Source organism: Phyllostomus hastatus, unplaced genomic scaffold, assembly GCF_019186645.2.
Source record: "Phyllostomus hastatus isolate PE091 unplaced genomic scaffold, TTU_PhHast_1.1 phas_contig_1529, whole genome shotgun sequence".
Taxonomy (NCBI): domain Eukaryota; kingdom Metazoa; phylum Chordata; class Mammalia; order Chiroptera; family Phyllostomidae; genus Phyllostomus; species Phyllostomus hastatus.
Window position 1 is genome coordinate 16,369 of NW_025333626.1, and position 144,179 is coordinate 160,547.

Genomic DNA, 144,179 nt, shown 5'->3' on the forward strand with positions numbered 1-144,179 from the left:
AGCCACTTGTGTCTTCCAGTACTCCTGCCTGGTTTTTGAAATATAAAAAATAATGATATGGGAAACTTTCTGAATCAATCTACGCACATAGTTTGGATAATCGTCCTTGCAGAGAAACCTACAAGCTGACACACACTGCCTCATTGCCTCCATCGGGGATACAGGCCAGTGGCCGCCCGGCCTTCCTGGAGATGCTGAGGACTAGGGTTGATAATGTGCTCAGCTGAGAGGTGAAGTGCATGTCATGCTGGTTGAACACAGTTTTTTATGCTTTGTGAGATGCAATAGCCTTTCCTATGTTTGGTCCCAGTTATTTTCCATCCTCCTCATGGAACATCATCGATAAGAATTCATATAGGGAGTTCTAATAATTATTAAAATGAGTACTTGAAAAATACAAGAAAAGGAGAAATGAGAAGTATAAAACCAAAGAAAACAACACAACAAAAATGATGCTACAGAGGAGTGAAATTAATTCCCGACTCCACGTCTCATTTGCCTTTTTCTCTTTTCGTTCTACTAAGATCTCTGCTTATCAGGACCATCCAGTCACGTCTCCTCAAGCCCTGCAGCTCTGTCCTGTTCAAACAGATGATCCAAGTTGTGGTAGGGACAGAAGACCAGGAAACAGGCTGCTCCTTCAACTCGCTGCAGGGGTCCTTTCTGACTCAGCTCCTGAACCTTGTACATCATCCCTGGCCCTCCCTCTGGGAAAAGAACGGGCTGATGAGCAAAGGACTTGACCTTGTTCAGGAGTTCATCTTGTCTACGAGAGGACAGGGTCAAATACTTACAATACACCATAGCTTTCCTGGCTTCAAGCCCCGTGTTCTTAATTTCTTTTTCACTTCTCCTCCCTGCTGCACCTTCTTTCTCTCCTCTATAACCCTCAAAAGGTAACAAACGACCAAGCACACAAGCACAGCTCTTGGAGAGCACAGCTCTCAGAGAACTCTAGGACAGCTGTGCAGACGAGACTGCACCAAGGACCAGAGCAAGAGGCAGGAATGAGTTGACTCAGTTCCCAGCCATCCCGACCACACATCTGTGGCAGTTAAAAGCACCTGAAGCCTGAGGGGCACCACAGTCACTGACCTGCCTTCTCCTTTCCCTGGACATGGACGTCTCGCCCCCTTTTCCCATGTGTGTAACTCTGTTCACCTTCCCCCCATACAACCTCCATCAGCTTCTGCTCAGACAGTTAGTTACCTGGTCTGAAGTAGACAAACAGCATTTGCATGCAGCCATTCCTCTCTAATTAAACCACTTCAGTCAGATTCCTCTTCTCCTCAACTTCAACCAACAATGTGACCCAATTTCTTGGCACCCACTTCAGAGAGTCCCGCAGGTTCCCAAGGATGAGCTAGAGTCATCCCTGTGTCCACACACACACACACACACACACACACACACACACTCCAAAGCAAGTACCAGTGTTCCTGATGAGGAGATTCCAGGGAGACCTCTCCCGACACACTAGAGGGTTGACATCCTCCAGACAGCCTTACCAGAGGTCTCTCGAGGTAGCAACTGGCGTTCTCATCTGAGAGGTGGGGATCATGTTTGAAAGTGCAGACCACTACACTAACCTGCCAGAGAAGGTTTCTGTCCTGAATGGCACCACGCTACCTACAGAGGCCTCAGTGGATGGAGTGACTGAAGTGCTACACTCAGGGCTCCTCAGCCACGTGATTCTGTGGCAGCAAAGAGCACAAGGTGTGGAATCAGAACTGGGGCAACTAAAGACTGTCCCTACATCCCTAGATGGGAAAAAAAAAGGTGTCTGTGCCTACGTAATACAACTACAAGTGTGCCATTACTTAGCCCGTGTAGGAAACACTCTGGCTTGCTATTTGGAAAATGTATTTCATGGAGAATTTATGAAGCTAATAACAGGACTCACATCTCTATGGAGCTCGGATCTTGGGGAGGTTGTAAACCATGCAGGTACAGAGCTCAGGGCACAGGCCACTCTTTTGAATAAGGCAGCAAAACTACATAAAAAGAGGAAAGGTTCTCTTCCAAATCACCTTTCATGACAACAAGCGCAGGTAGAGTCACTCGAGAGCACTGGGCCCTCAGCTCGGAGCTGACACTCAGTGCCTGGTAGTCCTGAGGATGGCGCAGTGCATGCGTGTTCATGCTGTCCTTCCTCTCCATTCTCCCTCTCAGGTGCACGGGGGGTCAGCACAGAGGACAACTTACAGATCAAGTGGACCAGGGGATACCCAAGTGGTCGTCCCAAGTAAGACAAACGCTTCCTGGAATAAATCCCTGTACAGACCAGGACAGGAATGAATTTCTGTACTTCAGTAGGGGCTTGAGCATCACCCTTTCCTAGTTGCATCCTCCTGTTCATCCAATAACTTAGCTGCAACCCTCTTCTTAAAAGCAAGGAGACAGCAGGCCCAGAGAGCAAAGAATCTTGGAGAGGAGAAACGGGAAGGCTGGTAGAGTGGAGCAGGGAGGGAGTTCCCTGGAGCCCTGATCCAGGCCCTCTAGGAGGCCTACAGGGAGAAAAGGGGGCGGGGGGGGCCGGGCGAGATTTTCTAGTCCAATCTAAGGACGCCTTTAAAGGTAAAGAAGTTGTAGGTGTAAGTGAGTGCAGATTACCTGTGTACACTATTATTTTGAAGAAACTTTTGGGTAAGAAATGTGGGACATGTTTGCAGTTATGTGAGGTCTGTCAAAGCGGCACCAGCACCATTAGTTGGACTTGGGGAGAGAAAGACCATTGCAGTCGGATGGGGCTGGTTCAAGCACATAGCTCACCCTCAGGTGGCTGTCACTGGGCCCCTTCCTATGTGTTCAGTGTATTATTCTTTACAGGCCCTGCCCCTCAGTGCATGGCCCAATTAGTCATCCAAGGTAGCAGGCCAGGGTGACTGTGGCTTTTAACCACTGGACAAATCACTTTAGGATATGCTGGAGAACTGAGGTCCTGTGCAGGGCAAGGACCTATGGGAAAGACTCCCACAGTGGTCTTCGAGGTCAGTTTTGGACCATGGTGGGACAGGATAGGGAGGACAAGCCATTTACTGCCAGGTTCAGGAGGTTACCAGTGCCAAAGGACCCAGCGCCCTAAAGGGCCACAACTCAGAAAGGAAGGACCTGGTCCCCCAGGGTAACCTCCCTCCCTGGAGATAAGATTTAGGCCTGGGTTCTATTCCAGGCCTAGAAAAGGGGCCACACCAGCTAGTGATGCCAGAACCCACTGCAATAACTAACCCCCCCCGCACTGCCTCCCTGTCACCGACCAATCAGTGGAGGTGGTCTCCACTGACCTCCACCCTATAAGGGCACAGCTGGAAACCTGGTGCAGACTCTACTGAGTCCTCCCCTAAGATTGCTGCCTGGAGACAGAGGTAACAGCCTGAAGACAAAGGATCCAATGGGTGGGCTCTCCCTGTGGGGAGCAGCCTGAGCCACTTTCCTTCCTTTCTACACCCCCCCCCCAGACCTCCACCCCTCATCTTTCTGCACAGGCCTGGGTCCCCTAAACTCCAAGGCAATGGGCAGCAGGCAGCTTGTCCCAGGCTAATGCCCTGAACCTGTCCCCCAAATCCCCCCTTCTCACTGATTTGCCAGTGAGCTAAGGCAGCTCAGCCTAGGTTCTCCTGTTGCTTCTTCTAGGTCATGGGTGTCAAACTCATTTTCACCAGGGGCCAAATCGGCCTCATGGTTGCCTTCAAACTGCTGAAATAATTTAGGACTGTATACATGAAACTACTCCTTAACTGTTAAGGAGTTGAAATTACATTCAACCCTTTCAAGGCAACTGCAAGACTGATGGGGGCCCCCCTGTGAAAATGAGTTTGACACCGCTGTTCAGGGTGAAGCCCTTCCTTGTTTCCCTGTCCCCACATGCAATAAATGTATCCACATAGTCACCTGGATTGGCGTTGTGGATCATTTCCCCAGGGAGTCAAGAACTCACAAACTGGAGCCTGCTAAGTTAGGCAGACCTAGTAAGGGCCCGGCCCCTGTCCTGCAACAATGGGCCTGTGCTTTGAAACGCTCTATGTTCTGTCCCTCCATTTTCTATAATGAGGCCTGAATGACTGCCATAACCCAACTACATAGTCATAATGGACCATCAAACACCAAATGAGCTGGGGAAAGACACTGTGGACACAATGTAGGGAAGCTGAAATACCTGTTGCTAAGCTGACCTAGGCGGTAACCTAGAAGAAAAGGCAACTTGAAAAGCAAAGTCTTTCTGCGCGTAGAATCCAATTTTCACCGAGAACCTAGTGAAAAAACGTGAGCCACGGTGGCTACCCACCCAGCACAGTCCCACAGCCCAACTACCAATTAAGTAAAAGAATCAGGGCAGTTTTTTTCCAGCGGGAAGGGCGGGGGAGAGCCAGTCCAGCCCATGTACGATGCACCACTGCCCCCTGCTGTCCAGAGAAACACGAGGCCCTGAACAGAAAGGAAGTGGTATCCTTTCTTCTGAGGCTGCACAGAGAGTCACAGACCCCAGTGGCTGCTGCACTCAAGGGCAGTGATGGCGGGTATCAGCGAATGGAGAAGAACCTGCCCAAAACACCCCATCAAGTCCATTTCCCCCGTGAATCCCGGGAACCTGCAACAGGAGCCGGAAATCCAGGCTCCTTTGAAAGTTGCCTCCCACAAGTGGGTGGTACCCTCCCTGTGATTGGCGAGTTCTGGGCGCGCGCGTGCTGGAGACCAGGGAAGTCTCTGCCAGTCTCCCCGCCAGTCTCCCCGGGAGCCTCACTGTCTGTAGGTTTAGTGCTAGATGCAACTACAAACTATCAGCTAAGGGAGTCAAACACTTGGAGCCCTGGTGCTGTGGACCCACTTCTTCATTGCCCCCCCCACCAGTACCTATGGCACGCCCTTCTCCCTTATCCGCCCCCCGCCACCCCCCCCCCACCCCCCCCCCAGCCCCACACAAGCCTCCCGGCCCCCCACAGGGCTTGAACAAACTCCGCTGTCATTTTCTCCTGGGGTCCTCACTCTTTGGAACCATTCCTGTGACCTCAGGGCCCATGAGCCTGGCCCTGTCCACAGGAGCCTCTACCTCCTCAGGCACATTCTTCCCTTCTTCTCCACCCAGCGACCCCATGCCCAGCTCATGCCCCAGCCTCAGGGACACGGTGCCCCTGCACGATAGCGGTTTCCAGCATCCTCATCTATCATCACCTACAAACCATGGCCACCTCTTCCAACACCCTTCCTCTAAGGTAGGGGTGTCACACTCATTTTCACGAGGGGGGCCACATTAGCCCTTGCGGTTGCCTTCAAAGGGCCAGAATAGTTTTAGGGCTGTATACATGTCACTGCTCCTTAACTGTTAAGGACTGGAAATTACATTCGGCGCTTGGAGGTAACCACGAGGCTGATGCGGCCCCTGGTGAACATGAGTTTGACGCCCCTGCTCTCAGGCCTCCCCTTAGACAGCCTTCAAGCCCAGGGGGTCCCTGGTGTGGACCCCACAGCCTGCTCACCACCCACACGGCCCCTCCTTCCCCAGCCTCTCCCAGGCCATCAGCTCCCCTGTAACACACCTGTCTTGCTCCTGTCTACCCGCTTGCTCCATGTTCTCTTGTTGGGCCCCAGCAGAGGACAGGCCCCTGGCTGGAGCACTCATGACGACCATTTCAGCCTTCCTTAGTTTCTTTAAATCCCTAACTAGAAGAGCATTGATTCTCACTTTCACCTTCCTCCTACCAACACCATTGCCTTCCTCACGAGCTACCCTCTGGCAATCCAATGAGCTTTCCTAGGAACACTTGCGGAACACAGAAGCACTGAGGTAGGGGCTCCCCGGGCTTCCCAAACCCAATGGACCTGTTTCTCCTCTGACATTCCCCTGCTGGCCCTGGGCGTGCCCCCCTGGTGTCTGCAGCCAGCCCTCACCTGTGCTCAGCATCCCTCTCCTTCCACCTGCTCAGGGACTGTGCTCCTGCACTTAGCAGTCCTCTCCTGAAATATCTCCTGCTCTTTGCAACACGGGACTGTCCCACACCAAATGGGGGGACACCCAACCCCCTTCCCACATGGGAGTCTGCAGCTACTGGCACATGAATGGATGGTCTGCAAAGCAAAATTGCTTCACCTTGTCCACAAACCATCTGCTCCTCAGTCCACTTGAGTAGGGCTTTGTGCCCAGCACAGGTGAGGGCTGCCTGCAGTGAGGAGCAGGCATTCCCAGGGCCAGCAGAGATGTCTGGTCAAAACCAGGTAGACTGGATGTGGGGACCTCCAACAGGTCACACACCTCACTGCGCCTGTCTTCTCCAGTGCAGTGGACGAGGGCCGCTAGTGAGGAAGTTCGTGGTGTAGGTAGGGTGAGGGGGGAAAGTAAAAGGTGATGCTCCTCTGCCATGGATTTAAGAGAAAATATTCAGTAAGTTTAGACGTTTTTTGTTGTCAAGGCTGAGGTGCTCACACACAGGCAGGGCCGTGTCCCTTACTGGAGCTCAGCAGGACAGTGTGGAGCAGAGGGGAGGAAGGACCAGGAGAGGTGGGTGGGGGGGATAGGGTAGGGGTTTATAGCCCTGGGTAGGCTGCCTATGGAGAGGCCTGGTGGATGATTGGTGAGGCCACAGGGTCCACAGGGGAGGGGGGCCCCCAAGAGGTTGAAAGCTGTTTAAGCAGAGGGATTGGAAGATTGGAAGGGGGGGGTTGGTTTACAGGGCACAGTGTTGAGGTGTTGGCAGAGAGGAATGCTGGAAAGGACATCAAGGGGGGGGCTGGTGGTTTCCTGACATTGAAGGCATGACCACTGGCAGGGTGACTGAAGCTCAGGTCACCAGGAGGAGAAACAATGTGAGGTCAGAGAGGCTCTGTGAAGGCCAGAGCCGGCTCGTGGGTCCTGATGTCACCAGGAGGTTTCCCCAGGATGGAGGCTGACAGGGGGTAGGTGGTTGTGCCAAGGGCCCAGGGTATTCAGAGGCTAGGGCGGGCACAGGGTGACTAGGGACCTGGAACAGGCCCCACACCGGGGGCACATGGGGCATTTGGGGAAAAGGACCTTGACAGCACAGGCCCTGCCCAGCAGCTAACAGTTCGAAACAGGGTCCCTGAGAAGACTGGAAAGTGATGCCCGCCGGGACTCTGGCTGGGCTCTCACTTTTCCTCCTCCCCAGGGCCCAGAGCAAACCACCGGCAGGGCAGCCTCAGTCCTCTGGGGCGGGCTCTGGGACCAGGGACTTCCGCTAAGATTGCTTTGGTTCTGAGGGCGGGACTAAGGGAGCGGTGGAGCTGGTGTTGGGGGGTAGGGGTTCCTGGGGCCCTTCCCTGCATCTTCTGACCACAGCTGTCAGTGGCGGTGGTGTGTGGAGAATTGATCTCTGGTATTTTTTATGTTGGTTTTACTTTTGAAATTCGGTGAGAAAACGGGGCTTAAGGGGAAGAATGCCGGCGCTGAGTTTCTGTGGTCGGCAGGTGGCAGTGTGGAGCCACGAACTCTTTTCTCTCCCCCGCCCTTTGTGCTGGAAAAAAAGTGCTTGGAGCCTCTTCTGGGTACTGCGTCCACTGTCTGGGCAGGGGAGCTATCGGGCGGTGCCTTACTGTGGTTGAACTGCTCCATTCTTTGGGGTCCCTACAGAAAACTGGGTCCCTCCCTCCTTGGTATCTTGGTAGCAATGGCAGGTATCTCTGCGGATTGGACCCCCATCCCACATGGGAGTCTGCAGCTACTGGCACATGAATGCATGGGTTTCAGTTCGAAATTTCTCCAACCTCTCTGCATAGCATTTGCTCCTCAGTCCCCTTCAGTAGGGCTTTGTGCCCAGCATGCCCTTGCACTGGCCTACTGGAGGCCACCAACAACAAATCCCTATCGCCTGATGGCACCATCCCTTTCCTAGGCTCATCCTGGGCAACTGCTATGGCAGCTCTGGCTCTGTTTCCCACTCCATTGTCTAGCCCTCTGTTCTTCCTCCCTTCTGGAAAGCAGGAAGGGTCTTGTGACACCATATTGTCCCTTCTTTCAGCACGGCAACTTCCTACAGTAGGCCCCATTGACCTGGGCAGACTATGGGACCAGGAGTCCACACGAAAGACACGGCACAGAAAAGAGTGTCTGTCCCAGTCCCGGGGGAAGGACCTTCAGAAGCAGAGGCTGGCAGAGGTCGGACATCTCAGGGAAGGGAGGTGAGTGCGGAAGTGAAGAGCAGCTCCACATCAAGGAGGGTCCATCCCATTCTCACACGGGACACCTAGGAGGACACTCTGCTCAAGGAGCCAGCAGACTCTTGGGCAGAGGGATGGTGGAGTTTAGGAACACGGCCTTCTGGCGGCAGCCGTGGTTCCTGCCATGATGTAGGTGAGACCCCTGGGACCACACTCCTTGAAGGGACGATGTAGAAAGTCACTGGCCAGAGGCGGGGGCTCATGATGGAGGACTGAGCAGGCAAGGGGCCAAGGACGCTGCAGCCCAGGCTGTGCAGGGGGCAGCCCTGCCCCGGCATGGGAGGGAGGATGACACCCAGGTTCAGAGGGGTCAGCACAGGTACATGAGACCAGGTCAGCCAGGGAGCACCCGTTCCCGACCAAGAGGTGAGTGTCAGAAATGCAAGTTTCGCCTGCGCACCCCCGGGTGAGCTTCACCAGTTAGATCTGGGAGCCAAGGGTCCTCATGTCCACAGAGACCGCCTGGGGCACTGTGAGCCACAGGGGTGTGCCAGAGATCCCCTTCCTCTATCATCACACACTCATTAGCCACACACACCCCCTTCCCCAGTGTGGAAGGAAGTGGGGAGGCGGGGCATAAATCTGAGCATGAGCATTTTCATGAAGCTCACTGAGCATTTGGACACATGGACCACTGCCATGGTTGCATGTACTCATACCTAGCTGATCAGAAGCAAACTCAGAGTTCCTTTACCCCCACCCCTCACAGGCCAGCGCAGGGGGCGGGCACTTCTGATGAGCACCAGTTCGTTCAGGCAGAAAAATGAGCCACAGTGCAGCTGCAGCCTGAGCAGCACCCGTGAACCTGGGAGGGCAGCTCCCCATCCCCACCGGCCCCTCCTGTGCCCACCTTCCAATCTGTCCCTGTCACAGAGGTCCTCAGAGACCTTGGGGTCCTTGCCTCCTCATCTCTTCAACCCAGGACAACGAACCAGACTCCCAAAACACATCACAGAAACAGGAGAAGCGCAGACAGACTCACAGAGAGGAGGAGCTCATGCGGGTTGTCACTGTGGTGAGCAGGGTCTGCTCCAGGCGTCCTCAAAGCGGTCCTCGCCTCCCTAGGCGATGCCAGGCTCCTTGTCCTTTCACGACACAGGCCTGCCCTTCCCTGGGGAGTTAGCAGAAAGCCAACATGGTTAAGAGCACAACTCAGTGTTTCCCTTCTTCTCTCTTCTGGAGGAAAATCATACCCGTGTCCTCCCTAGACTGAGTTCTGGGTGAGAAGTGCAGTAGGCGCTGCCACACCCAGACTCTCAGTCTACATCTCCAGCAGCCAGTGTGTCCTCAGAGAATCTGTTCTTCAGGGGGCATCCTGCCGTTGTCCACGGCACAGCCCGGCCCGGGGCACAGGCGGTGCCTTTTGTCCAGACAGAGAGCAGCGATCCAGCCCTCCCGGTGATGCGCAGGTCTCAGGCCTCCACTTCTGGGCAGCTGGGGTGCCCCCGGCCCCCTGAGTGTGTTTTCCACAGAGGAGAGACCATTGAATAACAGAAAATCACCAGTTAAAGGCCAGCAGCGGTATCCGTTGTGACAGTCTTCCTGTCCATGGAGCTTGTGACTGAGACAGCAGTTACATCCCCATTGCCTCGTTTGGTTCTTGCAGCTCAGAGAACCGTCTCCTCCACCCCGTGCATCTTTAGGTGACAGAAGTTCTCTGCGGCCCCTTGGGTGCCTCTCATGGAAACCAGGGACTAGTTCCAAAGCAGACCCCAGGGCTCCCGTGTCTCAACCTAGGCTCAATTTGTAGGAAGGGCTGGGTCCTTCCGTTTACACAGCCGTGCTGCACCTGCTTCCCTTTGCTCACTTTTTGCTGTCTCAGGCGTGGTACTTTTCTCTCTGACCCCTGCCCCTCAAGTTGGGTTCAGGAGCTGTGGAAAGACAAGAGATTCCTCCACAAAGACCCTGAGTTCGTACAGAGCCTGGCTGTGGCCAGGTAGCAATGGCAGGCATCTCTGTGGATGGGACCCTGCTCTTCCATAGAGAGCATACGCTCCAGTTATTTCTGGGTGGCCTGAGATCTGTGAGTCTCTTGCACTTGCAACAACCCGCCTGCTCCCCTGGACCTGCGTCCCCTTGTGGGGATCTGGGACTGGATGGATATCCTCCCTGTGCAGAGGCCAGAACCACAGGCTCATCACTATCAGGCACGAGAGGTCAGGACTGGTCTCGTCAGCAGAGCTCAGACTGATCTTCATGGGGCCTTTCCCATAAACTGAATTATGTGTTACATCTTACCCCAGGCTCTCCCTTATTTCTTGGCTCGTGGTGCCTCTGGCTCAGTCTCTGCTCTAGAACTTGACATGCTGCATGTGTCTGCATGTCAGTGGATTCTGGCTCCTAGTCTGTAAGTTGGGACCACATGCAGTCTGTGATGTGACCCAACATCTCCTGGACACCCCACACTGGGTCTGGGGACAAAGCCTTTAGTGGGGAGAGGGGCGGCCTCTGACTCCCTCGGTTACCCCCACCCCCCCATTCTCCATGCTCCCTCATGTAGCAAAGTCAGCAGTTAGCACTGGCCTCAGCACGCCCCCAGCATGCCACATCACCCCTCTCCCCTGCCCATCCTTCTCAGTCCTCTCTCCTGGCCACCGTGCAGCACAGGGGACCCCATGACGCACTCTCGACCACATCTACGTGCGTCAGATCTGTCTCCTTGATTAAAGGCTCAATTGTGCAGGGCCAGGAGTCTCTGCAATTCCTCCTCTTCCACCACTCCAACAGCCAGGCCAGCCTGCAGGGGGCAGGCGAGGGCAGACCATGGAAACCTTCAGGAGTGGTACACAGTGATTCTGGTAGGCAGGACTCACCTGGTGTGGCTGCTGGAGGGAGGCTCTCTCTCACTTTCGGACCTCTGCCAGCTGGGCACGGTCCCCAACTTCTCTGTACTCTGCCGTCCCACCTCGTGAACCGGGATGGAAGTCTTGCTCAATGAGGGGTCTGTGGCAAAGGATGAAAGCAGCTGACATATGGATGTCTGTAGCAGGTTCTCTGACACCCAGGAAACGATCAATGAAAGAGAGACGCCACGTGAGGCCTGCTCACCACACAGCCCACATGACCGGGCTGAGTTCGGCCTTTGTGTTTCAAGAGAGACTAGCCCCGCTCTACTGACCTTCTCCCTGGGGCTGCGCGCCAGACCTGGCAGGGTCTGGGCAGCTCCCAGACTCTCAGATGAGATCACCCGTTCAGATTCTCAAGCCATTCTATGTGTAGACAGCATACATTTTTGCGGCAATACAGCTCTGGGGACCACCGAGAAACACACGGCCAGAATGCAGAATTCATTTTCACTTCAGACGAACTGCACAGTCACCTCCTGGGTACACAGCATCGGATTCTGGTGGGCATGGGGAGGTAGATGCAGTCATTCATCCCTCTTCAAGTGAAAAGGCATTATGTCCAAACCCCGACTCTTAATAACTGAGTGATATTCTGGTTCTCGTGCAGCAGCACCGAACAAACTGCTGTTCATAGTCCCCATCCCGGGGGACACCAAGCAGCAAGGAATGGCCCCTGGAGCGCTACAACAGGGGCACCTGCACCATCCTCTGGGCACGGACTCTGCTTCCCGCTCTCCCTGGACAGCGGGACTCTCTGCCATGACCTCTGCGCAGATGATCAGAGCGCTGTCCTTGCTGCAGGACTGCCAACAGTGACAGCCCCCCCCCCCCCATTCTAAATCTCCTCCTCCTGATCTACTCGGATCTGCGGCTCTGGGATTTAAACTAGGGATGTGACATCTGACAAAGAACAAGCCCACGTGGATAAACAAACCTGAGTTCTGAAGTCACTTCCCTTTAACACGTCTATTTGTTTGAAACGGAGGAGGACGAGGTACTCTATCAGAAACTCCTTCAAGGGGGAATGCTACTGGTGCTCAGGAGCAGGGAAACGCTGACCTGCATTTAGCTCACATTCATAATGGCTTTCGCAAAGAACACAAGGGTGAATTGAATCACCACATCCCAATGCCACACCCCCCTCCCACACTTCCGTCGCCTTAGCTTGTTGAACCTGACGTCATGCTAGCACACAGGCATTTCAGCATGCACAGGGCTCCTTCATGGAGGCAGTCAACAAAACGGCTCAAAAGCACGTGGGCATCAGCGAGGCATTCACACTGCAGACACACTGTACGCCTCAGTGAGGACAGTGTAGGGAGGAAAGACAGAGATCGAGGGTGTGAAGGTGACAACATGCATCACGGGAGCCAGAATACAGGAGTCGGGGACCACTGGTATGCAGTCTCCCTGGCCTCAGAATGCCCCCAGAGTGGTGCAACTCCAGGGAGGAGAGGTCAGGACCTTCCCGGGATCGGATCAACGCTGATGGGACTGTCAGTCATAAACTAGTCGAGTCACTCCTCAGGCTACTGCTCACCGTTTGGCCCCCCCAAAAGGAATCCGCACCCATGACCCGGCAACACCGTGTTGCATCTGTCCAGATCTCCATCACGGGAGGTAAGACTGTCAGCTTTCTTTGAACCACTGTTTTCAGAGCTTCCAAAACGGCCTCTTGCTTTCCTGCCGCCTCTCCAGTTGGAGCTTCTCCTCTCCCTGCTGCTGCTGTTGGAACACCCCATGCGGCAGAGAGGGTGGCAGATCAGCACCCAGGTGGAGGCTCAAGCCACTGAGGCGTGTGCAAGGTTCTCCCGGGAGGAAGGACTTGGGGTCCCCCCCCCACCCCCCGCACAGGAACGCCACAAACCTTCCACCCCCAGTTCTGGCAGTATGCACAGTCACACCGAAATCTATTCTGATCTCTATCGCCAGAGGAAGAGATTCTGATCCAGGAGTCTCCATTGAACTTGTCCGAGAAGTGTTCTCTTCCTCTGAGGGGATGTGGGCCTTTCCCACTGCCTCTGGCACAGGGTTTTCTCATCTGTGTACCGCTGGTGGAGCAGCCCCTCTGGGACGGGGACAGGGTAGTTGGCGCCAGGACTGGGGTTCGGGTCACTGAGGCTCATCATTAGCAGTTCTGAGAAGGAAGGGTGAGAGGTCACCCTTCTGCTGTGACTTCCTGGGACGTCTCTTCAGAGGTCATCGGGGAAGGTTCAGAAATCAACGCTGAGCTGCATTTCTGCAGTGGAGCCATGAAGGCCTCGTCTGTGCTCAAGGCTCCAGGCGGCCCCAGGTCTGGACACAAAGGGGGGCGAGGAAGGTCCTCAAAGAGCTAGAAGGTAGCAAGGGACGTGTGCAGCCAGAAGAACGCAGACTGCAACAAATGGTGATAAGCAAGAAAGAAAATCCAACATTATTCATCCTAATGTTTCTGCCCCTCTGTTTCCTAGCTGTAAAATGGGGACAATAATGCACCCTACCTCCTAGGATTGTCCTGCCTGTTACACGGGATACTGCATCCGAAGAGCTCCAGAGACTGATGGCACACATTCGGGGCGTTAGAAAGGAGACCCACTGTTGCATGTACGTGACACGGAATGCAAAGCGATGGGCCACAGGCAGCCACGTTAATGCCCTGCTGACTTTTTACAGAGTATTCCCTGGCGTAATTGATTGAAGAACAATCAATGTATCACTAAGAGCTGCTCTTCTCCTAATCACTCCTGTACTTTCACAAAGCAGACTTTTAACTCAATTCTAAACATTTGCACCATGCTGACACACCCTCTGAAATTTTCTCCTTCACCCTCACTGGCTGTTCTTGTAGTGAAAAGTGTGCTCAAGACTACAGAAATCAGAATTCCTAGGAAGTGGAAGTAAGAATTTAGCTTAGCTGGCCCCCTAGTAACCATCTCAGTTAGGAGGTCGGTTGTTGAGGTGTTGTTGCAGTGCTGTGTCCCCGTAACCATTACTTTACTTATGAACGGCCCAAAGCACAAGAGTAGTGGTGCTGGCAATCCGCACACACAAAAGAGAAGCCGTAAAGTGCACGCATGTATAAGAAAAAACGCAGTACATACAGGGTTCGGTACCACCTGGGGTTTTAGGCATCCGCCAGAGGTTCTGGACTGTATCCCTGATGGACCAGGGGGAGTACCGTATCCCAAAGCACATGGTGAGAAGGTCATTAAAGGAATGAAGATGCCGCTACATTAGAAAACACCCATTTAAGGCAAAAGAATGCAGAAAAGGAGGAGCCAAAGAACAAAAAGACAGGAAACACAGAAAAAAAGTGTGATGGCAAATGTAAGTCCACCGATGTCGACAAGAACGTTACATGTGAATAGATTAAATAATCGAATCAAAGGCAGACATTGATAGACTGTGTTTAAAAACAACAACAACAAGATGCAACTGCGTGTCCTGTAGACACACACACGCATTGCCAGTGAAAGGAGGGGAAAAGGCGTATCATAAAAGGAGCAACCACAAGAAGCTGCAGTGGGTATCCTAATATCAGGCATTTTCAAAACAATAATCTTTATTATATATTTTTCCATTACCCTTTAGTCCCCTTATACCTCCCTCCTCCCAGCAATCACCACACTGTTGCCCATGTCCATGAGTCCTCCTTATTTTTGGTTCAATCCCTCCACCCGCTAACCTCCCCACCCAACTAGCTGTCACCCTGCTCTCCATCTATGAGCCTGTCTCTGTTTTGCTTGTCAGTTCAGTTTGCTCGTCAGATTCCACGTGTGCATGAAATCATATGATCTTTGTCTTTCCCTGACTGGCTTATTTCACTTAGCCTACTGTTCTCCAGGTCCGGCCATACTGTTGCAAAGGGTAAAATTTCCTTCTTCTTTCTTTTTGATGTGTAAATGTCCCATAGTTGCTTTATTAACTCATCTACTGATGGACACTTGGGCTGCTTCCATATCTTGGCGAATGTAAATAGTGCCGCAATGAACATAGAGGTGCTTATGTTCTTTAGAATTAGTGTTTTGGGTTCCTTTGGACGTATTCCTGGAAGTGGGATTGCTGGGTGAAAAGGGAGATCCATTCTTAACTTTCTGAGGTATCTTCCCCCTGCCTTCCACAGTGGCTGCACCAGTCTGCATTCCTACCAACAGTGCAAAAGGGTTCCCCTTTCTCCACATCTTCCCCAGCACTTGTTGTTTGTTGACTTATTGGTGATGGCCATTCTGACAGGTGTGAGATAGTATCTCATTGTGGTTTTTATTTACATCTCTCTGATGATTAGTGACGTTGCACATCTTTCCAGATGTCTGTTGGCCATCTGTGTGTCCTGTTTGGAGGAGTGTCTATTCAGGTCCTTTGCTGACTTTTTCACTGACTTACTTGCTTTTCTGGTGTTGAGTTTTGGAAGCTCTTTATAAATTTTGGATATTAACCCCTTATCAGATGTATGGACAAATATGTTCTCCCATTCTGTGGGTTGTCTTTTATTTTGTTGACGATTTCCTTTGTTGTGCAAAACCTTTTTAGTTTGATGAGGTCCCATTTGTTTATTTTTTCCTTTTGTTTCCCTCGCCTGGGGAGATATATCTGATCAAAAAACTTCTACCAACAATGTCTGAGAGGTTGCTGTCGGGCACTTACTTTTAATATTAAACACACAACACAGCAGTTCTAGTCCTAGAGAATTCTTTGCAACAGAAATGAAAACGAAATGCCCTCACAAACCCTGTACTCACACATCCACAGCACTGTTATCTCTAATAGCCGAACCTAGAAACAACCCAAATATTCCACAACTGGTGTATGGATGACAAAAGCAGACACCCGCACGAAGGATTACTGCACAGTAATCAACGGGAAGCACCGATGCGGGCGGCAGAAAGGGTGCGCGTCAGCATGCTGAGTTAAAGGAGGCGGACTCACAGGCTACACAGCACAGGAAGGCATGTAAGGGGCAGTCTGGAGAAGGCACCAGCGCAGGCACGGAGGTGTTCGGTGGTTGCCAGGGAGTGAGAGTGAAGGGGGGGTCGGATGGGAAATGGCACAAGGGAGCAGTGTCAAATGATGGAAACCGTCTGTCCTCGTAGTGTCGCGGTTTGTAATATTGTATCCAGTTCTCGCATTCTAGAAACTGTATACGTTAAATATAAATTATCTCCATACCTCTCACATTTTTTTTTCAAAGGCGAAGGACTGTGAAGGAAAGTACTTAAATACTGGTTATTGTATTCCATTTTGACCATGAGTTCGTAAACATAAACGGCTACCTTGGAGTCCTGCACAGACCCGGCCCTCCCGCGGTATTCCCCGTGTCAGTGGGTGGCACCGTCGCGCTCGTTACCGAACACAGGAACTTGGTCTTAACCATATACATCTTCCCCTGTTTCAGCTGAACTCCAAATGCGTGCTGAGTTCTGTCCATTTGCCTCCCAAATGTCTGTCTAATGCTCACACTTTTCCCTATGTCTAGCGCATCTGCCGTAGTCCAAGGACTCTGTCCCTTTGACGGTCAAACCCGCTTTCTAACTGGTCTCTGTCATCTACTCAGGGTGCCTGTCTCCCTGCCCCCTCCCTTCCCCCCTGTCTCCCCTCTCCCAGCTGCAGGGCTGCCATTACTTTTTAGATCAAGACCGCATTCCACAAGGGGGATAGACGGTAATAGAAAAGTCACAATAAATTTAGAAAAATAAAAGTAAACAAGTGACCTTTCAAGGAAAAATGCATCCCAAATAGGCTCACATCTAAGCAAATAAACTATTCTACAGGAATGCTCTTCAAGTAGCACAACCACCTAGTGCTTGTGAGTAAAGCCGCACTAACTCCATGTTTCCTGATTTCTCTTTCCTGACAGTCTTTCTGGTGCCACTCTAGACTGATCCATCGGGAAGTCATAGTATTTGGTCCTAAAGTACACTCTACTGAGAACAGAAGCACTTGGCACTGCTTTATCCCGGGGACTCCCCAGGGGGACACCTGTGGGTCTGAGCCCATGATGAACTGGTACCCGGGGCGTCCGTGTGCCCTACGATGGAATAATTCCTGTCCCTTGTAGGCTAAGAGGACAGGGTTGTGCCCCCAGTAGCAGAGACTAGTTATACCTATTTGAGTCTTATCATTCTTGTCATCCAGCAAACCATTCTACTTTTAAGCTTTAAATTGATTGCCATTTTATATATAATAGATATATAATTGTATATATAATTATAATAACTTTAATATTAGGTTCCATCAATACAAGGTACGATGTTTAAAGAAAAACTTACGAACTAGAAGACAAAAAGATCCCACGATCCCACACACGGACTTCAAGGCATGTCCACCCCCCCGCCTGCCTCACTGGCAATGTGGAAAGGAGAGCTTCCACATTTTGTGTCTCTTGTTGGCTTCTCTCACATCCTCCAATTTCCCAAGCTTCTCCACTTACACTGTCCCCTCTTCCTGAAGCTCTTGATGGGGAACTCCTGTGCATCCTTCATACTGCAACTCAACCAATGCCTCCTCCAGGAAGACTTCCCTAAAGATTGAGCTAAAGTCATTTCCTCCCAAGCCCTGGAGTGCGCCCCTTTGGTACCACCCGCCGCAGCACTAATTTCTGTATTCATTACTGATCACTAGATTCACTATTGTCTCATGATTTCACATAAAATCCATGAGGGAAGGAATGTGTCTTTTTATGTGTCCTTGTTTTAATTGTAACACCCAGGCACCCAGCCCAGTGCCTAGACCACACACAGAGCTTAGTGCACTGTAGTTACATAAATAAAGACTGTCTTTCTCTATATTTGTTAAACACACACACACACACACACACGCACGCACGCACACACACAGTAAGCATCAGAGTTGTCCGTAACAGTCGCCCTGACCTGGACTAGAAGGTTGGCGAGTATGGGTGGTTCTGCTAGAAGCTTTCTGCGCCTGTCGATGCTAAAGGATGAGTCCTTCGTGCCATCACACACCCAGAGGCCCCCTTGCTCACACTGACGGTGGGAGATCGGCACGCTCATCACTAAGTGCGCTGATGCCCTCCCAGACCTTGGACCAGGACGCCCTCTCACCACCACAATGGACCACTTGATCCTCCTGCTAGAAAAGCAAGGCCAGAAAACGGACCCCCAGCTGTTTATTCCCTCTTAACGTGTCTTCTCCCCTTTGCACTCACTTCCAGGTTTCTTCTTTGAGTCACCCAGGCCCACTCTGCCAATTCCCCACTGATCACCCCAGCACCTGCATCTGGCTCTCTGGGCAAGGATTTCCCAGGGAGGGTGGCCCTAACGACTGCACTTTCTTTCTCGTTTCCCTTTTGAAGCTGCAGGCTTCCGGAATTGAAAAGTGCTCCCGAACACCCACAAAAGGAGCCCTGCAGCCGGTGAAGGTGCGACTCTCACCCTCAGCTGAGCTCAGAGCATTGCTGCCTCAGGAGAACCACACTCTGCCCCACTGCAGCCCGTGAGCCAGAGGAGAGGGCAGGTCTGAGAAGCCCTGATGCACACACTCCTCTCCAGAGACAATGTCTCTATCAGGGACGTGTGGGCTGTGTCCCGGGTTGCTTTGGGGCCCGTCCCTGATGGAGGCAATGTCTCAATACCTGCGGACTTCGCTGCCCTTCCACCTGGACCTCTCTGCTTCCCCACAGCTCCTCTCTACTGCACTGCAGCTCCATCTCCTGCTTTCAGAGCACTGATGGCTGTTCCACCTGATGACGATCTCCAAACAATGTTTTACCCTCTGGCATCGCGATACCTAAGACAATGAAACTTCAGAAAATCCATTTTAAAAGCAGTAATAGGAACACTGGCTATGTAATAATGATGACACAGCAAATGAAAACAGTAAGTAATGTTATTTGAAAACTATCTATAGAGTTTCACACGTGGAGACAATGACTTAGTACGTGGTTATTCCCTCCCAGGCCTTTTTTCTATGCATTTTTTACAATTGTGAGGTTGGGAGGGGCGTGTAATGACTTTATAATGTCGTAGCGGTTGCTTTGTTTGCTTAGTTAATACCGCAAGCTACCCTCCACAACGATGACGACGAGCGAGACTGCTGGTGCTGACATCGACAGCAGCAAATACGTGCAGATGCCTTGCTACGGTTCAGAGACCGTTGTCTGATGTGTGCACACTGACTCATCACCCACGGTACGTCATGCACTTAGGAGACACCACGGTCAGTCCACGCCCACACCCAGTGTAATCTGACGAGTGCTGCCGCACCGCTCATGGGCTGTTGATGCAAAAGCACCTGTCACTAAGTGCCTTCCGGAGTTCAGGGGCAGGTCCCACCTCTCTTTAGGGTCCTGTCTGGTCTCGGCACAAATCTGACTCTGACTTGCTAGCCAGGTGACTTCGCGTACGTTGCTGCACCTGTTCAACTCTGTCTCAGTTTCCTCATCTGTAAAAAGGGCTACCATTAAAGTGTTTACTTGACAGTGTTGCTGTGAGTACTCACTGACTTCTAAAATTCTATGTGTAGCGCGAGAGCCGAAAACAACGCCAGGCCCAGGGCAAGCCTCCAAGTGCGAGCTTCTGTTCTCTCGCCCCTCCACGTGTGCTTTCCGTTCGCTCCCCCGCAGTATCCCTCCCTCCCCCTTTGCCCCCCCTCACTCCTCTCTCCCTGCCCCACCCCCACCTTCACCCCCCTGGTGTCCACCCCGCCCTTTCTTCCCGAGGCACGTTCTTCAGACTCTCCACTGTTTCCCACTCCCCACCATTTAGTTCAGGTAATAGTAATACATCAGTCTTCTGTTGGATAAATAAGGAACACGAAAGGTAGGCAAAATAAACGCAACAAAGCACGATGTGAAAGCCGCACAAGAAGTGAAGTGCGGCTGGTGAAAGTTTGACTGTGAACAGTTTGGTGTCTTTACCTGATGCGCATCTTCACAGTCTGACCTGGGAGAACTGGACTTGATGGAAATACCAGCAGTGAAAGAAGCCACATGATGAGGTTCCCTGGCCTTGCCATTTCGGTCTTGAACCTACAAAATATCGTAACCAAGGTCACCCCAATAAATTCAATGGAAACGAAAAAAGGATTTAGAACAATGTACATACTCATGTTGCAGCAGAATCCCGGGACCCCTTAGTTTTCCGAGCATTACACAAATCCCACCAACAGGTCGTTGGGGTTCTCATTCCCCAGAGACATCGTCCATTGGAGCCCGTGACGGTGCAGCCCAGGCACTGCAGGCCGGCCTCACACCAACCCTCCAAGGGGGGCTGCACACTCGTATGCCAATGAAACATGCCCTGGCCCACGCCCCTGACACTCAGGTCTTGAGTCTCGGAGGAGCCGGGGTGATAGCGCAAACTCCCTCCACTGAGTCCAAGATCCTCCTGACACCGTCTCTAGGGACCATGCTCCAGGGAAGTGTGGGAATGGCGACAATATTAACAGTAACGACAGCAGCTGGAACGGGCTGGGACCTCTCCATATGCCAAGCACTATCTGGACATCTTTCCCTCTGTCTTCTCACAGTCAGTGCCCTACTGAAGTGGCTACATGTCCTAAGTAGTGCTTCCCTTTCAATAATGGAGACATCAGGCACAGAGACGCTAAGTAATTTGCTCGGTGTTTCCCAGCACTAAGTGCTGGAGCTGCTGGTCAGGAGGCATTGTGGAAAACTCACTGTGGCCTGTGTTTGTTCAGTCAAGGGTAAGATCCAGTAGCCACCGCACAAGGTTCAGATGAATGGCAAACAAGCACCACATGTGGGTTCTACAGCATGGGACGGCTTGGCAAACAGAAATCTGATTTCAACAGAGGTCTTTCAGCTGGAAGCTTGACGAGATTGGGATCAGGGTACTTTGTGGAAATGACAATCTGGGAGCCTCCTCACAAGAGCAGGCAGCACGGCAGTGTCCTGGCGGCAAAGTCTGGCCTTGGGTCTGTGCATCAGAGAGGGCACCAAACCGCTGTCACTTCTATACCCTCACAATGGAGAGAGAGGCCCAGCAGCAGGGAAGATAAGACCAACACCCTGTTCCGGGGGGTTCCCAGAGAACCTGTTCCCATCAGTCAGAACCCTCGATCTTTTACGAACCGCGCATTCTGTGATCCACACCCAGGAATCTGGGCGTGGCCACAACAGTGCCCTACACACTGATGTTTTACTCTGCTAGGAACTCTCAGGAACATTAGTAAACTGCTGTGGTGGCCAGCCTGCCTCTAATGTACGGCCTCTCTGGGAGAGACACAGGGTTGAGAAGAGCAACCTGAAAGCTCGCAAGAACGTGACATGAGGAACCCAGCACGAGAGTCAAACAGAGGGCAGGGCAGCGGGTCTGTGCAGAGACCTCACGGCCCCACTGGTCTTGTTCCCTGAAGGCTTCAGTTTCTCTCACGTCCATTGTCTTCGTGACCAGTGGATGGAAGTAGGGACAGGAGATGACATTTTAGACCCCCATAATGCCACAGGCTTTTCTCAGGGACCGTGTGAGGCACAGGACGTGAGGTTATGCCTCCAATGATCACCGCCTCCTCTCAGCCTTTGGTCCTTTCTTGCACCCAACTCCATTGTATGCAAGCCCAGGGCGACCAGAACTTAGGGCACATGCCTTCCCTTCACCTATCAGACACCTGCCCCTGACCCAAGGAGGTCATCTCTCCCCCTCTCAGCTGTCCTTCACCTGATCTCACCTGCTCTCCCAAGTCACACAGCTTTCTCCACCAGCTTAGAGACCTAGCCTGCCCCTTCACTCTGGTGCCCTAGCCCAGAGAAGGCTTGTTCCCACAGAGAAGGACCCCAGTCCCAGGACCCGTACAGGACCATCTGGGCATCAATGTCCCCTGGCAGGGCGCGCACACACACACACACACACACACACACACACACACGGTATCGGCCAACCATGAGAAAGAAGATAACCCTGCTTTTTGCAACTATGGATGGACTTTGAAGGATCTGTGCTAAGTCCAACAGAGAAAGACAAATACTGTAGGTTCTCTCACATGTGGAAGCCAAAACATCCAAACTCACAGAAACAGAGATTGCAATGGTGGCTCCAGGGCCTGAGGAAAATGCTGGGCAAAGCGTGCAAACATCCAGCTGCCAGATGAGTAAGTCGTGGGGATCCAAGGCACCACCTGGTGACCTCAGTCAGCAACAGTCTGATGTGTAGTGAGCGTTGTTCAGAAAATCGGTTAAATCTTCTCACCACTCACACAAATGGTCATTATGTGAGGGGATGGAGGTGCTATCAAACCCTTTGCATCATCATTTCCCTCTGTGTGTGTGTGTGTGTGTGTGTGTGTGTGTGTATGAAATCATCTCGCTGTACACCTTCAACTTACATATGTTACATGTCAGTAATATCTCAAAGCTCAAAACACAAACTTGTCCTCATTCTGTCAAGTGTGCCCCCTGACATCGCCCCAGTATTCCTTGAACTCACCCTTTACTGGCAGCACACATTGAGCCGGATTCATCGGTCCTTTCCCTCCTGCAGCACTGCAACCAACGTTCGGTGGAGAATCACGTCTAGAAGCCGGGATCCGGGGGCTGGTTGTGCTATTGCTATCGCAGTGTTGCTGTAACCGAAACCACGTACTGGAATAGATGCATGTGCCCAATCACACACATAAATATGTACATCTACATCCATCAACCTGCCCGTGGGTACGCATGTACACATACTGAAAGCCATGCGTTCACACGGAGGCCTCCAATTCCAGTCTAACACCTCAAGGTTTGTTCTTGTTTTCTTCTTTTCCACATTTGACGCCGCCCTTTCTAATCTGACACTCATGGCTCCCACTATCCTTATGCATTTACTGAGCCGATGAATCCCAATGCATATAATCCATCCCTTCCCCACACAGAGGCCGTCCTCACATGCTGTGCTGAAGAATGCCCTGCCCTTGACCTCCGCAACCCACTCAGCATTGCATCCCTCAGCCAGGTAGCCTTCTCCACCCAACCCCAGGGACATCCTGCTTACCCCCTGGGGCTCTGTCCCCCCACCACAGCCAGTGCCTCTGTCCACATGCCCTGTCCACTGGGCCTGGTCTCTGACCCTGCAAGTTGCTTTCCTTGCTCTGCTGCACCAGACAGGACAGCTTTAGGACACAACTGCTCTGGCAGAAAAAAGAAGGGAAGTGAAATGAAGGGCAGGGAAGGGGAAAGGGGAACACATTTGAGTACAACCAGTCAATGAAGGTCAATCGGGCCAAATCACAGCAATCCTATGACGCCCCAGCTCTTTTCCTCACTGTTCTCCAGCCTCCCCTCCTGCCTGTCTCCTCTGCCCCGGGTCCTCCCTCATCCCTAACATGCTTTCCTCCATCAGGAGTAGAAATGCCACCACAGGGCCTGACTCCTGTATTATCCTAAATTATATCGGCAGGGTGGCTGACACTCATTGTGCATGGTGTCCTTCCTGAAGCTCTGACCCTCAACCCTCTGCCTCTCCTGAACGAGTGGAATGTTTCACCCCTCTTTTAGCAATTTTGGGTGTGAGCAGGAGAGCAAGGTCGAGCCACTTCTTGGAGTTTCAGGTCCTTGGTCTGGAACAGGAGCGTGACCCAACTCCCTCACAGGTCGGAAGAGAAAGAGAGATGGCAACGCCAGACACCTCGCCTGAGCACTACGTGCCACACCCACTGAAGAGGGCTTCACCAGCATCACGGGGCTCCCCGATGCCCAGGAGCACACCAAGCGGATTTCCCATCAGCATCGTTGCACTTGCTGGTCCTTCTGCCCGGCCAGCCCTTTCCCCCAGGGAGTCCACGGCCTGCTCCTCTCTGCCTCCAGGTTCTCTGCTCAGCCATTGCCTTTTCAGGGAGACCGTCCCTGACCACAGTGAGTAAAACACTCTTTCCCCTGAGCTGGCCTTATTTTTCTCCACAGCACTTGCCACTCTCAGATATGTTTCAGACTTACTGACCAACTCCATGAAATCAGAGACTTTGTCAATTTGCTTTCCTTCCCTGTACCTCCAAAGTCCTACAGCAGTGCTCAGGCGTACAGCAGGTGTTCAGAATGTCCTTGGGGAAGACTGACTGGGAGCCAAGCCCTTTCCACCCATTGCTGACATGCACAGTGCTCTCCATATGGGTACTGGCTTTGTTTTATTGATTATGATACATATTGAGGCTCAAGGAGACAAGTGACTTGCCCAAGGACACACAGCCAAGACTTGGGGCTCCAGATTCCAAAACCCTCGTTTCCCACACAGAGACCTCACAACCAAAAACATAAAAGCTCTCACCGGAGACAGACTCAGATACCCCAAGACACCAGAAACAGCTCACTGAACACAACCTGAAACAGACTCTCTGTACAGAGAGCGCACTGCTTGAGTCACAGACTCCCAAACAGAGCAGAGACCATACCCAGTGACACAGCCCCCTCCCCAACAGACCAAAGTCCTCATCCCTGGAAACAAAACTGCCCACGCCTCACACCCCAGACACAGACATCCGAGGCATGCAGACACCTCCCAACTCAGTACGAAGACTGCACAAACAGAAAGGCAGAAGTTCAAATAACTCAGAAACACCACAGACCCTTAAGATAATGTCCCCAGACAAATCAGAGAACCTACACCCTGGACACAGACTGCCCAAACAGCTCAGGTACAAGTAAGTACACCTTAGGATAAAACCCCCCGCACCCCCAAGCACTTCAGAGACGTAACAACTTGGGACCTAGAAACACCAACTGCCCAGAGACCTCATACCCTGGGTGCAGACACCTGCAGAGAGACCACGCCCAGGGACACCAATGCCCAAAAGCTCAGAAAATGCACACCCAGCTGAAGCCATAGAGACGCTTAGACCAGGGTGCACAAAATTGCCTCAGATACAAGATCCCGTTCACTCACAATCCCCCAAAACGTTCGGAGAGATCACAGGTACCCAAACAGCACCTGTGATGTCACACCCGTCGACATGCACGTCGCCAAAGGGCCGGACACACTTTACTTCCTGGGCACAGACACCAAACCCGCTCTGAGACCTCTCCCTGGACCTTAACCGCAAGCACCCGCAGGACTGACGGTGCGTTGTCAAACGCGCCTGGCCAGGCTGGTGGTGACAGAGTTAAGGCTAACCCACACTGAAGGAGCTCACGTGGAGACAGCACCGACACCCGCGCACCGGGCGTCGGACTCCGGCAAAAGCCAGCCGTTGCGCCGAACCTCGTCAGGGACTGGGGCGGCTTCGTCAGCCCAGTCCGGACAGTCCGTGGGTGAGTAGCCCAACTCGGACAAAAATTCTGCACTCCTGGAAAGCCACATCACACGCACGCACACACACACACTAGCACACGCCTCACCCTCAGGGCCAGCTCTGCCATCAACGTGTCACCCCAGGCAGGGCGGCCAATGCGGAACCGGGCAGGCGAAGGAAGAGGCCCAGATTCGGGGTCCCGCTGATTAGGGATCCAGCTGGAACCTTTCGGCGCCCAGGAAGGGCTTAACCCGTCACTCTCTCTGTGGCCTATCACCGCCCAGCACGGTCCCTGACCCCGCCCCCCCACACCTGGAAACCAACCTCCCAGCCCGCGCCCCGCCCAGCGGGATGTGACCAAGTAGAAACGGACGGGTGAAGCCGGAGAAGTGAAAATGCGCAGCCTCAGACCCGGGAGTGGAATGTCCTACCTCTGAGCCCCTCAGTGGTAGCTCCCAGGGAGCAACTGTTCCCTCTCGCGCGCCCCTTCGTGGTGGGAACCTGAAACAGCTTGTGGATGCAGAAACCCTTGACCATTCTAGGCTGGTCCGCGAAAGGTGGGAGGGCAAAGTCAGGAGGAAAACCCCACAGTTCACTGAAGGCTCAAGAGTCTTCCTAAACTGAAATTTACCTCCCTGCAGCGCCAATATGGTAACCGGGTGCTTTACAAGCGTTTCCTACGTGCAGGGCACTGTGCTGGCTTGTGCCTCCCTGCTTAATCCAGAACAGGTCTGAGGTGGGGGGGAGGGCGGGGACGCAGCCAAAGTTCCCCAAGGGGCAGGAGGGCTAGAGCTCCAGGCTGAGGTCAGAGGCCTGGTGTGGGGCAGGCCTCAGTCCTTAACTGTCCGTAATAGGTGAGAGGAAAAGCAGGATCTTTGGGCTTGTTAGGGAAGGGGCCATCTCCCAGGGGCCCCAAGGACACTGAGTCTGTGAGATAAGGACCACAGGCTTTGTCACAATCTTGTCACCCCTGATCACGTTCGCTAGCGGAATCCTCGGCCTGTCTGGCCCTGCCTCTTGCTCCAGCTTTGCATTTGAGAGTCATTCTCTCAATCCAAGAAGAGGTTCAGGCTTGATAAAGAAGAAAAAACACTTATTTGAGCAAAAGGATTTGCCACACGGGAGATGCAGGTCCAGGTAGCAACCCAAACTACGCTCCGAAAAGGACAAAGAAAGGCAGGGTTTGTAAGGGCAAAACCCACAAAGTGTAATTCTTTAGTGGAAAGGAAGGGTAGCTGGCTAGGTTAGCGAGGATTGGTTGGTTCCAATATGCAAATGAGGAAGGCAAAAACTACAAGAAGGAGGTAAAGTCCATGTGTGTCAGTAGGGCTGGTCCTGTTCCAGGATGCTTATGGCTCGGCCTTGAGCAGAGTTTAGCACAAGTTTAGCAACTTACTAGCCGCTCTGACCTGAGGCCCAGCATGTGCACAGGCCCCGCTTCCCCAACAGCCTCGGATTTTATTGTGACTCTCTTATCAATGCTTATTCCATGTCACTTTTTTTTTCCATCTTCGTGTTCACTCTGTCCATATCATGTGAGGCACTATAACGCGAGTTAGGAATCCAGCCATGTGGAAAGGCACAGAAACCTTGCCCTCATGGAGCTGTATATTCTATTGGAATTGTGTGTCACACACAGAAATGTAAGCAATTTGTCAGGTGTTCTTAATTGCTGCATTTGCAATTCAATCTGAGGGGAGCATTTCTAGAGAGAGAGGTCAAGGAAAGTTTCTCTAAGATTGTGACATTTGAGCTAAAACCTAGAGGAGGTCAATATCTGGGGGGAAGAGCATCCTAGACAGAGGTAAAAGGTAGTGGAGAAGTATGGGAGTGGAACTCAGCTCCTGTATGAGCAACAGTGCAGAGGCCAGTGTGGCTGGCACAGCGTGATGGAAGGAGAGGGAAAGGTGAGGTCAGAGAGCTAATAGGGATCAGAACACGTAGGATAAAAAAAGTTGTGTTACATTTATACACAATGGAATACCATTTGGCCACAACAAAGAAGGAAATGTTACCCTTTGTGACAGCATGGATGAATCTGGAGAGCTTTTTGGTAAGTGAATAGCCAGTCAGAGAGAAACAAGTGCCATATGATTTCACAATAAATGAAATGAATTAATAAACAAAATAGAGACAGACTCATAGACAGAGAGCACGGTGACTGCTGTTTGCGGCATGAACTGGGGGGCTAGTTCGGGAAGGTGGAGGAATTGAGAAAAGTAGAGAAAATAGATGTAAAAAATCATGGACACAGACAACATTGTGGGGATTGGCAGGAGGAGGTGGAGGAGGGTATGTGGGGGATAAATGGTGGTGGAAGAAGACTTAACTTGATGTTGTGAACACACAATATGGTGTACAGATGATGATGTGGAACTATGCACTTGAAATGTGTATAATTTTGTTAACCAGTGTCACCCCAATAAACTGAATAAAATGGAAAAAACAACCAGAAAATACAAGGGTCTGAATATATATTTCTCCAAAGAAGATATACAAATGGCCAAAGAACTCATGAAAAATAGTCAAAATTATGAACTTCAGAGAAATGCAAATCAGTATCCGGAGAATCACATCACACCCTTCATTATGGGTATAATTAAAAAGACAGATTGTAACAAGTGTGCAGAATTTGGAACCCTCGTATAACACTGGTTGGAATATAGTGTGGTACAGCAACTTTGGAAAACAGTCTGGCAGCTTCTCAAAATTTAAATATATGGTTACCATATAATTCAGCAATTCCACTCCTAGGTATATACCCCAAAGAAATGAAAACTTATGTTTACTCACAAACTTGTGTGTGATGCTCATAGGAGCATTATACACAATTGCCAAATGTACAAACAGTAGAAATATCCATTAACTGACAAATGGATAATAAATTTGGTATATTGATACAATAGAAGGATATTTGGCAATAAAAAGAAATGAAGTACATCATGTATGAGCCTTGAAAATATTTGCCAAAACCAAAGAAGCCTGTAGTAAAAAACAACATATTGCGTGATGCCTATTATGTGAAATGTTCAGATTTGGAAAACTTATACAGACAGAAAATTGATTGGTGGTTGCCTAGGATTGGGAGGAACGGTGAGAAGAAGGTTCAGAGAAAAAAAAAGAGAGTAACTAATAAAAAGTATAGGGTTTTTAGGGTGGTGGTTAAAATGTTCTTAAAGATTCTTAATTTGTGGTGATGGTTGAAAAGTTTTGTAACTATACTAAATATCTTTGCCTTGTTCACATTAAATGAGTCAATTATATATGAAGTATATTCTAGTAAATCTGTTCAAAACTTATTAAAGTAAAGAAAGAAAGAGAAGAAAGAAAGGAAGGAAGGAAGGAAGGAAGGAAGGAAGGAAAGAAAGAAAACTTCAATTGATGTCAGATATTTCAGAATCTTGCCTGGAAATAACTGAGTTCTGTAAATGCTGGGATATGGCATGCTGCAGGAAGATAATTCTATTTTTTACTGTGTGATAACAAAGTAAAGTGAGCCAAAGGTCTATTCCTTTAACTAGTCACAGCTCAGTACAAGAGGCTGTCCAACACTTTACACACACAATTTATATATTTGGTGCCTACACAAATATCTCCTCCATACTGACTTTATAATTGAAGGAGTGTTATTCCAATGAGGATAATAAAAAAGATTAACTAATTAAATAAAAAATTAAATATTCAGTTTGGCTCACCATAGTGCAGGCAGTATCTTGAATCAGCAACTCACACTCTGTTCCTGCCAATCTGATCCTCTTTCTGTTAATCAGATAGTACGAGTTCTTTCTGATTTCCATAACCTCATATATGCTGTTGTACACAAACTCATACTCATTCTGTCAAGGATGCTTCTCCTCCATCTTCATCTGGCTGATCACTACTTACCTTCGACTCTCAGGTTACACTTCTTTTTCACCAGCAGGCTCTCTGTGCCTCTGGAATTGGTTTATGTCCTGCTATGGGCAGACAAATCCATATGATTTCCTTCTGTCTAGTAGAAAGCACTTGTCAAAGTTCCTTGTAAGTGATTGTTTTATTGAATGTCTCCTATCAGACAAGGAGCTCCTTGAGGGCAGAGATCATGTGTGACTTCTCATCCCTTGAATGCCAGAACCCAGCGTAATTTGGAACACTGTTTTACATATCCAGTGTCATAGTGTGCAGGTTCAGAAAGAGCTAAGTGGAAATGCAGTCTCATACCTAGTATTTTGAATGAAAGCTGCCTTGCTCAGGATAGGATACACACAGCAAGGGTTAGGCCCTTGTTTTCCACTGAAAATTGCTGTGTTTGGATATGGTGCCTAGAACTGTGGCTACAACTTTGGTACCACAAGAAGATCCAGGCGTAGAAGGAGCCTATCCAGTGAGACCAGAACCCCAGAAATACGGAGTGTGTTACTTTACGACATCATTGACCTTCAAAATTAATGATGCCTGGAACCACTCTGCCCATGGACATTTTGTTGTATGAGATCATTTTCCATTAAAAGTTTAACCAATTTAGTCATGTTTTCTGCTATCTTAAGAATGTATCTTAGTTAACTTATCCTAGCTCTGTTTAGTGGTTCATCCTTGTCCTAATTTGTTATTAGGTAGACAAGTATCAGCCCTCTGCTCACTCCTGGGGACCCTCCCAGGGACTTTGACAAACCTCGTTCATCCCTTTTAGCATTCTTTACAGGTCCTTGAACCAACCAAGGCTGTGCCACTTCCTACAATGTCCACTTAAAGGCTGAGACTTCACTGAGGGTACAGTTGGCTGCAGAATGAACTATGAGGGTTAGCTCCATACCTTTACAGTATACTACAATATCTCCCCTCCCACAACTCCCCTGAAGATACATGAAGTGTGTGCCTTGGTTGTGTAAACAAAAAGAAAATTATAGCAGGGATCCCTTCCACTCCAGCACAGTGGGAAGGTACTAGTAAACTGGCTCTGGAGGGACTATGTAAGGACAGCACTGGTCTGTCACATTTGCTGGTTCATTTTTGTGGTGTACACTCTACTGCTTTTGCTGATGTAAAGCTGCTGGCAACTAACAACTGCTTTGCAAAATCCCTAGGTGGTTATTAATCAGCTATTGTGAATCATCATGAAGTGATTTTAGCACCTCACTGAGTTCTGTGAAAGTAAAGGAGATTTTCAGGAGTCCTGGTGCTACAGAACAGACCCAGGGTCTATGGGGTACCTCTGTCACTGTGAATTCTTAGCCCACTGCCAGGGAATTAGAATTATGGCTCTCAATGCCAGATTTTGGTGAAAAGGAAAGGAACTATTTAGTCAAAAGTTATACAGACTTAGAGTAATGACTTAATGTCTTTGTTAAAATCCCAAAATCCCTTAAAACACCCACAAACACACACACAGTCCTTCCTTCCCCCTTTGCCCTGGCAGGCTAGTTTTGGGTATCATTTCTCAGGAAAAAAAATAGAAGTCCATGGCTCAGCTAGCTCCTGGTCCTTCCCAGTAATCAGTGCTCATCTGGCAGACCTCCCATGGTTCCCAGCACCACCAGCTGCATCTCCATGATTGACCTCCAGTTCTTAACCCAAAACCACATGGCACCTTCTCATGGCCCACCAGCAAGAGTCCTTTTGCCCCTTTACTTCCGTGCAAGGTCTCACATTGCCCCCGTCCCTAGTCCTGCATTGTCTCTCCTGTTTCTGAAGCCATGTGGAAAAGGGAGCCCCAAAACTTCATGGTTCCAACCTGCATGGTTGCCACACTTGGGTTTAAATCCTGGTGCAAATCTTCCTCTGAATCCCCATTTCTGACTCTTCCCACAATGGGCTACACCAGCCAGCATTCCCATATTTTTCCAGTTTATCTTGGCTACCATAGTTAGTCCAGTCAGGTGTGGTCCCATGGTGTGAAGGAACCATTTCCAAGCTCTCATGCAAACACTATAACCAAGGGGAGCTGCCTCCCAGGTATATCATGGGTCAAAGTCACTCCCATTTCCCTGTTTCAAAGCAAGGCCACAGCTACTTAACACATCTAGAAGCTAGCCAGCTGTTATAGATATGCAAAATAATTGTTTTTGCATATCAAGTATGTAGCTGGCCAACTGTTGATATGCAAAATAACTCAATGGCCCAGCTCTAGTTCAGATTTGTGGATATGAGGATATCTTATATTTTTATATTTCCTGGACACACTGAGTTCTGGACCCCATTACAGATCCCCCTTTGGGGGACCCTGGCTACATCCCATTACACTGGCACCCTTTCGCTCCTCAGTAATGAGTGACTTTCCCAGGCCCAGCCTTAGTGGACCTCCTGGACCATAACTAGGCTGTTGGCATCCTCACACTTCCCCTATTGGGTACAGTGAGAGAGAGGCTTGGGTCTCAGGGCCTCATTCTCAATGGAGGATGGAATGCCAGGTGAAATGTTCAAATCTCTGATCAGGGCTCAGAACCTGTTTATGTCTCTCACACCTCTTACCCTCAAATATGTACCATGAAACCAAGGTATCTGGAGCTACAGTAGCTAGCCTGACTTCACATAAGTTTCTAAGTGATGGAGCTAGGGTTCTACTTCAGATATGTCTTTCCCCCAAAGCCCTAATTGGTGCAGCCATATCTGTGTTGTGAGGCCTTTCTTAGGGCAATGGGTACAATACATCAGAACATTTTACTGACTGGTTCTGGGGGCCAGGGCAAAGGCATCTTTGATTCAATGACATACTCATTCTTGAATGTCTGAGGTGAAGGAAAACTTCAGTTACAGCTCCTTTCTTTAAGAAGGAGGAAGTTATTATCCATAGAACAAGATTGTTCTAAAATCTTTGGGAGCTGCTTTACTTCCCTCTTAATCTCATCCATTTGAAGATAATACTAAGCATAAGTAAGCAGTAAATAATGTTGGAGAGGATAACAGATAACAGTTACATTTATACACTCCTGGTGAGATTGGGACCCATGCTAGGAATATTCATCAAGATTAAACTTTGTAGGGTCCATGCATTTTCTGTTTAAATACTTTCTAATCACATGACCAGACCATGTACAAAGATTTCTGAACAAAGATTTCTGAACTTTGAAAAGGTGCAAAAATGGAATTGACTTTAAATACATCCATGAAGATTTGATTGTATGAAATAGACTGATTCTAAGCATGGGGCAATATGCATTTAAAAGTCTAAGTATGCCTTGAAACCTTCAGGCCATATTTAGAAATAAGAGAAAGTGTAGGACGGTGCAGGCAAAGGGTCCCCAAAAGAAGGATTTGTAATGGAGTTCAGAACTCAAGGTGTCCAGGAAACATTAGAAAAATATATAGAAGGTCCTCACCCTCCACCCCAGGGGAAGGGACAAATGGAGTAGGGCCCTTGAGAGCTGTTTCCCATAGCAACAGCCTTGCAGCTACCCTCTGCTGTGGTCATTTAGCATATCTATAACCTTTAACTGGTTGCATAGATATGTTAAATAGCTGTGACCAACTCTGAGCCAGGGGAATGGCTCAGTAACTTCCCCACCAAGATGTAACTGGGGGGCAGGTCCCCCGAGTTACAGCACCTGCATGGGAGCTCAGAGAAGATTGGCTCCATGACATGGGGCCACACCTGCCCAGACTCATGATGGCAGCCCAGTGAAGCTGGAAGGATATGAGTTCTGGCTTGGAGGCCGAGTGTGGGAGGAGTCGGAAATGGGGCTGCAGAGGAAGATTGGCGTGGGGATTTAAAACCCAGATTTGGCGGCCATTGAGGAGAGAACCATGCAGCTGTGGCAGTGCAGGGAGGACAGCAGCCACTGAGGAGAGAACCATGCAGCTGTGGCAGTGCAGGGAGGACAGCAGCCACTGAGGAGAGAACCATGCGGCTTTAGCAGAGTGGGAACTCCCGCAGCCGTGCAGACACCGTCTGAGATGCAGCTGCCTGCGGCTCCTCTGCCGCCTGGCTCTGAGCCCTAGCCGGCTCTGCGGCCGCGAGAAGGGGCCACCAGTAAGTGACTTGGGAGCACCGGGTCGCCGCCCTGCCACTGTAGCCACCGCCAGGCCTTGGTGCACTGTGCCCACGCTCTCACCGCTCGGGGTCTCGGAGCCTCAGGCCAACCTTGCAGCCACCTGCTCTGGACCTGGGGCCAGGACACGATAAGCTCCGTGCTAGCCCTCTGGGCGCTGCTGCTGCTGCTGCTACTGCCGTCGCTCTCCCAGAAAGGGGCATTGAGGCAGGAGGTAGTCAGGAAGGAAGCTCCCAAGGCCCCGCAGGGCTGAGGTAGAAAACACCTATACATGACAAAGACCCCCTAAGACGGGTTGTTCCTGTTTTCTGGGACAACTCTGAATCATAGAATGCGCCTGCGCGCTACCCCTGATTCATTATAATATCATTATAATGAAATAACATTGTGGGACTCCCTTCTCCAGTAGCCAATCAAGAAAGTCATGGGAAACCACACATGCGCAGTAGCTTTGAAATCCAACTCCTTGTACCTGCGCAGGAAAAGCCCGCCAAAGACTAGCAGGGGGGCTTCTGCCTCTATAAGAATAGAATCCCCCCAGCCCACGTGCCCCTTTTTTTTCCTCTGCTCAGAGCTGGCTCACTCCTGTGTCCTGTGGTGTGTACTATCACTTAATAAACCTCCCCTCTTTCTTTATGCTATAAACTTTGTGTGTTCGGTTCAATTCTTTGTCCTCGATCACTAAGAACCTGGTTACCTGTGCACACCTGTGCACACCTGTGACAGTTTCTCCACCACCATCACCAACACCACCCCCCCGCCACCCCCCGCCCTGCAGCCATGAGAAGAATCACCACGCGGCTTTAGCTGGAGATCCTGGCAACACAACCAATAGTGCTGGGAACTAAAGAAGGCCTGCCAGCTGAGCACAAATTACTAGGATAAACCGAGAGCTGCCTAAGCCACGGACTTCTATTTCTTTTCCTGAGATACAGTACCCCAGACTGGGCAAAGGGGTGAAGGAAGGACTGTGTGTTTGTGGGTGTTCGGTTCAATTCTTTGTCCCGATCACTAAGAACCTGGTTACCTGTGCCCACCTGTGACAAAAGTGTTAACATCACAATGAACAGAAACTCTCCCTGTGTTTTTTCTGGGTCACATGTGTTTGCCTTACTCAATAACCTTTTGAGGAGCTGATGCTAAAACAAATTCAAAGGGCAAGAAATGTGTCTGGGTGAACAACTGTGAGACAAAGTGGGAATTCTTGGGAAAATGGGAGAGTCACAGAACACAATTTTGGTGTGAACTCCAGGAAAGAAAAGAGAAGAAATACAGGCTGGCTGGAAGCATCATAGGCTGCACGGCAGTTCTCTGCAGAGTTTGGAAGGTCACTGGAGAGTCCTTGAGCCAAACTGGCCATCAACTTCGGTTTCTATCTAAAATAGTGTAAACTGGTTTTAATTTCCCACTTGTAAGAACCAAAAACAACAGACTAAATATATAAAACAATGGCTGGGAAATTATGGTACACCAGGCAATGTGAAGGGCAGTGATACCTCAGAAAAAGAAACAAACAAAGTATGAATAATGATTGCCTCAAGTCACTGCCTAGAGAGAGGTTTCAGTGTGCAGAGCATGGAGTAGAACCCAGGGGAGCCCATAGACTCCGTGAGTTGAGAGACAGAGCTGAATGTGTGAGGAGATCAAGGCAACTAGAGTTCAAAGGGTACCAGAGAGGAGATAGCTACAAAGAGAGTGAACTCGAAGGATCTTCAAAGGGTACCCCTCATGTATTCAGCACATGTAGGTGAGGCCAGGGAAAGTACCATCTGAATGTATTAGAGGGAACAGTGCCTAATACTTGACCTTGGTCACAGTGCCTGTCCAAGTCAGTCAGATGGAAAGCTGTGGGATTCATGGGTTACTGGGTTTGTATTCTGATGAGTCTTTACTCAGTACTAGTGGGGAATAATTAGCCTTAATAGCCTTACTGTGAGCACTGGCCCACAGTAACAACTACCTAACAAATAATAACAAATAATATTAAACATAAGTAAATAAACGAATGTACAAACAAGCAGACAAACAAATAAATGAGTGGGTAAGCAAATAATATTGGAGAGATGCGAGATAATGCTTACTTTCAAAGACTGCTGGTGTGACTAGAAAGCAGGCTAGGAATATGCACCAAGATTTAAAAGAAAACTCTGGGTCAGTTCTGGCCAAGATGGAGGCATAGGTAGAAACCCTTCACTTCCTCACACAATCAAGAGGAGGATAACAACCAATCTAAAAATAACAAACAACCAGAAGTGCCAGAAAATCAAACTATATGGAACTCTGACAACCAAGGAATTAAAGAAACAGTCACCCAGACTGACAGCAACACAACGCAGCAAAGAGTGTTGCCTCGTCCTGCTGAATACCTAAGGCCCTGCTCCCTTACCATATAACAGGTGCGTAAGACAAAGAAATATGGCTCAAATGGAAGACTAGATCAAAACTCTAGAAAAAGAGCTAAGTGATGAGGAGGTAGCTAACCTATCTGATGCAGATGTCAAAACACTGGTAATCAGGATGCTCACAGAAATGATTGAGATCTGTCACAAAATGAAGGAAGAAATGAAGCCTACCCCAAGTGAAATAAAGCAAAATATACAGGGAACTAACAGTGAAGGGAAGGGAACCAGGACTCAAATCAACAATTTGGAACAAAAGGAAGAAACAAACATCCAACCAGAACAAAATGAAGAAATAAGAATTCAAAAAAAAATGAGAAGAGGCTTAGGAGCTTCCAGGGCAACTTCATACATTCCAACATCTGCATCATCGGGGTGCCAGAATGAGAAGAGGAAGAGCAAGAAATTGAGAACTTATTTGAAAAAATAATGAAGGAAAATCCCCCAATCTGGCAAAGGAAATAGACTTCCAGGAAGTCCAGGAAGCTCAGAGAGTCCCAAAGAAGTTGGACCCAAGGAAGCACACACCAAAGAACATCATAATTACATTACCCAAGATTAAAGAGAAGGAGAGATGCTTAAAAGCAGCAAGAGGAAAGAGTTTACTACAAAGGAGTTCCCATAAAACTATCATCTGATTTCTCAAAAGAAATCTTGCAGGCAAGAAGGGGCTGGAAAGAAGTATTCCAAGTCATGAAAGGCAAGGACCTACACCCAAGATTACTCTATCCAGGCAAGCTATCATTTAGAATGGAAGGGCAGAATAAAGTGCTTCCCAAATGAGGTCAAGTTAAAGGAGTTCCTCATCACCAAACCCTTATTATATGAAATGTTAAAGGGACTTATCTAAGAAATAGAAGAATATCAAAAACTATGAACAAACTCACAGCTATTAACAACTGAACCTAAAAAAAATGAAGACAAAAACTAAGCAAAAAACTAGAACAGGAACAGAATCACAGAAATGGAGACCATATGGTGGGTTTTCAGTGGGGAGGAAGAGGGGAAGAATTGGGGGGAAGGTACAGGGAATGAGAAGCATAAATGGTAGGTACAAAATAGACAGGGAGAGGTTAAGAATGGTATAGGAAACAGAAGTCAAAGAACTTATATGTACAACTTATGGACATGAACTAAAGGGGGGAATGCTGGAGGGTTGGGGGGTGGAGGGCAGAGGGGGAATAAAGGGGGAAAATTGGGAAAACTGTAATAGCATAATGAATAACATATACTTTAAAAAAGATTTTTAAAAAAACACTGTAGGATCTAGTGAGACTCCCTGCCAACACCTGACTGTGAGGTAACCTCCTGAGGCCAAAGATTAATGAAGACAATACCTTGTGCTTGTACAGTGATATGAATAGTAACTCCAACAGCTAGTGTGGAAAACCTCAGGATTCATGAAATGTTGGTTAGAGTACTCAGAAGGGTATTTTCTCTGTCATGGGCAATAGTTTGCCATCAACTGACCACTGCTCCAGTTCTACCAAACAAATCGTAAACGGAAGACTTAAAGTATAACCGGAAAAGACACCGGTGTTTGGGCATCCTGTCACTACTAAATCCAATAAGCAATGACAGCGATTGAATCTGTTATGAGCACTTTATTCAGATGGTCGGCGATCTGAGAAGATGGTGGGTTCATACCCTAACAAACCATCTTCCCTTCTCTTTCCAGGCCAGATCTTCTATAAGGGGGTGGGGGAGGACAAACAAGGTGCGGTGAGGGCTTTGAAATTCAGGGAGGATTAGGTGAGCCAAACTGCAGCATTCCTGTTCTTGGCAGTTAGTTGTTCCCAAGGGGTGGGGGGGGGTGGTCCCACAAAAGGCCCGGATGCCTCCAACTTGTCCCCAGGCGGTAATCTCTAGCCAGTGCCCCAGGAGATCCTCTGCTTTTCTCAGGAGCCAGGATGGGCCTTATCTGTAGTTTCTGAAACAAAAGCTTAACATACACATTACTTGTTAGACTTAACTTTTTACCTTAAGCTAAAATTTTCCAAGTCTTGAGTCCCCTATTAAAAGGATCAAAGGATTCCCAAGAAATTTAACTGCATACTAGAATATTTTTAGCAATGCAAGAATATCCGTTATTCAAGAAAGTAACATTTACTGTCAGACATCTAATAAAATCTTTTGTAAAAATTTAAAAAGATTTTATTTATTTTATTTTTAGAGAGAGGGAGAGGGAAGGAGAGGGCAAGAACATCAATGTGTGGTTGCCTCTTGAACGCCCCCTACTGGGGACCTGGCCTGCAACCCAGACACGTGCCCTGACTGGGAATTGAACTTGAAATCCATTGCTTCACAGGCTGGCACTCAATCCACTGAATTATACCAGCCAGGTCTAATCAAATCTTATCAGGCATGCAAATAAGCAGGAAAACACATAATGGAATGATAAATGAATCAATTGAAACTAACTCAGAGCTGACACAGATGTTAAAAATAGCAGACAAGGGCATTAAAAACAGCTTTTATAACTGTATTATTATGTTCAAAAGTTAAGATATTTGAAATGTTAAAAAGACACAAATGAACTACAGATGAAAATTGCAATATGAAATATAAAAAAATACACTGGATCGAATTAATGGCTGATTAGATATTGCAGAAAAAACACTGAACTTGAAAACAGCAATAGACATTACCCACAATTAATCACAGAGAGAAGAGATATATTTCAATAAATTAACAGAACATCATTGAGCTGTGGGACAATTTCAAGTAGCTTCATATGTATGCATTTGGAGTCCTTGGAGGAGTGGGTCAAGAGGTGGGGATAGATAAAACATTTGAAAACATAATTCCCCAAATTTTTCCAAATTGAATGACAACTATTCCATGGGTACAAAAAGTTCATCAAAACCTGAGCATAAGTAACATGAAAACTACACTAAGGCACATGACAATCAAATTGTGAAAACCAGAGATAAAGAGAAAATCTTAAAGTGACCACAGAAACAAGGCATTTTTAAAGTTTATTTTTAATTATATTTAACATACTATATCAATTTCATATGTATAACATAGTGATTCAACACTTATATACCTTACAAAGTAATAGCTGTAATACTCTAGTAACCATCTGTCACCCTACATAGATATTATGGTATTATTTACTATATTACCTATGCTATGTATTACATCCCCAGGACTTATTTTATAACTGCAAGTTAGTACTTCTTAATTTCCTTCCCCTTTTCTGCCCATCCCCCATCACCTGCCCTCTGGCAACCATCAGTTTGTTCTCTGTATCCACAAGTATAAAACAGGACACCAATTGCAGAAATATATTTTTCCCTTGGAAATAAAGTAAGCAATGGCTGTAGCAACATCTTCATAGCTCTGAAAGAAAAAATCTATTAGCCTAAAATCCTATATTCAGTGAAAATTCATTTATAAGATAGAGGCAAAATATACTCTTCTTCAGACACAAAAATCTAAGAGGATTCCTTATCTGCAGATCCATTCTACAAGAAATGTTAAAGCAAGTCCTTCAGGCTGAAAGAAAGTGACACCAAGCAGAAATTTAGATCTATGCAAAGGATTGGAGAACGCTTGAAATGCAATTGCATGAATAAAGGTGTAAGATTTTTCTCACTATTTAAAGTCTTTGAAAGAGCCTTGGCCAGAGTGGCTCAGTTGGTTGGAGTGTCATCCTGTAATGGGAAGGTAACTGGTTCAATTCTGGGTCTGGGAGTGTGCCCAGGTTGAGGGCTCAATCCCCCGTTGTGGCATGTGTGGGAGGCAGCTGATTGCTGTTTCTGTCTCACATCAATGGTTTTCTCTCCCTTCCCTTCACCCTATAATGAGAATAAGATAAACCTTATAAAAAGTATAGTCTTTGAAAGATATTTGACAGTTTAATGAAAAAATAACAACATGGTGTAGGGATTTAAGCATATGTAAAATAAAATATATGGAAACAACAAAGATTGGGAGGAGAGAAATGAAGTATTACTGTAATTTTCTCACGGCTGTTAAATAAAAGTAACATGTGATAAGTAATAAAGGTATATGTGATAAGTTCAAGATTAAATACTAAAATAAGAATGCAAAAGTGATTGCCAATAAGCCTACAAAGAAGATAAAATGGAAACACAGCGCTCCACCAAAGGCAGAAAAAAGGCAAAGGGGAACAAAGGGCAGATGGAACAGAAACAAATCAGCCTCCCAGGAGCAGTCCCACCTTACTGTCAGTGCCACATTCAGTTATGGGCTGAGAGCAGACTGTGGAAAGTGTGGTCTAGTAAAAATGTGGGGATGGATTTCAGAATGCAGCAACTGGTGCCCTCAGACAACGACATTCTTTGCAGGCAGACTCCTGAGATGCTCTCCTAATAGCTGTCACACTGTTGCCTCTGTCTAGAAAACTCTTCCACAGTGCTTACTTCTGCTATCCCTCCAGTTCTGAGATTTGTGGCACTTCCTTGGGAAAGCTCATCTGACTTCCCTAAAAGCCAACCTGAAAAAAATGTCCCTTTCATTCCCCCTAACCTAGGTAGTGCTTCAAAATTTGCTGTCATTGTTTGTAGGATTGTCTGTCTCTCCAAAGCTGACTACAGTGTTTTGAGTTGTGACCCAGTGTCCATCCTACTGTTATTTTGGGTTCTTGAAATTCACAGCACAATATCCCTTCTTCAGGTGTGTGCAGGGCTGTTTCAATACCTGTAGCATTGTTCCTTTAGATACCTCCATGCTCTGAACCCTTAGCATCTTCTAGTATCTGCTCAGATGTCACCTTCTCAATGAAGCTGTTTCTGAACATCCTATTTAAACCTATATACATGCTAAAGGGAGTATACACACACCATGACCAAGTGTGATTTATTCCTGGGATGCAAGGATGGTTCAACCTACACCAATCAAAACGTGTTATAGTAATTACATGATCATTACTGTAGATGCATGAAAACCATTTGACAAAATACAACATCCTTTAGTGACAAAATCCACAACAGTTGGAAAATAGAAGGGACATATCTCAACATAATAAAGGCCATATAGAACACACCTAGAGTTAATAATACTCAACACTAAAAACTTGAGAGCTTTTTCTGTAAGCTCAGAAACAAGACAAGGGCCCTCATACTTATTAGTCTTATTCAATACAGTACTGGAAGATCTAGCCAGAGCAGTTAGTCAAGGCAAGGAAATAAAAGGCATACAAATATGAAATGAAGAAATAAAATTATTATTATTTGCATATGATATAACTTTGTATATGGATAGTCCCAAAGACTCAACCAGAAAACTGGTGGATCTAATCAACAATTTTAGTAAAGTTGCAAGATATAAAATCTACATACAGAAATCAATTGTATTTCTGTATACTAATAATGAAAAATCTGAAAAAAAAGAAAAAAACCTCCCCCAATTACAAAAGCATAAAAAATAAAATCCCTAAGAATACATTTTACTAAGCAAGTAAAAGATTTGTATCACGAAAACTACAAGATGTTGTTGAATGAAATCAAAACACAAACAAATGGAAAGACATTCCATATTCATGGATGGGAAGAATTATTATTGTTAAAATGTCCATATTACTCAAAGTAATCTGTGGATTCAATGCCATCCCTATCACAATGCCAATGGCATTCTTCACAGAAACAGAGCAATCTTAAAGTTCATATGGAACCACAGAAGACTCCAAACAGCTGAAGCCATCCGGAGAAAGAAGAAAAAAGCCAAGAGGCAACACACTTTCTGATTTCAAGCTATACTGCCAAGATATAGTAATAAAAACAGTGGGTCACAGGCATAGAAATAGACCCTAGATCAATGGTGTTTAACAGAGAGCCCACGATTAAAGATTTGCACATACAATGAACTAATATTTGATAAGGGGGCCAAGAACACACAATGGAAAAACAGTAGTCTCTTCAAAAAATTGTGCTGGGAAAACTGGATAACCACATGCAGAGAATGAAATTGGGCCTTTATCTTACACCACGTACAAAAATTAACTCAATATGGACCAAAGAGTTAAATATAAGAAATTATATCATAAAACTCATAGAAGAAAATGTAGGGAAGCTACTTGAAATTGATTTGGCAATGATTTTTTGGATACTATACTAGAGCACAAACAACAAAATCAAAGAGTAACAAGTGGGATTACATCAGACTGAAAAGCTTCTGCACAACCAAAGGAACAGTTAAAGAAATGAAAAGGCAACCAACAGAATGAGAGAAAAATTTTATAAACCATATATTAGATCAAGGGTTAATATTCAAAATATTTAAAGAACTCATACAACTCAATAACCCAAAAGCAATTTGATTAAAAAATGGGCACAGAAAGTAAACAGATACTTTTCCGAACAATATATTCAAACACCCAACAGGTATATGAAAAGATAGGCAATATCACTAATCATCAGGGAAATGCAAATCAAAACCACAGTGAGATACCTATTACCTAACAACTATTAGAATGTCTATAATCAAGAACACAACAGACAAGTTTTGGCAAGGTTGTGAAGAACAAGGAATCTTTGTACTTTGTTGGAGATGTAAAGTGTTGAATAACATTAAAAAACAACATGTAGATTCAGAAAAAATTGCAAATAAATCTACCATATGATCCAGCAATTTCATTCGTGGGCATATACCTAAAGGAAATGAAGACAGGATATCGAGGTGATAATTACACTCCCATGTTTACTGAATCGTTATTCACAATATCCAAGACATGGAAACAACCTAAGTACACATCATTGGATGAATGGACAAATACAGGTGGTATATATACACATCAGAATATTCAGCCGTGAGAAAAAAGAACAGCCTGTTTTTGTGACAAAATGGGTGGACCTTGAGCACATTATGCTAGGTAAGATAAGTCAGACAGAGAAATACAATTACTATATGATATTAATTATATGTGAACTCTAAAACAGACAAACCAGTGAAAACAAACAGTGAAATGGTGGTTACCACTGGATGGGTGTTGGTGATATTAAGGGTACAAATTTCAATTAAGGGTAAATTCATATGGTCCTCTGAATAGATGCAAAAAAAAGACTGGAAAAAATTCTACATACTTTCATGATAAAACTGCTAAACAAACTAGGTTTCAAAGAAATGTACTTCAACATTACAAAGGCCATATAAGAGTAGGCCACATCTAATATTATACTCAATGTTGAAGAACTGAAAATTTTCCTTTAAGATCAGGGAGAAGATGAGAATGCTCACTCTTACCACTTGTATTCAACACCAAATTGGAACTTTATCTAGAGCAATTAGGCAAGAAAAAGAAATAAATGACATGCAAATAAGAGAGGAAAAAGTTGTCTCTGCAGATAACATGATCATACATGGAAAACCCTAAAGACTCCACAAAATATCTTTTAGAACTCATAGACACTTCAGCAAAGTTGAGGGATATAAAATCAACATGCAGACATCATTTCTTTCCTATATCCTAACAAATTAAGAAAACAATTCTATTTATAATAGATCAAAAAGAATAAAACACTTAGGAAGAAATTAACCAAGAAGGTGAAAGACTAGTACACTAAACATTATGAAACACTGATCAAGAAAATTAAATGGTTTAATGTTTTGACCTCAAAGAAGATACTTATCTTCTTTTATCCTGTGACCTCACTAAGAAAATTGAGATAACTGAGAAGATGTAATTTTTAGTGAAAAGGGGCCCATCTGATTATTTTAGTTTTTAAGTATTGAGGAATAGATGTTACCAGCCTGATAGAATAATCAAGTATATAAACCCAGTGATCAGTGGATATTGGAAGTGTGGTTGACATCTTTCACTTTCAAGAGTCCCCTCTCCTAGTTTTCCTCCTGCTTCCTGCCAACTCCTTCACTGTTTTTATTTCTGGGTTCCTTTGCTGTGTTTCTCCTTTGCACTTCAACTGTTCTTCTGTTTATGTGTCTGCTTCACCACTGTGAGATCCCCCATTGCAAGCACCATTGTTGTTGGTCTTTACATTCCAAGCTTCCCAGATGTTTCCTGACACATGGTACAAATCAATCAATTGATGTCTATAGAATTTTAATCTTCTATAATGACCCTGAGAGGAAAAGCATCTCCTTCATTTAAAGGTCAGTATTATAGATGTTCTATTTGCAGACACCATACATATGGCCTTTTATTCTGTTCCAGGCACTGTAAGAGAGTGTCTTTGCCTTGGTGTCCTGGAGACTGTACGTGTCCTCACTTAGGCCACATAGGCAAGGCTAGCCTGTAGGCTGACCAGAGTCATGACTGATCACCACTGATCACTTTGTGACTCTCATTGGGCCCAAAGGAGATAAGCAGACTGTTGAAGAGCTGCCACTAGGCAGTTTTTCACCTGCTTCCCACCTAGCTGGAAGCTAATACAAAATCCTTACTTATCCATTCCTGGTTTCAGTTGAATAAAGGATGATTGACCCTCCTTTCTCTATCTGAGGGTATAGCTGTGGACTACAAAACTGATTCCTGCCTTGGGGTACAGCTGTGAACTTCTCACCTGCAGAGAGACCCACTTGTAGTGTCCTTCACTGAAGTCCTCTGATTCAGTGTAACAAGCCAACTTAACAACTTAAATAGGGAACCGGGTGGCCAAGTCAGTCCCTGCAGTGCTATTTAAAAACTGCATGAGCAGCTGACAGACTCAACTGTTGAGTTGTATTGCATGAACAGAATATTGACTTATTTTCTTTATTTTTAAATACATTTTTATTGATTTTGCTATTACAGTTGTCCCATTTTTCTCTTCCTTTTACTCCCCTCCACTCTGCACCTCCTATCCCACCACAATCCCCCCTCTTAGTTCATGTCTGTGGGTTGTACATAAAAGTTCTTTGGCTTCTCCATTTCCTATACCATTCTTGACTTCCCCCTGTCTATTTTGTACCTACCAGTTATGCTTCTTATTCCCTGTAACTTTTCCCACCATTCTCCCTCTCCCTCTCTCCACTGATAACCCTCCATGTGATGTCCATTTCTGTGATTCTATTCCTGTTCTAGTTGTTTGCTTAGTTTTCTTTTTTTTTAGGTTCAGTTGTTGATAGTTGTGAGTTTGTTGTCTTTTTACTATTCATAGTTTTGATCATTTTATTTTCCTTAGTTAAGTTCCTTTAACATTTCATATAACAAGGGGTTGGTGATGATAAACTCCTTTAAGTTGACTTATCTGGGAAGCACTTTATCTGCCCTTCCATTCTAAATGATAGCTTTGCTGGATAGAGTCATCTTGGATGTAGGTCCTTGCCTTTCATGACTTGGAATACTTCTTTCCAACCCCTTCTTGCCTGGAAGATTTCTTTTGAGAAATCAGTTGATAGTCTTATGGGAATTCCTTCGTAGGTTAACTGTCTCCTTTTCTCTTGCTGCTTTTAAGATTGTCTCCTTATCTTTAAAATTGGGTAATATAATTATGATGTTCTTTGGTGTGTGCTTCCTTGGGTCCAACTTCTTTGGGACTCAGCTTCCTGGACTTCCTGAAGGTCTATTTCCTTTGCGACATTGGAGAAGTTTTCCTTCATTTCCTTCATTTGTTTCCTTCATTATTTGTTCAAATAAGTTTTCCATTTCTTGCTCTTCCTCTTCTCCTTCTTGCACCCCTATGATTCAGATGTTCGAATGTTTAAAGCTGTCCCAGAGCTTTCTAAGCCTCTCTTCAGTTTTTTGAATTCTTGTTTCTTCATTCTGTTCTGGTTGCATGTTTATTTCTTCTTTCTGCTCCAAATCATTGAGTCCCTGTTTCCTTCCCATTGCTGTTGGTTCCCTGTATATTTTTCTTTATTTCACTTTGCATAGCTTTCACTTTTTCCTCTATTTTTCGACCATACTCAACCATTTCTGTATCTTGATTACCAGTGTTTTGAACTCTGCCTCTGATAAATTGGCTCTCTCATTGCTTAGTTGTTTTTCTGGATTTTTGATCTGTTCTTTCATTTGGGCCATATTTCTTTGTGTCTGTGCACTTGTTAATATTGTAAGGGGTGGTGGAGCCTTAGGTATTCACCAGGATGAGGGAACTCAGGTCACTGCATTGTGGTGCTGTATGTGGAGGAGGAGTCAGAGAGGGAAGAATGACGGTTGCTTGGTTCTCTACTTTCAGTCACTTCTCCCACTACCTACAAGCAAATTGGTCACTTCTGGTGCTAATACCCATGTGGGTGGGTTTGTGTACATTCTAGGACCCCATAGATCCCTCCAATGAACTCTCTGTGAGGCTAGGAGTTCTCCTGCCACTGCAACCCCCACAGAATTTTACAGCCAGAGGTTTTGAGGCTTTCTTTTCTTGTACTGGTATCCTGGGTTGTGTGGTCAGTCTCGTTCCCCAGTTGTTCTTCCCAGCTTATCTGCACGAGAATGTGGGACTTCCAGACACTGCCTGGCTCACCCAGCCCTCCAGCCTCCAGGTGCCGCCTTATTGTGCACCCTCTCTGCTCCGGCTGCCCGTCTCTGCCCCTCCAAATGGTCAGAATGAATGTTTCATCTTTAGCTCCTTGGTTGTTGGACTTCCATACAGTTTGATTTTCTGGCAGTTCTGGTTGTTTGTTTGTTTGTTTGTTTTTTTAATTTGTTGTCCTTATTTTGGTTGTGCAAAGAGGCAAAGTGTATCTACCTATGCCTTCATCTTGGCTGCAACTTATTTTCTTTAGCATCACATACAGCAAGGAGCACAGGTTTAAGCACATACCCTGATTCAGTGTCAGCCTTGTCAGACCTCAGTTATTTACAAACCAACTGTAGAATCAATGTCATATCTGACACCAGCTACATTGCTATTTAATAAATTTATCTCTTTAAAGAAAACACATTTCTAAACTCAAATTCATTTAGAAAGGTAGCCATGTATTCTTACTAGAAAATCAAATCAGTATCTCTTGGTAGAAATGTAATTATAAAGGTAAATGGAATAAAAATATTTGAAACTTTAAATGTAAAATGGATTATAAACCAAATCACTTGCAATATAATTCCTACTTTATATATGTTATCTCATGTATTCATCATAGCAATAATTTAATGTAAATATTGTAATTTCTCTTTGATGAAAACCAGACCCAAAATATTTAAATACTTTCCCACCATCACCCAGTTAGAATATGTCAGAGCCAGGATTGAAACCCATGGCTACTTCATGCCTTAGGCTACAAGGTGACAGAGTCTGTGGGACCAGAGTAATTTTGCCTTATTGAGTCCCCCTGGTTCCATTCCCTTTTATTCTACCTAAGCCTTAGTGTTTTCATCCAACTCTGAAACCCAGGGGCCTCTCAAATATTTTAGTGACAATATGAGATACTGTACTTTTGGTATTGTAAGAGGGTGCAGCCAGAGGGTCCCCAAAAGAAGGATTTGTAATGGGGTCCAGAACTCAAGGTGTCCAGATTTTAGGATATCCTCACCACCCCCCAGGTGTGGGTTGGGGGAAGAGACAAATGGAGCAGGGCCATTGAGAGCTGTTTCCCATAGCAACAGCCTTGTAGCTACCCTCTGGCATGGTCATTTAACATATCTATGGCTTTTGGCTGGTTACATAGATATGTTAAATAGCTATGGCCAAACTCTGAGCCAGGGGAATGGAAGTAACTTCTCCAGGATGTAATTGGGGGGCAGGTCCCCCGAGTTACAGCACCTGCGTGAGAGCTTGGAGATCATTGGCTCCATGACATGGGCCCACACCTGCCCAGACTCACAATGGCAGCCCAGTAAAGCTGGAAGGGTGTAAGTTCTGACATGTGAGGCTGAGTGTGGGAGGAGTTGGAAATGGGGCTGCAGAGGAAGATTGGTGTGGGGATTTAAAACCCCAGACGCAACAGCCATTGGGAGAGAGAACCATGCGGTTTAGGCTGAGTGGAGACTCCTGCAGCCATGTAAGGAGAGGGATCCTGTGGCTGTGGCAGTGAAGAGAACCATGTGCTTTGGCCAGAGTAGGGGGATCATCCCCCGCCCCTGCAGCCATGAGAAGAATCACCACGCGGCTTTAGCTGAGAACCACCACGTGGCTTTAGCTGGAGATCCCAGCAACAGCCGATGGTGCTGGGAACTGAAGAAGTCCTGCCAGCCGATCATGGATTACAGGGAAGAACCAGGGGCTGCCTGAGCCACAGACTTCTATCTCTTTTCCTGAGATACAGTACCCCAGACTGGGCAAAGGTGGGGAAGGAGAGACTGTGTGTGTTTGTGGGTGTTTTAAGGGACTTTGGGATTTTGATGAAAACATTAAGTCATTACTCTTAAGTCTGTATAACTTGAATAAATAATTCCTTTCCTTTTCACCAATCTCTAACATGGAGAGCTATAATTCTCTGGCATAGGGAAAGGTGAACCTAGTACTGGGGGACTCCAGGAGAAACGAGGATCAATTCGGTAGCATTGTGGGACCCTCTTCCCTGGTGGTCAATAGGGGAGGATCATGGGAGACCACATGCACAGTACCTTTAAAGTAATAAAACTACTTATACATGCACAGTAAAGCCCACCAAAGCTAGCCAGGAAGGATCTGCCCTATAAGAATAAAGTCCTTCCAGCCCATGAGGTCAATCTCTGCTTGAAGTTGGCCTGCTCCCATGTTCTCTTCTATGAACTCTGGGTGTTTGGTTCAATTCTTTGTCCTGATCACTAAGAACCTGGTTACCTGTGCCCACCTGTGACAGTATCACTTTAAATTTCAACCATAGACTTTCAGTCCTTTTGTACCAGGAAATATTTTTAAACCTCTGTAAGGATGGGGAATGGGGGGAGCAATTGATGTTATAATCTCCTGCCATTTCCCAAGGAGGGTGAATTCTGAATAGGGCTCTTTTTTGCAGAAGTATTTTTTGGTTTGTGAGGATGCAAATAGTAATTTTTGTGCATAGTGCATAGTAACAGGTGAAGAAGGCTAGAACCAGGCTACTGGATACACTTCTGAGATGTGATGATTGTTATGTTGATAGAGTTTTAAGTAGCCGGAAAAAGAGATTTGTGGCTTCTCCTTCCCTACTTTGAAAAAGCAGTTAGTTTTCAGATTAAGAGCATCATTAGAGGCATCTTGCAGGAAAGATGGGCACCTCACAAAGGCAGAAGTGATGGGGACCTGAAGCATCCCCTCCTGTCTCTGCCCTGTAAGTAGGGTTTGATACTGAAAAAGGAGATGCCATACAGAAAGAGCTGATCATGGGAAAGCCTATCCTTGCATTCCTCCCAGATTTGTGGAGACTGCAGTTCCAGAGAACAGAAGAGGAGTTTTTACATACCAATTCATTTTAGGAAGCTAGTGTGCCTTCAGACCAAACTCCAAGAAAGAGAGTACATGAAATAAAATATGGCTAATGTCACTCACAAGGTCATTCATAAACATCCTAAACACATTATTAAGATGCAGATTATTCAGAAGAATAACATGTCATGACCAACCCCCCTTCAAAGGAATACAAGGTTTGTTTAAACCTAGGAACTTTCCTATGTAACTCACCACATGAACAGGTTAATGGAAGGAAAAATCCTATGATCATCTCAATAAGTGCACAAGTGTTTGAAGGAGGTCAACATATATTCAAGATTAACATTCTTACCAAACTAGGATTGGAATAGAACTTCCTTTATTTCTCAGTGAACATGGTGAAATGTTAAAACTTTTCATTTCCTATCAGGAATAAGAACTTTGGTACATGAATCCCGATTCTGTTAACCCTGCACTGGCTGAGTCTCTCCATTGTTGTAAAATGAGAAAAGGAAAAAAAGCTGTAGTGTTCAAAAAAGCTAACAGCAGAAAAAAGCTGCTAGCATTCAAAATGATTTGATTGTGTATCATGAAACTTAGAAAGGATATAGAAACAACTTTTTGAAATTAACAAGCATATGTAGCAAGGTTGCTAGGGAGAATATCAATGTACAAATACATCTGCATATGAAAGCTCAACTGGAGTATAAAATTTCAGAAAATGATATAATTTTTAATAATGTCAAGTACTTGGGAGAACCTTTCACAAATGATCTGCAAGATTCTTTGCAGCATGCTGTGAAAGTTTTTTGAAAAAATTTTAACAGTCAAATATCCAACATAACAACAGTGTGCATGTTTTCGGATCATCTTCCTTTACACTGGTGGGTTTCCATAGCCTGCAAGATAAACCTAACTGATGGGAACATTACATAGCCTAATTTGATTTAGATTACATTAAAAACATACAAAGGACAGAGTTTTGGCTTCATAAGATTGACTTCTAAGCATATATTATACCAATGTTTATTAAACACACTACTCTTTCTACCAGTACTCAGAAACAAAAAAAAGCTGTTCACTTTTGGAGCACATGAAATGAGATGAACCTAGTAAAAGATGGTTTTAAGTATTAAGGGAAAATTGGATAAACTTTGTCCGAAAATTCAAACATCATCCAACAGAAAACCTCTAAGAAAGAAGATAAATTTGTAAGAAAAGTGCCATTTACATGCTTCAACTTGAAATAGTATGATGGATATAAGATAGCTAAAACAGTAATGTCACATTTGTTCCTATTTACGTGAAGTAAATTGACAGGCCCGTGCTACCTTTGCTTTTTCTCTATTGTGCAGAAATGCAAAATGTTTTTGGGCTATTTTAGCCTTTATGTGATTGTTTAAGTAGAGTAACCATGCACCCCCAATTCCAGCTGTGGTCCTAGTGTAATTGTGAATAATGCCTTTGTCACTTTTGAATAAGTTTCAATTTGTATAATAGTTTATACAGACCCACTAGTTTTAAGTCAGTATCATAATTTTTGACAAGGAAATGTGAAGCTCATATATAGCATGCCTAATAAATATAATTTTTTATAAAGAAAAGAAGACTAGAGAGAAGGAGAGGGAAGGAAATGGGAAAGGGAAGAATTGAGAGAAAGAGAAAGATATCTAGACAAACCAAAAAACTTATGTTCCTAAAAGAAGTGCTTTTAAAAACTTTGCTGAGGAATAACTAACAAATTAAATATATACATTGAAAGAGTAGGAAAGGATGACATATATATATATATATATATATATATATGTGTGTGTGTGTGTGTGTGTGTGTGTACACACACACACACACACACAGACACACACACATTGTGGAATGATTGCCAAGGTAAATGTATATCATTAACCCATCCTTTGGCTTACATAGTTAACATTTACTTTTTGTGGTGAGAATGCTTTAGATCTATTTTCTCAATTTTCAAGTATACACGACCACATTATTAACTGAAAGTAAAAGCTGAGGAGTGATATCTCTGAACCAATTTCTGAATTTTTCCCATGGTATCTCCAATGTTTCAGACATTCAGGTATAGCTGGGATATATTAAATAAAATAAGTCTTACTAGTATATTAACCATTTCATCTATATTTGGAAAATATTAGTTTACAGTTCAAGAATATCTGCACTTTCAATTATATAAAATAGTATCTGTCAGCATCTTGTTCATACTCCTTATCAGGTATACTTGGACTTCTTCCATAGTCTTTGGGTTTATTTTAACTAATGGAATCTCTTTTTAAATGTCTTTCAATAGAGTCATCTTTCTGATTTACTGATTGCATTAATTTTCCTTCTCTTTATCATTTATACTAATTATGTACCCTCTTCCTAATTCTGTTGTTCTCTTTTCTTTACCTTTTTTGTGGATGGTCATGCAATTTGTTATATTCAGTAACACATTTAAACTCTATGATCTTACCCTGAGTCCATTTAAGCCATGTTTAATAGGCTCCTGGAAGTTGTCAAAGAAACTATCTCTTAATGCAAATAGTCCAATTAAATGGTTCAGCAATGTAGACTAAAAAGTTCAGAAGACTAATTCAAGGTAATTCCCTTCCCTAGAAATCAAGTGCTTCATTTAAATCCAGAAGTCCCTTTCATTACTAGTGATCAATTTGGAAACACATGAATTGCATTTTTTTTGAAATTTAAAAATTTTTAAAAATATATTTTACTGATTATGCTATTACAGTTGTCCAATCCCCCCTTTATTCCCTTGTACCCTGCACACCCTCTCCAACCCGCATCCCCCCCCACCTTTAGTTCATGTCCATGGGTCGTACATATAAGTTCTTTGGCTTCTACATTTCTTATACAATTCTTAACCTCCCCCTATCTGTTTTCTACCTGCCATTTATGCTACTTATTTTCTGTACCTTTCCCCCTCTCTCCCCCTTCCCACTGCCATTCCCCCACTGATAACCCTCCATGTGATCTCCATTTCTGTGATTCTGTTCCTATTCTAGTTGTTTGTTTAGTTTTTTTTTTTTTAGGTTCAGTTGCTAATAGCTGTGAGTTTGTTGTCTTTTTACTGGTGATAGTTTTGATCTTCTTTTTCTTAGTTAAGTCTCCTTAACATTTCATATAATAAGGGTTTGGTGATGAGGAACTCCTTTAACTTGACCTTATCTGGGAAATACTTTATCTGCCCTTCCATTCTAAATGATAGTTTTGCTGGCTAGTGTCATCTTGGATGTAGGACCTTACCTTTCACTTGGAATACTTCTTTCCAGCCCCTTCTTGCCTGCAAGATTTCTTTTGAGAAATCAGTTGCTAGTCTTACGGGAACTCCTTTGTAGGTAACTGTCTCCTTTTCTCTTGCTGCTTTTAAGATTCTCTCCTTCATTTTAATCTTGGCTAATGTAATTATGATGTTCCTTGGTGTGTTTCCCCTTGGGTTCAACTTTGGGACTATCTGAGTTTCCTGGACTTCCTGAAAGTCTATTTCCTTTGACAGATTGGGGAAGTTTTCCTTCATTATTTGTTCAAATAAGTTTTCAATTTCTTGGTCTTCCTCTTCTCCTTTTGGCACCTGTATGATTTGGATATTGGAACGTTTAGGAATGTCCTGGAGGTTCCTAAACCTCTCCTCGTTTTTTTTTAATTCTTGTTTCTTCATTCTGTTCTGGTTGAACCTTTCTTTCTTTCTGCTGCTCCAAACTGTTGATTTGAGTCCTGGTTTCCTCCCTGTCACTTTTGGTTCCCCGTAGATTTTTCTTTATTTCACATAATGCAACCTTCATTGCTGCCTGGGTCTTTTTTATGATGTTGAATTACCCAGTGAGTTCCTGGAGCATCCTGATAACCAGTGTTTTGAACTGTGTATCTGATAGGTTGGCTATCTCTTCATCATTTAGTTGTATTTTTTCTGGAGCTTTGTGTTGGGGTCCGCCCTGCCTGGTTTCAGGAAGCTGTAACCCCCTGTGGCTAAGGCTGAGTGGGAGACCTCCAGGCTAAGGAGAGAAAGCTTTTCTCCCTGGCGGGAGTGCTGCCTGCTCCTTGCCTGGCCCCACTGCTTGGTCAGTTAGCCAAAGATGGGTAACATTTCTCAGAGGAGGATGAATCTAAGACAGGCACGATCATGTGGAAAGGCCCCCCAAATAAGAGGCTCAGGGGGCTGTGGAAATGACAGGGTGATCGACTCCTGCCCCTCAGCTTTGACAAAGCGTGAGTCCTTGTTCTGGCTGTGAGAAATCCAAATCTCCTGGCTGCCTTTGTCTCCTCTGCCCAACTGAGGCCTGCAGAAATAACAAGGGGCAGTGCTGTCCAGACCAGAGTCAGTGGACCCCCAGAGTAATTAGACCCGAGGCACAGAATATGCAAGATCCTGTGAAACTTGCTTGCTGGAGGATGCTCTTGAATTAGAATATGAAGGCACAAGCAAGAAATGAAACTAGCCTTTTAGGTTCTGTAGCTTTTAGGTGATAAAATCCCAAACTCAGCATGTGAGCCCTTTCAGCTCTTTGAAAGTTACCTACTCATTTGAGCTTCCATGCCAGACTGTAATCAACAAATTGTATCTGTGTTCTTAATAAAAACCTGCTTGGGCGGGAAGGGAAGGCTCTCCCCCCTTGAGAGAGTGGCCATTCCATTCCTATTCCTCCACAGTAGTCCATGTGTACTTTTCTCATATCTCAATCATCTGCAGCACTCACGGTTACCGCAGGCCAGTAACTGCCTCAGCTTTGAACTGTTCTTTCATTTAGGCCATTTTTTTTTTGGTCTCAGCATGCCTGTTACATAGTAAGGGCCGAGTCTTAGGTGTTCACCAGGCCGGGGCAACCCACGTCACTACGTTTTGAAGCTGTATGTGGAGGAGGGGTCTGAGAGGGAATAGTGCCGCTTGCTCCGCTCTCTGCCAGTTTTCAGTCACTTCCCCCACTACCCACAATCAAATTGGGCCTTTCTGGTGCTGATTCCAGGTGGGTGGGTTTGTATATGTTCTAGGACCTTGTGGGTCTCTTCAACAAACTCTCCTTTGAGTCTGGGAACTTCTCCTGCTGCCTCCTCAACCCCCACAGGTGTTTTCAGTCAGAAGCTTTGAGGCTTTATTTCTCTGTGCTGGAACCCTGGGTTGCCTGGTCTGTGTCTTCCCTAGTTGTTTCTCCCAGTTTATCTGCATGTGAATGTGGGACTGCCCTGTCTGTAAGCCATCACCTCACCCAGTCTGCTAGCCGCCGCCTTGCCGCCAGTCCTCTTCACTCAACTGCCCTTCTCTGCCTCTCCTGCTAGTCTGGATGAATGTTTCTTCTTTAACTCCTTGGTTGTTGGACTTCCATACAGTTCAATTTTCTGTCATTTCTGGTTGGTTTTTGTTTTTAAATTTGTTGTTGTCCTTCTTTTGGTTGTACAAGGAGGCATAGTGTGTCTACTTATGCCTCCATCTTGGCTGGAAGTTCATGAATTGCATTCTTAATAAATAACATACCTGCTATTGGCATGTAAATATGCTCTAGATTTGGTAATATCTCTCCCTTGCCTTCCAGCTTGTCTCTGCCCTCATGTCCAGTCTTTAGCTGAGCCAATTCCTGGAGACCAGCCTCCAGGAGAGGCTTTTAAACAATTTTTCAGTTTGAGCAGTAAACATACTTAAGGTGAATATTCAGGAATTATTAAAGTTAGAGCCTTTGAACTTCCAATCTCATTAACTGATATTTCAAGGCAGAAATATGCCACATTTGATGTGATTACAATTAATTATATCACAGTGTCCACATGTTCATCAGGAACACTAACTCATTAAAATTGACACTTATGGCAGTGAGCATGCTTAGCATAGGTGTCTTATTCACACCTACCCTGAGCATCAGTGATTACCTGCACTCTCTCTACTTGATTAGGCAGAGAAACTAAAAATTAGACTATCTCTTGCCACGCTATAATTCAGTCACTTCTGTCTTCATTGGGAAAAGAAATAAAAATACAATTGTTTCTAAGAGCCAGAAGAATTCAGAATTTCAGAATCTAAGAACAGGTATCCATGTCCCATATAGAAAAAGAAACAACAATGGAGTGTTTACTCCTCATTTTGGTAGCTATGAAATCTTAGTTCAGATGTTAAATTTTGATTCAAAAAGGTAATTTATGACAAATAAGCCATAAAAATAGAGTATCTTTGTATTCTATATATTTTTCTAACAATACTAGAGAATCCAAGAATCAGCGGTGAAAATTCATTTATTTGACTTGAATTCGCTATTTATATGAGTAAATATCTTTTTTTGCAGTGGGGAGGGGGAGGGCTATTATGGGTGAGAGAAGGGGAAGGGTTGTCAAGGAACACGTATAAAGGACCTATGGACAAAGAAAACGGGGTGGAGGGATTGAATGTGGGAGGTGGGGGTGGGTGGGTTGGGGAGAGTAATGAGGGGAAAATGGGTCAACTGTAATTGAACAACAATAAAAATGTTGATTTAAAAACAGCTTCTTCAATAAATGGTGTTGGGAGATCTGGAGGGATACAGGCAAAAAAATTAAACTTGATCACCAACTTACCCCATACACAAAAATGAACTCAAGGTGGATAAAAGACTTAAATATAGGTTCTGACACCATAAAAGTCCTACACCTACAGGAGAACACAGGCAGGAAAAATTCATATATCTCATGTAGCAATATTTTCACTGATATGTCCCCTAGAGCAAGGGACATAAAGGAAAGAATAAACAAATGGGATCTCATCAAAATAAAAAGCTTCTGTATGGCTAAATAAAACAGCATTGAAATGGGAAGAAAACCAACTATATGGGAAAACATATTTGCAAATGATACCTCGGACAAGGGTTTGATTTCCAAAATATACAAAGAATTCACACAACTCCACTCCAGGAAGACAACCCAATTAACAAGTGGGCAAAGGATCTGAAGAGACACTTCTCCAAGGAGGACATACAGAGGGTCCAGAGGCACACGAAAAGATGTTCAGTATTGCTAGCCATCAGGGAGATGCAAATTAAAACCACAGTGAGATACTACTTCACACCAGTGAGAATGGCCATCATAACCAAATCAACAAATAAGTGTTGGAGAGGATGTGGAGAAAAGGGAACCCTAGTGCACTGGTGATGGGAATGCAGACTGGTGCAGCCACTGTGGAAAACAGTATGGAATTTCCTCATAAAACTAAAAATGGAACTGCCTTTTTACTTGGCAATTCCACTGCTAGGATTAGACCCTAGGAATCCTGAAACACTAATTCAAAAGTATCTATGTACTCCAATGTTCATAGCAGCACAATTTACAATAGCCAAGTGTTAGAAGCAACCTAAGTGCCCATCAGTAAATGAGTGTGTCAAAAATGTGGTACATTTACACCATGGAATACTATGCAGCATAAAGAAAGAAGGAGCTCCTACCCTTTGCAACAGCATAGGTGGAACTGGAGAGCATTATGCTAAGTAAAATAAGCCAGGCAGTGAAAGATAAATACCATATGATCTCACTTACAAATGAAACCTAATCAACAAAACAAACAAGTAAGCAAAATACAACCAGGGACATTGAAATAAAGAACAAACTAACAGTGACAAGAGGGGAGTGGGGAGAGGGATAATGGGGGACAGAAGGGGAATGGGGCAAGTCAGGGAACATGTATAAAGGACCCAGGGGCATGGACAACATGGTGGGAATTGACTGTGGGAGTGGGGATGGGAGGGTGGGGCAGGGGAGAGAAATGGGGAAAAAGTAGGAAAACAGTAATTAAAAAACAATAAAAATAAATTAACTAATTAAATAAAACAAAAATAAAGTTGGAGAAAAAGAATTAGAAAAAGAGGACCCAAACAAATTAAATCATAAATGAAAAAAGAGAAGTTAACAACCGAAACCAAAGAAATACAAAGGATTATAATAAAATGATATGAACAACTATATGCAAACAAATCAGAGAATCTGGAAGAAATGGATGAATTTCTAGAAACATACAATATTACTGAATCAGGAAGAAACAGAAAATCTGAGCAGACTATTACAGCTAAGAAAATTGATGGTATAATAAAAAAAATTCCAACAAACCAAAGCCTTGGGCTGGATGGCTTCGCAGGTGAATTTTACCAAACATTCAAAGAAGAATTAACACCTATCCTTCTCAAACTATTCCAAAACTACTCAGGAGGAGCAAAAACTCCCAAGCTCATTATATGAGACCAGGATTATACTAATTCCAAAACCAGATAAAGACACTACAAGAAAGAAAAGTAGAAGCCATTATACCTGATGAACACAGATGCAAAGATCCTCAACAAAATAGTAGCAATCCAAACTCAGCAACCCATTAAAAAGACCATACTTCATGATCAAGTGGGATCTATTCTTGAGATGCAAGGTCCCACACCAACTAACGTGATACAGCGTCTACACAAAATGAAGGGTAAAAATTATATGATCATATCAATAGAAACAGCAGAAAAAGCATTTGACAAAATACAGTACTCATTTATGATAAAAACTCTCAGCAAGTGGGAATAAAGGGAACATACTCCAACATAATAAAGGTCACATATGACAAACACAGAGCCATCATCATACTCAATGAGGAAACACTAAAAGTATTTTCCTTAAGCATGTAAAGTAAAGCATAGATAATATAGTCAATAATATCACAATAACTATATATGGGTACTGGAAATATTGAGAGGAACACTATGTAAAGTATATGATTATCGAACCAGTAGATTGTACACCTGAAAACAATATAAAATAAAACTGAAAGGAAAAATTTTTAAAAAAGAATTTCTATAATATCAAGAACAAGACAGGGATGTCCACTTTCAACATTTTTATTCAACATATTACTGGAAGACCTAGCCACAGCAATAAGAATAAGAAATAAAAGCCATTCAAATGGGAAAGAAAAAATTAAAACTGTCAGTAATCTGCAGATGACAAGATACTGTATATAGTGAGTCATATAAAGATTCCACTAGAAAACTACCAGAACTGATAAATAAATTCAGTGTAGTAGCAGGATACAGAATAAATATTCAGAAGTCACTTGCATTTTTATATACCAATAACAAACTATCAGAAAGGGAAAGTAATAAAAACAATTGCACTTGCATTTGCATAAAAAATACCTAGGGATAATTTTAACCAAGGAATTATAAATTCTGTTCTTGGAAAAATCACAATATACTGAAGAAAAAACTTAAAGAAATACAAGTAGATGGAGGAATATATCGTACTCATGGATAGGAAGAATTAACATTGTTAAAATGTCCACACTACCAAAAGCAATCTATAGGTTCAACAAAATTCCTATAAAAAAATCAAAGGTGTATTGTGCAGAACAAGAACAAATAATCCAAAAATTTGTATGGACCCACAGAAGACCCCAAATAATCAAGCACAGCAATCTTGAGAAAGAACAAAGTTGAAGGTATCACACTACCTGATATGAAACTATTACAAGGCTACAGTAATCAAAACAGCATGGTATCGGCATAAAAACAGACATATATATAGATTAATGGGACAGAATAGAAAGCTCAGAAACAAACCCATGCTTATATGGTCAAGTAATATTTGATAAAGGAGGCAAGAACATACAATGGTGTAAAGATAGCCTCTTCAATAAATGGTGTTGGGAAAATTGGACAGGTACATGGACAAAAATGAAAGCTGAACAATTTCTTATACCATATTCACAAGAATAAACACAATATGGTTCAAAGACTTAAGTGCAAGACTAGAAGCCATAAATTTCCTAGGAGGAAACACAGGCAACAAAATCTCTGACATTTCTATTAGCAATTTTTTTCTGATATATTGCCTCAGGCAAGGAGATATATGTATATCAGAAAGTAAAAAGTTTCTGCAGAGCACAGGATACCATCAACAAAATGAAAACGCAACCTATCAAATGGGTGAATATATTTGTTAATGATATATCTCAAAAGGTGTTAATATCGAAAATTTATGAAGAACTCATACAACTCAACAGCAAAAGAAAAAAAGAAGGATCCAATTAAAAATGGTCAGAGGACCTGAAGAAACACTTATCCAAGCAAGCATATAGGTGGCCAACAGACCTATGGAAAGATAGTCAATGTTACTAATCATCTGAGAAATGCAAGTGAAAACCACAATGAGATATCACCTCACACCTGTCTGAATGGCTATCATCAATAAATCCACTAACAGTAAGTGTTGACGAGGATGCGGAGAAAAAGAATCCCTCACGCACTGTTGTTGGGAAAGAGGATTGGTGCGGCTACTACGGAAAACAGCATGGAGGGTTCTGAAATAATTAAAAATGGAACTTCCTTAGTACATAACTGAAGAAATCCAAAACAGTAATTCGAAAGACTATATGCACCCCTATTTACAATGGCCAAGATATGGAGGCAACCCAAATGTCTATCAGTAGACAAGTGTATAAAAAAGCAGTGGTACATGTATACAATGGAATGTTTTTTGGCCATAGAAAAGAATAAAATATTAGCATTTGCGATGGCATGGATGAACCCAGAGGGTATTATGCTAAGTGAAATAAGCCAGTCAGAGAAAGACAAATATCATATGATTTTACTTATATGTGGAATATAAAGAACAATGTAAATGAACAAACAAAACAGAAATAGACTCATTGTTACAGAGAACAGACTGATCGTACCCAGATGGGAGGAGGGTTGGGGGACTAGGTGAAAATAGTGAAGGGGATTGAGAAGTGCAGATTGGTAGTTACAAGATAGTCATGGCATTATAAAGTAAAGCATAGGGAATATATCCAATAATATTGTAATAACTATGTGTGGTGCTAGTTTGGTACTGAAACTGTTCAGGGGATCCTTTTTAAAGTACATGATCGTCCAACCTCTATGCTGTACACCTGAAATCAATATTAAATAGTACTGAATGTAAACTGTAATTGAAAAATGAATTGAAAAAATTTTTAAAAATTAAAATTAAAAAGCCCATACTTTTCTGAAGGAGTAACTGTGTGCCTTTGTGAAACAATGATAAATTTTAAGTAGTGACACCAGTCCTCTACTGCAGCAACCCCAAACTTACTATGTTAAATTATCTAGTTATATTCAGGTGCAAAGGCCCTGTATGTAATGTTCCATAAGTGAGTCTCATTCAGTAGAAAATAGCAAAGATAACAGTAAATTATTAGTGATAAACAGCAAAATTTCTGTCTTATACCTGAGAGTAAAGTACACTTGAGAGTACAGCTGATGGAAAGAAATTAACGGACTTTGCCGTCAGTCATGTCATGGAAACCTCTTTACAGCAAATAACTAAAATAATCTGTAGCCTGGATTATGTAAATAATTCACTACCAATGTTTTTGAAAATAATATATAGCTAAAAGCAATAATTTCTGTTTCCTAATAATTGGAAGATACTTTTCCTTTTCATAACCTTGAAAGTATTTAAACATTTTAAAATACTTAAGGTTACTTAAAAGTCATACACCTACTACCTATATGCCAGTATTCTGAATAATTCAGCTTTTACCAAACCTACCATATTAAAATATCAGTCAAAGACAACAGTGGCCATCATTCACTGAGCTCCTTTGTGAAGCTCTATTGTGCTCCACTGAACTGCATCTATTCCTGAGTCAGTAGTCAGCTACCTTGCAGTTCAGACACACTTGAGTATTTAGCATTTAAAAATAATTCCTCACCTGAGGATATGTTTTTATTGATTTTTTAGAAAGAGGAAGTGGGGGGAGAGAGATAGGTAGATAGTAAGAGAGAAACAGTGATCAGTTGACTCCTGTATGTGCCCTGACAACAGGGAAAATGAAAACATCAATGAGATACAACTACACACACATCAGAAGGACAAAATCCTGACCACTAACATTACCAAGTGCTGATGCAAATGTGGAACAAAAGGAACTGTCATTCATGGATAGTGGGAATGCACAATGATGCAACCACTTTGGAAGACAGTTTGGCAGTTTCTTTTTTTTCTTTTAAAACATTTTGATTTGTTTATTTTTCATTATTTTTTGCAGTTTTTAAAAGGAAGATTTATTTGACAAGTTTCACTTAGTGTAATACAGCTAAAAGGAACTCACAATGCAATGAAAGACATAAATCAAGGCCTTGAAATTTCATACAAACACCAACACCAAAATCCTAAAGTATTGATATTGCGCTCAAATTTTCCCCATTAACTTAAAAAAAGCTTAACCTTATGTGCCTTAGAAGTTATTAAATGAAAACTAGAATTAACAAACATGCCAAATGTTTCACTTTTAAGTATAGATATAGCTCCTACGTTGAGCTTTCCAAAAAAAAAGCATGCTTTTCAACATGCTTCCAAACACTGTTCAAGGTAATGTGGTACAAGAGCAACATTGAACATAATTCAACTGCTTTAACCTAAATATACTTACTGCTTAAGTACATCCTACAATAGAATTAACTTGAGAAAAGCTAAAAATTGTTTAACAGGTATAGTTTACTCAACTTAGTTGTTACATCCTAGATGATATTTGTGTTAAAAATACGTAAGTCTTTAGAACCATCCTGATTTCCATTTAAAGCATAAATAACAGTCTCGTATTGCAAAACTGTTAAGCTTGAGTTTCATTTTTTTTCATTAAAGTAATATTGACCAATAGTCAGTGACAAGGATCAATTACACTCCCCATCCACCACTCATACTGGACATGCTAGACATCCCTCCCGTTCTGTTCACTCAAAAATATGGAATGCTTCATGAATTTGGGTGTCATCCTTGCATAGGGGAGATGCTAATCTTCTCTGTATCATTCCAATTTTAGTATATGTACTGCTGAAGCAAGCACTATTTTTTACTAAATTTTTAAATTGTTGTTCAAGTAAAGTTGTCTCCATTTTCTCCCCACCACTTTTCCCCACCCCACCCACCCCCATCTCCACCCCTCAATCCTTCCCCCCTTTGGCAGTGTCCATGGGTCCTTTGTACATGTTCCTTGAAGACCCTTCCCCTTCTTGCCCCCATTATTTCCCTCCTCATTCCCCTCTGTTCACTGTCAATTTGTTCTTTATTTCAATGTCCCTGGTTGTATTTTGCTCACTTATTTGTTTTGTTGATTAGGTTCCACTTATAGGTGAGATCATATGGAACATGTCTTTCACTGCCTGGCTTATTTTACTTAACATAATGCTCTCCAGATACATCCATGCTGTCATGAAGGGTAGGAGATCCTTCTTTCTTTCTGCTGCTTAGTATTTCATGGTGTAAATGTACCACATTTTTGACACACTCATTTACTGATGGGCACTTGGGTTACTTTTAACACTTGGCTATTGTAAATTGTGCTGCTATGAACATCGGGGTGCATAGGTTCTTTTGAATTGGTGTTTCAGGGTTCTTAGGGTCTAATCCCAGCAGTGGAATTGCCGGGTCAAAAGGCCATTGCAGTTTTAGTTTTTTAAGGAAATTCCATACTGTTTTTCACAGTGGCTGCACTAGTCTGCATACCCACCAACAATGCACTAGGGTTTCCTTTTCTCCACAACCTCACCAGCACTTGTTGTTTGTTGATTTGTTTATGAGGGCCATTCTGACCAGTGTGAAGTGGTATCTCACTGTGGTTTTAATTTGCATCTCTCTGATGGCTAGTGATGCTAGTTTGGCAGTTTCTTACAAAACAAAACCTACTCTTACCATAAAATCTAAAATTGTTCTCCTTGGATATTTACCCAAAGGGGTTGAAAATGTATGTCCACACAAAAGCCTGGACACAGATATTTATAATAGCTTTATTCATATTTATCAAAACTTGGAAGCAATCAAATATCATTTAGTAGGTAAATAGACAAAAACCACTTTCTTAATCCAGACAATGTAATATTATTCTGTGCTAATAAGAAGTGAGCTATCAAGCCATGAAAAACGTGGATACAACTTAATAGAATCTTACTAAGTGAAACAAGCCAATCTGAAAAACTTATATGCTGTGTGATATATATATATATATGGAAATATTTTGGCAAATGTTGGCAAAGGCAATACTATGCAGAAATAAAAAGATCAGTGATTGGCAGAGGTTAGAAATGAGAGAGGGACGAATAGGCATAAAGTGGAGGATTTTTAGGGCAATGAAACTACTCTGAATGATACTATAATGATGGATAGATGTCATTATACATTTGCCAAAACCTATAGAATGTACAACACCAAACATCAACAATAATGTGCCAATGTATAAATACTGAGTATAACTAATGTACCACTGTAGTGTGGGATATTAATAATGGGTGAGTCTATGCATGTGTAGAAGCAGGGATATATAGAAAATCTCTATACTTTCTACTCAATTTTCAAATGAAGCTAAAGCTGCTATAAAATACAAACCAATTTTGTAAAAAGGCATATGCTGAAGAATTTTATCTTTATTGTGTATTTGATTGTTCAAAGAATTTTGACAGGATTCTGTTTTTAGAAAATTCCTAATGGAAGCACTCTAAGGAACAGACAAGATTGGTGGAGGTAGGTCTCCTCTTCCATGTAACAAATAGCATGAACTGTTGCATTTGTCATTGCTAAAATACTTCTCTGGAGAATTCTTTAAATATTTCATGAAAAGCCTCTATGCCCTTTCTGGGACACTGGGATGTATCCTGTTTGACTCTTTTAGCAAAATTACTCATGCTGGTATTTTTAATATGTTAGATAAAAATAAATTTACTAAATAGGGAACTTATATGCAGGATCCATGAAAAAGCTAGTCCTGGGCACAAATAAATATTGTCAATTATGACAATCAAATGCCAAGGTGAGTATGAAAAAATAAGGTGCAAATTAAAAAAATTTTCTTGTTATATTTTGTCCTATAATTCACTGTGATCCAGTATTGTCAACATTGTCTGTTATTGAGTCTTTTAGCCAAGATATTCAGTGTTCAGATGAACTGAAATGAAAAAGTTCCTCCCATTCTGAAACCACTTTGCTATAGCAATCTTACATTTGTCATGACAACTTTTATACCCCTTTCCTGAAAATGTATTAGGGAGTACTTAGTGTTAGACTATTCCACTAGGGCTAAATTTGAGTGATGGCACCATGTGATATGGCTGTGGTCTCACTGGAGGATTTATTTTGGAACACAGAGGAATGCAACTTTACCAGAGCCTATGGGAACAGAGAATTGACTTTCTAACAGTGAAGAAACTGTTGTGGAACGTGCAGCTTAGATGGATTATAGAGACTATAGAGCACACTCCTCCTGCTCATGTGGAGGTGTATTTGGCAACTGATCATCAAACAGAAATGTACATCACCCCACTTTGACTATGATTATATTAATAGTTGACATTAGCCTGTAAGTGTGAGATTATTGTGCAAGGGAAAATATATATCGTAAAGTGGTAGCAGTGTTGCAGGAAACAGTTTAAAATATACAGCAGTGATAGATGAAAGGCAATATGTTTTCTATATTTCAAGGCAATTATAAAATGTGAGGTACATAAAACAATGTTGTGCAAGAAAAGACAATAGTTAGTGAGATATATGAGAGTAGTTACTGAAGATGAGCTGAAGTATCCAATTTTAACTATAATTGAGATGAGTAAAAAACAGCAGAACCCAGTAACTTAGCCTGGGGTATGTTTACCAGTTTGCACAATGTAAATGTCAAGGTCAAATTCCTGAAAGATAAAACGATGTCCAAATGAGCCAATGTTCTTATTGTGCAAACAGATGAAGAACCAGAATTCAGGAGGCCTTGACCAGTCTTCCTATCAACCAGTCCTCACATTCAGGTTATCAGTGGATCTGTTTTTGCATTACCATGCGCCCCTAGGGAGACAGAAGGACACTGGTGGTGACATCCTGTCATGAACCCAAAATTGACAGCAGGTGCCCAAAAGGCCAGGTAGGAGAGAATTCCCTAAGGAATGGATGGGGAAGAAGCAGAAAGGAGAACAGGGAGGGAATGATGACTTTGCAAATGATTGAAACAACTAAGAACAGTGGAAATGTACCTTGTCTTTCCATACATGGAGTCCATCAACCATGCCTGCAAACACCAACTGCTGCCCTCTGAAGAGAGCGACAATACCTCAGGGCATGTCTATTTGAATGGGTACATGTGGCATTTCAGTGTGAGTTATGACTCTTGGGTATGTGTGTTCACCTTCTGCAGTAGAGTGAGAAACATCTGAGGGTGTGGAGTTCCTGGTGAGAATCTGACAGAATGGGACTAGTATCTTTCTCAGAGAACAGAGCAATGACCCCTCACCCTACACTGTTGCTCCACCCTCTCCCTGGGCTTTTATTAAAGGAGACACACACATGAGAATGTGGAATGTCATTCATTGGGCCAGTTGTCAGCCTTCTGGTTGAGTTGGCTCGAGGTGTAGGCTTGGGTTCAAGGATGAAGCAAGATCTCTTTGACTCTAATTCTGCCTCTTACCACTAGCTGACTCCCAATGTGCAAGGATGGCAGAGCCCAAAATCTTCAGTGAAAAGAAAGGAAGACAGAGTAATGTGGCAGTACCCAGCTTTCACAAGTAGGCAATGGCTCAGCTTACTACTTATTATAGTAAGACAGAAAAATTTATGGACATGTCCTACATGCATGGGTGTTACCTTTCAGTGCACAGTGGTACTGCTCACTGTGCTCTGGAATCTGGCCTATTGCACCAGTCTTCCTTCTAAGGGAGGAGGGAGGAGAGGGCTTGGGAGAAGGAAGTTTTCTGTGGCGTGAAGATTAGTGGAAAGAGAAGCCTGACCCCACTTCTGGTGACACAGAACTATGGGTACAAGCTGATTTGATCATAGAAAAAGTAAGTCATGTGTAAAAATTGATTTTGCTATTAAAATCTCAAATGTACCAATTCTGGAAACTCTTAAAATGTGGGCCTTTTGAGGAAAACAAATTTGAATTAACAAAAGTGAATTTCCATTAGAAAATAATGAAGCAGTAAAATTTAAAATATAAATGCTGAAAATTTAAAAACTTTTAATCACAGCTTTGTGCAGTGGCAGTATGGTAGCCAATGAGGTTTATCTGAGGCAAAATTATTGCTAAAAACTTTTAATCGCAGTATAAATTGATCCCATGGTTTGGTTTACAAGATATATCTATATTTACAAAATGTAAAGGGGTGAGGTTATATAGATTTAAAAGCAAAGGATAGCTAATTCAAACATTTATTAAAATATGTTAATTGTTAACAATACAAAGCCTTATTGCCAGGTCTGAGTGTTCATGGGAAGGGCACTAAGGCTGGCCTCCACATGCTTGAGCCCAGGGGCAGGTCAACAAATGTCCCGAGGTGCTCTGAAATCTACCTTCACCTGCATCCACCTGTGTCCACCTGCTGGCTGCCTGTTAGGCTCAAGCCCTGAAAGAACCTCTGTTGATACTTGAGTTGCATGAGGTGGGTTCTCAGTGAAACACCAGGTAGGGAGGGGCCAGTGGTATTCACCAGACTAATACAGATTCAAACTTGTTGCCAGTCCTGGGTCTGAGGCAACTCAGCGAAAGTCCCGGAATGCACTAGGACCAGCTGCCCCTTCTGGGTTCTCTCAGACTTTTGTAATGGGATAGAATCTCAAGGAGTCATTACTGTGAGACCAGCAGAGTTTATCAGGCCCAAACAGGACAAGATTTGGCCCTGTGAAGAGGGCTCTGCACTGGCCAGATGTGAAAGGAAAAAATGGCCTCTTCTCGAGTGAAACAACTCAGTTTGTTCCAGAGATGGCTGGACCTTAAGAACAACCCGAGCTACACAGGGCAGGGCCTCTGGGAGTCTAGAGAGTGGGAGGAGTGGATCTCCTGTGAAGGGTACGTGCCTGTTAGGCTCATTGAAGATGCAGTGAATGATCACAGCCCTAAAGCCACACAACTCAGTCACTGACACCCCCTAAGTCTGCCTGGATCTCTATACACCACACCAGACAACCAACTCCTCAGTAGGGCCTGAGATCCACAGCGAGGGGTGGCAGGTAGTTGGGAGGGTAGGGTGATAGTGAGTTGTGAGGATGGGACTATGACATTCCCCCAGGCTGATGCCTTAAGGAGGGGAGTGATATACCAAATAAAGAGGGCATCTGTGGTGTGGAGAGGAACCTAGCACAAGTACCCCAGCAGCCATTCCTCTACATCTCTCTTTGGTGCCACAAATCCCAGTCTCTATTCACCTGACTTCAGTTGCCCCCACTCTTTCTATGCAGAACCCATGGGGAATGGCTGGACCTTCAAGAGGTATAGTCTGGGTCTCTAGAAAATTGCTTCAAGTATAAGAAAGACAATCCAAAGAGAAGACAAAATATTTGTAACTTATATATCTGGCACAGGACTTTTATCTACAACACGTAAAAAATACTTACAACTGAGTAACAAAAAGATGCATATCCAAATAAAAATGGGCAAAGAATTTTAATAGACATTTCTCAAAAGATGATATACAGATGGCCAATAGGCACAAGAAAAGATGTTCAAGATCATTAGCCATTAGGAAAATGCAAATCAAACCACATTGAGATACCATATCACACCCACTAACTAAGATGTCTAAAACGTGAAAAGATGGATGATAGTACATGTTGGCAAGGATGTGAAGAAATGGGAATCTTATCACATCTCTGATGGAATTGTAAGATGCTACGGTAACTGTGGGAAAGAGTTTGGAAGTTCCTCAAAGAGCTGAACATAGAGTTACTTTATCACTCAAGAATTCCACTCCTAGATATCTACTGAAGCGAACCAAAAACATATGTCAAGGGAAAACGTGTACAAGAGTGTTCATAATGCCTTATTCACAATAGCCCAAAAGTGGAAGCAATCCAAATGTCTGCGAACTGATGAACAGAGAGACAGAATGTGATATATCCAAAAAAATACAATATTATTTGACATTTAAAGGAATGAAGTATCGATACATGCTACAACGTCGATTCATCTAGCAAGCATCACGATCAGTGACACAAGCCAGTCAAAACAGGCCACCTATTGTATAATCCCATTTATATGAAATATTCACCACATGCAATAAATTAGAGGTTCCCAGGAGCTGGAGGAAGGACAGGGCTAGGAAGTACTTTAATACACACTGGGTTTCTTTTGAAAGACGAACTGTTCTTAAATTACACTGAGGCGATAGTTGCAAAGCTCTGTGAATATACCAACATCCACGGCACTGTGCACTTTAAGGGTGACTTTTACGGTGTTTGAATTGTATCTCAAAGAAGTTTTAAATAAAGAGAAAAGAATTTCTGAAAACATCCAAAATGTTCCTAATACATTGCTAGGTTTACATACATATATGCACGCATATATGCCAGTATAAAAATGACAGAGTTGTCTTTAAATTATTTACAAAACAAATAAATGTAAAGGTTTCTAGTAGGAAATAATATGGGGCAGAAACCTCAAAAGCAACCTCTCCACCAGATGAACAATGTTGTACACCAAAATGTCAAAACTAGGTTATTCCTCAGGCTTGCCCTTCGTAATTGGTTCTAAATCTGACTCACACAGATCTGCTTGCTTTCCGATCCTGTTCTCCATCTCTCTTATTGACAATGTGTGTGTGCAACCTGACATGCTTCAGTAAGATTTTGTTTGTTGTTTGAGCGATCTTCAGTACTTTTCTGTTGTCCGAAACCAAACATACTGATTCCTCAGAGGTTGGCCGATGTAACTGTTCATTATAACCATAAAGAGAAAAGATATTTTATTTTATTTTATTTTATTTTTATTTTTGTTTTGTTTTGTTTTGTTTTTTGGATCACTTTATTGAGGATTGGTTAACATACAAACAGTTGTACATATTTACTCTGTACAAGCTGATCTAAAACTTTTCTTAGAAAATACACAAAAGAAGGAAAAGAAAGGCCAAAGCCATAACCTAGAACATGTTAACCTGTAGAGGACTTCAGAGGAAGAGGAGTCAAAAGAGAAAAAAATGAGTCGCAGAATAAAATACACACAGGATAGAAGAAAAACTGGAAGAGGGTGGTTTTATGAAACCCAGAAGATTGCAAGAAAAAGGAAGTAGACCGAATGTTCAATGCCACTAAAAAGTTAAACAGTAGCTGGGGCATGATGTTTTGATTTGACATCATGCAGGTTATAGGAGAGCAAGAAAAAAAGCATTTTAGAGGACAGGAGGGGATGCAAGACCTGCTGGAGGGGAAGGTAAAAAAGTGGGGACAACTCATTTCGACAAGTTATCGTGAAAGTTTTGCTGTGAAGGGCAGCCGGCATACGGAACAATAATTGGTAGGGAGGTGTCATCAAGGGAAGGTATTCGTTTAAAATGGAGGATAGTGGAGCATGATTGTATGCTGATGGGAATCAGCACCAGAGCAAGAGGATATGAAGACCAAGAGAAAGAATGGCCATTGGCAAGGGTTCAATTTTTAAAGGGGGAGAATGAAGATTAGATCGACTGGATGTGCTGGTTTTATTAAGATGATGACCCACCTGCCGCTCGCGTCATACTCTTACTAAAGACATGCCGATGCCTACAGCTTGTGGATGGCCAAGTTGAGAATGAGGGATTAGCAAAGAGTAATGGCCAGAGGATGAGGGAATGAGGTCCGAAGTCCATGCGATCCAGAACGTGCACTGGAGCTCAATTTAGCCTGACCAATTTAAAATTGAGAAATCTGTTGGTCAGAGGTTATTGCGTCTGTGTGTCTTTGTATGTTCCACGAGGGGGTGGAGGGGTGTATAGATGCACTGTCAGGAAAAAAAGAAATGCGCACAATGAGGCAGATTCACGGAGGGGACTTTCTCCTTTCCAGGGTTGGGGAAGGAAAGCAAAGTCCTCAAGACAGAGAAGATAAGCTATGAACAGGGATCGACCCAGAATGGGATCTCCCCAAAGGCCTTAACTTTCGGGGGTAAACAGAAGATGGGTGACTTTCCCTGCTCTCTGGAACATTGCTGTTTAGCCACCATTTCCCGGTCATTTTGTTCCATATCATAATTCCTTCCAGTTACCTTTTGCCTGTTCTTAAAATCTGCTGCTCCCATAAAGTCCAAGAGTGGTGTTGGAGAAGATTTAAAAGAGCAGGGCATTGAGGAAAGCATTGCCTTCCTTGCATTACTGTTCCTTTTGGTCTTACTCTGGGGGACTCTGCTCCTGCACATTCATTTAGACAGAGACCAGCATCCAAGCAGGTCTCGGATCTCCCGAGAGATGTGTGAGACACAGAGTGCCTGGCGGGTGGATACTGGCAATGGATCAGAGGCCAAATGCCTTTCTAAAACCAGACTGGGTGTCTGAAAAGGACGCCGAGGTCAGGAGAATGTGCAATCTTTAGGTTCTGGCCAGTGTGGGTTTTTCAGCTGAAGGAGAGATGATACTGCTTAGATTTGGGGGGGCTGAGAAGTTCCAGTATATGGGAAATGGCAGGCAGATGGGACCCAGGAAGCAAGTGAAGCTGGACAAATGGACTTCCAGAGACAATTTACAATACTGGGATGAGAAGGGAACAGTAGATGCGGACATACCCCCAACTTTTGAGCTGCTTGTACTCACAAAATGGTGCTCAGGGAGGTGTCTCACGTCCTGCTTGTCATCTTGCCTATGTGGCCTCAGAAACGGGAGAAAGTGCAAAGTAGGAAGTTTGCGACTTAGCACATGGGGTATGGAACTGATGTCTTCTTAGTTCTGCAGTTTGTTTGATTGTTTGTTTTAATCAGGAGACTGGCAGAAACCTCCCTCCTGTGAGTCTCCCCAAGGCCTTTGTAAAACAGGGGTGGGACAGGAGGTGGAAGCCCTATTAACTGTTCTCATGGTCTGGGTAGAGGTCTCCCAGGCTGAAGAGCAGAGGAGGGAGTTTTCCGCAGTAGGGAGCCCCCTACTGCAGATCACGGAACTTTTCTGGGAGCAGCGCATCTGAAATCTGGTTGGAACTGAGGTTTGTGTCAGAAAACTGGAAGCCCCCAGAATGTGATAGAGGCTACAGGGTGGGAACAGGGGAAATGGGTTGGATAGCAGTACATGGAGTCCATGGGCATGGTTTGAAGGTAAACCAAAGTGTTGGTAAGGAGGTGGCTAGGGCACAAGCAGCCTAGGTCTCCTGACCACGTATGTGTATTGTGAAGGCATAGAAATTCTAGCTTTGTGCTGGGCTGCTCTATGATTTCTGCCCTCCTCCGCCAGGCAGTGGGCGCAGGGCAAGGTGGAAGTCAGCATGTGCTTTCTAATTCCCTGCATAGGGGCTTGGGTACCTCAGAGGAAGACAGAGCACACACATTTCTTTACCTTTCTGTGCGTCTCATGCATAATTACTAGACATGACAGGAAATAGATACTGTAGGTTACCATGGGAACTGCAGCTAAGTGATGCATTAGAGTGTGGGAGAAAAGCAGAGGTGGTTCTGATAGAGAGGCCCTTGGGAGAACAGGTTTGAGCAAAACACTCCCATTGAAAGAATTCACAATGTCCACAGGTACGGCGGTACTTGTGATTATTATTACACGCAAATCATACACGTACACACACGCGTGCTTCATTCTCTGCATCATGCTGGTCGCCACATAGGATGCTTGCGGAGTCAGGCTGTGCTATGACCGCGTCAACGTATGTCATCACCCTCACATCTTTCCACTCTCCTTCCTCCCTCCCTCACCCCTACCTGCATTGTCTTTCAGTTTCTCCACCCTCTGTTTTTCCTCCTCGTCACGTCTTCTCTCCCTGCTTAGATTTCATCATGGCCCTTCCTTGTTCTGCCCTCTTTTCCTTCCTCTTTCTCTTTATACTTTGTTCTTCCTCTCATCCTCCCTCCCCAGCCCCTATCCACCTTCTTAATGGAGTGGCTAAGAATTAATTCATTCGATTACAATAGGCCTAATACAAGCCATGAATATGGAACCTTCAGCCTCGTGCGTCAGTGCAATCACAAAATTAATTTCAGACATCACTGTTTCATTGCAAATCATGATAAGTGATGTGAAATTAAGTGACAAGGAGCCGTGGGTGTGAACAATAAGGGAACTAATTTCCATGCTGAGCTCAGTGAAGGAAATGTCATCGGGATTTGCTTTTCTGCCATCCAGCATCCTCTTACTGCCAGGTAACTGCCTTCCCTTTTACACCGGGGATAACTCCCGTCTTCCATTGTTTGCAGCAAGATGCGACTCTCACCTATGGTGTCCTGCCCTCCACTAACCAAGGCGTGACCATGGAGTCCGACCGAATGCCCACGCCTTGCGATATGAGGGGACAAACAGACCTCAACATGGTGAGGAGCTGTTTCATCTTGTCAGTGGACTTTGTTCCTGCTACCAAGTTCCCCAGGGACAACTTTTTCATGGCCTTTATCCATTCTCTTCCTCATTCTTTCCTCTTCCCTGTCTTTCTGCTCCCTGGCTCCTGGCTAGATTCTTTCTTTTAGAGGCCTAACCCTACAGAGGTAAAAAGGATGGTTGAGGAGACAATACTAATAAAGTACTAGAAGATGGAAGGCAGACGGATGAGTGATATCTCACTGGGCTGTTCCAAGAGTGCTTAATTCCAACCCAGCAGTGAGGGACGCCCCAGAGCAAACATCTCTAACCAGACCTTCAAACTGCTAGTGCGAGTGGCACACACCCCTGCACGTTATGGGGGAATTGTACGATTGCTCCAGAGCAGAGTTAAAAAACATTTCGATACCCAGGACCCCCTCTCACCTCCCAGTGGCCGGGCAAATTACTTTCCCCAAACCCTTTGGGGTTTGAGGAGACACTCTCTGGAGGGGAATGAGCCAGCACATTTACAGACGCTGGAACCTCAGGCATCCAAACCCAGTATAGGAATTTAAGTGAAGAATCTACCTAAAGTTCAATCCCTAGCCCAATTTGGTGTATGAACTGCTGGAATCTTGCATGTTCCCATGGATGTGGAGGATTCTAACCTGGGTAATTGAACCATTATAAGAGGAGAGATTACTGATTTTGGTAGGCAAAGGACTCCCAAGTTTTTGATATTACTCAGTTCAAAATAATTTCTAATTTCAATGTGATTTTTTTTTCTTAGAGCCATGGGTTATATAGGAGTGAGTCTGCATTGACAACATATCGGGGATTTTCTAATGATCTCTGTTATTAAGTGATAGCTTAATATACAAATCACTGAAGAATCTATTTTTTTTTTCATTTTATTTTTCAACTGCAGTTGACCTTCAATATTATTTTGTGTTAGTTTCAGGCATAAAGCATAGTGGTTAGACAACCATGTACTTTACAAAATGTTTCCCCGATGTTTCCAGTACCCACTTGTCACCATACATAGATATCACAATATTATTGACTACATTCCCCTTCCCCTTTCCACCCATCCCCTCACCCCCTCCCTTCTGGTAACCATCTCTTTGGTCTCTGTTTCTATGAGTCTGTTTAGGTTGTGTTTGTTCTTTAGATTCTGTGTAAAAATGAAACCATATGGTATTGGTCTTTCTCTGACTGACTTGTCTCATGTAGCATAACACCCTGTGGATCCATGCATGGTGTCGCAAATGGCCAGATTTCATTCCTCTTTATTGATGAGTAGCATTCCATTGCATGTGTGAATACCGTTTAATTTAGGTATTTCACCTACAAATAATAACATTCCACTTCAGGTACAAGGTAAAGAACTTAATGGCATGCCTTTATCTCCCCATTCCCACCCATTGGATTTTGTTTCCATACGTTTTGTGTAGTCAGGTTATATGCCCCACAACGCATTGTTACTGGTTTTGAAAACATTCAGTTAACTTTTAAAGATGGTCATTTTTAAGAGACATGTTTTCGACATTTTTCTTACCATTTCTATTCCTATTCATTTCTTTCTGCTGATCTGGGCTTATATTTGGTATGGATTTCCTTCATCCTAAAGACATGCATTCACTATTTTTCTATAGTTCAGGCTTAAGGTGTACAATTCTAATAGTGTTTTGTGGTTGTTTTACTGGAAAAGAAACTATTTCACCATTATTTGTTTAACTTTATATTTACATTAATACCCAGCCACGTAGACTTCTTTTGGACCCCCAGTTCCAGGAAATTTAACACATGTACAGAATCCTGGAATGACCAGCATAATCGGTATTCAGAACATCTCCATATTCCCATGAAGTCCCTGAGCAGTGCTATCCCTTTGTAGTCACAGTCTCTCCACACCTCACCATGGTACCACTGATCTGTTCTCAGTCTGGATTGCTCTGTCCTCACCAGAAAGTCATATAAATGGAGCCATTGCCAACATAACCTTCTGAGACTGGCTTCTATCACTAAGCATAACGATTGCGAGCATCATCCCAGTTGTTGATCGTATCAATCTTCCATTTCTCTGTACTACTGAATTTCTGTACAACTGTACGGAAATAATACACCTTGTTGAAGGGCATTTGGATTGCTTCAAGTTTTTGGTGATTACGGATAGAGCTGTTATAAACAGCATGTACAGGTATTTGTAGGAACTGAAGTTTCAACTCCTCTAGGGAAAATCTTTTGGCATGTGGTTGCTAGGTCACATTGCTAAGTGTATGTTTAAGTTGGCAAGAAGCAATCAAGCTGTTTTCCAGAGTGGCTGTACCACTTTACGTTTCCTCCAGCAACATGTGGTAAATCCAGATGCTATCTGTCCTCAATATCATTTGCTCTTGTCAGGTGGTTTTTGGCTTCTTTGCCTTTCTCCCTCCTTCCTTCCTTCCTTCCTTCCTTCCTTCCTTCCTCCCTTCCTCCCTTCCTCCCTTCCTTCCTTCCCTTCCCTTCCCTTCCCTTCCCTTCCCTTCCCTTCCCTTCCTTTTCTTCCTTCTTTCTTTTTCTCTCTTGCTCTCACTTACTTTCTTCCTTCCTTTCTTTTCTTTCTGTCTTTCTCTCTCTCTCTTTCCCTCTTTCTCCTTCCTTCCTTCCTTTCTTCCCTCCTTCCTTTCTTTGTTTTAGCAATTTTTAGTACAGGAATACTGATCTCTCACCTTAGTTTTCATTTGCATTTGCCTGAGAGTTAGTGAGGTTGAACATCATCTATTCATGTGCTCCATTGCCAACTATATATATATATGTGTGTGTGTGTGTGTGTGTGTGTGTGTGTGTGTGTGTGTAAATATGTATTTAATATATTAAATCAAACATTGAGTACACTAATACCATTAAATTTTAATAAATATAATATAATAAATATGTAATGGTGTGTCGATATTATTAAATATCAATAGAGTAAATATATTAATATATACATATGTGTGTATATATAAAAACTATGTATAAACATGTGTTTATTTCTATATATGAAATTTTCTTATTGTTGAGTTTTAACACTTCTTTATATGTTCTGGTTACAAGACCTCTGTCAGATAAGCAATTAGCAAATACGTTGTCCCACCTTGGGATCTGTCTTTTCGAATCCTTAACAGTATCTTTCATAGAGGGAAAAAAGGTTTTTTGGTGTCATGCTTAAAACATCTTTGCCAAACCCCAGGTCAAAGAATTTCTGTTGTTTCCTTGTAAACATTTTACAGTTTTATGTTATTGAGTTATGTCTAAGATTTATTTTTAGAGTTCGAGTAGAAGGTGTGAGGTCCTTTTACTTTATTTTTTTCATTGAATCTGTGGGGGTGACATGGGAAGGTCCCTTTACATTCAGATGGCCATTTGGCTGCTTCCACACAGTTGTTGAACGGGCAACCCTCTCTTCGTTGCATTGCTTTGGAGCCTAGAATTGGCCACGTTTGCTGAGACTAGTCCTGGAACGCCTCCTCTGATGCAGTTGCTTGTTTGCTTATCCCTTCACCATTGTCACACTGACTTTCATTTACTGTAGCTTTATAAGTTTGCAAACGAGGTCAGGTGATTCCTCCACGTTTATTGTTTTTGCAGTTGTCTTGGCTATTGCCATTTCTATTATTTTCCACATACATGTTAGAATCAGCTCGTCTATATCTAGAACACATCCTGCTGGGATTTTTATTGGAATTACACTAAACCCATAGATAAATTTCAGGAGAGTTGACATCGTTATTATGTTAAATATTCCAGTCCATGACCATGGTGTGTTCCTCCATTTATTTGGGTGTTCCTTCACTTCTTCAGTATTTCCCCGTTTTCAGCAGGTGCGCATCCTGTTTGCATACTACTTTACCCACCTCTTACCTGCTTTCATGCGTGGGCCACACAAGCTGCTCACAGCTGCCCTGGGAGCTGAGCCAGGCAGGCTGAGCTCATGCTCCTACCCTCATTACCCAGGTGAGGAAACTGAGGCCCAGAGACATGACGTGACTAAGAATGCTGGCCCACCGGACCACAGACCTGGGGCCCCCTCAGAGTAGCCTAGTCCAATCCCATGCTGTGAGAGGTGGGACCTCTAAGGGCCAGGCCACTTGTGGGGGTGGTGGCAGAGTATGGTCAGAGACCTCAGGCAAATGGGTTCCCTACTGTGAGTCTGTTGCGTCCTGTGCGCCACAAGAGACAGTAACTCCCACAGAGTATCGAGTGTCAGTGAGGAGGGAAGGAGATAGTGCATCAAAGTGTGGGGCCCAGGGCCTGACGGTGATGGTGACAAAGACAAGGAGGAGGGGCAGAATGGATGCCCAGGAAAGTGCCAAAACGGATGTCTCAGGGGGCTGGGAGGGCATTGGCAGGGCCCTAACCTGGGTAGGAGGAACCTCAGGGCTGGGAAGCCGTGAACCATGGGGGTCTGCCTCACTGAAGGGAGATGGGGAGTGGTATGGGCAGTTTGGGAGGGTGGGCAGGTGGGTGTCATGAGAGAGTGTTGAGAGGTGGGGGCGTCACCCCCAAGACACCGTGAGCCCCGCGGGGCAGCGGCGGCAGACTGCAGTGGGTGGAGCACATATCTGAACTCAGAGGGTTCTGGGTGCCAGGCCCAGCGCTGCTTCTTCCTGGCTGTGTGCCTCAGGGCGAGTGTCTTGACTCTCGGAGCCTCACTTTCCTCATCCGTGGAATGGGCCTGATCATCCCCTCCCCGCAGCGATGTCCGGTAACAACATGTAGGCCCGTGGAAGAAATGGCAAGGGAATAGTCACAAAACTGTTTGCATAATAGTCAATAACTGGAAACAAGTGAATTGAGGAATGCTGGTGGGTCAACAAGAGCGAGAGGAGTGAGAGGGCACAGGCCCGGGTGGGGGAAAACGCTGTGGAGCTGCCCGGGTACCCGCACACCTCCTCCGAGGGCCTGGTGCACAGTGGGTTCTCAGGGAACGCTCGGGGAGAGGCGATGTGGGCCTCTGTGGCCAGGGAGCCTGTGGAAGGCCCGGGGCTGGTGAGGGGCTGGCCGGAGGTGGGAGGCCTGCCTTGTTGTCCAGGTTGCCCTGTGGATGAGGAGGTGGGCCACCTCCAAGGTGACCAGCCTGATCGTCCTGGGGGGCCCACAGTCTGGCTGCATTCCCCCAGGGCCCTCTGGCCTCCTCCCTGCTCTCTTCCTCCCTGACCACCCTGCAGGGTGCAGGGCAGTGGGCCCCTGGGGGGCCTGACCATGGGGAAGGAGTGTGGACAAGGGAGAATGCTGAAAACCTGCAGGCCTGGGGACTTGGTGACCTCCCCGGCACCCTGTCCCTCATGGCTGCCTTCTCCTGCTTTCCAGATGAGCCACTATATCCGAAGTGCCCTCTGCACACAGTGCTCAAACTCACACCTGTGGCTTTTGTGATGGCCCCACATTCATCCACGAAAAGGCATGTGCCTACTGTGTGCACAACAGGGTCCCGGGAGTTTCCCAGGTCGAGGGTGCCAGAAATGCCATGTATCATTCATCACACCAGGGCCGGGGCCCCAGGCATCCTTCACCCCTCACGCCACCATCTCGAGCCACGCACCTGGAAACCTAAGGGGACTTCCTCTCGTTCGGAATCATGGAGTGTCCATTTGGCTAAACAGGGACCCAGCAGCCAGGGAGGCAGAAATGACAGCACTGGGCAACAAGACAGAATCCCACCTGAAGCCTGTCTTTAAGGAGCAGGGGGTGCGGACAGAGCCAGTTTCCTGGGGGTGAGACCTATGTGGTCCCACAAGACCCTGCACTCACAAGGGCTCCACTCGTGATCCAAGACTCTGCTGTTGTTCTCTTGGAATTCTTAACAATTTGTGAGCAAGGGGCCCATGTCTGCATTTTCTACTGCACCTGGCAAATTATGTAGCTGGGTCTAGGTCAGGATCCAGGTCTGGCCAAGAGAGGGGAACCTCTTCTCAGGGAAAAGGGTCAGTTGGGAGGGCAGGGGCCCTTTCACTACACTGGCCCTCTTCTTAACCTGGGGCCTTGTCCTCCCTACGTGCAGACATTTACTGGGGCACCTGAGGAAGCTCCGGACACTGAACCTGCCCGCTACTGAGCCCTTCCCAGGGGACCTCTGTGTCTCTGCCCTCACTGTTGTCCACTGGAGAAATTGCAGAACCAGCCACACCCTCCGCAGGCATCACCCAGCCCTTGAAAGCACCAGGACCTAAGCCTGGCCTTGACCGCACTGGAACGGGCCTGCTTCCATTGAAGGGCTCCCGAGCCCCAAGCAAGCCTTAGGTCACCGCCACAGGCAATGGGCTTTTGAGGTCTGTAGCAGCTTTGATTTCATTAAATCTACTCTCAGCAACAATGATCCTCCTTCTGCCTGCTGGAGGGGAGAGGATGTCACCTGGAGGCCTACCTCATTGTCCCTATGGGTCTATCCGAGGGATGAGGTCCTGAGCTTGTGTGGATGATGATGGAAGAGTTCGATGCCGGCACCTCCAAAGGTGGGGACAGGGAGATGTGTCCTGGTAGGTGATTGTGGATCCTGCCTTTTGGTGGGAGGGACAGTGGCACCAACCCATAGCCTCCACCCCACCCCTTCCCTTGCTTCCCACCCCCCTCCATGGGCATCTAACTGGTGCCGCACCTCGTAGGAAATCAGGAAACCATGCGGACCGAACCCTCTCGAAACTCTCGATCTCCACACTCACAGGTGCTTCCACGTCTCCCAGCACCCTGCCTGCCTCTTTGGTAGAGGCAAGCCCTCTGGCCCCATCCCAGAGAGCCGACCACGGGCCACTCAGAGCATAGGTAATGGAGGAAACGTCCCACTTCATTTTGCAACTTTAATGTGACACTGATACCAAAAACACAACAGCACGACAACAGCACACAATGAAAGCAGCAGGGCGCAGAGAGCTTCGTCTTGCATGCCATCTCCGATGGGCAGGCAGAGGCGGCCTAGACTGCTGTGTGAACACGGAGTCTGAGGGGGCACTCTGGCTGGATGAGTGATTGCTGCAGTTCGTCAGCGTTGTCTGCAAACACAGGACACAGGAGCAAAAACCAACGGAAATACAGATAAAACAGTGAGGGATATAAAGAACAAAAGAGGGGTCTGTCCACACTCTCACTGCTTCCCCTTCCCCATGCCAGGCCTTCTGCTGACTTCTCACAGCCTCTCCTGCCCCACCCTCCAGGGTCTCATTTATGGCCTGAGAACCTTACTGGATCCAAGAGAAGAAGTTGGCACTCGTTCTGGCGGCATTTCTGGTGCGGATGGTGGAGCTGGTGCTAGGGCCATCTAGGATGCTGGTGTTGGCCCCACCATTGGTGCCACTGCTGATGCCAGCTCTCCAAGTGGCTCTCCCATTGGCACGGTTGCTATTCAGAATGTACTGATGGTATCTGGCCCAGAAAGCAAAGGGGATCCTGGCCCAGGCGTCGCCAAAATCTCCATCCTCATCCCAGGTCAGGAGCTCCACCTGTATGTCGTCCCAGCTCCACCGTCCAATCAGAGCTTCATCCCCGATGTTCATCTGGGCCCTCATCTGGGCCCTGGCATGTTCCTCAGCCATATCCACATCCATCGTCTTGAAAGCATCATCCACAGCCTCCAGGAAATGGGCCCTCCATTCCCGGGGGTCTCGGTTCTGATACTGCAATGTAATAGCAGCAACTATGCTAACTGCTACCCTATGTTCACCGAGCACCTGCTTCCCACTGTACACCCTCCTGTGCACTGAGCACGATCACAATAAAAATAAAGACCACTGGAGCCGAGCTCCTCTCATTCTGGATCAGGCCTGGGGTTTCGCCCCATCCCTCACATACATTGCATCTGTGAACTTGGGCCAGTCACCCAGGAACCTTTCTGAGACTCAGTGTCCGCACTGGACACACAAATGGCATAAGGAGCCCATGACTGAGAAACAGACAAGGTATGGGAAGTGCCAGCCCCTGGCCCTGGCCCCAGCCCCCAGCAGGGGCTCTCTGTTACCTGGGCAATGAATCTCAGCACCCTCATCTTGCTGGTCTCATGTCGGGCCCGCAGTCCCCAGAGGAATTCGTACTCAGGTGGGCTGCTGTTGGGGATCTTCTTGTATTCCAGGTACCTCAGGGGAGAGGAAAAGAAACTTTTGCCTCCAGCCAGGCAGACCTGTTGTCATGCTAAATGGCTCCCAGGGGGCCCCTTTCCAGTCCCAAGGCAGCAAGCAGCTCAGCTCCTGCAGGAGGACTGTCCTGACCCTCTGGCCGGTGCCCCACTCCCAAGCTCACTCCCAGGGTTTCTGCCTGCAGTACTGAGGCCTTCAAAACCCTGGGCTGTCTGTTCCTGCCCAGAACAGCCACAGGGAGGTGTGTGGGTGGGGGCGGGGGAAGGGGCACAGGTAGGGTATGTTTGTCCACAGTAAGGCCACAGGCTTGTGCCCCTTGTCACAATGACCCCTGGATTCCTGTCAGGTGTGTTGTAAACCGTGGGGCCACTGCTTCAGGCCCCCTCCTCTGAGCACACCCCACCACAGCGTCTTGTCCGTGGCCCGGCTGAGCCCTGGGACAGCCCACCACGGAAAGGGACTGTGAAGAGAAGAAACGGTCCACCAAGAGCAGTGTACTCCAGGTACGCGCCTGACCCTGTGAGTCAGGAGGGCCAGGCTCCAGGCCTGAGTGGGCCCCTCGCCAGCAAGGGCCAAGCTCACACTTCCACACTGGAGCCCTAGGTTCCTGGGATGCAAAGCAGGGGATATTCTCCTATAGCCTGCAGGGCAGGTGCTTGGATGGTGTGGTGGTAGTAACATACCCCACACCATGTTCTCAATCAACGTGTGCCCCCTTTCCCCAAGAATGCCCTGGCATTCTAATCCCCCTGGCACTCACATACCCCGACCCACACTCACCCCAGAGACTCCATCCCTCCAGTGTTAAGACCTAGGATGGGGAAATGGCTTCCTCAGCCAGACCAGCACAAGGAAGGCATGAGTGTGAGACTTACTTCTGCTTCACAAAGTCGTCTGTAATGAGCTTCCTCAGATCGCCAAGGAATGGGTGCCTCACCCTGAGGGCAAGGAAAGGAGTCCATGACTAGAGCCGGTGGCAGTGCCCGGGTATGGGCAGGAGCACTCGCTACCAGGATTGAGAACTTCCTGGCCCATGGGGCAGCCCCATGAGGCCTGGGCATGCAGCAGAGGTCCGACAGCAATGGCTGACATAGGGGTTTGATGGAGCCCCGAATTCTGATGGTTTCTCTTACATCTCCTCTGGGGACAGAGAGGGGACATGGAGCAGAGAGGGGGCTGAGAGTTCAGGACCATTTTGCCATGCACCCTGGTGAGGCCCTTTGCGCTCTGCCTAGTCCAGGACGCCCACTCCCCTGCACCAGACCATCAGGTTGTTGCAATCCTGGGGCCTCCTGTGCCCCAGGACAACGCTGAGGGGCACTGGGAGCCCAGAGAGCCCAGTCATACCCAGGGCGCAGTCCCATCTTGCGTAGTGCCTCCCAGAGGACAGCTGCCAGGGAGATGAGGTACAAGAATTTGAAACACGAAGGTGAGACGGGGGTGGAGGCAACCCCCCACCTGCAGGCCCAGCCACTCACCCTCGCTGGCACGGTTGCCATTCATGAAGATGACTCCCAGAATCACTAAGAGAAGACTCAGCCTGGGAGTGTCCTTGGTCCTAAAAGTGTGGAAAGGGGGATCCTGTCCAGCAGTCATTTGCCCAAGAGACTACAGTCAGCTCACCCAACTAGCTTCTCCCAGATCGCTCCACTCGCTACAGGGCAATTCTTCCCACTCTGCGCATGGCTTGCTACCTGATCCAGACAACTCATTCTTCCTCCGCTTGCAATTACATCACTTCATCCATCAGGTGTGGATGCTAACACCCCCTCCCAAGATTCTGCCAAGGACAGGATTGGGCAGCAGGAGCAAACGCTTGCCAAAGGTGTGTCCAGAGGCTCATCCACATCTTCCCCGCCCTTTGCCCATGGGGCGTACACTGGACAGAAAGCTCCCCCAGGACCAACCACTCTGCCCAGCCAGGGCCAGGCACTTAGCAGGAAGAGGAAAGCAACGAGAAGCCTGCTTTCTTGGAAGGAGGGGCGTGGGTGGGCAGGGGTGGAATCCCCATCGCTGCAAGGCCTGGCCCATCTGGTAATCACTTGACAACGGTAGGTGGGCACTGTGCTGAGGCCCTCCGGCCCTGTTTTCCCTCTTCTCTGAGAGGAGGGGGAGGCACCACCTGGGAAGGCCACGACCCTCCTGCCCTTTCTCACTTTCCCAGGAGGCGAGCTGAAGAATCCTGTGTGCAGACAAGAATGTACAGATGTTCTTCCTTGTCGATCTCCTTCAGGTGGATCCCGAACTTCTACACGGGGAGAAAACAAGACTGCAGGGTCAAAAGTCCAGGCCGAATGTCCTGCAGGTAGTCACTCCATTACCTGCCAGAACATTTCCTAGGCAGGGAACCCAATGTCACGGGGGACGACAGAACAAGAGAGGACGCAGAGGAACTGGCCTCTGGGAGTTCTGCCACTGGCCAAGGCAACGGGACCCACTTCAGGAGACCAGAGACCTCCCAGAGCACAAGGGAGAGGACGTATGCAGTGGGAGCTCCCAGGTGGAGAAGCTAGGCAAAGCTTCCAGAGCAGGCAGTATTGACACTGGGCCTCCAAAGGCTGCAGGGTGCAAGGCTTCCCTGCCGCTCACATTCCAGAGAGCTGCCCCCCCATCCCCGCACCCACCTTTTCCAAGGTGTATGTTGCTCGTTCAATGATCTCTGGGAAGTGTTCGTCGTATTCTCGGATGACGTCCTTCAGCATGTCTGCAGGAGGAGAGAGGTGGGAAAGCGCCTAGGCTGAGCAGGGGCCAGAGTTGCAGTCCCTCGGTCAGCCCTGCTGCAGGGGGAAGCACAGTCAGGACCCCGTGGTGTACTGTGCGCTTGGAGCCATCAGGCAAGGCCTGACAGTTGGGGGTATCTGATGGGGGTGGGGCCCACTGAGGAGGATTGGGGGAGGGGGGAGGCAGAGCTCAAGGATGGGGCACAGTTGTCCACCTGAGCGCTTGATGGGGATCTTCTTGTAGTCCTTAATCATCAGATATTTCACCAACTTATTTGCCTGGAGAAGGGGAGGCGAAGGTATGGGTGAGCTCAAAAAACTGGCCAGCAAGGGAGGAGAAGGAGGGAGAGGGGGGAAGGGCGGACTCCTTACCCTCTCTTGCAGAAGGGTCACGTTGCGGGGTGGCAAGCACAGTACATGCCTCGAGGGTACCTGGGATCTCAGGGCCATCGGGGGCCGAGGGGCCATCTGAGCCCTCACTGTCAATGGGGGCTGCGATGTTCTCCAGGTCGGTGGGACAGCAGGAGGCTCTCTCTCTTCCTCACTGCTTTCATACTCATCATCCAGGTGCTTAGACTATAGCATTGGGGAGAGGAGAGACTCAACACTACCAAGCTTACTGTGCCCAAGCCCCTGGCAACATCTTCACCAGAGCAGGTACTTGGAAATAAGAGTAGTAGGAACAGCAGATGACATGTGCAGAGGGCTTACTAAGTGCCAAGCACTGAGCCAATCTCTTCTCCCTCCAGGCCGGAGGGTAGTGACTACATGGAGTAAGAACATGCTAGCACACTTGTGTTGTAGAAACTTGGACAAGCTGAGAGAAGAGGGGAGGGAAAGAGAAGGGAAGGGAAGAGACAGGAGGGGAGGGAAGGGGAGGGGAGAGAAGGGGAGGGCAGGGGAAGAGAGGAGAGGAGGGGAGGGGAGGGGAGGGGAGAGAAGGGGAGGGCAGGGGGAAGAGAGGAGAGGAGTGCAGAGGAGGGGAGGGAGGGGAGGGGAGGGGAGGGGAGGGGAGGGGAGGGGAGGGGAGGGGAGGGAGGGGAGGGGAGGGGAGGGGAGGGGAGAGGAGAAGAACAAGGGGGGTTGGAGAAGGCAGGGAGGTCTCACCTTCTTTGTCCTCTTGCCTCCCATCCTGGCCCAGGGCTCAGCACTGTTCTGAGCAGTAGCAGCTGCACTCTCAGGCTCAGGGGCGCTCGTGGCCATCTTGGCCTTGGCAGCAGCTGCTGCCACAACATTCTGAGGCTCCACCCACCGAGTCTTAGCGAGAGCCTTCCCAGACTTGGTCGTTTTGGGCCGAGTGGCTGCCCCCTCCCCAGCGGATGCTGTCTGAGGCACCCAGGAGGCAGCACTGGGGGCCCTCTCTGGCCACATCTTGGGCCGGAGTGGGCCTCCTGGGGTGTGGGAAGGCTATGCCACTGACACCAGCCGGCTGGGTGAAATCAAAGACATCATTCTGACCCAGAAAGACTGTCTTGAGCTGGGTGGCATCCACCTCACTGGCACATGGAGCCTGAGAGGAAGCACAGGCAGTACTGGGACCCTCAGTAGCAGCCTCCTGGGCCTGGGAGGCTGGCTGGGGCTGTGAGGAGGTTGCTGGAGCCCCAGAGGCAGCCATGTCACTGTTGACTGGCATCTGGGAGCTGTGGGGAGAAGCAAGGGTTGTCTCAGGGGTGGCTTCCTGAGCCTCGGCCGCATATGCCATGGGTTGGGTATTGTCTCTCGAGGCCTGCTCTGTGGCCAGCGGGTGGCTAGTGACCACCTGATTGTAGATGGCCCGAGCAGCAGCAGCAGCAGCCCGAGCAGCGCGGTTGGAGGCGGCAGCTCGGGCTACATTGGCAGCCCGAGCCTCCGCCTCATTGGCAAGTGTTTCTGGATCCAGCTGAAATGCCTCCACCAGAGTCTGGGCCAGCATAGGGTTTTCCAGTTCCCAGGGTTCATTCTGCAAGGCCAGACAGAAGGATAAAGGAAGGCAGACAACTTTACACACTCTCATCATGCTTCCTTGTGCTGGACAGCCCCCTCCAGGCAGCCATCCAGCCCCTACCACCCCCAACACCCTCCTCGAACGACCCTCTTTCTCCCAGCAGGAAAGGGAAGGTTTGATTTGGAGTGGCTAAGTAGTCCTTCCCCATCAGCCCTCCCCTCTGCATAAAACCTCCCCTCCCCTCCCAGTTTTGGCAGGGCCAGCAGGTGGCCGAGAAGGGGCCTCACCGCCAAGATGTGAAGGCCTGGACCCAAGCTCCCAAAGGCTCTGAGGAGACGAATGTCAAAGCTGGTGAAGGTGCCATAGCCTCCGAAAGCACCAAATTCTTCATACTCATTTCCTTCAATCATCTCTTCCTCCCCAACTTCATCACTACCCTCATCCATGTCTTCAGCATTGTAGCTTTCGGATTCCATGCGGAAGCTCCCCTCAGCCATGCTGGTGTCCCAAGAAGAAGAGAGCTCAGCCTGAGAGGAAGGATGAGGCCTCTGGGGGAGGAGGGAAATCCAATGGAGGCATGATCTCTCGGGGGAGCACCCATCAGCCAGCCCCTTACTAGGCAGTAGGGGTTGGGAGTGAAGTCTGTTGGGGTAGATTGTGTCAGAGACAGAATCTTCTACCGGAAGAGAAGGGTAGAAGAGGTCGGAGGAGATCGCCACACTGAAAGGTGGGGGCAGGCTCCCCATCCCAGTGGCTCGATTTGAATGGAGGGGTGGACTGGTGGGCTTGGGTCTGAAGAGCCCCAAAGGGGATGGATGCAGGGAGAGAAGGAGAAACAAAGGGCCTGAATTTAAGGGCTGGAGCAGGGAGCCAAGATAAAGGGTGAGAAGATGAAATGTGAGGGCTCAGACACATGGGGACCGCGAAAAGCTCTGGGAAACTGAATCCCAGGGACCCTTTGGCGAGGTCCGGGTGGGTGGGGGGCTTTCCGGTCAGGCTGGGCTCACACGCGAGCGCTAGGGGTAGATGGGGTGGGGGCCTTGGACTAGGTGAGGCTCCATTTGGAGCGCTGGAGGTGTCAAAACCCAGGATTGCAACTCCAGGAAGGAGGCAAAGTGGTCAGCTGGGTGGGAGTGATCTAGGAGTGGCTGGGCGGGGATGGGGGCCTGTGTCTAAGGCAGGTCAGCCCAGAGCACACGGGTCTGTGAAAGCAGTTAGGATCCGGGAGCCTGGGTCTGGCGGCGGGGCAGAGGGGACTCCTATCTGGACCACGGGTCTAACGGGGTTCGGGTTTTGAGTGCTTGGGCTTTGTTCAGCTCCCGGGTGGGGGGAGCGTTGCAGGGAGGTGGGGTGCGTTGTGCGGGAAGGGGTGGCGCAGTGTACCGGGTTCCACTCGCCCTCTCCCGGTCCTGTCCAAGGCTGGATCCTTACCTTCCCTGGGGCTCCAATGGCGTCGGTCCTCAGCACCGGGAACCCCGCAGCCGCGCCTCGCCTACTGCTGCCAGCACAGCAGCTCCTACCACCCCGCCCCTTTTCTCCGCACACCCCCACCCCGCGGCTAGCAGCCTGCGCATGCGCTGACCCCTCCAGCCCGCCGCTTTCCCAACAAAAGCCCGGTCCACCAGGTCCCCAGCGCGCAGGCGATTCCCCGGGTGGGCGGGCGAGATGGGGCGGGGGAGGGGGGTGTTTTTTCCTTCCCGCCAGGTTCCCCTTCCCACCCCGGCCTCTGACTGCAGGCGCGACCTCACACCCTGTGGTGCAGTTCAACCCACCCAATCATCTACCCTCAGTACCTCCCACTTTTACAGCTCTGCCCTTCACCTTTCCCCTAAGCTCCTCCAGTGCGCTCTGGAATCCACTATGCGCCGGTTCCCCCAGCGTGATCCCTAGGTCACAAGTACAGAGGTCTCCAGCAACAAGGGAAATGCAAACAGAGGATGCCGGTTCCCTTTGCGTTCCCCTCCACTGGGGCCACCTCTGTGGCCTCCAGGCACCCTGGGAACATCTGCTTCCTCAATCACTCTTTATGCAGCTTGTGCATCACAGCCAGATCTTGGCTGCGGCTTGTCTTCCTCTCACAGCTGCCCTGGGAGGTCGATGTCAGCATCCCCATTCTACAAGTCAGGAAGCTGAGGCACAGACACACTGCATGGACTAATGACACGAGGCCACAGAGCCAGTGAACAGAAAATGTAGAATTTGGGCTCCATGTTTGCCTAGTGCTGGCCAGGGGACTGAGGCATCCTCTCCTCTTCAGTTTCAGCGACAGCTCCCCACCCACCTCCCCTGCCCTGTCAACATCTGTCCCAAACAAGCAAGCTTTGCATTGTCTGAGACCTAAGCTCATGCTCATGCTCTGCACCTGGAAGGACACAGGTAGAGGCCCGCCAGCCCCGCCTCTGCCTACTCTATGTGGATCCATCCAGGTGTGGGAATTGCTGGTTGGGGTTCACTCTCCGCTCTGACTTTCAGGCCTCTTTGCAGAGAGTGGCACACACATGCTGCCCCTTAGGTCCTCCTGGTGCCCACTGGAGCAGCCTGGACAATCGGGCACTTGTGTGTCTGAGCCATGGCAAGCCCTGATTCAGAGTAAATGTTTGTCCTGGTTCCTTCCAGGGATGGGGCCTGGGGCAGCTGTGGTCTTGTGGGAAGAAGCTGGGCCGGGCTTCAGAATTCCAGGGATGGAGTGCTGGGCCAGTCTGTTGCTCGCTAGCTGTGTGAGCCTGCTCAGGTCGCTGAGCATCTCTGAACCCAGTTTCTCAATATGCAGAATGGGAAACACAAGGAGCACTTACTCAGGTCCTAACCAAGGACACACATGCCTCTGGACTTCCAGAATGACCGGTGAGACAGCTTTGGAGGCAGGAAATGCTATGTTCTCATCTCAAATTATGTACTTTTTACACAAACCATACTGGACTTTTATTTATTTATTTTTAAAAAAAGATTTTATTTATTTATTTTTTTAGAGAGGGGAAGGGAGGAAGAAAGAGAGGAAAACATCACTTTGTGGTTGCTTCTCTCGCACACCCCCACTGGAGGCCTGACCCACAACCCAAGCATGTGCCCTGACTGGGAATCGAACCGGCGACCCTTTGGTTCACAGGCTGGCACTCATTCCACTGAGCCACACCAGGCAGGGCCATATTGGACTTTTACATTCATTTTTTATATCAGCCTCTCCAGGACTCCTGTGTACGAATCAGAAGCTATTGCTAGGACCACAGCTTTTACTCTCCAGTGACCAATATCAATCCTGCCTGGCTGAATGGCTTTCCTCTGCTGTTGCATAGCAACCTCCCTGGTCAGCTGCTTCTGTCTCTTCAGCCCTTCCTGGGTAATACGTTTCTGCAGAAGGTGAGCAGACCCTAGAAAAGAAAGCCTTGACAAACTGCTATATGCTAGTAGAAAATGCTATGTTCCCATCTCAAACTGACCTGTGCTTTTTACCAAACACCATGCTGGACTTTTATATCCGCTTTTCTTTCCATTTTCTTTTTAATTTTTTCTTTCTTTTTATTTTAAGTATATTTTATTGATTATGCTATTACAGTTGTCCCATTTTTTCCTCCCCTTTATCCCCTTCCGCCCTGCACCCCCCTCCCACCAGCATCCCTCCCCGCATAGTTCATGTCCATGGGTCGTACATATAAGTTCATTGGCTTCTCCATTTCCTATACTATTCTTAACCTCCCTCTGTCTATTTTGTACCTACCATTTATGCTTCTTATTCCCTGTACCTTTTCCCCCATTCTCCCCCTCCCCCTCCCCACTGATGACCCTCCATGTGATCTCCATTTCTGTGATTCTGTTTCTGCTCCAGTTGTTTGCTTAGTTTGTTTTTTAGACTTCTTTTTCTTAGATAAGTCCCTTTAACATTTCATATAATAAGGGTTTGGTGATGAGGAACTCCTTTAACTTGACCTCATCTGGGAAGCACTTTATCTGCCCTTCCATTCTAAATGATAGCTTGGCTGGGTAGAGTAATCTTGGGTGTAGGTCCTTGCCTTTCATGACCTGGAATACTTCTTTCCAGCCCCTTCTTGCCTGCAAGGTTTTTTTTTGAGAAATCAGTTGCTAGTCTTATGGGAACTCCTTTGTAGGTACCTGTCTCCTTTTCTTGTGCTGCTTTTAAGCGTCTCTCCTTCTCTTTAATCTTGGGTAATGTAATTATGACGTGCCTTGGTGTGTGCTTCCTTGGGTCTAACTTCTTTGGGACTCTCTGAGCTTCCTGGACTTCCTGGAAGTCTGTTTCCTTTGCTAGACTAGGGAAGTTTTCCTTTATTATTTTTTCAAATAAGTTCTCAATTTCTTGCTCTTCCTCTTCTCATTCTGGCACCCCGATGATGCAGATGTTGGAATGTATAAAGTTGCCCTGGAGGCTCCTAAGCCTCTCCTCATTTATTTTTTTTGAATTCTTGTTTCTTCATTCTGTTCTGGTTGCATGCTTATTGCTTCCTTCTGCTCTTCAGAACCTTCACTTCTTCCTCTATTTTTTTCAATCATGCTCAACCATTTCTGCGAGCATCCTGATTACCAGTGTTTTGAACGCTGCCTCTGATAGGTCGGCTATCTCTTCATCACTTAACTATTTTTTCTTGAGTTTTGACCTGTTCTTTCTTTTGGGCCATATTTCTTTGTCTCCGGGCACCTGTTAAGTTGTAAGGGGCGGCGCTTTAGGTACTACCCAGGACAGAGCAACCGAAGTCACTGCATTGTGGCGCTCTATGTGGGGGAGGGGTCAGAGAGGAAACAATGCTGCTTGCTCCGCTCCGCTGGCTTTCGGTCACTTCTCCCGCTACCCACCAGCACATTGGGCCTTTCTGGTGCTGATTCCTGGGTGGGTGGGTTTGTGTACATCCTAGGACCCCGTGAGCCCCTCCAACAAACTTTCCTATGAGGTTGGGAGTTTCTCCTGCCACCAGGTTTTTACAGCCAGAGGTTTCGAGGCTTTACTTTCCTGCGCTGGAACCCTGGGCTGCATGGTCTGTCTGGCTCCCCCATTGTGTGCAGATAAGCCTGGTTCCTCCCGCCAAATATGGGACCACCAGCCACGGCCTCACCCGCCCAGTCATCCAGCTGCCACCTTGCTGCTCATCCTCTCCACCCCAGCTGCCCATCTCCACCCCTCCTATCAGTCTGGATGAATGTTTCTTCTTTAACTCCTTGGTTGTCGGACATCCACACAGTTCGATTTTCTGGCAGTTCTGGTTGTGTTTTGTGTGTGTGTGTTTTTTTAATTTGTTGTCATCCTTCTTTTGGTTGTGGGAAGAGGCAAAGTGCATCTACCTATGCCTCCATCCCAGATGGAAATCTCAAACTATTTTTTCTTTCTTTTTTGTTGAGATATAAATGACATATTACATTATACCAGTTTCAGATGTACGACATAATGATGCGATTGTTTCTACATATTGCAAAATGAGCACCACGGTAAGTCTAGTTCACATCCATCACCACACATAATTACAATTTTTTTCTCATGTTGCCAACTTTTATAGCAGTCTGGTTCTGTATCAGCCTCTCTATATGCTATATGCTTACATAGCATATATGCTAATAACTGCAAAATCTACATCCCAAGTTTGAACTTCACCTTTAAGATCCAGATCCACATATGTACTCTCCTACATGACATCTCCACTTGGACATCTGAAAGGTTCCTCATAGAAAGTCTGTCTAGAACTGGTATTACCCACCCCTCCCACACACTTACCCACCCCATCCCTCTTGTTTTTATAACTCCCATCTTCACAATATGAGTAAATGGCACCATTATCCACACAAATACTCGCTCCAGGAAACAAAAGTCATCTACCACCACTGTTTCTTTCTCATGCACTGCACTCAGGTGGGATACCTCTTCAGCTCTCCAGAGCTACCTGTCTGTACAGCTTTCTCCCATCTGTCACTCTCAGCAAATTCTAATCACATGGCCTTCTGGAATTCTCAGCTCTGTGTCCTTCACTCAGATTGTCCATTGGACTCTGTTTATGTTCAGCCTCCCTGTGCTGCAGCCTGTAAACACTATCCAGGCAAGAAGTTGGGGGAACTGGGCTATCTGAAGGCTCACCTTGTTAGTTTCCCTTCTCTAGGTTATCACTGTCCTGTTTGGCCCATGATGCCATGACATAAAGCTTTATGTCATGGCATCATGGGCCAAACAGGTATCAGTAGATAAGCCTAGCGTAGGGAGACTAACAAGGTAGAGCCTTCAGATAGCCCAGTTCCCCCAACTTCTTGCCTGGATAGTGTTTACAGGCTGCAGCACAGGGAGGCTGAACATAAACAGAGTCCAATGGACAATCTGAGTGAAGGACACAGAGCTGAGAATTCCAGAAGGCCATGTGATTAGAATTTGCTGAGAGTGACAGATGGGAGAAAGCTGTACAGACAGGTAGCTCTGGAGAGCTGAAGAGGTATCCCACCTGAGTGCAGTGCATGAGAAAGAAACAGTGGTGGTAGATGACTTTTGTTTCCTGGAGCGAGTATTTGTGTGGATAATGGTGCCATTTACTCATATTGTGAAGATGGGAGTTATAAAAACAAGAGGGATGGGGTGGGTAAGTGTGTGGGAGGGGTGGGTAATACCAGTTCTAGACAGACTTTCTATGAGGAACCTTTCAGATGTCCAAGTGGAGATGTCATGTAGGAGAGTACATATGTGGATCTGGATCTTAAAGGTGAAGTTCAAACTTGGGATGTAGATTTTGCAGTTATTAGCATATATGCTATGTAAGCATATAGCATATAGAGAGGCTGATACAGAACCAGACTGCTATAAAAGTTGGCAACATGAGAAAAAAATTGTAATTATGTGTGGTGATGGATGTGAACTAGACTTACCGTGGTGCTCATTTTGCAATATGTAGAAACAATCGCATCATTATGTCGTACATCTGAAACTGGTATAATGTAATATGTCATTTATATCTCAACAAAAAGAAAGAAAAAATAGTTTGAGATTTCCATCTGGGATGGAGGCATAGGTAGATGCACTTTGCCTCTTCCCACAACCAAAAGAAGGATGACAACAAATTAAAAAAACACACACACACAAAACACAACCAGAACTGCCAGAAAATCGAACTGTGTGGATGTCCGACAACCAAGGAGTTAAAGAAGAAACATTCATCCAGACTGATAGGAGGGGGTGGAGATGGGCAGCTGGGGTGGAGAGGATGAGCAGCAAGGTGGCAGCTGGATGACTGGGCGGGTGAGGCCGTGGCTGGTGGTCCCATATTTGGCGGGAGGAACCAGGCTTATCTGCACACAATGGGGGAGCCAGACAGACCATGCAGCCCAGGGTTCCAGCGCAGGAAAGTAAAGCCTCGAAACCTCTGGCTGTAAAAACCTGGTGGCAGGAGAAACTCCCAACCTCATAGGAAAGTTTGTTGGAGGGGCTCACGGGGTCCTAGGATGTACACAAACCCACCCACCCAGGAATCAGCACCAGAAAGGCCCAATGTGCTGGTGGGTAGCGGGAGAAGTGACCGAAAGCCAGCGGAGCGGAGCAAGCAGCATTGTTTCCTCTCTGACCCCTCCCCCACATAGAGCGCCACAATGCAGTGACTTCGGTTGCTCTGTCCTGGGTAGTACCTAAAGCGCCGCCCCTTACAACTTAACAGGTGCCCGGAGACAAAGAAATATGGCCCAAAAGAAAGAACAGGTCAAAACTCAAGAAAAATAGTTAAGTGATGAAGAGATAGCCGACCTATCAGAGGCAGCGTTCAAAACACTGGTAATCAGGATGCTCGCAGAAATGGTTGAGCATGATTGAAAAAATAGAGGAAGAAGTGAAGGTTCTGAAGAGCAGAAGGAAGCAATAAGCATGCAACCAGAACAGAATGAAGAAACAAGAATTCAAAAAAAATAAATGAGGAGAGGCTTAGGAGCCTCCAGGGCAACTTTATACATTCCAACATCTGCATCATCGGGGTGCCAGAATGAGAAGAGGAAGAGCAAGAAATTGAGAACTTATTTGAAAAAATAATAAAGGAAAACTTCCCTAGTCTAGCAAAGGAAACAGACTTCCAGGAAGTCCAGGAAGCTCAGAGAGTCCCAAAGAAGTTAGACCCAAGGAAGCACACACCAAGGCACGTCATAATTACATTACCCAAGATTAAAGAGAAGGAGAGACGCTTAAAAGCAGCACAAGAAAAGGAGACAGGTACCTACAAAGGAGTTCCCATAAGACTAGCAACTGATTTCTCAAAAAAAAACCTTGCAGGCAAGAAGGGGCTGGAAAGAAGTATTCCAGGTCATGAAAGGCAAGGACCTACACCCAAGATTACTCTACCCAGCCAAGCTATCATTTAGAATGGAAGGGCAGATAAAGTGCTTCCCAGATGAGGTCAAGTTAAAGGAGTTCCTCATCACCAAACCCTTATTATATGAAATGTTAAAGGGACTTATCTAAGAAAAAGAAGTCTAAAAAACAAACTAAGCAAACAACTGGAGCAGAAACAGAATCACAGAAATGGAGATCACATGGAGGGTCATCAGTGGGGGAGGGGGGGAGGGGGAGAATGGGGGGAAAAGGTACAGGGAATAAGAAGCATAAATGGTAGGTACAAAATAGACAGAGGGAGGTTAAGAATAGTATAGGAAATGGAGAAGCCAATGAACTTATATGTACGACCCATGGACATGAACTATGCGGGGAGGGATGCTGGTGGGAGGGGGGGTGCAGGGCGGAAGGGGATAAAGGGGAGGAAAAAAATGGGACAACTGTAATAGCATAATCAATAAAATATACTTAAAATAAAAAAGAAAGAAAAAAATTAAAAAGAAAATGGAAAGAAAAAGCGGATATAAAAGTCCAGCATGGTGTTTGGTAAAAAGCACAGGTCAGTTTGAGATGGGAACATAGCATTTTCTACTAGCATATAGCAGTTTGTCAAGGCTTTCTTTTCTAGGGTCTGCTCACCTTCTGCAGAAACGTATTACCCAGGAAGGGCTGAAGAGACAGAAGCAGCTGACCAGGGAGGTTGCTATGCAACAGCAGAGGAAAGCCATTCAGCCAGGCAGGATTGATATTGGTCACTGGAGAGTAAAAGCTGTGGTCCTAGCAATAGCTTCTGATTCGTACACAGGAGTCCTGGAGAGGCTGATATAAAAAATGAATGTAAAAGTCCAATATGGCCCTGCCTGGTGTGGCTCAGTGGAATGAGTGCCAGCCTGTGAACCAAAGGGTCGCCGGTTCGATTCCCAGTCAGGGCACATGCTTGGGTTGTGGGTCAGGCCTCCAGTGGGGGTGTGCGAGAGAAGCAACCACAAAGTGATGTTTTCCTCTCTTTCTTCCTCCCTTCCCCTCTCTCTAAAAATAAATAAATAAAATCTTTTTTAAAATAAATAAATAAAAGTCCAGTATGGTTTGTGTAAAAAGTACATAATTTGAGATGAGAACATAGCATTTCCTGCCTCCAAAGCTGTCTCACCGGTCATTCTGGAAGTCCAGAGGCATGTGTGTCCTTGGTTAGGACCTGAGTAAGTGCTCCTTGTGTTTCCCATTCTGCATATTGAGAAACTGGGTTCAGAGATGCTCAGCGACCTGAGCAGGCTCACACAGCTAGCGAGCAACAGACTGGCCCAGCACTCCATCCCTGGAATTCTGAAGCCCGGCCCAGCTTCTTCCCACAAGACCACAGCTGCCCCAGGCCCCATCCCTGGAAGGAACCAGGACAAACATTTACTCTGAATCAGGGCTTGCCATGGCTCAGACACACAAGTGCCCGATTGTCCAGGCTGCTCCAGTGGGCACCAGGAGGACCTAAGGGGGCAGCATGTGTGTGCCACTCTCTGCAAAGAGGCCTGAAAGTCAGAGCGGAGAGTGAACCCCAACCAGCAATTCCCACACCTGGATGGATCCACATAGAGTAGGCAGAGGCGGGGCTGGCGGGCCTCTACCTGTGTCCTTCCAGGTGCAGAGCATGAGCATGAGCTTAGGTCTCAGACAATGCAAAGCTTGCTTGTTTGGGACAGATGTTGACAGGGCAGGGGAGGTGGGTGGGGAGCTGTCGCTGAAACTGAAGAGGAGAGGATGCCTCAGTCCCCTGGCCAGCACTAGGCAAACATGGAGCCCAAATTCTACATTTTCTGTTCACTGGCTCTGTGGCCTCGTGTCATTAGTCCATGCAGTGTGTCTGTGCCTCAGCTTCCTGACTTGTAGAATGGGGATGCTGACATCGACCTCCCAGGGCAGCTGTGAGAGGAAGACAAGCCGCAGCCAAGATCTGGCTGTGATGCACAAGCTGCATAAAGAGTGATTGAGGAAGCAGATGTTCCCAGGGTGCCTGGAGGCCACAGAGGTGGCCCCAGTGGAGGGGAACGCAAAGGGAACCGGCATCCTCTGTTTGCATTTCCCTTGTTGCTGGAGACCTCTGTACTTGTGACCTAGGGATCACGCTGGGGGAACCGGCGCATAGTGGATTCCAGAGCGCACTGGAGGAGCTTAGGGGGAAAGGTGAAGGGCAGAGCTGTAAAAGTGGGAGGTACTGAGGGTAGATGATTGGGTGGGTTGAACTGCACCACAGGGTGTGAGGTCGCGCCTGCAGTCAGAGGCCGGGGGTGGGAAGGGGAACCTGGCGGGAAGGAAAAAACACCCCCCCTCCCCCGCCCCATCTCGCCCGCCCACCCGGGGAATCGCCTGCGCGCTGGGGACCTGGTGGACCGGGCTTTTGTTGGGAAAGCGGCGGGCTGGAGGGGTCAGCGCATGCGCAGGCTGCTAGCCGCGGGGTGGGGGTGTGCGGAGAAAAGGGGCGGGGTGGTAGGAGCTGCTGTGCTGGCAGCAGTAGGCGAGGGCGCGGCTGCGGGGTTCCCGGTGCTGAGGACCGACGCCATTGGAGCCCCAGGGAAGGTAAGGATCCAGCCTTGGACAGGACCGGGAGAGGGCGAGTGGAACCCGGTACACTGCGCCACCCCTTCCCGCACAACGCACCCCACCTCCCTGCAACGCTCCCCCCACCCGGGAGCTGAACAAAGCCCAAGCACTCAAAACCCGAACCCCGTTAGACCCGTGGTCCAGATAGGAGTCCCCTCTGCCCCGCCGCCAGACCCAGGCTCCCGGATCCTAACTGCTTTCACAGACCCGTGTGCTCTGGGCTGACCTGCCTTAGACACAGGCCCCATCCCCGCCCAGCCACTCCTAGATCACTCCCACCCAGCTGACCACTTTGCCTCCTTCCTGGAGTTGCAATCCTGGGTTTTGACACCTCCAGCGCTCCAAATGGAGCCTCACCTAGTCCAAGGCCCCCACCCCATCTACCCCTAGCGCTCGCGTGTGAGCCCAGCCTGACCGGAAAGCCCCCACCCACCCGGACCTCGCCAAAGGGTCCCTGGGATTCAGTTTCCCAGAGCTTTTCGCGGTCCCCATGTGTCTGAGCCCTCACATTTCATCTTCTCACCCTTTATCTTGGCTCCCTGCTCCAGCCCTTAAATTCAGGCCCTTTGTTTCTCCTTCTCTCCCTGCATCCATCCCCTTTGGGGCTCTTCAGACCCAAGCCCACCAGTCCACCCCTCCATTCAAATCGAGCCACTGGGATGGGGAGCCTGCCCCCACCTTTCAGTGTGGCGATCTCCTCCGACCTCTTCTACCCTTCTCTTCCGGTAGAAGATTCTGTCTCTGACACAATCTACCCCAACAGACTTCACTCCCAACCCCTACTGCCTAGTAAGGGGCTGGCTGATGGGTGCTCCCCCGAGAGATCATGCCTCCATTGGATTTCCCTCCTCCCCCAGAGGCCTCATCCTTCCTCTCAGGCTGAGCTCTCTTCTTCTTGGGACACCAGCATGGCTGAGGGGAGCTTCCGCATGGAATCCGAAAGCTACAATGCTGAAGACATGGATGAGGGTAGTGATGAAGTTGGGGAGGAAGAGATGATTGAAGGAAATGAGTATGAAGAATTTGGTGCTTTCGGAGGCTATGGCACCTTCACCAGCTTTGACATTCGTCTCCTCAGAGCCTTTGGGAGCTTGGGTCCAGGCCTTCACATCTTGGCGGTGAGGCCCCTTCTCGGCCACCTGCTGGCCCTGCCAAAACTGGGAGGGAGGGGAGGTTTTATGCAGAGGGGAGGGCTGATGGGGAAGGACTACTTAGCCACTCCAAATCAAACCTTCCCTTTCCTGCTGGGAGAAAGAGGGTCGTTCGAGGAGGGTGTTGGGGGTGGTAGGGGCTGGATGGCTGCCTGGAGGGGGCTGTCCAGCACAAGGAAGCATGATGAGAGTGTGTAAAGTTGTCTGCCTTCCTTTATCCTTCTGTCTGGCCTTGCAGAATGAACCCTGGGAACTGGAAAACCCTATGCTGGCCCAGACTCTGGTGGAGGCATTTCAGCTGGATCCAGAAACACTTGCCAATGAGGCGGAGGCTCGGGCTGCCAATGTAGCCCGAGCTGCCGCCTCCAACCGCGCTGCTCGGGCTGCTGCTGCTGCTGCTCGGGCCATCTACAATCAGGTGGTCACTAGCCACCCGCTGGCCACAGAGCAGGCCTCGAGAGACAATACCCAACCCATGGCATATGCGGCCGAGGCTCAGGAAGCCACCCCTGAGACAACCCTTGCTTCTCCCCACAGCTCCCAGATGCCAGTCAACAGTGACATGGCTGCCTCTGGGGCTCCAGCAACCTCCTCACAGCCCCAGCCAGCCTCCCAGGCCCAGGAGGCTGCTACTGAGGGTCCCAGTACTGCCTGTGCTTCCTCTCAGGCTCCATGTGCCAGTGAGGTGGATGCCACCCAGCTCAAGACAGTCTTTCTGGGTCAGAATGATGTCTTTGATTTCACCCAGCCGGCTGGTGTCAGTGGCATAGCCTTCCCACACCCCAGGAGGCCCACTCCGGCCCAAGATGTGGCCAGAGAGGGCCCCAGTGCTGCCTCCTGGGTGCCTCAGACAGCATCCGCTGGGGAGGGGGCAGCCACTCGGCCCAAAACGACCAAGTCTGGGAAGGCTCTCGCTAAGACTCGGTGGGTGGAGCCTCAGAATGTTGTGGCAGCAGCTGCTGCCAAGGCCAAGATGGCCACGAGCGCCCCTGAGCCTGAGAGTGCAGCTGCTACTGCTCAGAACAGTGCTGAGCCCTGGGCCAGGATGGGAGGCAAGAGGACAAAGAAGGTGAGACCTCCCTGCCTTCTCCAACCCCCCTTGTTCTTCTCCTCTCCCCTCCCTCCCCCTCCCTCCCTCCCCTCCCCTCCCCTCCCCTCCCTTCCCCCCTCCCCTCCCCTCCCCTCCCCCTCCCCTCCCCTCCTCTGCTCTCCTCTCCTCTCTTCCCCTGCCCTCCCCCTTCTCTCCCCTCCCCTCCCCTCCCCTCCTCTCCTCTCTTCCCCTGCCCTCCCCTTCTCTCCCCTCCCCTTCCCTCCCCTCCTGTCTCTTCCCTTCCCTTCTCTTTCCCTCCCCTCTTCTCTCAGCTTGTCCAAGTTTCTACAACACAAGTGTGCTAGCATGTTCTTACTCCATGTAGTCACTACCCTCCGGCCTGGAGGGAGAAGAGATTGGCTCAGTGCTTGGCACTTAGTAAGCCCTCTGCACATGTCATCTGCTGTTCCTACTACTCTTATTTCCAAGTACCTGCTCTGGTGAAGATGTTGCCAGGGGCTTGGGCACAGTAAGCTTGGTAGTGTTGAGTCTCTCCTCTCCCCAATGCTATAGTCTAAGCACCTGGATGATGAGTATGAAAGCAGTGAGGAAGAGAGAGAGCCTCCTGCTGTCCCACCGACCTGGAGAACATCGCAGCCCCCATTGACAGTGAGGGCTCAGATGGCCCCTCGGCCCCCGATGGCCCTGAGATCCCAGGTACCCTCGAGGCATGTACTGTGCTTGCCACCCCGCAACGTGACCCTTCTGCAAGAGAGGGTAAGGAGTCCGCCCTTCCCCCTCTCCCTCCTTCTCCTCCCTTGCTGGCCAGTTTTTTGAGCTCACCCATACCTTCGCCTCCCCTTCTCCAGGCAAATAAGTTGGTGAAATATCTGATGATTAAGGACTACAAGAAGATCCCCATCAAGCGCTCAGGTGGACAACTGTGCCCCATCCTTGAGCTCTGCCTCCCCCCCTCCCCCAATCCTCCTCAGTGGGCCCCACCCCCATCAGATACCCCCAACTGTCAGGCCTTGCCTGATGGCTCCAAGCGCACAGTACACCACGGGGTCCTGACTGTGCTTCCCCCTGCAGCAGGGCTGACCGAGGGACTGCAACTCTGGCCCCCTGCTCAGCCTAGGCGCTTTCCCACCTCTCTCCTCCTGCAGACATGCTGAAGGGACGTCATCCGAGAATACGACGAACACTTCCCAGAGATCATTGAACAGAGCAACATACACCTTGGAAAAGGTGGGTGCGGGGATGGGGGGGCAGCTCTCTGGAATGTGAGCGGCAGGGAAGCCTTGCACCCTGCAGCCTTTGGAGGCCCAGTGTCAATACTGCCTGCTCTGGAAGCTTTGCCTAGCTTCTCCACCTGGGAGCTCCCACTGCATACGTCCTCTCCCTTGTGCTCTGGGAGGTCTCTGGTCTCCTGAAGTGGGTCCCGTTGCCTTGGCCAGTGGCAGAACTCCCAGAGGCCAGTTCCTCTGCGTCCTCTCTTGTTCTGTCGTCCCCCCGTGACATTGGGTTCCCTGCCTAGGAAATGTTCTGGCAGGTAATGGAGTGACTACCTGCAGGACATTCGGCCTGGACTTTTGACCCTGCAGTCTTGTTTTCTCCCCGTGTAGAAGTTCGGGATCCACCTGAAGGAGATCGACAAGGAAGAACATCTGTACATTCTTGTCTGCACACAGGATTCTTCAGCTCGCCTCCTGGGAAAGTGAGAAAGGGCAGGAGGGTCGTGGCCTTCCCAGGTGGTGCCTCCCCCTCCTCTCAGAGAAGAGGGAAAACAGGGCCGGAGGGCCTCAGCACAGTGCCCACCTACCGTTGTCAAGTGATTACCAGATGGGCCAGGCCTTGCAGCGATGGGGATTCCACCCCTGCCCACCCACGCCCCTCCTTCCAAGAAAGCAGGCTTCTCGTTGCTTTCCTCTTCCTGCTAAGTGCCTGGCCCTGGCTGGGCAGAGTGGTTGGTCCTGGGGGAGCTTTCTGTCCAGTGTACGCCCCCATGGGCAAAGGGCGGGGAAGATGTGGATGAGCCTCTGGACACACCTTTGGCAAGCGTTTGCTCCTGCTGCCCAATCCTGTCCTTGGCAGAATCTTGGGAGGGGGTGTTAGCATCCACACCTGATGGATGAAGTGATGTAATTGCAAGCGGAGGAAGAATGAGTTGTCTGGATCAGGTAGCAAGCCATGCGCAGAGTGGGAAGAATTGCCCTGTAGCGAGTGGAGCGATCTGGGAGAAGCTAGTTGGGTGAGCTGACTGTAGTCTCTTGGGCAAATGACTGCTGGACAGGATCCCCCTTTCCACACTTTTAGGACCAAGGACACTCCCAGGCTGAGTCTTCTCTTAGTGATTCTGGGAGTCATCTTCATGAATGGCAACCGTGCCAGCGAGGGTGAGTGGCTGGGCCTGCAGGTGGGGGGTTGCCTCCACCCCCGTCTCACCTTCGTGTTTCAAATTCTTGTACCTCATCTCCCCTGGCAGCTGTCCTCTGGGAGGCACTACGCAAGATGGGACTGCGCCCTGGGTATGACTGGGCTCTCTGGGCTCCCAGTGCCCCTCAGCGTTGTCCTGGGGCACAGGAGGCCCCAGGATTGCAACAACCTGATGGTCTGGTGCAGGGGAGTGGGCGTCCTGGACTAGGCAGAGCGCAAAGGGCCTCACCAGGGTGCATGGCAAAATGGTCCTGAACTCTCAGCCCCCTCTCTGCTCCATGTCCCCCTCTCTGTCCCCAGAGGAGATGTAAGAGAAACCATCAGAATTCGGGGCTCCATCAAACCCCTATGTCAGCCATTGCTGTCGGACCTCTGCTGCATGCCCAGGCCTCATGGGGCTGCCCCATGGGCCAGGAAGTTCTCAATCCTGGTAGCGAGTGCTCCTGCCCATACCCGGGCACTGCCACCGGCTCTAGTCATGGACTCCTTTCCTTGCCCTCAGGGTGAGGCACCCATTCCTTGGCGATCTGAGGAAGCTCATTACAGACGACTTTGTGAAGCAGAAGTAAGTCTCACACTCATGCCTTCCTTGTGCTGGTCTGGCTGAGGAAGCCATTTCCCCATCCTAGGTCTTAACACTGGAGGGATGGAGTCTCTGGGGTGAGTGTGGGTCGGGGTATGTGAGTGCCAGGGGGATTAGAATGCCAGGGCATTCTTGGGGAAAGGGGGCACACGTTGATTGAGAACATGGTGTGGGGTATGTTACTACCACCACACCATCCAAGCACCTGCCCTGCAGGCTATAGGAGAATATCCCCTGCTTTGCATCCCAGGAACCTAGGGCTCCAGTGTGGAAGTGTGAGCTTGGCCCTTGCTGGCGAGGGGCCCACTCAGGCCTGGAGCCTGGCCCTCCTGACTCACAGGGTCAGGCGCGTACCTGGAGTACACTGCTCTTGGTGGACCGTTTCTTCTCTTCACAGTCCCTTTCCGTGGTGGGCTGTCCCAGGGCTCAGCCGGGCCACGGACAAGACGCTGTGGTGGGGTGTGCTCAGAGGAGGGGGCCTGAAGCAGTGGCCCCACGGTTTACAACACACCTGACAGGAATCCAGGGGTCATTGTGACAAGGGGCACAAGCCTGTGGCCTTACTGTGGACAAACATACCCTACCTGTGCCCCTTCCCCCGCCCCCCCCACCCACACACCTCCCTGTGGCTGTTCTGGGCAGGAACAGACAGCCCAGGGTTTTGAAGGCCTCAGTACTGCAGGCAGAAACCCTGGGAGTGAGCTTGGGAGTGGGGCACCGGCCAGAGGGTCAGGACAGTCCTCCTGCAGGAGCTGAGCTGCTTGCTGCCTTGGGACTGGAAAGGGGGCCCCCTGGGAGCCATTTAGCATGACAACAGGTCTGCCTGGCTGGAGGCAAAAGTTTCTTTTCCTCTCCCCTGAGGTACCTGGAATACAAGAAGATCCCCAACAGCAGCCCACCTGAGTACGAATTCCTCTGGGGACTGCGGGCCCGACATGAGACCAGCAAGATGAGGGTGCTGAGATTCATTGCCCAGGTAACAGAGAGCCCCTGCTGGGGGCTGGGGCCAGGGCCAGGGGCTGGCACTTCCCATACCTTGTCTGTTTCTCAGTCATGGGCTCCTTATGCCATTTGTGTGTCCAGTGCGGACACTGAGTCTCAGAAAGGTTCCTGGGTGACTGGCCCAAGTTCACAGATGCAATGTATGTGAGGGATGGGGCGAAACCCCAGGCCTGATCCAGAATGAGAGGAGCTCGGCTCCAGTGGTCTTTATTTTTATTGTGATCGTGCTCAGTGCACAGGAGGGTGTACAGTGGGAAGCAGGTGCTCGGTGAACATAGGGTAGCAGTTAGCATAGTTGCTGCTATTACATTGCAGTATCAGAACCGAGACCCCCGGGAATGGAGGGCCCATTTCCTGGAGGCTGTGGATGATGCTTTCAAGACGATGGATGTGGATATGGCTGAGGAACATGCCAGGGCCCAGATGAGGGCCCAGATGAACATCGGGGATGAAGCTCTGATTGGACGGTGGAGCTGGGACGACATACAGGTGGAGCTCCTGACCTGGGATGAGGATGGAGATTTTGGCGACGCCTGGGCCAGGATCCCCTTTGCTTTCTGGGCCAGATACCATCAGTACATTCTGAATAGCAACCGTGCCAATGGGAGAGCCACTTGGAGAGCTGGCATCAGCAGTGGCACCAATGGTGGGGCCAACACCAGCATCCTAGATGGCCCTAGCACCAGCTCCACCATCCGCACCAGAAATGCCGCCAGAACGAGTGCCAACTTCTTCTCTTGGATCCAGTAAGGTTCTCAGGCCATAAATGAGACCCTGGAGGGTGGGGCAGGAGAGGCTGTGAGAAGTCAGCAGAAGGCCTGGCATGGGGAAGGGGAAGCAGTGAGAGTGTGGACAGACCCCTCTTTTGTTCTTTATATCCCTCACTGTTTTATCTGTATTTCCGTTGGTTTTTGCTCCTGTGTCCTGTGTTTGCAGACAACGCTGACGAACTGCAGCAATCACTCATCCAGCCAGAGTGCCCCCTCAGACTCCGTGTTCACACAGCAGTCTAGGCCGCCTCTGCCTGCCCATCGGAGATGGCATGCAAGACGAAGCTCTCTGCGCCCTGCTGCTTTCATTGTGTGCTGTTGTCGTGCTGTTGTGTTTTTTGGTATCAGTGTCACATTAAAGTTGCAAAATGAAGTGGGGACGTTTCCTCCATTACCTATGCTCTGAGTGGCCCGTGGTCGGCTCTCTGGGATGGGGCCAGAGGGCTTGCCTCTACCAAAGAGGCAGGCAGGGTGCTGGGAGACGTGGAAGCACCTGTGAGTGTGGAGATCGAGAGTTTCGAGAGGGTTCGGTCCGCATGGTTTCCTGATTTCCTACGAGGTGCGGCACCAGTTAGATGCCCATGGAGGGGGTGGGAAGCAAGGGAAGGGGTGGGGTGGAGGCTATGGGTTGGTGCCACTGTCCCTCCCACCAAAAGGCAGGATCCACAATCACCTACCAGGACACATCTCCCTGTCCCCACCTTTGGAGGTGCCGGCATCGAACTCTTCCATCATCATCCACACAAGCTCAGGACCTCATCCCTCGGATAGACCCATAGGGACAATGAGGTAGGCCTCCAGGTGACATCCTCTCCCCTCCAGCAGGCAGAAGGAGGATCATTGTTGCTGAGAGTAGATTTAATGAAATCAAAGCTGCTACAGACCTCAAAAGCCCATTGCCTGTGGCGGTGACCTAAGGCTTGCTTGGGGCTCGGGAGCCCTTCAATGGAAGCAGGCCCGTTCCAGTGCGGTCAAGGCCAGGCTTAGGTCCTGGTGCTTTCAAGGGCTGGGTGATGCCTGCGGAGGGTGTGGCTGGTTCTGCAATTTCTCCAGTGGACAACAGTGAGGGCAGAGACACAGAGGTCCCCTGGGAAGGGCTCAGTAGCGGGCAGGTTCAGTGTCCGGAGCTTCCTCAGGTGCCCCAGTAAATGTCTGCACGTAGGGAGGACAAGGCCCCAGGTTAAGAAGAGGGCCAGTGTAGTGAAAGGGCCCCTGCCCTCCCAACTGACCCTTTTCCCTGAGAAGAGGTTCCCCTCTCTTGGCCAGACCTGGATCCTGACCTAGACCCAGCTACATAATTTGCCAGGTGCAGTAGAAAATGCAGACATGGGCCCCTTGCTCACAAATTGTTAAGAATTCCAAGAGAACAACAGCAGAGTCTTGGATCACGAGTGGAGCCCTTGTGAGTGCAGGGTCTTGTGGGACCACATAGGTCTCACCCCCAGGAAACTGGCTCTGTCCGCACCCCTGCTCCTTAAAGACAGGCTTCAGGTGGGATTCTGTCTTGTTGCCCAGTGCTGTCATTTCTGCCTCCCTGGCTGCTGGGTCCCTGTTTAGCCAAATGGACACTCCATGATTCCGAACGAGAGGAAGTCCCCTTAGGTTTCCAGGTGCGTGGCTCGAGATGGTGGCGTGAGGGGTGAAGGATGCCTGGGGCCCCGGCCCTGGTGTGATGAATGATACATGGCATTTCTGGCACCCTCGACCTGGGAAACTCCCGGGACCCTGTTGTGCACACAGTAGGCACATGCCTTTTCGTGGATGAATGTGGGGCCATCACAAAAGCCACAGGTGTGAGTTTGAGCACTGTGTGCAGAGGGCACTTCGGATATAGTGGCTCATCTGGAAAGCAGGAGAAGGCAGCCATGAGGGACAGGGTGCCGGGGAGGTCACCAAGTCCCCAGGCCTGCAGGTTTTCAGCATTCTCCCTTGTCCACACTCCTTCCCCATGGTCAGGCCCCCCAGGGGCCCACTGCCCTGCACCCTGCAGGGTGGTCAGGGAGGAAGAGAGCAGGGAGGAGGCCAGAGGGCCCTGGGGAATGCAGCCAGACTGTGGGCCCCCCAGGACGATCAGGCTGGTCACCTTGGAGGTGGCCCACCTCCTCATCCACAGGGCAACCTGGACAACAAGGCAGGCCTCCCACCTCCGGCCAGCCCCTCACCAGCCCCGGGCCTTCCACAGGCTCCCTGGCCACAGAGGCCCACATCGCCTCTCCCCGAGCGTTCCCTGAGAACCCACTGTGCACCAGGCCCTCGGAGGAGGTGTGCGGGTACCCGGGCAGCTCCACAGCGTTTTCCCCCACCCGGGCCTGTGCCCTCTCACTCCTCTCGCTCTTGTTGACCCACCAGCATTCCTCAATTCACTTGTTTCCAGTTATTGACTATTATGCAAACAGTTTTGTGACTATTCCCTTGCCATTTCTTCCACGGGCCTACATGTTGTTACCGGACATCGCTGCGGGGAGGGGATGATCAGGCCCATTCCACGGATGAGGAAAGTGAGGCTCCGAGAGTCAAGACACTCGCCCTGAGGCACACAGCCAGGAAGAAGCAGCGCTGGGCCTGGCACCCAGAACCCTCTGAGTTCAGATATGTGCTCCACCCACTGCAGTCTGCCGCCGCTGCCCCGCGGGGCTCACGGTGTCTTGGGGGTGACGCCCCCACCTCTCAACACTCTCTCATGACACCCACCTGCCCACCCTCCCAAACTGCCCATACCACTCCCCATCTCCCTTCAGTGAGGCAGACCCCCATGGTTCACGGCTTCCCAGCCCTGAGGTTCCTCCTACCCAGGTTAGGGCCCTGCCAATGCCCTCCCAGCCCCCTGAGACATCCGTTTTGGCACTTTCCTGGGCATCCATTCTGCCCCTCCTCCTTGTCTTTGTCACCATCACCGTCAGGCCCTGGGCCCCACACTTTGATGCACTATCTCCTTCCCTCCTCACTGACACTCGATACTCTGTGGGAGTTACTGTCTCTTGTGGCGCACAGGACGCAACAGACTCACAGTAGGGAACCCATTTGCCTGAGGTCTCTGACCATACTCTGCCACCACCCCCACAAGTGGCCTGGCCCTTAGAGGTCCCACCTCTCACAGCATGGGATTGGACTAGGCTACTCTGAGGGGGCCCCAGGTCTGTGGTCCGGTGGGCCAGCATTCTTAGTCACGTCATGTCTCTGGGCCTCAGTTTCCTCACCTGGGTAATGAGGGTAGGAGCATGAGCTCAGCCTGCCTGGCTCAGCTCCCAGGGCAGCTGTGAGCAGCTTGTGTGGCCCACGCATGAAAGCAGGTAAGAGGTGGGTAAAGTAGTATGCAAACAGGATGCGCACCTGCTGAAAACGGGGAAATACTGAAGAAGTGAAGGAACACCCAAATAAATGGAGGAACACACCATGGTCATGGACTGGAATATTTAACATAATAACGATGTCAACTCTCCTGAAATTTATCTATGGGTTTAGTGTAATTCCAATAAAAATCCCAGCAGGATGTGTTCTAGATATAGACGAGCTGATTCTAACATGTATGTGGAAAATAATAGAAATGGCAATAGCCAAGACAACTGCAAAAACAATAAACGTGGAGGAATCACCTGACCTCGTTTGCAAACTTATAAAGCTACAGTAAATGAAAGTCAGTGTGACAATGGTGAAGGGATAAGCAAACAAGCAACTGCATCAGAGGAGGCGTTCCAGGACTAGTCTCAGCAAACGTGGCCAATTCTAGGCTCCAAAGCAATGCAACGAAGAGAGGGTTGCCCGTTCAACAACTGTGTGGAAGCAGCCAAATGGCCATCTGAATGTAAAGGGACCTTCCCATGTCACCCCCACAGATTCAATGAAAAAATAAAGTAAAAGGACCTCACACCTTCTACTCGAACTCTAAAAATAAATCTTAGACATAACTCAATAACATAAAACTGTAAAATGTTTACAAGGAAACAACAGAAATTCTTTGACCTGGGGTTTGGCAAAGATGTTTTAAGCATGACACCAAAAAACCTTTTTTCCTCTATGAAAGATACTGTTAAGGATTCGAAAAGACAGATCCCAAGGTGGGACAACGTATTTGCTAATTGCTTATCTGACAGAGGTCTTGTAACCAGAACATATAAAGAAGTGTTAAAACTCAACAATAAGAAAATTTCATATATAGAAATAAACACATGTTTATACATAGTTTTTATATATACACACATATGTATATATTAATATATTTACTCTATTGATATTTAATAATATCGACACACCATTACATATTTATTATATTATATTTATTAAAATTTAATGGTATTAGTGTACTCAATGTTTGATTTAATATATTAAATACATATTTACACACACACACACACACACACACACACACACACACACATATATATATATAGTTGGCAATGGAGCACATGAATAGATGATGTTCAACCTCACTAACTCTCAGGCAAATGCAAATGAAAACTAAGGTGAGAGATCAGTATTCCTGTACTAAAAATTGCTAAAACAAAGAAAGGAAGGAGGGAAGAAAGGAAGGAAGGAAGGAGAAAGAGGGAAAGAGAGAGAGAGAAAGACAGAAAGAAAAGAAAGGAAGGAAGAAAGTAAGTGAGAGCAAGAGAGAAAAAAGAAAGAAGGAAGAAAAGGAAGGGAAGGGAAGGGAAGGGAAGGGAAGGGAAGGGAAGGGAAGGAAGGAAGGAAGGGAGGAAGGGAGGAAGGGAGGAAGGAAGGAAGGAAGGAAGGAAGGAAGGAAGGAGGGAGAAAGGCAAAGAAGCCAAAAACCACCTGACAAGAGCAAATGATATTGAGGACAGATAGCATCTGGATTTACCACATGTTGCTGGAGGAAACGTAAAGTGGTACAGCCACTCTGGAAAACAGCTTGATTGCTTCTTGCCAACTTAAACATACACTTAGCAATGTGACCTAGCAACCACATGCCAAAAGATTTTCCCTAGAGGAGTTGAAACTTCAGTTCCTACAAATACCTGTACATGCTGTTTATAACAGCTCTATCCGTAATCACCAAAAAACTTGAAGCAATCCAAATGCCCTTCAACAAGGTGTATTATTTCCGTACAGTTGTACAGAAATTCAGTAGTACAGAGAAATGGAAGATTGATACGATCAACAACTGGGATGATGCTCGCAATCGTTATGCTTAGTGATAGAAGCCAGTCTCAGAAGGTTATGTTGGCAATGGCTCCATTTATATGACTTTCTGGTGAGGACAGAGCAATCCAGACTGAGAACAGATCAGTGGTACCATGGTGAGGTGTGGAGAGACTGTGACTACAAAGGGATAGCACTGCTCAGGGACTTCATGGGAATATGGAGATGTTCTGAATACCGATTATGCTGGTCATTCCAGGATTCTGTACATGTGTTAAATTTCCTGGAACTGGGGGTCCAAAAGAAGTCTACGTGGCTGGGTATTAATGTAAATATAAAGTTAAACAAATAATGGTGAAATAGTTTCTTTTCCAGTAAAACAACCACAAAACACTATTAGAATTGTACACCTTAAGCCTGAACTATAGAAAAATAGTGAATGCATGTCTTTAGGATGAAGGAAATCCATACCAAATATAAGCCCAGATCAGCAGAAAGAAATGAATAGGAATAGAAATGGTAAGAAAAATGTCGAAAACATGTCTCTTAAAAATGACCATCTTTAAAAGTTAACTGAATGTTTTCAAAACCAGTAACAATGCGTTGTGGGGCATATAACCTGACTACACAAAACGTATGGAAACAAAAATCCAATGGGTGGGAATGGGGAGATAAAGGCATGCCATTAAGTTCTTTACCTTGTACCTGAAGTGGAATGTTATTATTTGTAGGTGAAATACCTAAATTAAACGGTATTCACACATGCAATGGAATGCTACTCATCAATAAAGAGGAATGAAATCTGGCCATTTGCGACACCATGCATGGATCCACAGGGTGTTATGCTACATGAGACAAGTCAGTCAGAGAAAGACCAATACCATATGGTTTCATTTTTACACAGAATCTAAAGAACAAACACAACCTAAACAGACTCATAGAAACAGAGACCAAAGAGATGGTTACCAGAAGGGAGGGGGTGAGGGGATGGGTGGAAAGGGGAAGGGGAATGTAGTCAATAATATTGTGATATCTATGTATGGTGACAAGTGGGTACTGGAAACATCGGGAAACATTTTGTAAAGTACATGGTTGTCTAACCACTATGCTTTATGCCTGAAACTAACACAAAATAATATTGAAGGTCAACTGCAGTTGAAAAATAAAATGAAAAAAAAAATAGATTCTTCAGTGATTTGTATATTAAGCTATCACTTAATAACAGAGATCATTAGAAAATCCCCGATATGTTGTCAATGCAGACTCACTCCTATATAACCCATGGCTCTAAGAAAAAAAAATCACATTGAAATTAGAAATTATTTTGAACTGAGTAATATCAAAAACTTGGGAGTCCTTTGCCTACCAAAATCAGTAATCTCTCCTCTTATAATGGTTCAATTACCCAGGTTAGAATCCTCCACATCCATGGGAACATGCAAGATTCCAGCAGTTCATACACCAAATTGGGCTAGGGATTGAACTTTAGGTAGATTCTTCACTTAAATTCCTATACTGGGTTTGGATGCCTGAGGTTCCAGCGTCTGTAAATGTGCTGGCTCATTCCCCTCCAGAGAGTGTCTCCTCAAACCCCAAAGGGTTTGGGGAAAGTAATTTGCCCGGCCACTGGGAGGTGAGAGGGGTCCTGGGTATCGAAATGTTTTTTAACTCTGCTCTGGAGCAATCGTACAATTCCCCCATAACGTGCAGGGGTGTGTGCCACTCGCACTAGCAGTTTGAAGGTCTGGTTAGAGATGTTTGCTCTGGGGCGTCCCTCACTGCTGGGTTGGAATTAAGCACTCTTGGAACAGCCCAGTGAGATATCACTCATCCGTCTGCCTTCCATCTTCTAGTACTTTATTAGTATTGTCTCCTCAACCATCCTTTTTACCTCTGTAGGGTTAGGCCTCTAAAAGAAAGAATCTAGCCAGGAGCCAGGGAGCAGAAAGACAGGGAAGAGGAAAGAATGAGGAAGAGAATGGATAAAGGCCATGAAAAAGTTGTCCCTGGGGAACTTGGTAGCAGGAACAAAGTCCACTGACAAGATGAAACAGCTCCTCACCATGTTGAGGTCTGTTTGTCCCTCATATCGCAAGGCGTGGGCATTCGGTCGGACTCCATGGTCACGCCTTGGTTAGTGGAGGGCAGGACACCATAGGTGAGAGTCGCATCTTGCTGCAAACAATGGAAGACGGGAGTTATCCCCGGTGTAAAAGGGAAGGCAGTTACCTGGCAGTAAGAGGATGCTGGATGGCAGAAAAGCAAATCCCGATGACATTTCCTTCACTGAGCTCAGCATGGAAATTAGTTCCCTTATTGTTCACACCCACGGCTCCTTGTCACTTAATTTCACATCACTTATCATGATTTGCAATGAAACAGTGATGTCTGAAATTAATTTTGTGATTGCACTGACGCACGAGGCTGAAGGTTCCATATTCATGGCTTGTATTAGGCCTATTGTAATCGAATGAATTAATTCTTAGCCACTCCATTAAGAAGGTGGATAGGGGCTGGGGAGGGAGGATGAGAGGAAGAACAAAGTATAAAGAGAAAGAGGAAGGAAAAGAGGGCAGAACAAGGAAGGGCCATGATGAAATCTAAGCAGGGAGAGAAGACGTGACGAGGAGGAAAAACAGAGGGTGGAGAAACTGAAAGACAATGCAGGTAGGGGTGAGGGAGGGAGGAAGGAGAGTGGAAAGATGTGAGGGTGATGACATACGTTGACGCGGTCATAGCACAGCCTGACTCCGCAAGCATCCTATGTGGCGACCAGCATGATGCAGAGAATGAAGCACGCGTGTGTGTACGTGTATGATTTGCGTGTAATAATAATCACAAGTACCGCCGTACCTGTGGACATTGTGAATTCTTTCAATGGGAGTGTTTTGCTCAAACCTGTTCTCCCAAGGGCCTCTCTATCAGAACCACCTCTGCTTTTCTCCCACACTCTAATGCATCACTTAGCTGCAGTTCCCATGGTAACCTACAGTATCTATTTCCTGTCATGTCTAGTAATTATGCATGAGACGCACAGAAAGGTAAAGAAATGTGTGTGCTCTGTCTTCCTCTGAGGTACCCAAGCCCCTATGCAGGGAATTAGAAAGCACATGCTGACTTCCACCTTGCCCTGCGCCCACTGCCTGGCGGAGGAGGGCAGAAATCATAGAGCAGCCCAGCACAAAGCTAGAATTTCTATGCCTTCACAATACATATACGTGGTCAGGAGACCTAGGCTGCTTGTGCCCTAGCCACCTCCTTACCAACACTTTGGTTTACCTTCAAACCATGCCCATGGACTCCATGTACTGCTATCCAACCCATTTCCCCTGTTCCCACCCTGTAGCCTCTATCACATTCTGGGGGCTTCCAGTTTTCTGACACAAACCTCAGTTCCAACCAGATTTCAGATGCGCTGCTCCCAGAAAAGTTCCGTGATCTGCAGTAGGGGCTCCCTACTGCGGAAAACTCCCTCCTCTGCTCTTCAGCCTGGGAGACCTCTACCCAGACCATGAGAACAGTTAATAGGGCTTCCACCTCCTGTCCCACCCCTGTTTTACAAAGGCCTTGGGGAGACTCACAGGAGGGAGGTTTCTGCCAGTCTCCTGATTAAAACAAACAATCAAACAAACTGCAGAACTAAGAAGACATCAGTTCCATACCCCATGTGCTAAGTCGCAAACTTCCTACTTTGCACTTTCTCCCGTTTCTGAGGCCACATAGGCAAGATGACAAGCAGGACGTGAGACACCTCCCTGAGCACCATTTTGTGAGTACAAGCAGCTCAAAAGTTGGGGGTATGTCCGCATCTACTGTTCCCTTCTCATCCCAGTATTGTAAATTGTCTCTGGAAGTCCATTTGTCCAGCTTCACTTGCTTCCTGGGTCCCATCTGCCTGCCATTTCCCATATACTGGAACTTCTCAGCCCCCCCCCCAAATCTAAGCAGTATCATCTCTCCTTCAGCTGAAAAAACCCACACTGGCCAGAACCTAAAGATTGCACATTCTCCTGACCTCGGCGTCCTTTTCAGACACCCAGTCTGGTTTTAGAAAGGCATTTGGCCTCTGATCCATTGCCAGTATCCACCCGCCAGGCACTCTGTGTCTCACACATCTCTCGGGAGATCCGAGACCTGCTTGGATGCTGGTCTCTGTCTAAATGAATGTGCAGGAGCAGAGTCCCCCAGAGTAAGACCAAAAGGAACAGTAATGCAAGGAAGGCAATGCTTTCCTCAATGCCCTGCTCTTTTAAATCTTCTCCAACACCACTCTTGGACTTTATGGGAGCAGCAGATTTTAAGAACAGGCAAAAGGTAACTGGAAGGAATTATGATATGGAACAAAATGACCGGGAAATGGTGGCTAAACAGCAATGTTCCAGAGAGCAGGGAAAGTCACCCATCTTCTGTTTACCCCCGAAAGTTAAGGCCTTTGGGGAGATCCCATTCTGGGTCGATCCCTGTTCATAGCTTATCTTCTCTGTCTTGAGGACTTTGCTTTCCTTCCCCAACCCTGGAAAGGAGAAAGTCCCCTCCGTGAATCTGCCTCATTGTGCGCATTTCTTTTTTTCCTGACAGTGCATCTATACACCCCTCCACCCCTCGTGGAACATACAAAGACACACAGACGCAATAACCTCTGACCAACAGATTTCTCAATTTTAAATTGGTCAGGCTAAATTGAGCTCCAGTGCACGTTCTGGATCGCATGGACTTCGGACCTCATTCCCTCATCCTCTGGCCATTACTCTTTGCTAATCCCTCATTCTCAACTTGGCCATCCACAAGCTGTAGGCATCGGCATGTCTTTAGTAAGAGTATGACGCGAGCGGCAGGTGGGTCATCATCTTAATAAAACCAGCACATCCAGTCGATCTAATCTTCATTCTCCCCCTTTAAAAATTGAACCCTTGCCAATGGCCATTCTTTCTCTTGGTCTTCATATCCTCTTGCTCTGGTGCTGATTCCCATCAGCATACAATCATGCTCCACTATCCTCCATTTTAAACGAATACCTTCCCTTGATGACACCTCCCTACCAATTATTGTTCCGTATGCCGGCTGCCCTTCACAGCAAAACTTTCACGATAACTTGTCGAAATGAGTTGTCCCCACTTTTTTACCTTCCCCTCCAGCAGGTCTTGCATCCCCTCCTGTCCTCTAAAATGCTTTTTTTCTTGCTCTCCTATAACCTGCATGATGTCAAATCAAAACATCATGCCCCAGCTACTGTTTAACTTTTTTAGTGGCATTGAACATTCGGTCTACTTCCTTTTTCTTGCAATCTTCTGGGTTTCATAAAACCACCCTCTTCCAGTTTTTCTTCTATCCTGTGTGTATTTTATTCTGCGACTCATTTTTTTCTCTTTTGACTCCTCTTCCTCTGAAGTCCTCTACAGGTTAACATGTTCTAGGTTATGGCTTTGGCCTTTCTTTTCCTTCTTTTGTGTATTTTCTAAGAAAAGTTTTAGATCAGCTTGTACAGAGTAAATATGTACAACTGTTTGTATGTTAACCAATCCTCAATAAAGTGATCCAAAAACAAAACAAAACAAAACAAAATAAAATAAAATAAAATAAAATAAAATATCTTTTCTCTTTATGGTTATAATGAACAGTTACATCGGCCAACCTCTGAGGAATCAGTATGTTTGGTTTCGGACAACAGAAAAGTACTGAAGATCGCTCAAACAACAAACAAAATCTTACTGAAGCATGTCAGGTTGCACACACACATTGTCAATAAGAGAGATGGAGAACAGGATCGGAAAGCAAGCAGATCTGTGTGAGTCAGATTTAGAACCAATTACGAAGGGCAAGCCTGAGGAATAACCTAGTTTTGACATTTTGGTGTACAACATTGTTCATCTGGTGGAGAGGTTGCTTTTGAGGTTTCTGCCCCATATTATTTCCTACTAGAAACCTTTACATTTATTTGTTTTGTAAATAATTTAAAGACAACTCTGTCATTTTTATACTGGCATATATGCGTGCATATATGTATGTAAACCTAGCAATGTATTAGGAACATTTTGGATGTTTTCAGAAATTCTTTTCTCTTTATTTAAAACTTCTTTGAGATACAATTCAAACACCGTAAAAGTCACCCTTAAAGTGCACAGTGCCGTGGATGTTGGTATATTCACAGAGCTTTGCAACTATCGCCTCAGTGTAATTTAAGAACAGTTCGTCTTTCAAAAGAAACCCAGTGTGTATTAAAGTACTTCCTAGCCCTGTCCTTCCTCCAGCTCCTGGGAACCTCTAATTTATTGCATGTGGTGAATATTTCATATAAATGGGATTATACAATAGGTGGCCTGTTTTGACTGGCTTGTGTCACTGATCGTGATGCTTGCTAGATGAATCGACGTTGTAGCATGTATCGATACTTCATTCCTTTAAATGTCAAATAATATTGTATTTTTTTGGATATATCACATTCTGTCTCTCTGTTCATCAGTTCGCAGACATTTGGATTGCTTCCACTTTTGGGCTATTGTGAATAAGGCATTATGAACACTCTTGTACACGTTTTCCCTTGACATATGTTTTTGGTTCGCTTCAGTAGATATCTAGGAGTGGAATTCTTGAGTGATAAAGTAACTCTATGTTCAGCTCTTTGAGGAACTTCCAAACTCTTTCCCACAGTTACCGTAGCATCTTACAATTCCATCAGAGATGTGATAAGATTCCCATTTCTTCACATCCTTGCCAACATGTACTATCATCCATCTTTTCACGTTTTAGACATCTTAGTTAGTGGGTGTGATATGGTATCTCAATGTGGTTTGATTTGCATTTTCCTAATGGCTAATGATCTTGAACATCTTTTCTTGTGCCTATTGGCCATCTGTATATCATCTTTTGAGAAATGTCTATTAAAATTCTTTGCCCATTTTTATTTGGATATGCATCTTTTTGTTACTCAGTTGTAAGTATTTTTTACGTGTTGTAGATAAAAGTCCTGTGCCAGATATATAAGTTACAAATATTTTGTCTTCTCTTTGGATTGTCTTTCTTATACTTGATGGTGTCCTTTGAAGCATAAAGTTTTCAATTTTGATTAACTTCAATTTATGTATTTTCTTTTTTTATCTTGTCGTTTGTGTGTTGTGTTTCAGAAACCATTACGTATTTCAAGGTCCTGAAGAATTTTCTTAAAATTTTCTTTTGTTTTATAGTAGTTCCTTCTTGGATGTTGTGTCTATCATCTATTGGAGTTCATTTTTCATGTAGTGTTTGATCACGGTCCAACTTCATTTTTTTATGTGCATTTCCAGTTGTCTGTGTACCTTTTGTTGAAAATACTATTCCTTGGCTCAGTGGATTGAGCGTGGGCTGTGAACCAAAGTGTCACAGGTTCGATTCCCAGTCAGGGTACACGCCTGGGTTGCAGGCCATGACCCCCAGCAACTGCACATTGATGTTTCTCTCTCTCTTTTTCCCTCCCTTCCCTCTCTAAAAATAAATAAATAAAATCTTAAGAAAAGTCTTATTCTTTAAAAAAAGAAAATACTTTTCTTTTCCTTGTGAATTTTCTTGATACACTTGTGAATAACAATTGATCTTAAAATATGAAAGTTTAATTTTGGAATTTTAATTTTATTATATTTATATATCTGATAGTATATTTATTCTAATACCACAACATCTTGTTTACTTGCTCTGTAGTAAGTTTCAAAATCAGGAAGTGCAAAACTTTCACCTTTACTTTTTTTCAACATTGTTTTGGCATTTCTAGGTCTGTTGAATTTTCATAGTAATTTTAGGATCAGCTTATTGATTCTGGCCAAAAAATTCTTCTGGGTTCTTAAAAATAAGGAATGCACTGATTCTGTAGAAGAATTTGTGGAATATTATTATCTTCAAATGGTAAAGAATTCCAGTCAGTGAATAAGGAATGCTTTTCCATTTATTTAGGTCCTCTTTAATTTCTTTCAACAATGCTTTCTAGTTTTTGGTATACAAGACTTTCACTTCTTTTGTTAAAATTAGTCCTAAGTACTTCATTCCTTATCATACTAATATAAATGGATGTTTTATTAATTTCTTTTTATGTATTTCACTGATAGTGTATAAAAGCACTTGTATTTTTATACTGATCTTTTATCTTGGAATGTTGCTAAGGTGGATGATTACTTGTAATAAATTTTGGCTCTCTTTTTATTTTTTTTATATAAGATCATATCAAGTATGAATGAAGATAGTTTTATTTATTTATTTCTAATTTGGAGTTATTTTATGGTTTTTCTTGCCTAAATGATTAGATGGGATTGGGTGTGTTCAGGGTGGTATGGCCATAGACTTCTTGCCTAAATGATGTATGTGGGAAGCTGTAGGATGATGTTGAATAGAAGTGGTGACAGCAGATATTGTTGTCTTTTTCTGTATCTTAGGGCAACATTTTCCAGTATTGTATAGTTAAGAATTATGGTAGAGGTTCATGTTATATTCCTCTTATTGAGTTGAGAATATACCCTTCTTTTCATATTTTCTTAATTTTTTTAATCAAGAAATGGTTGTGGATTTGTCAAATGCTTTTCCATCTCTATTGAAATTGTAATGTTTTTCCTTTTATTCTATCAATACAGCACATTACATTGATTGATTTTTCTATGTTAAAACAAACTTACATATCTGGAAAAAATCTCACTTGGTCTTTGTGTATAATCCCTTTAAGTGTGTTACTGGATTTAGTATATATGTAATTTGTGTAAGACTTTGTGCCTGTATTCCCAAGGTACATTGGTCTTAATTTTGTTTTTTTCTTGTGATACCTTGTCTAATTTTGAAATTAGATTAAATGCAAACTTATAAAATTAGTTGTTAAGTGTCTTTTTCTTTTCTATTTGTTGGATAATCTTGTGAAGATTTGATATTAATTCTTTTTTAAATATTTGCCATAATTCACCAGTGAAGCCTCTGATCCTGGGTTTTTCTTTGTAGGGATATATTTGCTATTAATTCAGTCCTTTTAGTTGTTATAAGTCTATTCAGATTTTCTATTTCTCCTTGTTGCACTTTAAGTAGTTTCTGTCTTTCTGGGGATTTGTCCATCTTATCTAAGTTATCTAATTTGTTGGCCTGCAATTGTTCACATTATTCCTTGTAATCTTTTTTTATGGGGAATTCCTGAGGGAGACAGGTGCACTTGTACTTTTTTTGTAAGGCTGGGTTAGAATTCATTAATTATGAAAGCTGTGGGAATGATATTCCAAGGGAAGAAAGAGAATTTGCAAAGATTCACGATCAATTATTTGGCAAAGATTTATTGAGAACTTCATGTTCTCCAAACACTATGCAAGGTTTCAGGACTATCAAGGGAATTAACATGGTGTCTACCAAGGTCACTGGTGAATGGAAGTACCCTAAAATGGTAAGGAAACTTTCACAAACTGGTTCTCATAGCTTAAAAAGGCATGTTTCAGGGGGATGCTGAGGAAGAGCCCATCTTGTTATCCAATCAGTTCCACAGAAGGGAAGCCAATACCTTGGTGGTCACTATTGTTCCTAGGTTTTAATGGGTCCAGAAGTTAAATTTTGTCTATATATCCAGAAAGAATTTGACTACAGAAGATTCATACTGATGAAGTCTAACAAAATTATATCCAGATGGCATATAAAATTATCAGTCTACATTTGGATAAACCCTTTAAAATTTTCCACAGAATTAGTGGCTCCGAAGATGGCAGAGGAATGAGGGGAAATTACACTAACCTCCTCCCAGGGCTAATCTGGAATTACAACTAAATTGTGGTGAAATCACCCAGAACAAACACTGAACAATCACGAGAGAGAAGCCTTATAACCTTCACTGACAGAAGAAACAGCTACAGCACAGCCTGTTTTGTAAGGATGCAGTGGGGACTCAAGAAGGCTGGCCTGGGTGCCCACACGCAGCTGCGCTGGAGGGAAATTAAGCAGCTGGTTGGATCCCCCAGGGAAGAATGGGATCTAAACCCTAGGCTGGGATCCTCAGCCTAAGGCACCAAAAACTATGCAGATAATATCCAGTGGCAAAAAGCTGCAGGTTTACTCTCTGCCAGAGAGGGATGGATGGAGATGCAAAGAGCTGTTTAAAGGACCAATGCCAAATTTCCATTTGTAGCCACTTACTCGGGGCTCTGGTGAAGGGGGGCAAAGTAGGTTGGAGATGCCTGAGGAGAGACTGGGAATGGAAGCTTTGGGGAGAGAGCCAAGAGAGTAGGCACCAGGATTCCAGTGTTGAGTCATCCCCCATAAGGCAGCAGCCATCCCATTCAGGCAGACCACTCTTCTCAGAGTGTTAGCAGCTTGAGGGGAAACAATAACTCCACCCCCAAGAGGGACTCTGCCGCACCCTGTGGCACTTAAGCCTGACTGCTGAGTGCCGAGTGACTAGATTAACAATGGAAGGAGACAGACACAGACAGTAGATCTCTGAAAGTCTCTAACAGACTGCCTAAGGTCAGATGGGGTCAACATCTGACATCAACAGAGGTGGATCCAGAAAGAAAAAACAGGGCACCTGCATAACAGCATATAAGATGTGATGGGCAGAGTGACCCTCAGTTAATGAGCTGGAGGGAAGAACACACCAAAGAATGACCCAACAACAATCAAAACCCAATTAACATACCAAGACCCAACATATATGGCATAAAGGGCATCCCAAGAGCATCAAGTTCAGGAGATCAAGGAGACTGCACCACTGATCTCACAGGTCTTCTACCATAGAAGTTCACACCACAAAGACAGGGAGTCAAAGCATATCAACTTAAGAAGAAGAAGCAAACAACAAGAGTCTCCCCAAAAATGGGAAGACAAAGAAACAGCCCCAATCAAAAGGAAAGGAAGAATCCCCTGAAAGAGTGCTAAATGAAATAAAGGCAAGTAAACGATCAGATATTGTGTCCAAAACAATAGTTATAAGGAAACTCAATGAGCTCAATGAGAATGACCAAAACTGTAGAGAAGCTACAAGAAACTTACTGAGAACTATATCAGCAAGAAAAAGGACACCGAAACTATCAACAAGAGCCAAGAGGAAATTAAAAATAGCATTTCTGATTTGAAGTACACAGTAGACAGAATTAAAAGAAGGCTAGATGAAGCAGAGGATTGGATTAGTGAGTTGGAGGACAAGGTAAAAAAAACCCTCCTAGAAAAAAGGAAAAAAGACTAAAAAAGAATAAAGAGGGGTTAAGGGAACTCTAGGACAACATGAAACAAAATAATATCTGTATAATAGGGATACCAGAAAGAGAAGAAGAACAAGGGATAGAAAACTTGTTTGAAAAAGTAATGATGGAAAACTTACTTAATATGGTGAGAGAAGTTACACAAGTCCAGGAAGCGCAGAGGGTCCCAATCAAGAGGAACTCAAAGACACCCACTCCTAGACACATCATAATTAAAATGGTAAAATTTAAAGACAAAGAAAATCTTTAGCACAACAAGGGAGAGACAGGAAGGAACATACAAGGGAGTCCCAATAGGGCTAGCACCTGACTTCTCAACAAAAACACTATGAGCCAAAAGGGAATGGCGAGAAATATTCAAAGTAATGGAAAGCAAAGGCATGCCACCAAGACTACTCCCCCCAACAAGGCTCTCAATTAAAATGGAAGGTGAAATAAGGAGTTTCCCAGAGAAAAGAAGGCTAAAAGTATACACCTCCACCAAACCAGCATTGTAAGATATGCCAAAGGGACTGCTTTAAGAAGAAGAAGAAAGAGTGTGTGAGAGAGAGGAACACATATACAAAGGGGGAAATGAATAAGTACATATGAATAATAACCTTAAATGTAAATGGATTAAATGCTCCATTCAAAAGGCATAGGGTAGCTGAATGGATAAGAAAACATGACCTATTCATATGCTGCCCAAAAGAGACCTACCTCAGAATAAAAGACCTACACAGACTGAAAGTGAAGGGTTGGAAAAAAATATTCTAAGCAAAGAGACAGGAAAAAAGGCAGGGTAGCAATACTTACAGCAGACAAAATAGACTTCAAAACAAATGCCATAACAAGAGACACATAAGAACACTTCATAATATTCAAGGGAAGAATCCATCAAGAAGATATAAATATTATAAACATATATGCACCCAACATAGGAGCACCCAAATACATAAGGAAAATCTTTGAGGACTTCCAGAAAGAGATTGACAGCAACACACTTATAGTAGGGGATTTTAACACACCAAATGAACCATGGATAAATCTTCTAAACAAAATATCTACAGGGATATTGTAGAATTGAACAACACATTAGATCATATGTGTTGTTCATATGTATAAAACCTTTCATCCCAAAGAAGGAAAATATACATTCTTTTCAAATACACATGGAACATTTTCAAAGATAGACCATATGATAGGACACAAAACAAGCCTAAATTAAAGAAAACTTAAATCATATCAAGCATTTTCTCAGAACAGAAAGACTTGACACTAGAAAACAGCCTCAATGAAAAAACTCAAAAACATTCAAATTCATGGAGTCTGAATAGCATGCTATTAAACAATGAATGGGTTAATAATGAGATCATGGAAGAAATAAAAATGTTTCTGGAGATAAATGAAAATGAACTCACAACAGTCCAAAAGCTATGGGACACAGCAAAGGCAATCCTAAGAGGAAAGTTCATAGCAATACAGGCCTACCTAAAAAATATAGAAATATTATAAATAAACAACCTAACCCTATATGTACAGGAGCTGGAGGAACAGCAACAAAGAAAGCCCAGAGGGAGTAGAGGAAGGAAATAATCAAGATCAGAGCAGAATTAAATGACACAGAGACTAAAAAAACAATTCAAAGGATCTGTAAATCCAGGAGCTGGTTCTTTGAAAAGATAAACAAAATTGACAAGCCTTTAACCAGACTCATCAAGAAAAGAAGAGAGAGGACCCAAATAAGTAAAATCAGAAATGAAAAAGAACATATTACAACTGATACCACAGAAATACAAAGGATTGTAAGGCATTACTAGGAACAAGCATATCCCCCCAAATTTGAAAACCTGGGTGAAATTAACAAATTTCTAGAAACATATAATCTTCCAAAACTGTATCAGGAAGAAGTAGAAAGCTTCAACAGTCTGATAACAGCTAGTGAAATTGAAGCAGTAATCAAAAAAACTCCCGGCACACAAAAGCCCTGTATTGGACAGCTTCACAGGAGAATTTTATAAAACATTTCAGGAGGAGCTAACCTCTATCCTTCCCAAAATATTCCAAAATATTCAAGAAGAGGGAAGAATCCCAAACTCTCTTTATGAAGTTAAAATCATCCTAAACTCAAAACCAGATAAAGACACAAGAAAGAAAGAAAACTACAGGCCAATATTGCTGATGAACATAGACGTTAAAATACTCAACAAAATATTGGTAAACTGCATCCAGGAATACATGAAAAAGATCATACACCACGATCAAGTGGGATTTATCCCAGGGATGCAAGGATGGTAAAATATTCACAAATCAATAAACATAATATATCACATGAACAAAAGGACAGAGAAAAATCACATGATCATATTAATAGATATGGAAAAGCATTTGATAAGGTACAGAACCCATTTATGATAAAAACACTCAGCAAAGTGGGAGTAGAGGGAGCATACGTCAATGCAATAAAGGCTATGTAACAGGGTGCAGCCAAGAGGGGAGCCCAAATAGGGATTTGTTATATGGTCCAGAAGAGCTTGGAGATAATTGGCTCCACACCTCAGGGCCACACCTGCCCAGAATGCAGGTAGCTGTGACCAATTGTGAGAGGAGCCGGAAATGGGGCTGCAGACGAAGATTAGTGCTGGGATTTAAACGGAGGCGCAGTGGCCATTGGGGGTCTCTCTTTTTGGGACCACACATCTGTTTAGGACCACGCGACTTTGGTGTCTTGGTTGGGACCATGAGGCTTTGGAAGTGCTCCCTTTTGCCACGTGCAGGGTGCTGGGAAGACTATGTACAGTTGTGGGGAACTTTAGTTTGTATTATTTCAAAGGAATAATAAATTCCTTTCCTTTTCACTGATCTCTGGTATTAAGAGACATCTTTCCCCCAGCAGCAGGCAAAACGAACCCAGATAAGTGGGGAGGAACCCCCTGTAGACTGTAACAGCTATATATGAGAAACCTGCAGCTAACATCATATGCAAAGGGAAAAAATAAAAGCTTTCCCACTAAGATCAGGAACGAGACAAGGGTGTTCACTTTCACCACTTCTATTCAACATAATACTGGAAGTCCTAGCCACAGCAATCCAACAAAGAAAAGAAATAAAAGGCATCCAAATCAGAAAGGAGGAAGTAAAAGTGTCACTGTTTGCAGATGACATTATAGTGTACACAGAAAATCCTATAGACTCCACCAAAAAGCTACTTGACCTAATAAGTGAATTTGGCAAAATAGTGGGATACAAAGTCAATATTCAAAATCAAAGGTATTTTTGTGCACCAACAACAAAATACCTAAAACAGAAATCAGGAAAAAAATCCCATTTACTATAGCAACAAGTAAAATAAAGTACCTAGAAATAAACCTAACCAAGGTTGTAAAAGACCTGTACTCGGAAAACTACAGAACACCAAATAAAGAAATGAAAGAAGACACAAATAAATGGAAGCATATACCTTGTTCATGGATTGGAAGAATTAACACAAAAATGTCTGTAATACATACAAAAAGGTATTTTTTGTAATTACAAAATGTCTGCAATTTATAGATTTAATGCAATCCCTATTAAAATACCAATGACATATTTCACAGATATAGAAAAAATATTTCAAAAATTTATATGGAATCATAAATGACTCCAAATAGCTTCAGCAATTTTGAGAATGAAGAACAAAGTAGGAGGGATCACCATACCTGGTATCAAACTATATTACAAAGCCACAGTAATCAAAACAGCCTGGTACTGGCATAAGAACAGACACATGGATTAATGGAACAGAATAGAGAGCTCAGAAATAAACCCAAGTCTCTATGTTCAATTAATATTTGACAAAGTGGGAAGAAGCATAAAATGGAGTAAAAATAGCTTCTTCAGCAAATGGTGTTAGCATATCTGGACAGTTACATGCCAAAAGATGAAACTTGACCACCAAATTACAGCATACACAGAAATAAATCCAAGATGGATAAAAACTTAAATGTAAGTCACAACACAATAAAAGACCTAGAGGAGAACATAGGTAGGAAAATTTCAGTTATTCCACGCAGCAATATTTTCACTAATATGTCCCCTAGAGCAAGGGATGTAAAGGAAAGAATAAACAAGATAAACTTCATCAAAATAAAAAGCTTCTGCATGGCTAAAGGAAATACCAGAAAAATGAAAAGGGACCAGAATGAACTAATCATATGGAAGAATATATTTTCCAATGACACCGTGGACAAGGGTTTGATCTTCAAAGTATACAAAAAACTCACATGACTCTACTCCAAGACAACACACAATCTAATTTAAAATAGGCAAAGGACCTGAACAGACACTTCTCTAAGGAGGACAGACAGAGGGCCCAGATGTGGGGGGGGGGTGGGGCTCTGCTCACAGGGCTCCCCCGGCCACCATGGATGAGAATGAGTCTACCAAGACATGATCTGCTTGGGGAGGAAAAGTGGTCGATCTCTCAAAGGAGAAGGGCCAAGACCCTTTTCTTCAATGGGCTTTTATTGGGTTCATTTTGCACAGGAGTACAGGTAAAGCTCATTAATCATTGTCAGGCAGTAAGGATCAAACAATAGCTAGTATACAAAGAACTACAAGGGCTTATTCTGAGTCAGGGTCTGTTAGCTAAAGGGCTACAAAACTCTGGGAAACAAACTCATTTCCTGCTTGGACCCTTATCATTTAATTGAGAGCATTCTTAGCAAAGCAGGTTTCACAGGATTTTATGTACTCTTTCTTAGAGTGATCTTTCTGATCACCCAGAGGACTGCCCTTTCCAGCACAGGGCTGTACTGCCCTCTGTCATTGTTTCAGGCTTAAGTTGGGCAGGGGAAGCAAGGTAGCCAAGAGATTAGGAGGCTTCTTGCAGACAGAATGGGGACTCAGGCTACGTTAAAGCTGAGGGGTGAGGGTCCATCACCCCCTTTTGCCATAGCCCCCAAAGTCCTTACCTGGTGGCCCCCCATAATCGTCCCTGTCTTAGGTCATCCCTCCCTTGAGGAATCTTACCCGTCATTGGCTAACTGATCATTCACTGGGGGCCAGGCAGGGTGAAGTAAGAGAGGAAGAGGTGGTGACCCTGCCAGGGAGATAAGCTTTGTCTCCTTAGTGGCTTATGGTCCGAAGGTCGCTCACTCAGCCTTAGCCATGGGGATGGTTACAGCTTCTGAAACCAGGCAGGACAGTTCCCAACACCCAGAGACATATGAAAGGATGCTCAGCATCACTAGCCATCAGAGGGATGCAAATTAAAACCGCAAATAGATACCACTTCACACTGGTCAGAATGGCCATCATAAACAAATCTACAAGCAACAAGTGTTGGAGAGGATGTAGAGAAAAGGGAACCCTAGTGCACTGTTGGTGGGATTGCAGCCACTGTGGAAAACAGTATGCAATTTACTCAAAAGACTAAATATGGAACTGACTTTTAACCTGGCAATTCCACTGCTGGGATTATATCCTAAGAACCCTGAAACACCAATTCAAAAGAACCTATGCACCTCAATGTTCATAGCAGCATCATTTGCAATAGTCAAGTGCTACAAACAGACCAAGTGCCATCAGTAAATGAGTCAATCAAAAAATTGTGGTATATTTACACAATGGAATACTATTAAGCAGGAAGAAAGAACTATTATCCTTACTGTGAACATGAGTGGAACTGAAAAGCATTGTGCTAAGTGAAATAAGCCAGGTGGTGAAAGAGAAATACCATATGATGTCACCTATATGTGGAACCTAATCAACAAAACAAACAACAAGCAAAATAGAACCAGAGACATTCTATTGTCTCTGGTCACAATAGACAATAGAATCTATTGTCTATTCCTCCCTCCCCTCAGACCAGAGGGAGGGAGGAATGGAGCAACAGTGTAAAGAGGGAAGGGTCATCAAGGAACATGTATAAAGTACCCATGAACAAAGATAATGGATCAGTGTAAAATTGAATGTGGGAGGTCGGGTGGGAAGGATGGGGGAGAGAAATGGGAGGAAAGTGGGAACAAGTATAACTGAACAACAATAAAAAAGAAAATTAAAAATGTATACATTTTTAATCATTTTAAAACAAATGATTCATTTTGCTTCACTTATATTTGTTTTTAGGTCACTTGTCATTTCTTATGATTTATGAGGAATTTGCACTTATGGTAGTGATAAAAAGTTGCATTTTAAAATATAAAATAAAATATACTTATTAGTGTATAGTGATTAAATTCACAGGAAAATATTAGGCCTTACAAGTGAAATAATGAGGTTAATAAATTCAAATTCTTAGTAAGGTATAGCATATGGAAGTGAAATATTTATGTACAATAGTTTGGAGGCATTTGGTATTATAACAGTATTTACCCTGATTGAATATGGTAAGAAGAGTAAAGCTGGTAAACATATTACTGAAGTCTAGGAAACACTGGCATAGTCATTAAGAGTGAGGGTGCTGGAGACAGACCTGGCTCCAAATGCTAGGTACCCCACTTTCTGGCCATCGGACCTTAAGAGAATTGCTTTTGCTTTTTCAACCCCAGATGCTTCCACTGTGAAATTTCAGTAATAACCTAACTCACCATGTGGTTGGGAGAATTAAAGGAGAGTGTCTATGCAAAGCTCTTACCAAATTATCTGGCACATAATAATTGATCAATAAATGTTAACTACTATTATTGTCATGTTTATGTTAATAGTAACCATCACTTCTCAGATCAATGTTCCTTCCTTCATCACAGTAACCTAGGCCCCAGGAAGACCTTTGCAGGGGGTGGGTTATTATTCAGTTGGGGTGGGGAGAAGGTCCAAGTTGGTGAGGCTGGTCTAATGATTCTCATGGTTCCCTGACCTGTTTCTCTTGTATTTCTTATACGGCCAATTAGAGAGAATATTAGCCTTATAAATTTCCTTGATATACCATGTGTGCATAGTGCATTTTTTAATAGAGTCTCCCTGAAAGGACAATACTTTGCAGGAGATGTTGCATTTAGATATTTTGTAAAAGCTCTTGATTTTTTAAGCTTCATTGTTATGGCATTGTAGGCACCAGGGAGGGCAGATATTGCTGGGAAGGAAGGTAATGTGTGTCGAGATGAATGAACTGGGAACAGTCACTGTTTTTTTACATTATATTTTATTGATTATGTTATTACAGTGGTTCCAATTTTTCCCCCTTTCCTCCCTCGGCCCAGACTCCTCACTCACTCAGGCAATTGCCCTACCATTGTTCATGTCCATGGGTCATGCGTATAAGTTTTTTGGCTTTTCCATTTACTATACTGTACTTTACATCCCCATGGCTGGTCTGTAACTACCTATTTGCACTTCTTAATCCCCTCATCTCTTAACCCATTCCCCCACACTCCCCTCCCATCGGGCAACCAGCCAAACACTCTCTGTATCCATGATTATGTCTCTGTTCTTTTTGTTTGCTTAGTTTGCTTTTTAGAATCAATTGTTGATAGATGTGTATTTTTGCCATTTTATTGTTCATAGTTTTGATCTTATTTTCTGAAATAAGTTTTTAACATTTCATGTAATAATGGTTTGTTGATGATGAACTCCTTTAGTGTTTTCTTGTCTGGGAAGCTGTTTATTCACCCTTTGTAAATGATATATTTGCTGTGTAGAGCAATCTTGGCTGTAGGTCCCTGCTTTTCATGACTCTGAATATTCTTGTCATACCCTTCTAGCCTGCAAAGTTTCTTTTGAGAAATCAGCTAACAGTCTTATGGGAACTCCTCTCTCGGTAACTAACTTCTCTTGGTTCTTTTAAGATTCTCTCTTTTATCTTTAACATTTGGGATTTTTTTTTATTTTGCACACAGATTTTTTTTATTGTAATAATTGTTCAACATTTGGAATTTTAATTATGATGTGTTTTGGAGTGGGTCTCTTTGCATCCATCTTATTTGGGAGTCTCTGTGTTTCCTGGAGTTGCATGTGTATTTCCTTCACCCAAATTGGGAACTTTTCTTTTACTGTTTTTTCCAAATAGATTTCCAATTTCTTCCTTTTTCTCTTCTCCTTCTTGTGCCCCTATGATGTGAATGTTGGACCTCTTGAAGTTGTCCCAGAGGCTGCTTACACCATCCTCATTTTTTTTGGATTTTTTTTTCCTCTTTTTCTGATTTTTTTTCTTACTAGTGTTCCAAATCATTGATTTGATTCTTGGCTTCATCCACTCTAATGTTGTTTCCCTGTAAATTGTTCATTTCAATTAGTTCATCCTTCATTTCAGAATGGATCTTTTTTATTCTGCTGAGGTCCTCACTAAGTTCCTTCAGCATCCTTATAACCAGTGCCTGAACCCTGCATCTGATAGATTACTTATCTCCATTTCATTTAGCTCTTTCTTCTGGAGTTTTGATCCGTTCTTTCATTTGGACCATGTTCCTTTGTCTCCTCATTTTGGTAGCTTCTTTGTGTTTGTTTCTATGCATTCAGTAGAGCTGCTTTGACTCTGTGTCTTTGTAGTGTTGCCTAATGTAGTAGGTGTCCTGTATGGTCCAGTGGCACAACCTCCCCTATCACCCAAGCTGGGTACTTGAGGTGAGCCCTTTGTGTGGATTGAGTACACCCTCCTCTTTTAGTTGAGCCTTGATTGCTGTTGGCAGGTCAATGGGAGGGATTTACCCAAGCCAGTCAGCTGCAAGAATTGGCTGTGACCACTGACCACCAACCTCTGCCCTCTGTGGAGGATCAGCTGTGCAGGGGCAGGATGGTGGTGCTCCAATGTGGTCTGTAGCTGTCTACTGGGTGTTCGGGCTCTAGGGTTTCCCCAGTGGTGCAGTTCAAGATCAGCTCCCATCTGTGTTTTGCCCATTGATACTCTGCCTGAGGTATAAAGCAATCTGAGATGGCTGCATTTTGTGCTGGGCTTGGAGATTCCCAGCCAAAGTGAAGCTTTGAATCTAGGCTGGCTGCTGCTAGTGCTGGACCTTTGGGTCACTGAGGCCAGCTGTTGCTTGTTTGAGAGGATTTAGGAACTTGTGCAGTATGAGCCAAGACCAGTCATTCATATGGAAAGCTGCTTGGGTGGGCCCATAAGTTGTGTGGTGTGGAGTCTCTGGGGATCTCCAAAGTGGGTCAAATGGTGTTAGCCAGATTGTTGGTGTCTCATTAGTGCACCAGTTTATCATCTTTGTGGCACAGGTGGGGGAGAGTTTAGAAGGGTCAATGGCTTCTGCCTGCCTCAATGTCAGACACTTTAGTTTCTCCCTGTATGCCTCTTCTGCCTTTCAAACTGCTTCCCCAGTGCTGGATCTCAGATGGAGTGAGTCTCAGTAGGTAAGTGTGCGGGTGGGTTCTTTAAGAGGAACTGCGTGGGGCTCTAGAAGTTTCTTCCACTGACTCAATCCCCACTGGTTTTTGCAGCCAGAAATAGTGGAGCCTTGTCCTCCTGGCACTGGGGCCCTGGGCAGGGGGGCCTGGTGGTGGGGCTCCTTGCTCCCAAGATATTCCTCCAGAATTTAAAAAAAGATTTTATTTATTTATTTTTAGAAAGAGAGGAAGGGAGGGAGAAAGAAAGAGAGAGAAACATCAATGTGTGGTTTCCTCTCACATGCTCCCTACTGGGGACCTGGCCCACAGGCCTGGCATGTGCCCTGACTGGTAATCAAACTGATGACCCTTTGCATTGCAGTCCAGCACTCAAACTACTGAGTCACACCAGCCAGGTACCTCCTGAATTTTTATCCACCACACGTGGGTGAAGGGCAGCCCATTCCACCTCTGCGTCCTTCCTACAAGTCTGGATGGATGTGTTTCTTTAATTCCATAGGTGTCAGACTTCCATTCAACTCGATTTCTGGCAGTTCTGAGTGATGGTTGTTCTATATTTTACTTGTAATTTTGATGTGGTTCTGCAAAGAGGTGATCCGTGTGTGCCTACACTGCCATCTTGATGGGATGTCCCCTGTTTGTTTCTCACAGTAGAGCTGGCCATCTCATGTGGTCCCACCTTGTCTCCCCCATGTTGGGGTCTGCTTCTACATAACAGAGACCCATAAAACAGAGATCCCTAGTGCACACATGTAGTGATGCATGGCCCACAGTGCCAACTTATGCTAGGCCATGGCAACCATTTGAGGCCAATATTCTTCATACCAGAAAGCTTAAAAGCCCCTCATCAGGCTAGAGTTTGAACTCAATATTTCCATCCCAGGCTCACTGGGAGAAAAAATAAAGACAGACAAACAACACTGTGAGTGGAGAAGGGCCCATAAACTACATGCCCATGTCTCTTTTCTCTCTCTCTCTTTCTCTCTCATTGCATTAAACATGAACTTTAAAAGTATCTTATGTGAAATAAATTTTAGTGTATTATTCTTTTCTTTAATACCATGCAAAATTCAAAACCTAATTTTTTAAATTTCTAAGTATCAAAGAGTATAATAACAGGATTTGGGATAAAAAATGAATGCTAAGACTAGTGTAGTGAAAAAAATTCTCTGTGTTCAAATCCTGACTCCACTTCTAGCTCTGTGATCTTGAGGAAGTTTTTACACAAACCTCATAGATTCTCATGGATCAGTAGTAATTATTGGGATGGTGAAGGCAGGAGAAGAGAGGAGACTTGGCATGTTTTTCTTTAACTTTTCTGCTAATTTCAATAGTTTACACATCTTGAGGTTAGTTTCTATTAAGTTCTGTTTTTGTTGATTTTGATTCACTCTTTTATGCTTTTTGGTATGTCTAGAAGTGTTTTTGTGCAGAATATTGTGAATGATGCATTGTTTGAAATCTGGGCTATATCATATTCCATAAAGGTTGTTTAGTTTTGTTCTGGCAGCTAGTTAAGTTATTGTTAAGTCATTTTGGACCTGTCGAGCTTGCTTTCATTATTTTTGAGGGTGGGTGTAAATCAGTTTTGAACTTAGTTCTAGGGCAGAGTATAAGTATTTTATTCTTAATGCCTGTTCTCTCTGTTACCTGAACTAAATGCCTACAGTGTTTAGCAAGGTCTCTGCATTCAGCCCCACAACAACTGCTCCATCATAGGCTTCTTGGAGTATTGCCTTCAGCGTATGAAAGGAATAGCTCCCTCCTTTCTATTTAAGACCTGTAAATTTCAAGTGCTTCAGCTGCTGCAAATCCAATCTCCTCAACTTGTTGAAGCATCTCTGTACTTTGTTTATGTTCTACCTCCTCACATCACCATCTGGTATGTGCCCTCAGGCATCAAGTTGTGGCAAACATCAGTTTTATCTCATGGATTTCCTTTTCTCATGGATCACAATTGTGCACTTCCTGTTGTTCAATGATGCAAAGCAGTCTCCTAAATGAATTGTGAACATTTTTACAGTTATTCATGCTGTAAGTACATGTCAGAGGCCGGCTACTATGTGATAGACCAGGTGGTATTAATAGTTTCTCAAATATCAGTCATCTTTCTATTGAGAAGAAGGAACTGAATACCCAACTGGACTTGAAACACTCTTTGATGTTTTTTATAGAATACAGATTGAGTTAGAAACAATATAAGATCTAAACTTTTGTGTCATCCTCTCCCAGGAAAAGGTTATTTAATCTCTGATGTAAGGGAAATAATCTTTGAATTCCTAGAGTGAGATTGTGTTAAGGAAGGGGCCATACAGAGACTTCATTACCATATTGATAACCTACTAATGTAAGAGAGGGTGGAGTACCTCTCTTTTCTTCTTTTCTTCAGGCAGTGAATGGCTGGCTAATGAACTGATTTTAGAGTGAAAATGTAGAGGAGTATAAGGAAATATGAAAGGAAAAGTCAGTTAATATTAGAAAATGTTACCCTGCTGAAGTTATAAATTTCCCTGTGTAGTTTGCATAGTCCATAATGTGAAACTAGGCACTTATACCTCTGCATGATTTGTGATAACCTAATAAGTACTGACCTCAAAAGGTGTACTTGACATTGATAAGCATGTGGTTGTATCAAAGGCCACTGACCTTGGTAAGTGTTCCCTCTAATCCCACTTTGCTGAGAGGTTTTTTTTTATCATAAATGGGTGCTAAATTTTATCCAATGCTTTTTTGCATCTATTGATATGATCATGTGGTTTTTATCCTTCATTTTTTACTACTTTAAAAAAATTAGTTTAATTGTTGTTCAAGTACAGTTTTCTGCCCTTTACCCCCATCCCAGCCCACCCCTCCGCCCTCCCTCCCTACCTCCTATCTTCACCCCCCGTTGTTATTGTCCATGTGTCTTTTTTACTAGTTCCTTCAAAACCTTCCCACCTTCCCCTGAGATTCCCTCCCCTCTCCCCTCTGGTCACCATCAGTCTGTTCTCAATTTCAGTGTCTTTGGTTATATTTTGCTTGTTTGTTTGTTTTGTTGATTAAATTCCTATTAAAGGCAAGATCATATGGTATTTGTCTTTCACCACCTGGATTATTTAGCTTAGCACAATGCTTTCCAGTTCCATCCATGCTGTTGCAAAGGGTAGGAGCTCCTTCTTTCTTTCTGCTGCATAGAATTCCATTGTGTAAATGTACCATGGATTTTTGATCCATTCATTTACTGATGGGCACCTAGGTTGCTTCCAATACTTGGCTATTGTAAATTGTGCTGCTATGAACATTGGGATGCATAGGTTCTTTTGGATTGGTGTTTCAGGGTTCTTAGGATATAATGCCAGCAGTGGAATTGCTGGGTCAAAAGGTAGACCCATTTTTAGTTTTCTGAGAAAATTCCATACTGCTTTCCACAGTGGTTGTACTAGTCTGCAATCCCAACAGTGCACTAGGGTTCTCTTTTTTCCACAACCTCTCCAACATTTGTTTGTTGCTTTGTTTATGATGGACATTCTGATGGGTGTGAATAGTATCTCATTGTGGTTTTAATTTGCACCTCTCAGATAGCTAGTGATGTTGAGCATCTTTTCTTTTGTCTCTGGATCCTCTGTATGTCCTCCTTGGAGAAGTGTCTGTTCAAGTCCTTTGCCCATTTTTTAATTGGGTTGCTTGTCTTCTTAGAGTGGAGTTGTGTAAGTTCTTTATATATTTTGGAGATTAAACCCTTGTTTGAGGTATCATTGGCAAATATGTTTTCCCATACAGTTGATTCTTTTTTTATTTTAATACTGTTTTCTTTAGCCATGCAGAAGCTTTTTATTTGATGAGATCCCATTTGTTTATTCTTTCCTTTATGTCCCTTGCTCTAGGGGACATATCAGTAAAAATGTTGCTGCATGAAATATCTGAGATTTTCTTGCCTATGTTCTCTAGGACTTTAATGGTGTCACATTTTATATTTAAGTCTTTTATCCACCTTGAATTTATTTTTGTGTATGGTGTAAGTTGGTGCTCAAGTTTCTTTCTTTCTTTTTCTTTTCTTTTCTTTCTTTCTTTCTTTCTTTTTTTTTTTGCACATAACTGTCCAGCTCTCCCAACACCATTTGTTGAAGAGGCTAATTTTACTCCATTTTATGTTGCTGACCCCTTTGTCAAATAGTAATTGACCATAGAGACTTGGGTTTATTTCTGGGCTCTCTGTTCTGTTCCATTGGTCCATGTGCCTGTTTCTATGTCAGTACCAGGCTGTTTTGATTACAGCGGCCTTGTAATACAGTTTGGTATCAGGTATTGTGATCCCTCCTACTTTGTTCCTCTTTCTCAAAATTGCAGCAGCTCCTCGGGGTTTCATTCATTTTTTTCTGTGTGTGGTAAATTACAGTTGTTGATTTGCGAATGTTGTACCAACCTTGCATTCCTGGAATAATCTTGCTTGATCATATTGTATGATCTTTGATGCATTGCTGTATTTGGTTTGTTAATATTTTGTTGAGAATTTTAGCATCTATATTCATCAGGGAAATTGGCCAATAATTTTCTCCTTTTGTAGTGTTTTTATCTGCTTTTAGAATTAGATAATGCTGGCCTCATAAAATGAATTTGGGAGCCTACTCTCCTCTTGTATTTTATGAAATAGTTTGAGAAGGAGAAGCGTTAGTTCTTCTTGGAATGTTTGGTAAAATTCACAGGTGAGGCCATCTGGTCCAGGACTTTGTTGGGAGTTTTTTTTTTTTTTATTCCTGCTTCAATTACAGTAGGTGTGATCTGTTTATTCAGATTCTTTCATTCTTCCTGATTCAGTTTGGGAAGATTGTATATTGCTAGGAATTTATCCATTTTGTCCAGGTTGTCCAGTTTGTTGGCATATAGTTGTTCATAATATTTTCTTTGAATCCTTTGTATTTTTTGTGTCAGTTGTTATTTCTCCTCTTTTGTTTCTGATTTTATTTATTTGGGTCATTTCTCTTTTTTCTTGATGAGTCTGGTTAAAGGTTTGTCGAAGTTGTTTATCTTTTCACAGAACCAGCTCTTGGATTCATTGATCTTTTGTATTGTTTCTTTAGACTCTATTTAATTTATCTGTGTTCTGATCTTTATTGTCTCTTTCTTTTCACTCACTTAGGGCTTTGTTTGTTGTTCTTTTGCAAGTTCCTTTAAGTGTAAAGTTATATTGTTTATTTGAGATTTTTTTTTTTGAGACAGACCTGTAATGCTGTGAATTTTCCTCTTAGGATTGCTTTCCCAGTGTCCCACAGATTTTGGATTGTTGTGTCTTCATTTTCATTTGTTTCAAGGTATCTTTGATTTCTCCCTTGATCTTGTTGTTGCCCCCATTCATTGTTTAACAACATGTCATTTAGCTTATTTGTCTTTGAGTGTTTTTTCAGTGTTCTTCTTGTGATTGATTTCTAGTTTCATAGCATTGTGGTCAGAGAAGATGCTTGATGTGACTTCAATCTTCTTAAATTTATTGAGACTTGTTTTGTGTCCTAACACGTAGTCTATCTTAGAAAATATTCCATGTGCACTTGAAAAGTATGTATATTCTGCTGTATGTATATTCTGGGTGAAATGCTCTGAAGATATCAATTAAATGCATTTGACCTAGTGTGTTGTTTAAGGCCACTGTCTCCTTGTTGATTTTCTGACTAGAAGATCTATCCACTGAAGCCAGTGGGTTCTTGAAATCCCTGACTATGACTGTATTTCTGTCAATCTCTCCATTTATGTCCATCAAGATTGCTTAACATATTTAGGTGCTGCTATGTTGGGTGTGTAAATGTTTAGTAGGTTTATATCCTCTTGTTGGATTGTTTCTTTTAACATTATGTGGTGTCCTCCTTTGTCTCTTACTATAACCTTGGTTTTAAACTTTATTTTGTAGGATGTAAGTACTACTATCCCAGATGTTTTTCTTTTCCAATCTCATTAAATATCTTTTTTCTATCTCTTTACTTTTAGTCTGTGTGTATCTTTCTATCTGAGATAGGTGTCTTGGAGGCAACATACATATGGATCTTGTTTTCTTATCCATTCAGCTACCCTATCTCTTTTTATTGGGGCATTTAATCCATTTACATATAAGGTGATTATTGATAGATATATATGTAGTGCCATTTTGGTGTTAAAATGTCTTCCCCTGTCCCCCCCCCCCTTTTTTTCTTATTTTTCTTAAAGCAAGCCCTATAACATTTGTTGCAGTACTGGTATGGTGTTAACAGACTCATTTAGCTTTTCCTTGTCTGAGAAACTCCTTATTTTCCTTCAATTTTAAATGGAAGCTTTGCTGGGTAAAGTAGCCTTGTTTGTAGGTCCTTGCTTTTCATCATCTTGAATAATTCACAGCACTCCTTTCTGGCGTGAAATGTTTCTGTTGAGAAATCAGATAACTGAGTAAATGGTGCTCCCTTGTATGTAACTACCTGCTTTTCTCTTATGGTCTTTATGATTCTCTCCTTGTCTTTAAGACTTGTCATCTTAATTCTGATGTGACTCAGTTTGGGCCTCTTTGAGTCAACTTATTTGGGACTCTGTGAGCTTCCTGGACTTGTGTGCTTTTTCTCTTCACCATGTTAAGGAAGATTTTGGTCATTATTTCTTCAAATAGGTTCTTGATTCCTTGTTCACTCTCTTTTCATGGAATTTCCACGGTGTGGATGTTGTTATGCTTCATGTTGTCCAAAAGGTTTCTTAAGCTGTCTTCATTTTTTAATTGTATTTTTCTTTTTGCTGCTCTGGCTAGGTGTTTTTTTCTACCTTGTCTTCCAAAGCACTGATTCAATCATCGACTTCAGTTAACCTACTATTTATTTCTTGCAGTGTATTTATTTCAGAGATTGAATTTGGAAACAAGACAGGGATATTTGCTTTCCCCCTTCTTATTCAACATGGTAGGGGAAGTCCGAACCACAGCAATCAGATAAGTAGAAGAAGAAAAAAAGGCACACAAATTGGAAGGGAAGAAGTAAAATTGTCATTATTTGCAGATGACATGGTACTGTATATGGAAAACCCCAAAGATTACACCAAGAAACTACTAGAACTGATAGATTAATTCAGAAAAGTAGCAGGATACAAAACTAATATCCAGAAATCAATTGCATTTTTATATGTCAATAAGGACTTAACAGAAATGGAAATTAAGAAATCAATCCCATTCACAATTGCTTCAAAAAGAATAAAATGCCTGGGAATAAACCTAACCAAGGATGTAAAAGACCTGTACATGAAAAATTATAAGTCACTGAAGGAAGAAATCGAAGAAGATACAAACAAGTGGAAGCATATGGTGTGTTTATGGTTTTGAAGAATTAACATAATTAAAATGTCCATGATACCCATAGCAATCTATAGATCCAATACAATTCCTATCAAGATTCCAATCATGTATCTCACAGAACTAGAACAAATATTTCAAAAATTTATGTAGAACCACAAACGGCCCAATATAGCAACAGCAATCCTGAGAAAGAAGAACAAAGTTAGAGGAATTGTGCTACCTAATATTAAACTATAGTATAAGGCCATAGTAATCAAAACAGCATGGTACTGGGATAAAAACTGATACATAGACTTGTGGCCAAAATGGAGGCATAGATAGGTACACTTTGCTTCCTCACACAACCAAAAGATGGACAACAAGAAATTTAAAAAATTCCAGAATTGCCAGAAAATAGAACTGTATGGAAGTCCAACAACCAAGGAGTTAAAGAAGAAACATTCATCCAGAAGAGTAGAAGGGGCAGAGACAGGCAGCTGGGGTAGAGAGGACTTGCAGTAAGGCTGCAGCTGGAGGACTGGGTAAGGTGAGGCAGTGGCTGGTAGAGCAGGCAGTCCCACATTTGCAAGTGGATAAACTGGGAGGAATAACTGGGTAGTGAGGCAGACCATGCAACCTAGGGTCCCAGTGTGGGAAAATAAAGCCTCAAAACCTCTGGCTGTTAAAACCTTTGGGGGTTGCAGTGGCAGGAGAAATCTCACCCTCACAGGAGAGTTCACTGGAGACATCCACAGGGTCCAGAACATATACAAAACCACCCATCTTGGTATCAGCATCAGAAGTGCCCAATTTGCTTGTGGGTAGAAGAAGAAGCAACTGAAAGCTGGCTGAGAGCTAAACAAGTGGCATTGTTCCTTCTTGGATTCCTCCCCCATGTGCAGCATCACAGTGCAGGAAGGTGGGTTACCCCACCGTGGCCAATACTTAAGGCTCTGCCCCTTACTACACAACTGGCACACCGAGACAAGAAAAAAAATATGACCCAAATGAAAGAACAGATCAAAGCTTCAGAAAAAATACAGCCAAGTGATGAAGAGATAGCCAACTTATCAGATAGAGAGTTCAAAACACTAGTAATCGGGATGCTCAGAGAAATGGTTGAGTATAGTCACAAAGTAGAGGAAGAAGTGAAGGCTATGAAAAGTGAAATAAAGAAATATATACAGGGAACCAACAGCAATGGGAATGATACTGGGAATCAAGTCAACAGTTTGGAGCAGAAGGAAGAAATAAACATTCAATCAGAACAGAATAAAGACAGAAGAATTCAAAAATATGAGGAGAGGCTTAGGAACCTCTGGGACAATTTCAGATCCAACATTTGAATCATAGGGGTGTCAGAAGGAGAAGAGGAAGAGCAAGAAATTGAAAATGTATTAAAAAACATAATGAAGGAGAACTTGCCTATCTGGCAAAGGAAATAGACGTTCAGGAAGTCCAGGAAGCTCAGAGAGTCCCAAAGAAGTTGGATCCAAAGAACTACACACCAAGGCACATCATAATTATATTATCCAAGATTAGAGAGAAAGAGAGAATCTTAAAAGCAGCAAGAGTAAAGGAGACAGTTACCTACAAAGGAGTTCCCATAAGACTAGCAGCTGATTTCTCAAAAGAAACCTTACAAGCAAGAAGGGGCTGGAAAGAAGTATCCCAAGTCATGAAAGGGAGGGACCTACATCCAAGAGTACTTTATCCAGCCAAGCTATCATTTAGAATGAAAGGGCAGATAAAGTGCTTCTCAGATAAGGTAAAGTTAAAGGAGTTCCTCATCAGGAAGCTCTTATTATATGAAATGTTAAAGAAACTTATCTAAGACAAAGAAGAAAATAAAAAATATGAACAGTGAAATGACAACAAACTCACAGCTATCAACAACCAAACCTAAAAAGAACAACATCAAATATGTACTAAGTAAACAAGTAGAACAGGAACAGATTCACAGAAATAGAGATCACATGGAGGGTTATTAGTGGGGAGGGGAAGGGGGAGAATGGGGAAAGAGGTACAGGGAATAAGAAACATGTATTGTAGGTACAAAATAGACAGGGAGAAGTTAAGAAGTGTATGGGAAATAGAGAAGCCAAAAAACTTATTTGGATGACCCATGGACATGAACTAATGTGGAGGAATGATGGTGGGAGGTGTTTACAGGGTGGAGGGGAATAAAAAAGAGGAAAAATGGGAGAAGTGTAGTAGCGTAATCAATAATATATATTTAAAAGAAGAACAGACACACAGATCAATGGAACAGAATAGAGATCCCAGGAATAAACCCATACCTTTCTAGTCAGCTAATATTCTACAGAGGAAGCAAGCCCATACAGTGGGCTATAGATAATTTATTCAATAAATGGTGTTGAGAAAATTGAACAGATACATACAGAAAAATGATACTAGACCACCTTCTTGCACTACACAGAAGAATAAATTCAAAAGGGATCATGGACTTAAATGTTAGACCCAAAACCATAACAATTGTAGAAGAAAATCTAGACAGCAAAATCTCAGACATTGCTTATAGAAATTTTTTTATTGTATATGTCTCCCTAAGCAAGGGAAATAAAAGAAAAATAAACAAATGGGACTATATCAAATGAAAAATTTTTTGCACAGGAAAGGATATCATCAACAAAATAAAAAGATAATGTACAGAATGGGAGAACATATTTGCTGATACATCTGAGAAGATATAAATATTGAAAAAATTTTTAGAGATTTTATTTATTAATTTTTAGAGAGAGGTGAAGGGAAGGAGAAAGAGAGGGAGAGATGTATCAATGTGTGGTTGCCTCTTGCATGCCCCCTATTTGGACCTGGCTAGCAGCCCAGGCATGTACCCTGACAGGGAATGAAACTGACATTCCTTGGTACACAGGCCTGCACTCAGTCTGCTGAGCTACACCAACCAGGACTAAATATCCAAAATGTATAAAGTACTTACAAAACTGAACATCAAAAAAACAAAAAACACAAAACACATAATCCAATAAAAAATGGGCAAAGGAACCTGAATAGACACTTCTCCACAGTGGGCATACAGATGGCAAATAGACATATGAAAAGGTGCTCACTGCCACTGATCATCAGAGAAATGCGAATAAAAACCACAATGAGATACCATCTCACACCTGTTGGAATAGCTATCATCAATTAATTAACAAGCAACAAGTGCTGGCAAGGATGTGGAGAAAGGGGAACTATTTTGCATGATTGGTGGGAATGCAGATTAGTGCAGCCACTGTGGAAAGCAGTACGGAGATATCTCAAAAAATTAAAAATAGATTTGCCTTTTGACCCAGCAATACAACTTCTGTGAATATACCCAGAGGAACCCAAAACACAAATTTGAAAGAACATAAGTACCTGTATATTCATTGCAGCATTATTTCCAGTTGCCAAGATATGGAAGCAGCCCAAGTGTCCTTCAGTAGATGAATGCATAAAAAACTATGGGGCATTTACACAAAAAGAAGAAAGAAGAAGAAATATTTACCTCTGTGACAGTATGGATAGACCTGGAGAACATTATGCTAAGTGAAGTATGGTAGTCAGGAAAAAACTAATACTATGATTTCACTCATATGTGGACTCTAACAAGTGAAGTGAACTAACACGGAAAATGGGATCAGACTAATAGATGGAGAGCAGGATGACAGCTAGTGGTGGGGGGTGAAGGGGTAGAGTTATTGAGCAAAAAGGAGAAAGGACTCATGGTGTGGTCATTGCTGGGGAGTGTGGTATATAATGGGACTAAACAGTAATGGGAAAAATACAATAAAGTTTAATTTAAAGAAAAAGAAATCTAGTACTCTGTCCCCAACCCTCCCCAGAGCCGAACCACTGAGTCAAAGGGCTTCCTCTCCTTTCTGACTGAAGGATAGAACCATTCCTTTTCACAGAATCCAGGGAAACAATCAAACTGACATATTAAGACAGGCAATCACCAAACTGAAGTGGCTGCAAGGATGACAGAGCAGTGTCACCAAAAATAAAACACAGCTTAGGATCTTTGAAGTAATCATTTATGAAAGGACAGAAAGTTCTTTGGGGTTATGGGTACCTGGTAAAGAGGGGGAGTTAAATCTCAGGGGAATAAGGTAACAGATGGGCTTGCTAAAGGTAGTTTGGTATGAACATAGACAGTCTTTAAATGTCACATGCCAAGGAGTTTTGACTTTAGCCTGTAGGTGATGGTTGAATGAATTTTTAAAGATGCATGTTTTTAGAAAATTCCTAATGGCAGCACCACTGTAAGAAATAGACCAGAGTTGTGAAGGTCTCCTGTAGTGTGCAATGAAGAGTATAAACTGTTGGATTTGATATTGCTAAAAAGTTTGTGTTGGGAATTCTTTGAGCAATTCATGATGATATATCCATTGTCCTTTCTAGGACACTGGGATGTTATCTAATCCTCTCTTGTAGCAAAATGCTCATACTGGTATTTTTAATGTGTTATATAAAAATAAATCTATTAAATAAAGATTTATATTCAGGAGTCATTAAAACTTCATTCCTGTCTTATGGGTGAATATTATCAACTCTGACTGCTAAACATTAAGGTAAGTTTTTTAAAAGCTACAATATGTTGTTAATGTTTCTGAAGTTATGTTGTATTATAATTCTTTAGGAGAGAATGTTTTAGACATAGGTGGGTATGAAGACTTTTAGCCAAGATTATTAGTATTTGGATGCACTTAGTGCAAAACTGTTTCCTATCCCGAAACCACTTTACCACATCTATCAGCTTTGTCATGAGATTTTCCATTCCCCTTTCCTTACCATGTGTTAAGGAGTACTTTGTGTATTATTATTTCAAGAGGACTCATTTTGAGTGATGGCACCATGTGATATGGTTGTGATCTCAGTAGTGGATTTATTTTGAGACACAGAGGAATGAAATTTACCAGAGTCTATGGTAACAAGACTACTGATTTTTCTTTTTTGTTGTTGTTAATTTTTCCCTTTTTGTATTATATTTTATTGATTATGTTTTTACAGTTGTCCTGATTTTTCCCTCTTTGAGCCCTCCATCTGGCACCCCCCACTCCCTCAGGCAATCCCCCCATCATTGTTCATGTCCATGGGTCATAAGTTCTTTGGCTACTCCATATCCTATACTTTATTTTACATCCCCATGGCTATTCTGTAACTAACAATTTGTCATTCTTAATCCCCTCACCTCTTAACCCATTCCCCCACATCCCCTACCCATCTAGCAATGAGCAAAATACTCTCTGTATCCATGACTCTGTCTCTGTTCTTGTTTGCTTAGTTTGCTTTTAAGACTTGATTGCTGATAGATATGTATTTATTGCCATTTTATTGTTCACTCTTTATATTTTTTGGGTTCTTACATAATTCCCTTTAATATTTCATATAATAATGGTTTGGTGATGATGAAATCTTTTAGTTTTTTCTTATCAGGGAAGCTCTTTACCTGCCCTTTGATTCTAAATTATATCTTTGCTGGGTAGAGCAATTTTGGCTGTATGTCCCTGATTTACATGGCTTTGAATATGTCTTGCCAATCCCTTCTAGCCTGCAAAGTTACTTTTGAAAAATCAGCCGACAGTCTTAGGGGAACTCCCCTCTAGGCAACTAATTTCTTTTCTCTTGCTGCTTTTACAAGTCTCTTTATTTTTAACCTTTGGCATTTTAATTATGATGTGTCTTGCAGTAAGCCTCTTTGCATCCATCTTATTTGGGAGTCTCTGTGCTTCCTGGACTTGCACGTCTATTTTCTACAGCAAATTAGGGAAGTTTTCTTTCACTGTTTTTTCCAAATAGATTTCCAATTTCTTCCTTTTTCTCTTCTCCTTCTTGTGCCCCTATGATGTGAATGTTGGACCTCTTGAAGTTGTCCCAGAGGCTGCTTACACCATCCTCATTTTTTTGGATTTTTTTTTCCTCTTTTTCTGATTTTTTTCTTACTAGTGTTCCAAATCATTGATTTGATTCTTGGCTTCATCCACTCTAATGTTGTTTCCCTGTAAATTGTTCATTTCAATTAGTTCATCCTTCATTTCAGAATGGATCTTTTTTATTCTGCTGAGGTCCTCACTAAGTTCCTTCAGCATCCTTATAACCAGTGCCTGAACCCTGCATCTGATAGATTACTTATCTCCATTTCATTTAGCTCTTTCTTCTGGAGTTTTGATCCGTTCTTTCATTTGGACCATGTTCCTTTGTCTCCTCATTTTGGTAGCTTCTTTGTGTTTGTTTCTATGCATTCAGTAGAGCTGCTTTGACTCTGTGTCTTTGTAGTGTTGCCTAATGTAGTAGGTGTCCTGTATGGTCCAGTGGCACAACCTCCCCTATCACCCAAGCTGGGTACTTGAGGTGAGCCCTTTGTGTGGATTGAGTACACCCTCCTCTTTTAGTTGAGCCTTGATTGCTGTTGGCAGGTCAATGGGAGGGATTTACCCAAGCCAGTCAGCTGCAAGAATTGGCTGTGACCACTGACCACCAACCTCTGCCCTCTGTGGAGGATCAGCTGTGCAGGGGCAGGATGGTGGTGCTCCACCATAGCCTGTAGCTATACACTGGGTGTGCTCACCCTGGGGTTTCCCAGGTGATGCTGGCCATGTTCATCCCCCACCTGTGTCTTGCCCAGGGCCACCCTGCCTGAGGTATAAAGCAATCTGAGATGGCTGCATTTTGTGCTGGGCTTGGAGATTTCCAGGTCAAGCCAAGCTGTGAATCTGGGCTGGATGCTGCTAGTGCTCATTCTGGGGCTCACTGAGACCGACTGTTGCTTGTTTGTTAGGATTTAGGAAGTTGTGTAGTGTGAGCCTAGACCAGCTATTTTATGGAAAAGCAGCTTGGGTGTGTCCATAAGTTGGGTGGGGCAGAGTCTCTGGGGTTCTTTAAGGTGAGTCAAATGGTGTTACCCATGTTGATGGAGTCTCAGATATGGCACCAGCTTTCTGGCTCAGTGGCTCTGTGGAGAGAGAGTTTTGAAAGGGGTCAATGCCCTCTGCTGGCCTTGATGTGAGACACTTTAGTTTCTCCTAGTATGCCACTGGTGTCTTTCAAGTTGCCACCACAGCCTGGGATCCCACAGGGAGTGAGTAGGTGAGTCTGTGTGTGGGTTCTTTAAGAGGAACTGCTTGAGTCAGGGGAAGATGTTTCTCAATCTCTGCTGGATTTTGCAGCCAGAATTTATGGGGACTTATCTTTGTGTCATTGGAATCCTGGGCTGGGGGCCCTGGTGTGCTGCCAGGACTCGTCACTCCCAAGATATCTCTCCCAAATTTTTATCCACCACACCTGAGTGAGGGACCAGCCCATTCTATGTCTCCATCTCTCCTACCAGTCTGGATGGATGTAATTTGTTTAATTCTGTAGTTGTCAGTCTTCCATTCAGGTGGATTTCTGACAGTTCTGAGTGATGGTTGTTCTCTATTTTAGTTGTAATTTTGATGTGGTTGTGCAAAGAGGCGAGCCATGTCTGCCTGTGCTGCCATCTTGAGCAGAGATAATTGATTTTTCAATAGTGGAGGAAAAAGATCTGGAAGATGAACTTTAGGATAGATCATAGAGACTATAGAATAGCCCCTACATACTCTTGGTGAGGCATATTTGGAAACTGATCACTAAAGAGAAAGTTACACTACTTAATTCTGCATGTATTAAAAATTGATTTGGACCTGTAGTATAAGATTTTTGTGCAAGGGAAATAGTATATGTGGTCTGTCCAGAAAGTCTCCAGCTATGGACTATAAAAGAATGAGTCATTTATTGAAGAGGGTGCAAGACACTTTGTATATAAGACAATGATGCCTCAGTCCCCTTCAAAGTAGGTACTTTGGGACCTCACATAGTTCTCCCAATCGCCATCAACTGTCCCATCATATTTGCCTGAATCTCATCAATGATCTGAAATTTCTTCCCTTTTATAGGTGATTCTAGTTTGGGGAAAAGCCAGAAGTCACAGGGTACCAAATCTGGGCTGTAGCAGGGCTGAGTCACCTGGGTGATTTGATGTTTTGCCAAAAAACTCTGCAGGAGACATGATGCATGAGTAGGAGTGTTGTTTTGATAAAGCTGCCAATCACAACTTTCCCATAGTTGTGGCCTTCTGATTCATCTGAATAGTTTCTGGGGAGGAATGTTCAAGCTTAATGCTAAATTTGATTCAGATTTTTGCTGTACTTGCTCAGTTAATTTGAATGTGATGAGCACACAGTACACATGCTCACTGAATGGTGTCTACAGGTCCCACTGACTAGTACAGTGAAGTCGTCGTTATTCATACATGTGCATTCCAGTCCACTCTCCTTGGCTGTGAGGTTATATCAATGTCACAGAAACCATTCTAATTTTATTAACAATTGTTGGACTTTTTCTGGCCAGACTTCATATATTGGTGCTTGGTAGTAATTCTGTAGAACCTGGGCTACCTCTAAAAAAGGAGAAAACTTAAAATATATAATAGTCACAGTAAAAGCTATTTCTAAGAGGACAGTGGTAGTATATTTTAAATTTTTCAAGGCAATTATAATATGTGAGGTAAAAAACTAAATTTGGGTTTGAAGAAAGAAAATAATTAGTTAGATATGTAAGAATAGTTACTAAGGATGACCTAAAATATCTAATTTTAAATGAAAAATACCAGAGTCCAGTGATTCAATCATTGGATATGTTGTCAGTTTTGTCAAAGCAAATTTCAAGGTCAAAATTCAGAGAGATGTAATGAAGCCTCATTTATGAGGACAATCTGCTTACTGTGAAACCACTTTAAGAAGGAGAACACTGGCTTCATGATATCTGATGTTAGTGCATGAGCCCCTGATGGAAAAAACAGGTATGGGAGAATCATTGAATTTCAGGGTTATTTAATATCAAGTCCTCCTATCAGCGAAAATTTAGCCTAGTTTTTCATGAG

At 45.2% G+C, this 144,179-nt stretch overlaps 2 protein-coding genes, 1 long non-coding RNA gene, 3 other non-coding genes and 2 pseudogenes across 10 annotated transcripts; 3 read left to right on the top strand and 5 right to left on the bottom strand.

Annotated features, from left to right (window-relative positions):
• Positions 1–214: 214 nt before the first annotated feature.
• On the bottom strand, positions 215–25,405 carry LOC123813595. 5 transcript variants are annotated; one of them, XR_006784783.1, is made up of 9 exons: positions 25,276–25,404; positions 22,940–23,070; positions 22,394–22,529; positions 19,867–19,977; positions 18,583–18,737; positions 11,285–11,509; positions 10,980–11,109; positions 9,149–9,277; positions 215–707 (listed from the first exon to the last, which is right to left on the bottom strand). It is a non-coding gene; the product is annotated as an uncharacterized LOC123813595 (long non-coding RNA). The 5 variants fall into 5 exon arrangements; XR_006784780.1 differs by lacking the exon at positions 215–707 and adding an exon at positions 7,490–8,227; XR_006784781.1 differs by lacking the exons at positions 215–707; positions 22,940–23,070 and adding an exon at positions 7,490–8,227 and having other exon boundaries at positions 25,276–25,405.
• LOC123813594 lies at positions 12,642–13,266 on the bottom strand (annotated as a pseudogene).
• A 36,018-nt stretch (positions 25,406–61,423) lies between the features above and the next one.
• LOC123813602 lies at positions 61,424–61,530 on the bottom strand. Its single transcript, XR_006784785.1, has one exon. It is a non-coding gene; the product is annotated as a U6 spliceosomal RNA (small nuclear RNA).
• A 4,151-nt stretch (positions 61,531–65,681) lies between these two features.
• Positions 65,682–65,813, top strand: LOC123813601 (annotated as a pseudogene).
• A 12,893-nt stretch (positions 65,814–78,706) lies between these two features.
• Positions 78,707–86,115, bottom strand: LOC123813599 (melanoma-associated antigen D4-like). The gene is given in 14 exon segments (XM_045830675.1): positions 78,707–78,912; positions 79,103–79,533; positions 79,875–79,989; positions 80,865–80,927; positions 81,337–81,379; positions 81,468–81,547; positions 82,146–82,237; positions 82,614–82,693; positions 82,925–82,988; positions 83,082–83,285; positions 83,817–84,062; positions 84,064–84,648; positions 84,921–85,181; positions 86,065–86,115. Coding segments are annotated over 13 exon segments (2,223 nt in total). The 5' UTR covers positions 85,131–85,181; positions 86,065–86,115; the 3' UTR covers positions 78,707–78,902.
• Positions 80,259–80,390, bottom strand: LOC123813603. The gene has a single exon (XR_006784786.1). It is a non-coding gene; the product is annotated as a small nucleolar RNA SNORA11 (small nucleolar RNA).
• A 9,281-nt stretch (positions 86,116–95,396) lies between the features above and the next one.
• LOC123813600 (melanoma-associated antigen D4-like) lies at positions 95,397–102,467 on the top strand. The gene is given in 13 exon segments (XM_045830676.1): positions 95,397–95,491; positions 96,394–96,633; positions 96,905–97,735; positions 98,270–98,473; positions 98,566–98,639; positions 98,874–98,919; positions 98,921–98,944; positions 99,322–99,413; positions 100,013–100,092; positions 100,182–100,224; positions 100,635–100,697; positions 101,577–101,691; positions 102,033–102,467. Coding segments are annotated over 12 exon segments (2,217 nt in total). The 5' UTR covers positions 95,397–95,491; positions 96,394–96,423.
• On the top strand, positions 101,172–101,303 carry LOC123813604. Its single transcript, XR_006784787.1, has one exon. It is a non-coding gene; the product is annotated as a small nucleolar RNA SNORA11 (small nucleolar RNA).
• Positions 102,468–144,179: the final 41,712 nt, after the last annotated feature.